This window comes from Zootoca vivipara, chromosome 10 (assembly GCF_963506605.1).
Source record: "Zootoca vivipara chromosome 10, rZooViv1.1, whole genome shotgun sequence".
Taxonomy (NCBI): Eukaryota; Metazoa; Chordata; class Lepidosauria; order Squamata; family Lacertidae; genus Zootoca; species Zootoca vivipara.
The window spans coordinates 4,496,136-4,640,314 of NC_083285.1; the positions used below are offsets into that span (position 1 = coordinate 4,496,136).

At 45.2% G+C, this 144,179-nt stretch overlaps 2 protein-coding genes across 6 annotated transcripts; one reads left to right on the top strand and one right to left on the bottom strand.

Moving 5' to 3' along the window:
* Window positions 1-807: 807 nt before the first annotated feature.
* On the bottom strand, window positions 808-69,782 carry CD36 (CD36 molecule). 5 transcript variants are annotated; one of them, XM_035127242.2, is made up of 13 exons: window positions 69,652-69,782; window positions 38,178-38,411; window positions 20,990-21,150; window positions 17,891-18,035; window positions 15,279-15,461; window positions 13,873-13,964; window positions 12,847-12,893; window positions 10,294-10,363; window positions 9,366-9,553; window positions 6,898-7,016; window positions 4,184-4,257; window positions 2,941-2,995; window positions 808-1,362 (listed from the first exon to the last, which is right to left on the bottom strand). In XM_035127242.2, exons 2-13 carry the CDS (start codon window positions 38,295-38,297, stop codon window positions 1,198-1,200), a joined length of 1,419 nt encoding a protein of 472 aa, XP_034983133.2. In that variant the 5' UTR covers window positions 38,298-38,411; window positions 69,652-69,782; the 3' UTR covers window positions 808-1,197. The 5 variants fall into 5 exon arrangements, with proteins under 5 accessions (XP_034983133.2, XP_034983132.2, XP_034983130.2 ...); XM_035127241.2 differs by lacking the exon at window positions 69,652-69,782 and adding an exon at window positions 58,776-58,885; XM_035127239.2 differs by lacking the exon at window positions 69,652-69,782 and adding an exon at window positions 50,732-50,912.
* A 41,789-nt stretch (window positions 69,783-111,571) lies between these two features.
* GNAT3 (G protein subunit alpha transducin 3) lies at window positions 111,572-133,788 on the top strand. The gene is made up of 8 exons (XM_035128079.2): window positions 111,572-112,726; window positions 122,274-122,316; window positions 123,100-123,241; window positions 126,769-126,926; window positions 128,254-128,382; window positions 130,452-130,581; window positions 130,806-130,959; window positions 131,966-133,788. The coding sequence occupies exons 1-8, from the start codon at window positions 112,609-112,611 to the stop codon at window positions 132,154-132,156; spliced, it is 1,065 nt and encodes a 354-aa protein (XP_034983970.1). The 5' UTR covers window positions 111,572-112,608; the 3' UTR covers window positions 132,157-133,788.
* The last annotated feature ends 10,391 nt before the right edge of the window (window positions 133,789-144,179 follow it).

The window sequence follows — 144,179 nt, forward strand, 5'->3', positions numbered from 1 at the left end:
CTTTTCTTGATACATAAGGGTCTGGTGGCTTCTGTTTCAGTGTATCTGATGAAGTGTGCATGCACACGAAAGCTCATACCAAAATAAAAACTTAGTTGATCTTTAAGGTGCTACTGAAGGAATTTTTTTATTTTGTTTCGACTCAGACCAACACGGCTACCTACCTGTAACTAAAGTAAACCATGGCTTAGCATGCTGTGAAAATTCAGCGACAGAACTATGAATGTCAACACTTCTTATAGGCCAAAGCCTGGAGCTTTGGAGATGGTCCGCCCCACATATATCAGGAGCTGGAGTCAGTGGCTGTTGGCAGTGGTTGATGGGGCAGCCCTGTTTGCCCGACTTCCCATCACTGCCATTGCTGTGTCTTGCCAGGATGCTCACTGCTGCCTCAAGCAAAGTGGATGGGAGGTCAGGAAAGCAGTGCTCCAGAACCAACTACTACTGTCTGTATTTATGCCTTTCTCAACCTTGGGTCCCCAGATGTTGTTGACTACAACTCCCATCATCACTGGCCATGCTGGCCAGGAGTGATAGGAGTTGTAGTCCAGCAACTTCTAGGGACCAAGGCTGGTCTACATGGATTTCCCGAAAGGAGTGGTGAGGGCAAGAGAGGGGTAGGTTTGGAAGCAACCGATATATGTGGAGGCAAAACGTGTGATTTTTACCAGCAAATCCAAATTTGCTTCAGTTTTCCAGCTTCCCATTAACGTAAACTCACTGGAAAACTGCAGCAAATTTGAATTCGCTGGTAAAAATGTTTTTTCTTGCATTATGATTTTTTAAAAAATGTATGCTTATTTAAATCTTAAACTTAAGAGGATTGTGCGAAGACACACGCTAAGCCTTAAGCCACTGCATAAGGATATTGGCAGCCCAAGAGGCCTCTGGCAGTTTCATTTCTGAGCACCATCTGTGTACATTCCTTCTAAAAAGCTATCTACTATTGACAGTACAGTTTCATTGGATATACCACCCGGTGTCTGGGATCAGAGTAGCAGCACGTTTAATGTTCAGCCAAGGTATAGATTTGCTTGATAACAATCAATCCATCTTTTTCCCAAGCCTTGCCTTCGACATGTGCAAAATGGTCTCATACACACAGAGCTGTGGGTGCCCAAGTGCTGTTATTATTTGAACTAAAGAATCACAGAAATAATCGTCAAAGAAAACCCTGCCACGGTCCTGTTTCCTTACTTATTTTGATTTCTGTGCTCGGCATACTAAGAACGAGACGAGGAATCCGAGGAACATCACGCTGCCAGCAATGATGAGCACAGCTTCCAACAGATGTAGAAGCTTGATCTTGTTGGTCACTTTCCCTCGGAAAAACTCAGCTTTCTTATCATCAATAATGGCCGTCTGGAGGAAGAAGAGGGAGACCAAGAGCAACATTATGCCACACAGAAGTCCACAAGCAGTTCCCTCCCCCCCCCATGTTATATTTGAATGGGGGAACTGCCATGTCAAGTTATTTCCATCTTGGATCTATGAAAAGGAACCTGCATACATCCCTGATTCCACATTGAATAATAATAATAATAATAATAATAATAATAATAATAATAAATAATAATAATAATAATAATAAATGGAATGGTGAAAGGAGGGGGAGGAACAACAATCAGCTGATTGTCACATCTTAGGAAGCCCCTTTCAAAATGCTACCTAAGGCCTGCAAACCTGCTTGTGGCCCTCAGGTTTTTACCTGCCCCACACCTGGCATCATGTAGGGCAGGTGGGTTTGGCTCAGTGAATACAGCATTGCAGGACAACTGGGGAGGCTTAGTGGGCCTATATAGACTCACGTGTTGGAGATTCCCTACCCGGGATGGCACCACCAGTGCAAGAAGAGAGTCAAGGACTTAAGTGGTTATCCATACATTGTTCAAAATGTTTCACCAACACATGCTGCGCATAGAGCAGTGCAGGGGGAGGGAACCATAGTGTCACATTTATCTATCTTCTTGATTGAATTATTCCTTTGGGAATGTGGTTTCCAGGGGATCTCCCATCTGGGCATTGGCCCAGACTCACACCTGCTTAGTCAACTAACTGATGGCCTTAAGGCCACATCATGGGAACCCAGGTGCTCTACAGCAGCGTTAGCCAATGTGGTGGCCTTCAGGTGCTTTTGGGACTTCCAGCTATTATGGTCAAGGGTTAAGGATCATGTAGTTCAGCAATTTCTGAAGGGGACCAGAAAGATAAGACAGGCAGACGGACAGCTGGGGTAGCCAAACACAGAGGAGAAGGCTGTGGTAAACGTCTCTAATAGGGTAGCTGGTTTACAACACAAAGCGTTCAAAAAAGATGTGCCCCTGAAGTGAAGGGACACCATCCAAGATTATGCCACTTCAGTTCGCCCAATGGTGCTGTGATATGGCAGGTTGGAGTGGAGCAGGGATTACTTTAGGCCAGACATGGCCAAACTTGGCCCTCCAGATGTTTTGGGATTACAATTCCCATCATCCCTGACCACTGGTCCTGTTACCTAGGGGTGATGGGAGTGGTAGTCCCAAAACATCTGGAGGGCCAAGTTTGTCCATGCCTGCTTTTAGGCATTTCTCATGCAGTGAAGTTTGCAAGGCACATCTTCCATTTGGGAAGCAACAGAGGTTTCCCAAGGCAGCCACAGAAGACACTTGAAGGTGACGACTCAAGACTTATTTCCCCATATATCCAGCCATATTGCAAGCAAGTCTAACCAGAAGAAGCAGTAGAAAGAATTTTGGGAAGAGGCTTTACTCAGAGAGAAACACAAGAGAGTGTCAAAGAAGTAGGACAAAACAAACATAATATATAGATTAACTGTGATAGAAAGGAAGTCTTCAAATTTTAGCCAACATTTTTAAAGGGGTAGGGGTGGGAATAGCTAGTTACAACAGTACTTATATAACTGATGAAGAGCAACAGAGAAGAACAACAAACAGAATTTACCTCATTCAGCCACAAAATAGGAAAGAGAAATGGCAGCTTGATCTGTTTTAAGGCGCTGCAATAAAACATATGACAATATAATTGGAATGAAAAAGTAGGCAAAGATCCATAAGTCAGCATAGCATTTATGTTCAACAGGAATAAACCTACATGTTCAACAGGAATAAACCTACGAAGAACTACATACGTTCTGATATGTTCAGATGATCACATCTTATGAAGCAGTATTTAATAATAATTAAAAGCCCACACACATACCCTTTTCACAGCATGAGCCATCAAACCGTAAAAACTCGTAACTTTAGTGTCTGAGGCTGGTAACCATAGTTCCCTGTTTTGGATAGAAGAGGAGAATATGGTTCCAGAGGTTTCTTAGTTTGATTGATTGTGCTGCGAAGGGAGGAGCAAAAGACTGATTCGTCTCTCTAATAAACCAAATTATTAAATTATTTGCATACATATATAGCTATGATCATTGGAACCAGCCCAGTATGGACGACTAAAGAGAATGATCTGTATTTCCTATTGCATTTTAGACAATATTGTCATGTGTGCTGTCCTAAGAATAGACCTAAATATTCTTCAAGGTAGCATGGAAGAAAAAAACTATATGACTTGTCACAAATTTCCTCACATTTTCCACCAAGTTAAAACCTTTTCCTTTGGTTTTCCTCAAAATGATGTTGCGTCAAGCCAGGAATAGAAGTTCTTTCCAAAGTTTCATCTTCAGCAGAAAACCTAAAGCAGCAGGAGCCAATCGAGTGCCCTACAGATGTTGCTGGACTCCAACTCCCATCAGCCCCTGCTGCCATCACAAGATGGACGTGCTTTGGTTTGTGTATTGCTTCAGAAAGGGCAACTTCAGCAAATCGGCTTTAACTGAAAACTGCATCTGATTTCTCTCCATTCCGATTCAAGCCAATAATATTGACTTCAACTCTGTGTATTCTTCAGAAAGGAGCCAAGTACCATGAAACTTCTGTCTTTTTCCTTGTCATCTAAACTCTACCTTAGATTGCAGGGTCCAGTTGGGTCCAGTTATGTCACGCTACATATTGGAATTAACTGTCCAGACATACAATGAGTGATAATTTCTACTGTATCCATAACATGTTGAGGAACAAAGTGTCCAACCCTGAAAATGATCAGGTTCAAGTATGTAGAGGGACTTACAAACCCAACACTGAGAATTTACAGAGAAGCACATGCACTACTTTTTAATTCAATTAAAACAGCAACTTACGTAATTTTTGTAGTAGGCCTCACCAACAAATTGATTTGCAGTCTTTTGGCAAACTGTAGTGTAAAGCCTGTGGTCTTAAAAACACAACACAAATAAATATGAAGTGCCATGAACAATTGATGCTGGAGGGGGGGGCACTAGTGATTAGCAGCATTAAAATACAGTAAAGGTAAAGGTAAAGGGACCCCTGACCATTAGGTCCAGTCGAGACCGACACTGGGGTTGCGCGCTCATCTCGCATTATTGGCCGAGGGAGCCGGCATACAGCTTCCAGGTCATGTGGCCAGCATGACAAAGCCGCTTCTGGCAAACCAGAGCAGCACATGGAAACGCCGTTTACCTTCTCGCTGTGCTTTCGAACTGCTAGGTTGGCAGGAGCTGGGACCAAGCAACGGGAGCTCACCCCGTCACAGGGATTCGAACCGCCGACCTTCTGATCAGCAAGCCCTAGGCTCAGTGGTTTAACCCACAGCGCCACCTGGGTGTTTATTTGGATTCAAAATTAGGGCATTTCCTATTAAAGAGTAGTTGAACAGGAAATGGCCAAAGCTACATGATTTATCTTGTTACTTTAGCTGCAGCTAGAGATTGGCAATCACAGCACCCCTGCAATTTCAGATTTTCCTAGTTGCTCATTTTTCCAATCTTAGGTCTGGTTTTTCACATTCCCACAGCATTTTGAAACTCTCATGAACATTTGTCAGCATTTATGTGCAAATTTCTCCTAATATACATGTTTGTATGCAATTTCCCCTACTATAATGCATCCTTAAGATGTTTTTTGACAATATACCGGTATGCATTGATATGCAGGCTTAACTGTCGTACTGTACATGCATTTCTGTAGACAATAGAGAGAACTGTATTGCAAAAATCTGGAGAAGAGCAATGAATAATTTTCGTCCGCTTTCTCTTTCGGGAAGGGTGAATTCCTAGCTGCAGCACCTTGAACAGGCATTTATCATCATTCCACATGGGTTACATCAGGGTAGCTAGCTCCTTCTTTGACCTGAGTGTTATATTCAAACCTCCAAGGGCTAAATACACCCAAACCTGCACTCACCTGCTTCCCCCACACACACATGCCCCTGTGCAGTGCTAGAAGAGTTTGGATTTGATATCCCACTTTATCACTACCCAAAGGAGTCTCAAAGTGGCTAACATTCTCCTTTCCCTTCCTCCTCCACAACAAACACTCTGTGAGGTGAGCGGGGCTGAGAGACTTCAGAGAAGTGTGACTAGCCAAGGTCACCCAGCAGCTGCATGTGGAGGAGCGGGGAAGCAAACCCGGTTCCCCAGATTAGGAGTCTACCGCTCTTAACCACCACACCACACTGGCTCTCTCAGTGCTAGGTGGGGGAACACAGGCAGTGAATTCCCCATCCCCTCTGCATTGCTGGCCTGGACATGCTGTGACAGGGAGGAGGGTTGCCGTGCCTGATCCAGCTTGCAGGGCTTGTTCACCCCACACAAGAGGAGCCCACAGTGCAAAATTAAGTCACAGCCCTAAAGTGATGCCAGCCAATTTTAAGACATTTCCCTTTAAGATTTGTATGAGGCTTTTGTTCAATATGGGAAGGACTTTGTGTGCAGATTCAATCTCTGGCACAGCCAGTTAGGGCTCGAAATATTCCACATCTGAAACCATGGAGAGGTACACACAGTCGGTGTAGTCAGGACTGAGCGAGATGTCTCACTTGGTCTAAAGCAGCTTCCTGTGTTCCTTGATATCAAGAAATGGGGTGGGGGAGGCAGGAGAGACCTCTGCCAAGAGTGGAGAATCATTCTCCCTCGTCTCACATGGCTGGCTGCTAAAAGTCTGGAGCAAACTGCCCAACTTCAGAAACGCCTGACAACAACAGGTCCCTCAGGGAGCTTTTCCCAAGGCCACTCTTTCACGAACCCCAAAAGTTAATCCCAAGATCACATGCAGTATCCATAAGTTACAGGCTATCACTGCATCCGAGCGCTGGTGCCAAGATCCTGTGTGACAAGGCAGAAGATGCTAGGATCCCACCTCACCCCCTTTTGGGGGCTACCTGTAAGTTATGTTTAGGTAAAGGTAAAGGGGGGGCCTGACCATCAGGTCCAGTCATGTCCGACTCTGGGGTTGCAGTGCTCATCTCGCTCTATAGGCCGAGGGAGCCAGCGTTTGTTCGCAGACAGCTTCCGGGTCATGTGGCCAGCATGACAAAGCTGCTTCTGGCGAACCAGAGCAGCGCACGGAAACGCCATTTACCTTCCCGCCGGAGCGGTCCCTATTTATCTACTTGCACTTTGATATGCTTTCAAACGGCTAGATGGGCAGGAGCTGGGACCGAGCAACGGGAGCTCACCCCGTTGCAGGGATTCGAACCGCCAACCTTCTGATCGGCAAGTCCTAGACTCTGTGGTTTATCCCACAGCGCCACCTGGGTCCCTTACAAGTTTTGTTTAAGTTATGCATTTAAAGGATATCAGTCTGAGCTCTACTGCAAGCCAAATCCTAGTTCAAGCATCCCCAAACTTCGGCCCCCCAGATGTTTTGGACTACAATTCCCATCATCCCTGGCCACTGGTCCTGTTAGCTAGGGATCATGGGAGTTGTGGGCCAAAACATCTGGAGGGCCGCAGTTTGGGGGTGCCTGTCCTAGTTTCTCTAAATGACAGAACTCAACCACTTAAGAAGAGGTAGGGAGGGGGAGAGAGCGAAAGGGTACAGTGTGATTACTTACTGGCTCTACATCCAAAAAGGTCATATGCTCATGTGGATTTGGGTTCATGCCTTCAACGCCTTGAGAAATTTCTTCACTTGCATGGAGGAAGTGGGGGAGTGTAACATATACAGGTTTTCCTGCGGAGGAAGAGGAGAAAAAAAAAAACATCAGTACAATCCCATGGCAGTAAGCAAGCAAGATTACTTTCTCCCTTCTCTTTCTAGCACCCAGCATGCTAAAAACCATGCTACTCAGCCTATATGGGGAAAACTACATCTGTTCCAGGGGCCACCACCAACCAGCACACTATGCAGCAGCATGCCAGGGGCTCAGAATGGAACTGAAGGCCATTTTCTTCATGCTTGCAGCTGCCAGAGTACCAGCGTGGTCAGCTTAATTGGGTAAGAGGTGGAGGGGGAATCAAAGGTATGCTGGTAGTGGGGAAAGAAAAGGCAAAAGTTCTTCAGTTATTCTCATTTTTAAAAACCGAGTTGGAAAAGGATTTTGGACTCACAATGCTAACATTTGAGGCAAATATAATGACATCTACTTAAATTACACAAGACATTGCATTGTGCAACAGTGACAATTTAGACGTACATTAATTTATACTGTAAATCAGGCACCCCCAGACTATGGCCCGCAGGCCAGAAATGGCCTGAAGGACGCAGCTATCCAGCCCGCAGCGACCCCCGCTGCCGCTGCCTGCTCTTACCGGAGTGGCGCAGCTGCCCACTTCCAGGTTCTAGAACACTGGAAATAGCTTGCACGCATGCACAAGCGTCATTTCCGGTGCACTTCCGGGTCGGAGGAGACCCGAGCGCATGCGCACAAGCTATTTCTGGTGCTCCTGCGACCCGGAAGTGCGCCAGAAATAGTGCACTCCAATGCCCTCCGGCCTGCTGCGCGATCGGCGCTGCAGGCACCGGCCCGAAGCGCTGTAAGTTTGGAGACCCCTGCTGTAAATAAACATGATGCAACCACAGATAATAAACCTTTGATATGCAACCACAATTCAGGTCTGTTTTGCCACACGATCAGATATAAGTTTTGAATGTATAGTGCCAGTATAGGACAGTATGCTAACATGGCTTAACATAAAAAAAAAAAAAGACTTTGCAAATTATTTCATTTTCATCTCACCCTTTCTCCAGTGGGAGTCCAGGCACACCTGCAATTCTTATGAGTAATGTTGTACAAGATGTTGTAAGGTAAAAGTAAAAGGACCCCTGACCATTAGGTCCAGTCGCGGACGACTCTGGGGTTGCGGCGCTCATCTCGCTTTACTGCCGAGGGAGCCGGCGTATAGCTTCCGGGTCAATGTGGGGTCAATGTGGCCAGCATGACTAAGCCACTTCTGGTGAACCAGAGCAACGCATGGAAACGCCGTTTACCATCCCGCCAGAGCGGTACCTATTTATCTACTTGCACTTTGATGTGCTTTCGAACTGCTAGGTTGGCAGGAGCAGGCACCGAACAACGGGAGCTCACCCCATCGCGGGGATGTGAACCACCAACCTTCTGACAGCAAGCCCTAGGCTCTGTGGTTTAACAAGCAAAATTTTTACAATGTGGAATTCTGTTCCCTGTACACATGCACACACCTATATGTAGACGTATGAATGTGTGTACATTTGAAGTATTGAAAGTTTGTGTACAGCGAATGAAATCTGTTGCATTTAAAAAAACAAAAACAAAACTCTCACAAGTATTTCAGTTCTCTTTTTTTCAATCTACCCCATTGTTGAATTTTCCTCAGCTTTACATTATAAAGCCTCAATCACAATGTACCCTCTCAAGTGAGTTCAGATGCAGCCCTTAATAGATTAGATCAACTCCATTTTAGCAGTATTGCTGTAGAGAAAGAGCTCTTGGTTCCCTTTTGAAATCTAATAGGACACCTTAAGACATGACTTAAGCTCCAATGAAATCAATGAGACCTCAATGCAAGTAACATAATTTGGACCCTATACAGAGCCTTGCCCCTGGTGTCTCCATTCTCACCGAGAGCTGTTAGTTGGACAGCAGAGGGCACAGCCTATGGCAGGACCACTTCCCAAGTTCATATTGTCCCATAGCTGCCAAGTCTCCCGTATTCCCCGGGAAACCCCCGTTTTTCTAGCTGTTCTCAGCTGAAAAAAACGGATTTTTTCCCCCCAGTTTATTCTGGCGTGGCAGCCATTTTGGAACTGGGCGGAGCATGCTCAGAAGCGACTTTTGATGCAGCTCTGCCCAGTTCCAAAATGGCTGCAATGCGACTTCTGGTGCGGTGGCCATTTTGGAACTGGGCAAAGCAGCATCAAAAGTCGCTTCTGAGCATGCTCCGCCCAGTTCCAAAATGGCGGCAGCAGCACTTCCGGTCTGCTACTTCCGGTCCGGTCCCTTATTTCTCCCACAGGAACTTGGTAGGTATGTATTGTCCGGAGCTCCAAAGCTCTATATTAACCACTCCAGTAGCTTGCTCATCTCAAAATGCAGGCAGATACCTTGTTTGCAAGAACTGATGTCCAGTGCCCCAGCTAAGGTGCAATTCTGGGATATCTCTTTCTCTGTGCAGAAGCAGATGTTGTCAGGATTGACAAGAGGAGACGCAAAAGCACCTGGAGGGACAATGAAGCGATAGAGTGGAATGTCCTTCACAGTTTGTTCACTGTCAAAGTTGCTGTAGATGGATCTGGATAGGAAATGGGACAGGGAGGTGGCACCTTAATTTAAGAGCAAACATACATATTTCATAATTTCTATGATCCTAATCTGCTATCCATATACTTCCCATACATTTGGTGGCTATCTGCAAAATTAAAATACGACCCAGAGATTTCAACCTGCCCATTATTTTCAAGCTGTGCCCATAACTTTCGTTGTGTTTCCAACACCTCCAAACGCATGAGGTGACCAAAACAAGCCTAAACACATTTGAAGATCTAATTTGAATTTGCAACCCTTATGGATGATCTTCCTCCTGGGAAGGCCCAAAGAAATATTGCTTCTGTAGTATTACCTCACAGCAGTTTTTGATACAGTGGGACCAAAAATTTGATGGGCTGCCATAAAAAGTAACTGGTGAAAAGAATGGTACCAGAGGAGTTAACACACTAGATTTCCATATGGGTAAATAGTAACTTTGGGGGAGGGTTTTTATTGGCAAACAGCACTGTAGTTGTGTGGTTTGGGGCATTCTGTGCCTGCCTTTAAACTTAAAAAAAATGTGGAAGAATTTGGTCATTGATCTCTCATGTGATGCCCAAATTTGGCCCAAACAATCCAGAAGCTTTGTCAGATCAATGTTGTTGGTTCTCTTCAACATTACCCCAGGCTGACTATAAGCCAGATTTTTTTAAATAAAACAACAACTTTTAATCATTAGATCCTTCCTAACTCAAGTATAGAAAAGGACTTTATGATGCTCTTTACCTGCAAATATCAGAAGAAAATAAATTAAGTCTTGCACTCTTTTGGACGAAAGGGGGAAAGGAAGCCCCATCTGCAAATAAAATGAGAAATGGCATATAAATTACCAGCTTGCACTCAGGTTTGCACAACACACATGATGGAGGTTGTGATCCACAACATCTGAAGGTTACCTTGACTACCTCTGGTTTAAATATCAGCATAAAGGTAAAGGAACCCCTGACCATTAGGTCCAGTCGCGAACGACTCTGGGGTTGCAGCACTCATCTCGCTTTACTGGCCGAGGGAGCTGGCGTACAGCTTCTGGGTCATGTGGCCAGCATGACTAAGCTGCTTCTGGCGAACAAGAAATGTATGAAAGTGAGAGCTGGACCATAAAGAAGGCTGATTGCCAAATGATTGATTTCTTTGAATTATGGTGCTGGAGGAGACTCTTGAGAGTCCCATGGGCTGCAAGAAGATCAAACCTATCCATTCTGAAGGAAATCAGCCCTGAGTGCTCACTGGAAGGACAGATCCTGGAGCTGAGGCTCCAATACTTTGGCCACCTCATGAGAAGAGAAGACTCCCTGGAAAAGACCCTGATGTTGGGAAAGATAGAGGGCACAAGGAGAAGGGGACGACAGAGGACGAGATGGTTGGACAGTGTTCTTGAAGCCACCAACATGAGTCTGACCAAACTGCGGGAGGCAGTGGAAGACAGGAGTGCCTGGCGTGCTCTGGTCCATGGGGTCACGAAGAGTCAGACACGAATAAATGACTAAACAACAACAACATATTTGCAAGCGTTTTCAATGATGCTATTTAGTGGCTTGAAAATAGACTGAGTCCTGAGGAGGGAAATCAAATGTACACCGACAAAATTGGAGGAAAGACTATCATGACCCAGCGCGCACCTACAGGAAAACAATCTCGAAGTAGAATAAGGAATCAGATGTCACCTGATAATGCTAGGTTAATTTATTGGTGCCAATCCAAGAACTAAGGCTGGGTGATTTAGAAACCCCAAATAGGTGGAATTCAGCCAAGTAGAAATTTCATAAGCATTCCTAGATGACTCGTTCCTATAAGTGAATGGGACTTTACTACCTCATTGAACTAGACTTGCGGGTTCTTGTTCGACTGGCAGATTGACAACTCATAATTAGTGCCAACAGTAAGAACAATTACCATTCTCTAGGTCAGAGGTACTCTGAACCAATTCCAAGGGCACGTAGTGTTCCTGTTTGTGATTGTTGAAATAAATGAGCTGCAGAGGTAGCACCAGCTTTTTTTGATCACATCTAAATCTGAATATTCTCTCTGATTTCATAGCAGAGCTATGGCTGCTTGTCCCATGGCATTAGGATGACTGTCTCTATTGACTAATAACAAGCACACACTCCTTCAATTCCCACAGGCTTCCATGGCCTGCAGGGAACACACAGCGAGTACAGATGGCTGAAGGACAAACACAGCATACAGGAGCTCCCACGAGATGTTGCTGCAGTAAAATCTCAGAAAGTTTATTTATTGGCACTTGTCCGCTTTTAGCTTAGCTGTCTTGTTGCTCCATTTGTCTCTACCCACCCCCCACCCCCGCCATGAAGACATCCTAAAGCTGAGGCAGGTGGGATAAGAGGCATTGCCAGGCACCTAAGGTATAAACGTCGTCAACCTCCGGTATTCGCTGTGCATTTCCTCAGGTAATAGGAGAACAGCAGCAGCCACAACAGGGAGGAAGAGACAAGCTCAAGCAAGGTAATGATTCTCTTGGCAGAGTGGCTCCTGCCCACAAAGACCTTTCAAAGCTTTCACCCAAGGCCTTATGTACTACTAAATATTATTTGTTATATTTTTCCTACTTGCCCTGCATCAGAGGGTCTCAGGGCCAGCTAAAGCACATTAGGGACTCAGCTACACAGCTGCAAATAAAACATTGTAAAGGTGTTGTAAAGTACAATATACAAGTGCGACACTAGACGGCGACAGTGAGCTGTGCAAGATTCAATGTATTTTTAAAACGCCTCAAAATAAAGCATTTTCACAGCATTTTTTGTGTGTGTGTAGATTCCACCAAAAACACAATGCAAACAGAAGTGCGGGATACAAACTGACAAATTTAAAAAACACCTTCTGATACGGTTGTTTGTTTTCTGTGCTCATCAATGCACTCAAATTGGTCACCAGGAGAAGGCCCTACCAACACTATTTTTGTGCCCCTAAATCCAAAGTTGTAGAAGAGCACTCCTGTGTCCTTGTTTTCCTATGGCCTTATTTTCAAGCAAACTATGGGAACAGGCAGATCTGCTGCTCTGCCTTCTATCTACAGAGATCTGCAGTGCAGCCCACAAATAACCCCATGGATGTGACAATGCATTTGCAGGGCAGAGAGTCTTTCTTTGCAAGGTGCATGACATGTAGGAATATGCTTGGTGGCAACTTGGGACAGATCCATATAAAAGAACCATTAAATTTACTGACAATGCAGAACACTTGTGCTTTTAAGCTCTCTGGCTCAAGATTTTTAGTAAGAAATTGGTCCTCAGTAGTTTACACCCACTCACACTTACTTACCTGTGCCGTTGATCATAGCACAACCTCCGGCCCAGTATGGAAGGGTGCTTTAAAAGAAAAAAGGGGGATGATGACAGAACTTCAGAGAAAGATCCATTTTGCTATACAGTACAATTTTCTATATTAATATAGGAGACTGATTCATGCCACAGGGCTTTCTTTTTAGAAGGATTCTCTTGTGCGATCAAAGTCCTGGTTCAATGATGCAGCTCCCTGAGTCTAGGGCTGCTACAGGATTCGCAAGCCTGGCTTACACTGCCAGGTGTCAACCATGGCAAGCATGGACAGCTCGTGTCATGCCTCAGGCACAGCTAAATGGAAAGGAGTCGTGCATGTTGGAGAGCTCAGTCAGTAGAGCATGAGATGCTTAATCTCAGGGTAATGGGTTTGAGCCCCACATTGGACAAAGGATTTCTGCATTGCAGGGATTTGGACTAGAATCATAGAGTTGGAAGAGACCACAAGGGCCATCCAGTCCAACCCCCTGCCAAGCAGGAAACACCATCAAAGCATTCTTGACATATGCCTGTCAAGCCTCTGCCTAAAGACCTCCAAAGAAGGAGACTCCACCACACTCCTTGGTAGCAAATTCCACTGCCGAACAGCTCTTACTGTCAGGAAGTTCTTCCTAATGTTTAGGTGGAATCTTCTTTCTTGAAGTTTGAATCCATTGCTCCATGTCCACTTTTCTGGAGCAGCAGAAAACAACCTTTCTCTCTCCTCTATATGACATTCTTTTATATATTTGAACATGGCTATCATATCACCCCTTAACCTTCTCTTCTTCTCCAGGCTAAACATACCCAGCTCCCTAAGCCGTTCCTCATAAGGCATCGTTTCCAGGCCTTTGACCATTTTGGTTGCCCTCCTCTGGACACGTTCCAGCTTGTCAGTATCCTTCTTGAACTGTGGTGCCCAGAACTGGACACAGTACTCCAGGTGAGGTCTGAGCAGCGCAGAATACAGTGGTACTATTGATCTAGATCAGGCATCCCCAGACTGCGGCCCTCCAGTAATATACATTACCTTTTGTTTTTATAACTCTCGATGAGTGCTGTCTTGCTCGTGTCATTTTTCCCATTGTGGATTCTATAAAGGCCATCCAATGTCTCATTATACTTGAGAGGGGAGAGAAAACACACTATTTTCAGTACAAACAGGTTTGATAATGAAGGTAAATCCCAGGGTTCTTTTCTATGTTCAAATAAATGTAAACCATTCCTCATTTCATGCTTCTTAGCAGTCAATTTAAATCTCTTGCACATTTTTGCATGAAGACATAGCATAGGAACCTCATACCTACGGGACCGCCTCTCCTGGTATGCCCCGCGGAGGACCTTAAGGTCCACAAATAACAACATTCTGGAGATTCCGAGCCATAAGGTGATTAGATTGGTCTCGACTAGGGCCAGGGCCTTTTCAGTACTGGCCCCGACTTGGTGGAACGCTCTTTCACAGGAGATCAGGGCCCAGCGGGATTTGTCATCTTTCCGCAGAGACTGCAAGACAGAGCTGTTCCGCCTGGCCTTTGGGTTGGATTCGGTCTGACCCCTGTGTTTTCCTCCCTCATGGTTTTGATTTATGGACTACTTTAAATGAGGCTACATTTTAAAATTTAAATATTGTATTTTAATCTGTATTTTAATTAATTGTTTTCTTTTCTTTTATGTCTTATTGTAATTTTATTGGTGTTAGCTGCCCTGAGCCCGGTTTTGACTGGGGAGGACGGGGTATAAAAATTATTATTATTATTATTATTATTATTATTATTATGTATGGATTTGCCAAAACTGAAGGCAAGAAAAGTAGATATATTGCTGATCTATTTAAAATGGGTTAGACACCACCAAAATTTTGAATCTTTTATTATAAATAACCCAAAGTAAGATACTGAAATACTAATGTTCAATGTAAAGCCTCAGTCAACGGGATGGCACAGAAATAAAAACCACCCTATTCATTTCTCAAGGGTGGGCACTAATGGAACTAGGCCACCTGCTCCTTTTGCATCAGAATTAGCCAATGGGGTGGACTTCAGATCATGCCGGACTACAGCTCCCAAAATGCTGGCTGAGGCTGATGGAAATTGTGGTCTGGAGAGGGCAGGCTGGGTACATGATCACTGTTTAGTCCAGCGGGGGTGGACTGAGGCAACATGGTGGCCTGTGGAAGGACAATCTTTGCCGCTGCCCCCAGCAATGGCGGAACAAGCCCCTAAGGAGCAGGTTTGCTACTTTAAGGCTGAAAAAGAGCAAGCTCAGCCGAGGAAGCCCCAGCTGAGTTGTTTCATTCTCCACTCCCCTCCTTCAATCCTACCCTCTCCTTTTTCCCAGCCTGGTTGTAAGATCCAATTTCTAAGGGCCTTTCCATTCTCCCCCAGCACCCCACCACCAAGACAAGTGGTTTATTTCCCTTTGGGGACGCATACGTACCGGAAGGAAGACACCAACAACCCTTTCAACTCCTGGAAGTGGAATTTTCTTCAAGAAAGGATCTTCATAGCCCCAGAGTATTTCTTTCACAGTTCTGTTCTGAAGGAATTGGGACTTCGACGACTTCACCCAAATGTCCAACAATGCTTGTATGAAGCCACTTTGATACAAAGCAGGTGCAGCCTGAGACAAACACAAACATATATATTGCCTCTGACGAACCCTCTTGAATTCAGGTTGCGACCAAGATTTCTTTCTTTGAGAGGCTGCAATAACCCCTGCCAGAGACCAGGCAATGAAAACTTTTGGACATTAGTGATAACCAGTGTGGCTGATTGGAATCAGAGCAGTGACATGGGGCATGTTTTGGTGCACTCTCTGCTGTATCTCATTTGGGAAGGAAATCTTGAAACATTCCCCAATGTTTTAAAAGCCCACCGTGTACAAAGAGAACTAGAAACCTGCCCTAGTCTTCTTGTCTTCTATGGGGGGGGGGATGTCTGGATTTTTAAACACACACACAAAACCAAGATCCTTCCAACTTCTGATTCTACAATGAATCTAATTGCTTGACATGATTTCACGCTATTAAGTATGACAGAATATGGTGGTTGTCTACATTAGAGATATCTAATCTGTGAGGAGGAAAGAGAAAACTGAGGTTTAAGGCTCTAAGTGTAGAGCCACATGGTGCACAGCTTCTCAGTTCTCTTCCATTTGCTACAGAATTTATTTATATGCTGTGTTATGAAAGCTGTTAGTCATTCAGACAACGAAGGGCCAGGAGGAAACTTCTATTTTGGCAACTGCAAGGCCAGCTGCAAACTTATCCTGGCTAAACCATTATTTCTCCCAGGGTACCGCGATAGACTAAAGCAGGCATCCCCAAACTTCGTCCCTCCAGATGTTCTGGACTACAATTCCCATCATCCCTGACCACTGGTTCTGTTAGCTAGGGATCATGGGAGTTGTAGGCCAAAACATCTGGAGGGCCGCAGTTTGGGGAGGCCTGGACAAAAGCAACAAAACTAGCATATCTAAAGAGCATATTCTTAGGGCCTCACAAAATTACAAATTCCAGGATTCTTTGAGGGGAAGCTGCTACAGTCGAGATGCAATGAAACCTATGGAATGATGCAATGAAACCTATGGAAATCAATGGTGCCCCTCTGGAGGCTTCATCTGGGATAAGCCCCCCATAGCTACAGTTCTGTGGAAAGGTGCATAAATCCCACATTTTCTCCAAGAATTCTAGCCAGTATGATTCTCCTCACACACGCCCTTGTGTCCCCACGACAACCTGAGAGATTGGTGAGGCTGAGAAATGGCAACTGGCCCAAGGCCACCAAGTGAGCTTCGTAGCTGAGTAGGGATTTCAGCCTTGGTCTCCATACTCCTAATCTGATGCTGAAACCACCACACCATCCTGGCTCTCCCAACTACATAGCTGCCAAGTCTCCCATTTTCCCCGGGAAATCCACGTTTTTCCAGCTGTTCCTAGCTGAAAAAACGGATTTTTTTGTTTTTTCCCGTTTATTCTGGCACAGCGGCCATTTTGGAACTGGGCGGAGCATGCTCAGAAGCAACTTTTGATGCTGCTCTGCCCAGTTCCAAAATGGCTGCAGTGCAACTTCTGGCACGGCGCTATTTCCTGCCCGGTCCCTTATTTCTCTGACAGCAACTTGGCGCTCAACACCTTTCATTTCTGCCTCTAAATATAGCATTATAATTCCTGAAGGGATATTTCTGGTAAATATTGGAGGAGGGAGAGACAGCCAATCAATGGAGCAACTGCACCACAGTTGACAGTCCGATCTTACCTACAACACTTAGCTGCTACTATCCCAGCCTCAGAGAAGAGGAGAGGGGAGGGGCCTATTACAGGGATGCTCAAGATTTCTGAGATAATTTCAAGCCCTTCACATAACAATATTCACCTAATCATCAAGAAAAGTAGTCTCATTAGATCAAGACCATCACCAGATCTCTAACCTCAAAATTTAATTTGGGAAAATGAAAGCTATTCCCAGCCCTACCTGTTTAAGCAGTAAACTCTGGAAGAAATTAGCGTTACTGTGGCGCAATCGGAGGGTTTAAGAAGGGTGAAACATTCTTCCCGTATAAAGAAACAAACAATTCAAATTGATGCAAACATGCAGTGTATCGTTCTACAAATCAGGTCCCAAGGGGTTTGGCAATGTGCTTTTCTTGAGAGCTACAGTCTCAGTAGTGTTGGGTGGCTCTGGAGATGCCCCCACTCTGGCACTAATTGGCACCATTGTTAGTAGCCTTGTCATAGAAGCCAAGTATAGGCTGGACAAGGGATTTGCAAAAGGTTCTCCATCCCCAGCGGCCAAGGCGAAGACGGCTCAGACAGCAGAGTATGGCTACAATCACACAAACTCCACACAGTGCCTTTTCTGTGGTGGAAAAAGAAAACAAAAAGACAACCACACTATTTTTAAACTGATTACATTTTGTAGCTGGAGGACAACTTTTGTCCTCATTACTCAACCTGTGCATTTGGAAAGATGCATGTGTGAGAAAAGGGTAATCTGAAGATGAGAAAGTTTAAATGTTACATAATTAGGTAATTTGCCTGGCTTACGTACCACAACGGCAAGGTTGACTATTGTGAAAGTGTCGTTTTCTGGTCCGACTGAGAGATGCGGCTGAAAGAGAGCAATATTTGGCTGGAAGAATGACACTGTGGAGTCATCATGTTGAGTGATGTTTTCTTTGGGCAAATAGCGCACCCTTAGAAATCAAAGAAGAAATTTAACTGCAAAAGCTGAATTGAAAGAATGCCTACATAGCACCAGCCAGCTGAATCAGCATTTCTTCCCAGTGCTTAACATCTTTAGGGTTGCTTTGGGTATAAGTTTTGCTGGTTTCCTTTTCATCGCAGTGCTTTGCACTAAAAATATACAGGTGGAATTCAACTAAGTATTACTCAGAACAGACCCACTGAAAGTAATGAGCATGACTATTATTTTTATTATTGATTATCGGTTTATTTCAATGAGGGAATCCTGAGCAAGTTTGCAGATGACACCAAGTTGGGAGGGGTGGCTAACACCCCAGAGGACAGGATCACACTTCAGAATGACCTTAACAGATTAGACAACTGGGCCAAAGCAAACAAGATGAATTTTAACAAGGAGAAATGTAAAGTACTACATTTGGGCAAAAAAAATGAAAGGCACAAATACAGGATGGGAGACACCTGGCTTGAGAGCAGTACATGTGAAAAGGATCTAGGAGTTTTGGTTGACCACAAACTTGACATGAGTCAGCAGTGTGATGCAGCAGCTAAAAAAGCCAATGCAATTCTGGGCTGCATCAATAGGAGTATAGCATCTAGATCAAGGGAAGTAATAGTACCACTGTATTCTGCTCTGGTCAGACCTCACCTGGAGTATTGTGTCCAGTTCTGGGCACCACAGTTCAAGAAGGATACTGATAAGCTGGAACGTGTCCAGAAGAGGGCAACCAAAATGGTCAAAGGCCTGGAAACGATGCCTTATGAGGAACGGCTTAGGGAGCTGGGTATGTTTAGCCTGGAGAAGAGAAGGTTAAGGGGTGATATGATAACCATGTTCAAATATATAAAAGGATGTCATATAAAGGAGGGAGAAAGGTTGTTTTCTGCTGCTCCAGAGAAGCGGACACGGAGCAACGGATTCAAACTACAAGAAAGAAGATTCCACCTAAACATTAGGAAGAACTTCCTGACAGTAAGAGCTGTTCGGCAGTGGAATTTGCTGCCAAGGAGTGTGGTGGAGTCTCCTTCTTTGGAGGTCTTTAAGCAGAAGCTTGACAGCCATCTGTCAGGAATGCTTTGATGGTGTTTCCTGCTTGGCAGGGGGTTGGACTGGATGGCCCTTGTGGTCTCTTCCAACTCTATGATTCTATGATTCTATGATTCTATGATTCTATGAGTCTACTCTGAGTTAAAGTCAATGCTTTCAGAAGAGTTCCTACTGAAAATTTACGTAAGAGCAGAAGAGCCTGCTGGGTCACCATCTAGGCCAGCATTCTGCACTCACAGGAGCCAAACAGATGTCTGTGGGATACCAGCAGCGAGCAGAGCATGAGCACAAGAGCCCTCTCCCCTCCTGTGGTTTCCAGCAACTGGTATTTGAAAGCATTGCTGAAGAGCCCAGCCATCCTGGCTAGTAGCCACCAATAGTCCTCTCCTCCAGGAATTTGCCTAATCCTCTTTCAAAGCCATTCAAGTTGGTCAGGGGCGTAGCCAGGATCAAAATTAGGGGGGCAAGACACGGGGGGAGGGGCCACAGTGGGGCAAGGAAAGCCATGGTAGTTCAGGGGCGAGAGGGGGCGCCAGGATCAGCCCGAAATCGGGCTGCTCTGACCCTCTCCTCCCCCTCCGTGATCGGCAGGGGCGAGGGGGCACCAGGAACAGCCCGAAATCGGGCTCCTCCGACCCCCTCCTCCCCCTCGGCAGGCAGGGGCGAGGGGGCGGCAGGATCAGCCCGAAATCGGGCTGTTCCGATCCTCTCCTCCCTCTCCGTGATTGCCAGGGCGGGTGGAGGGAAAGCTGGCTTTCCCTCCACCCGCCCCACAGCCAGCAAGGGAAAAGGGAGACGTCCCTTCTAGCTGGCTGGCTGTGGGGCGGGTGGAGGGAAAGCCAGCCAAACGCTTTGCGCGGCTCTGGGGCTTTCCCTCCACACGCCCCACAGCCAGCCAGGGAGAAGGGAGACGGCACCGGGCAGCGGGGCAAGCTGGCCAGCGGCCCTGCTTCTGCCCCCTCCTGCCCCCCTGCCTACGCCCATGAAGTTGGTGGTGATCACTGCCTCCTGGGGGAGCAGGGTCCATAACGTATGTGTTGTGGGAGGAAGTCCTTTGTTTTATCTATTCTAAGCCATAGATTGGGTGCAGGGTTTTTGTTGCTCTTACCTTACTTCTGAGGTGGTTGAGGGGCCCTACACTTCTTTCACTTGACAGAAAGTGATCTGTCTCCAGTGATCTGAATTGTCCAGCCTTCCCACCCATGTGCACTTCCTGAAATCTCCCCAGTGACATCAACCAGTCTGCCCCGTAAGCAGGGGGAAGGCAGGGATGCAAACTACTGTGCACCTGACTGCTGGGCTTTGTTACTGCTGCTGCTGTTGTTTTTAAAGTGAAGATTAAGGTTTGTTCTCCTTAAAGGTAAAGGTAAAGGCTCACCCCGTCACAGGGATTTGAACCGCCGACCTTCTGATCAGCAAGCCCTAGGCTCAGTGGTTTAACCCACAGCGCCACCTGGGTCCCGCCTTCTCCTTAAAGACAAAGATGAAAATAATGCAATGGAGGTTGATGGCCAAACTCAGCCCCCCCCCCCAACTTCTGATGCTTCAATTAAAGCTCAGGGAAGGCAACACGAAGTAGCTCCTCTCGTGGAGATTAAAAATAAACACATCAGGAAATGCAGGCTGCTTGGGAGTCTGGATGAGTGTTTAATATAAAGAGAGCCACCTCACAAAGACAGGGTAAACTCAGTCCTGAACCCAGCAAGATTATTAGGAAAAACACAGAGGGGGGAGTGTGTGACTCCTTTTTCACAGAAGACTTTTGAGTAATTAGAGAAGAGGTTTTTGGCACAACACTAGAACTAGCAGATTTGGAATAATCAGGTCTGCCCACCAACCCACCCTCAAAAAAGAACAGACAGAAGGACACACACATTTAACACAAAAAACCTTGCCTACCTGTAAGTGTAAGGCCCTTTCTGCTTGAGTACTGGATGTGATCCATTTTCCATTACTTCTTTTGGGTTTTGCACATCAAAGATCCAAAATTGCCTATAGACCGGACTCCCGGGTACAAGCCAGTTCTCATATGCAATTGTACCATTTTCAAGGACTGTTTCCTGGAAGAAGAAAAGAACAAGGAGAAAAGAAGGAGTGTTGTGTGCTGTGCTCCCTCAAATCAGGCTAAGAGTGTGAACCTTCGTACATTTCAGCAAAATGTAAAAAAAATGTTACTACTTATTCTTTAAAAAGGCACAAGAATGGGAAATACATTATAAAAGTAGACAGAGCCATCTTAAGCGCCCCTGGCGCCGTGGTGCGCCGGATCTCTCCGGCGCCCTCCCGCCCCGTTTCCCAGCGCTGTGGGCGGGTGGGCGCAGCGTGCTGCGTGGGCGGGCAGACACAGCACGATCTCTCCGGCGCCCTCCCGCCCCGTTTCCCAGCGCGGTGGGCAGGAGGGCGCAGCGCGCAGCTGCGCGGCGGACCAGCCGGCCAGTGGGCAGGCACAGCTCGCGGCGCCCTCCTGGTGGGCCGGCACCGTGGTGCCCTGCGCCGCCCAGCCTGCACGTAAGGCCGGCCCTGAAAGTAGATTATAATTGCTCAAACTAATAATTGATTAATGCATTTTAGGAAACATTTTAACTAAGTGCTCCATTCATCACTGTAGATTTAAACTGTGTTCCTTTTTATTCCAGATCAATATATAGGTGTGAGAAGGGGAGAAAGGTGGGGGGGGGAGCTTCCAGTGAAATAGAGAAACTATTTCAACTACTGCATTAAGGAATAGTGGCCTTAAAATTATCTTATTTGACATGCAGTGGGAGTTGTGGTGGTTCTAGCAAGATTCTTCTTCACCAACATTTCCTAAAATAGTGCTCATCAGTTACAAATAGCTGTTCTAGGACTGGTATTTCCCAAATCAGAGAAACACACTTTGTAAGGATAATCCTGCAAATTAAGAGAATAATAAGAATTGCTGAAGAATCTGAACTAGTAATGTACAGATATTGATACAAAATCTCATTTGAAAAAAAGACAGTGAAAACTTAGATCCATGATTTTCAAAGTAGACTTTAGCACATTGCCTGAAAGTTAATTAGACCTAATTTCTAAATTAGAAGAAGAAAATAGCAGATCAGAATCTTCTGTGCAGACAGAAGGGCTAATACAAACAAACCCCCAAGGTTTTGGCCTTAGCATTGATTGATTGATTGATAGATTTAATAATTTATTGTGCAGTCAGGCGGAGTCCCCCCTAAACCCTGGGCAGCCCCGGGCAGAATAAAGACGCAAGACCATGTTTTTTGGGATTGAAATTGGCCACAACTTTATTAAAATTCAGATGTAGGAAGACCTTGGCTCAGGCATTGGGCGTGTATCCCTCCCAGCCCCCAGCCGGGGGTGGGGTAACTTTCAGGGTTGTCCAGCATGTGCGGGGGTTGGGCTAACTCTGGAGAACATATGTTCAAGCAGATAGCCCCCCCCCCGCGATCGCCACTGCTGGAAGGGGAGGGCAATAACAGCCAACTGGCATTGCCAAATGCCCCCCCCTTTGGTCCCGTTTACGGGAACCCTGTAATCGCCGCCGCGTTGGGGCGGGGGGGTCTCCGCCCCCCGCGCCCCTCCTTTATGTAAATGACTAAAGGATTCCGCCCAAGGCCTGCATCCGCCAAGTTGTGACAAATTACTACGGGAAAGGCGAAACCTGCCAATACAGGGAAATTCCTTTCCGGCCCTTTAACAGCAGCCTTGTCGTAGCAGCGCCTGTGTTGCGTGTACGCCTGTAGAAGCAAATAACCTGTAAAGCAAGCATTATTTTAGCGAGTGGAGGGTGGGAAAGCTCTGAATCCGTCGGCTGCTTCCCCAGAATGGCTCCTCTTCTCTGCGTGCCAGGTAAGGCTACCTGTTCCTACCTGGCCAATCCCCCGGCACGCCTCCCCTTGGCTGGATTGGACGACTGACCGAGTGGGCGGAGACACCAGTCTCCAGCCTCAGGTAGGCAGCGCCGGCTTCCAAACTTCCAGGGCTGCCCTAGGGATCCCGGGGGGGGGGGGGCTGCACACGACTGCACAAAATGCGCCTCCCCTTTTAGGTTGGGTAAACGGTCATTATGGTCGGAGACCAGCTTATAAAAACACATTTGGGGGAACAATCCCAAAGGACAAAACTTACATATAAAACCTTGTACAATGGTAAAATTAATGTTTATAAAAGCAATGAGCGTATAGATACTTAAAACTTTAAGGTAAGCTGCCGCAGAGAACTGGCCCTGGGTCGCCTTAGCATTGGTTTAGTGACATCAAATACATAACTTTGGGGATCCTCCTTTTGCCTCTCGGCTTCACTACTCAAGTGACAATTGAAGTGTGGAGATAGGATAAGCTATCATTACTTCTATAATTTATTCATTTGAATAACTGAAGCAGTTCATTCGCTTTCATTTCTCATTTAATTCAATGGACACCCCACCAATCTTCTGTCGCTTATAACTTTTGTGCTGTAGATCCTATTGTCATGAAATTCAGCCAATCTATTACCCTTCCAAAGAATCAAACCTGCAAAGTTTCAGTCCTATTTTATATCTATTCACTGCTCCCCCTCCTGCCACCGCCTTTTCTGACCTGTATAGGTGATTTCATTTCTTCATCCCAATAGCAATGAATCAAACAGGTTTCCATTCAGAACTCGTTTTCTGAACTACCATTTATTTTTTAAAGCAACAGGTCAGAGTGAAAAAAGGAACGATTTTCACATGTCTTTTCTAAGTTTGCAAAAGAGCAGCTTTTGAGCAAGTCCTCCTAAGGCTCCTGTGGGAAATTGCTTCATCTTTTTGCCAAGGACTTAACCTTCACTCCAAAATATGCAACAAAGGATTGTGTCTGTAGAGCAGGCATACGCTGCACTGAGCTTTTCTGACAGCTATTCAGAGTCAGGCAAGGCCATGTGGTCCTCCTGCCAATTTACATCCATTTGGCAGCTGGCAACATGCACAGATACAACAGGCAGCCAGTGCTATTTTTCTAGAAAAAGAGGTGCCATAACTCACCTTGAACGCCTCCCTTGTTCTCTTTTAATGGCAATGGCACCTGCCAGAGGTTATTGTGACTACTCCTGAGTAACGACCTTCCACATGGTTGTCTTTCAGAAGTCTTTATTAGTGCACATTATTTACAGTGTAGCGAGCAGTCGGTTTCATGTCTCCTCATTCCGAATCAGAATCCGGCACTGCCCCCTTCCGCGATTTGGACCAACACAAAAGCCTCAAGACAGTGAATCTCCTCCCCTTTCTCCTCCTCCTCAACTCCGGAGTCGGGGAGGAAGGGTCTGCGTTCTGCCTGATTCCTCTCCTCTCTTTCCCTCTCCCTCTCTTCCTGCCTGTGGAGCAGGGGCTCCTGGATGTTGCCAGAGGTCTGGCACTCCCTTTCCGTCTCCTGACTTTCCTCATCCGTCCCTTCGCTTTCATGACTGCTTGGAGATGGGCTGCTTCTGATGAGGGGGGGGGGGCTGTTCTCTATAAGCCCTTCTCCTTACAGCACCCCTCTGAGAGGTTCTGGAACTAAGTTCTAGGGAGTTCCAGCTTTTAAAAAAGCCCTGCGGGCAGCCAGTTTAACATGGAATGCTATCAGCCGAGTGAAGCTCTTTGTGTATGGATTTTATTTTCTTTAAGTTGACTCTCCGGACCAAATGGTTCTGAAAAGATCTCATCCTTAAGACCTTCAATGCACTTTGTCTGTGTTTCCCAATGCTGTCAAAACCTGCTAAGCAAATGCCACAATTCCATCTAATGCAGGAACCACATGAGATTCGTTAGTCCCTTTACAGAGAGCCAGACAGAAAGGAAATGTAAGGTGCATTTGGGGCGGGGAGGAGTAAGCAGAACGTGATAGAGAAGGCAACCCAGTTTTGTTATTTAAAAATCTTTGTCACAGGATCTGCCTGACGTGCTCCAGAAGGCAAAAGCCTGGTGGCAATAGATTTGCTTGTTCATGTACTCTCTTACAAACTCCTGTCACCCTGACTCAACATTTGCAGCATTTTAACACTGAGCAGGTCCCAGGAGGCCAGGGATTATGTGGCCCACGGAGAAAGAGGAGGAGAAGTTGAAATGAAAAGTCAGGAATCTACTGGGGAAAGGTCAACATGCTTTGTCTGGGACTTTGGATAAGGCCTTCAGAGGGGGAAAAGGCCATCTTTACATGACCTATGAGACACAAACATACAGAAAGTTCACTGGCACCAACTGCTGCTAAACAGCTGACAACCGTTTTCTCCTATTGCTCATCCCATGTTAACAGGGTAAAAAGTTAATTCTTTGAGTGGGAAGTCAGGCTGTTTGGAAAACACATTTGGCAGCCTGATTTGGGCCACAAATGGAAGGGAAGGAGCAACAGTCACCCTGAGGGAAATTCAACATTCAGAACCAGCCTATAGCAAAGGCCTCCTTGCCCTTTCCAGAACAATCCTTAATCTCCACAGAAAGATTAAAAGGGTGTTAACATCAGCAACATGAAGCAACAAAAGCCATGGTGCACATGCTAGCACTTGCCATTCCGATCATATCCCTGAAATGGGCATCAAAGAAAATGCTCCCCCCCTCCCCTGAGTTGTAAGGTTGGACAAGAAATTCAAGCCTTCTGTCATTTTTATTTTAGAGAGAATTCTGTGACGGTATTCCTGAGACACAGGTCTCCCTCTTCAAGCTGCAGGTGGGACCTCTGGTGCTTCGCTATGATCCGCACACAGAAAACCAGCCTTTTAGGAAGAACTACTTTCTCCTAGAGCTTTTCCCTATCAGGGGTCTGGATTTGCATGGGGAAACCTGCAACAAGAAGCATCTCAATTACACCATGCACCTCAGTGAGAATTTATATTATATCTTTATAAATTGGTTTTCCTCTTCTAGAACTTGGGGACATCCAATGAAGCTGAATTCAATATTTTTTTAAGGCATAGTGTCAGAGGGTCACTATGCAATGGCGTACGTCTGTTCCTACGCCAGCAAAGTAGTCGGGGCACCCCAAAACGCCTCCCCCTTGACCTGTGTCATGGTGCTCTCCTTAACTCTTGCGCCGGAAGGAGCGATGCCCTCTCAGGCTCCTCCCTGTCAAGGCGGTGGAAGGCATCCTTGAGCCCTTGCCTACATCTCTCCTCCCCTGAGCTTTCCCATTGTTCCGCACGCTGGCTTCTCTCTTCCTCCGAGTCTTTCCCCTCTCCTCTGGCTGCTTCAGACCCACTGCTGCTCCCTGTGCTTGGCAAGGTGGACGTCAGGATGATGGGGGCTGGCTCCCTGTAGGGAGCCACCCTTACACATAGTGACTATTCCTGCTTCATATCCTGGCTTATGTAAACAAAATGGACGAGTCCAGGGCCGTCTTAAGCACCTTTGGCGCCGTGGTGCGACGGATCCCTCCACCGCCCCCCACCGCCCCATTTTCCAGCGCGACGGGCGGACGGGCTCAGCACACAGCGCGGCCGTTGAGGGCGCTGCTGCCAATGGCGCTGCTGCGCGGCGGAGCGGCGGGTGGGCGCAGCTGCGTGGCGCCCCCCCGGCGGGCCAGCGCCGTGGCACCCTGCACCACCCAGCCTGGCCGTAGAGCTGGCCCTGGACAAGTCAGTGTTTTCTGCACTGACTGGCAACCACTCTGAGGTATCAGACAGGAGGCTTACTCAGCATCCCCGCCAACTCCCAGACTGAAAAATCTGGGATCAGTAGCGGCGCCGCACCGGAAGTCGCTTCTACGCATGTCTGGACATGCGTAGAAGCGACTTCCGGTGCCGCTCTGCACGATTTCCCGAAATCGGTTTTGCGCATGTCCAGACATGCGCAGAAGGAGCCTCCCTGGCCGGCAGGAGCTGCTTTGAAAACCCGGGGGAATTACGGGATATTTCGCCATTCAGGATAACAGCGGGAAACGGCTTTAAAAATGGGAGTTTCCTACGAAAAACAGGAGACTTGGCAGCTATGCTTACTCAGTCTGACCCAGAGACCTTCTGCACTCCAGCACTGAGGGTTGGCCTTTGAATGAGTTGGTCAAGTTAGCAACATCCTCATTAATTCTGAACACTTTTAAACCAGGATAAATATAAAGGCTGGATCACATCCAATGCCATCACATTGTGTGTGTGTGTGTGTGTGTGTGTGTGTGTGTGTGTGTGTATCTGTGCACATACACATGCAGCTCCTGTGTATCCTGTTTTTCCTCTTTTTTCTTGAAGCAGTGGAACTGTGGCAGAGGTAAGTGGGTGAGAGAGACTATTGTGTTCTTGCAATTCCTGGCAAAAGGGCTTTGCATATTCTGCAAGACCCAGCATTTTTATGTGGGAAGGGGAAAAAATAGTAAAACAAAATTGTTACTTTCTACTTGGAAGTTACTTATATGCCATTTTAAAATATCCTGCTAGTAGAGATGGATATTGCCTGAAACACTTTGAGGCTTGCATTCCTGTGGCTATTCTAAATGTTGTCAGTTTCTCATATGCAATAGAATTCTCAAAGAGAAATTGAAGGGGGTGATGATGGCCATTTGAATTGAATGCAGCTTACTAGTGCTGCATATTGAATATATCCCTGTATTACCGGTATACCAGTACAAGCTCAGAGAGGGAACCAAGAGAAAAGGTTGACCTAGGAATCCCAAAGCAGGGCCTGGCTCACAGTCCAAACTGTCTCCATGCCCCCTGCGTCATTCTCTGTCCAGCTGCTTATTGTTCTCCCCGGCTATGCCAGAGGCCCCAATGATGTAAAACAAAACCCCTGAGAAGGGGGCATTGCATAGAACTGACAGGAAGACAGAGCAGCCTTGTAAAATGAAAACATTCCTGGCAAGGATTCTCTTATCAAAGGGAATGATGCGTTAGCTGCCGGAGACACGGAACTTACCCGAGGGCACCGGGGCCAGCCAGAGATAGGAATTCGACAGCAATTGACAATACGCATAGATGATGTGAGGGAGGGGGGAGGATGCGCAGATCACCAAGGTCCCCTATAGCCCTGTTTATGTTGCCCTTGCACCAGAATGTGCTGGAGGAGACTCTTGAGAGTCCCATGGACTGCAAGAAGATCAAACCTATCCATTCTTCAGGAAATCAGCCCTGAGCGCTCACTGGAAGGACAGATCGTGGGGCTGAGGCTCCAGTACTTTGGCCACCTCATGAGAAGAGAAGACTCCCTGGAAAAGACCCTGGTGTTGGGAAAGATTGAGGGCACTAGGAGAAGGGGACGACGGAGGACGAGATGGTTGGACAGTGTTCTCGAAGCTACGAACATGAGTTTGACCAAACTGCGGGAGGCAGTGCAAGACAGGAGTGCCTGGCGTGCTATGGTCCAGGGGGTCACGAAGAGTCGGACACGACTAAACGACTAAACAACAACAACATGTTACCCTTGCCTTTGTGTCGATGTTTCTGACCTTTGCCTTTGCGTCTATGTTTTAGACAAACATACTCAGAAAAGGGTATCAGAACTGAGTTTGAAAACCATTTTGTTGTACTTGCTTGTGATTTGCTCACCAAGTGCATTTGCATGCAAAATAAAGCCTTTCTCCTTTAAAGAGAAAACCTCGGAGTCTCCATTGACTGCTTCCTGACATTTCTTACTGGGCGCAACACAGAATCCGGCTACAGCAATAAGGCTGCAAAATAAACTCGGATTGTTAGGCTAAACCTGGGATGGGGAATTTGTGAACCTCCAGGTTTTGTTGAACTTTCCATCAGACCCAATGGTCAGGGATGAGGGGGGCTGCAGTGCAGCAACACTCAGAGGGCAACACCTTTCCCACCCCTGAGCCAAAATGGCAACCAGTGCCAGAAAGAGGGCTTATTCTAAAATTAATTTAGATGAGCATTCTGGGCTCCTTCCTTATTTACTCAGCGCTGCCAGAAGCAACTCCAGTTGACTGTACATCTAGTTATTGACCTACACATGAGGTTGTTTTTTTAGTCTGCAAGGGAAATCCTACTGCAGCAGTCAAAAGTAGGGGGTGGGTGGAGAAATTTTATTTGGTTCAGATTCAAAAGGTACATCTACCAAATTTGCACTTGCCAAAGCAATATGAAAATGGCCATCTTTCAAAATTTGCTCCTATGAGTTTTGCAGTGCAGTTCTCCAACCACACAATATTTACAAAAATGCATATTTTAGGGGAAAGCGTGCTAATGTAAAAGTGAAAGTAATACAGTATACAAAAATGCATTATATATTTGGGGAAATGTGTACGTTAGTCAAAATGGCAAGCAAAAATGTGTTGATGAGGAGAAATTTATACTAAAATACAACTGATGTATTTCTACAACACATGTAGCCATTCTTCACAGGTGAGGAGTCAGATATGTTCCAAAATGTTTCTGAAGATCTTTTAACATTGCCAAAAATTGCCTCCAGTTTTCAACAGTGTCTTGCTACTCCTTGCAAAAATGTACATTTAGCCTATAACTGACTTTTGCTCCGCATCAGTTGCTTTTGTAAAATGAATTATATTGCAATGTGAAAGAGCAGCAAAGTCGTGCACGGTACTCAAACGCTCCTACAGCAATCCTGTCATGCCAACAAATGAAGCAAACCAGAGTCTGGTTGGTTGTGTCATCTGAATCTGGGCTCATGATTGGTAAGTCGGCTACTGCTCACGGTTTGAAGAGAAATGAGCCAAGAGCCCAGATTCAGTCTGTGGCTTCTTTCATCTGCAACATTGCAGCAGCAAGGGTAGAGGAGGAGCACTGCAAGAACTTCACAATAAACTGTGGCTTGTTTTATGCTACAGTTTAATGTGACCGTTGTTCTGGGCTTGACTCAGTGCCAGACACATGTATGCAAGACTTCTCAGAGGTCCAGAGACGCCCAGGCCACTTTCACTCCTTGAGGTCCCTTGCCACAATAAAAATAAGAGACAATGACATATGAAGACGGAATAAGAAACCCCAAAAAGAGGACTGTGAGACATACCAGCTAAGAGAATAATTATGCCTTCTACCAAATCACACCTCTTACTTGCTACAATTTGCAGCTCAAAGCTGAGAGATCGTGTCACATTTTGGTCCAATGCACATAAAAAACAAGTTGCAAAACCGATCAAATGCCAAAACATTAACAAGTGTCTAAATTTGAGGTCCACTTTTGAGCTTGAGGCCCTGGTCAATTGGCCCTCCTGCCAGCCACTCTCCCTGAATTGGCCCTGGATCAAATATGGAGATGAAATGGAGGAAGAAGTGGGGAAATCACCCACAATTCCATGATATAGAACTACACAGGCCATAGTATTTCTTGGATTCGGAGTCTGATCCAGGACACTCATGAGCTGCTTTTTTCTCACTTTGCAGAACAGAGATGAGTTAACTGTTGTTACATGTTTTGGTAGGGACATAAACTGAGTAACCCAGGTCAGTTATGCAATTCAAGTCATTATCTCAGAATAGCTTGCAGTCATTTTATTTATCTAGCCAAGGGCAAAGTCAGGCAACTTTTCAAATCAGTAGATAGCAGTGTGCAGAATAAGTTTTCATAAAGAACTGCTTTCTTTGCAAAACAAAAAACCCACCAGATCCTGCCTATCGGATATGAAAATCAAGAAGCTGATCCAAGAGTGCTGTGTATAATATTGCTTGTTATGTCTTGTTTCCTTTAGAGTGGGGCACTTAAAAATCAGTGTCAGTATAGTGACTAGAGGACTTGGGCCATGTTGTCCCTAGTAATCCGTAAAGCTAGTCAATCTTCAGCAAGCCACTATTTAAAGATAAGAAGGGGAGGCCAAAACTGATAAAATAGCACCACACATTGCAGTACTATTGGTATGTCTTCCAGTAGTGCTAAATAATTATCCAGACTGACAATAAAAATTTGGCTCTTTGGCTGCTCATTCTGGAGTAAGCAATTCAAGGAAATATGGCAAAAATGCCACATTAAAAAGCCCCTTTTCCCAACCCATTTCTAAAAGAGAACACAGAAACTCCATCCATCTAATTTAAAACCTTTGTGCCAATTCCACTTAGCAATCTCCTTCCCTACTTCCAAAACCCCAAACAAGCCTGTTTCAGTTTCCTTTGCGTTTTCTTGCCACCAGCCTAAGCTGGTTAAAGAAAATTACCCCTTACTGGGAAGATTAATTGCAGTTCAGCCTCTTAAATAATGGAGATATGGGCACACCTTAGTTTCTTGGATGATACTCTATACACACCTGGACCTTTCACATTGCCCTACCTTGGTTGCCCTGCGGTCCTACGCTTTAATTTGAAGCTTCTATTCAGAACTACCAGCCTGCTATATTGCATTTGTTTAAACACAGCCAAGTACTGCAAAGTCTCAGAAGACAGTGTTACTACCAGGGTTTCCCCAACACAGATTCTCAGAACAAAGATGAAGGCTGAACACTCTAATGCAGTGGTTTTCAACCAATGTACTGTGGCACCCTGGGGTGCCCTGAATGTTGGTCAGGGGTGACGCAGACAACTCTGGCCTCTGTCCCTCTTTCCTCCCCTCCCTCCTCTGATGCCCTCATACGTCTCTGCCTCTCAAAGGCTTTCACAGCTATTTATTGCAGCAACCCTGGCTATAAGCTCAGCAGGCGAATGGTGCCTCTGGGAGGCGCCTCTCTTTAGGGTGGGGGTGGGGTGCAGCTCAGAGACCAGGGATGGAAGCAGGAGCTGCCCAGAGGACTCCCAAGGAGAAAGGAGAGGAGAGGAGGCTGAGAGAACATCAGTGTCGTAGCGTGGGGGGTGCAAGGGGGGCCGGCTGCACCGGGCGCAACATCTGGGGGGGCGCTCGCACTCGCAGCTCTCTCATCCTCGCCCTCTCTGGCACCGTCCGCCCTCGGAAGCCTCTGTCCTTCGGGGCCCAGGCCCTATGCCCCGCTCCCTCGCCCATCTCTCCCTTGCCGCCCCATGTATCCCGTCACCGCCTGAGCCGAGGGCAGGGCTGGGCTGGGCTGGGCTGAGGAGCCAATTCAGCCGCGCCGCGCCCAGCAGCGACAGCGCCGTCGCCGCTGCGCACAGGAGCGCGCCGACGAAGCGAGCGTGAGAGCGCGGTCTGAGGCTGCGAGGACCAAGAGCGAAGGAGGCAGCGGCAGGGAAACAGGCGCCTTCTTCGACCCTGGCAAGTCCGCCCCAAGGGCAGGACTCTCGGGGGGAGCTGCCCTCAGCCGAACAGCCGGCTCTCCCTCGGGGCGCTTCTCCTGGGACTTGGCCAAGAGGTGCCCGCCCGGCACGCACGCCGGGGTCCGCCGGGAGGCAAGGCGCCTGCCTTTCCCACTCGCAGGACGCCATCCCGGGGGCTGCCGTTGGCAAACACAGGCGGGTGAGGGGCGCTGAGGGAGGACTGGAGCAGGATAGGGGAGGAAAGCTGTGCCCAGCACGTGAAATGATCCACTCCCACCCAGGCTTCTGGAGGACCCCATTTTCTTTTGATCTGACAGGCTCATTAATAGCCAGCCCCCCCCCAGAATGGGCAATTAATAAAAGCCACTTCAATGGCCCCATGGGCTATAGCCAAGGAGGGCAGGGCGGCAAGGAGGGCAGGGGGCACAAATTACTTGCCTTGCCCCGGGTGCTGACAACCCACGCTATGCCACTGGAGAACATTCCACAAGGGAGGGTGTTTGAAAAAGGGTGAGAGGCTGCCAGCTCTGCAGGCAAGGGGTGACACAACTGGGCTCCTGAGCCCCACAGGGGTGCCGCAGAAATAATGCAGTTGGTCAAGGGAGCCGTGGACTCAAAAAGGCTGAAAACCTCTGCTTTAATGTATGCAGCTCTATCAGCATGCGTGATGCTTTACAGAACATACAAATGCAAAGAGTCCAATTCTGCTCTGCAAAGCTTACAATCTATATTTAGACGTTTCCAAGATCGAGCAGAACGTCTAAGCAGAAATCACACAGGTAGATGAAGACGGGGGACTGGATGGAAGGGGAGGTGGCTGGGGGGGAAAAAGAAAATCTGACACATTAGCAAAGCTGTGTTTCATTGGCACACAAAAATCACAGGAAACAAGAGTGGCGCAGTGGAGCCACAGATGTCTTAAGGAAGTTCTATGGAGAAGTCATGATGACTTTTAATTTATAGCACTGGAAATGCTGGACCCCAATATTGGACTCCAAACCTCCTCAAACCCTGTTCTCATGCTGAACAGACCTCAGCTTCCTTTGGTAGAAAAGCTGATGTCCTACAAATAGTTTTCAAAGATTTTCCCAGGATTTAACTAACAAGTCCCATCAGCGGAAGCCCTGTGTAAAGGCAATTGCCTGAGCAATGGGGCTTCCCCCTCTCCTCACCCCATGCCCTGCTGTGCTCCTGAAATTGGCTTGGTGGGTTGGGGAACCCCCGGAACAAAACACAGAGGAAGGAAAGCTGGGATTGTTCCATCTGAGTCAAGCCAAAATGCTTTCCCTTAGGACAAAGTTGAATTCTTCCCTTTGAACTTTTTAAAAAAAGAAGCCCCAAAGTAATTTAAATTGCAAAGAATACAAGAATGCCCCCGTAGAACACAATTTCATCAGTATTTTGGCAACACTTCAAAAGTATTGACTGAGTGACTGTTCAAGGGCACAAACACAATCAGCCAAGAGATCTGTACCATGCTGCCAATCCACTTTTGAGTCCTAACACCGAAAGACTGTTCTCCATGTGGGTCACAGTAAATATTTTAAAATGTGCTCTTTGTGGGTGTGTTCAGGTTCCAAGATCTACTTTTTCCCAAGCACTGTGGCTCCCTGCTCATACCAACTCTATTTCCCACGTGCAGTACCAAACATTTTATATGGAATCCCAGTATCTAAATGAGGAAGAGACATAATTTGTCATCTTTCAGCAGGGCCTGCAAGACAGAGCTGTTCCGCCTGGCCTTTGGGTCGGACTTAGTCTGACCCCTGTGTTTTCCTCCCTCATGGCTGGATTTATGGACTAAAATGAGGCTGCATTTTAAATTTTAATATTGTATTTTAATCTGTATTTTAATTAATTGCTTTTTATGTTTTATTGTCATTTTATTGGTGTTAGCCGCCCTGAGCCCGGCGGGGTATAAATAAATTTTATTATTATTATTATTATTATTATTAGTTTTTGGATTGGCAATGGTATAAATCTTAAATGGATTGTTTCAGGCCCCATAAGCACCACTGTCATGTTACAGAGGTCCAATTGGCCTCAACTAGAAGTCAGCTGTTTAGTGTTGCTGGTCAGGATCAGCCTGGCAGGTCAACTTTGACATGTGGGAGGGACCACCCACCTGTCAGTCATGTGATACCATCATTGTGTGGCATGATTGGTATGTGGATGGGCCCCTCACCACAGCACTTGGGGAAGACTGATGCTTGCAAAAGCAGGTTGTTGTTGTTTTTTACTTTCCCAGGGAGCTACATACACTAAAACTGATCAGAACTTAACCCTTTTTCAATACATGCCTCCCTGGGAAACGAGAACAATAAACCCTTCTGCACAAACCATCCTCCCCAAAACAGTTCTGAGGAGATGATACTTCTCCTTTCTGCAATGATGCCTGCTTGCTTCCACCAGTCGCCTTTTCCCAGAGATCAGGTGCATGCAGTTAAAAGCAAGCAGACCTGGTTTTGGTTTTTGTTTTGGGGTTTTTTTTTCTTTGTTTTTTGCTGCTTCCTTTGGCTGTGTACATCTTTTCCAAAGATGGCTTGGCCAAATTATGCAGGGCTTAAACATCACCTGCAGACTGTTAAGCTATTTAAATTTTGCTGGGATCAGACACCCACAACAGTGAAGAATTGAGCCCCACACTCCCACCCACCAGCTGATATCATGAGTGATGTCAACTGATTGACAGGTGTGTGTGGTTTGGATGAAATGACCTCACAAGCCACATTGGATCTCAGGGCATAGCTGCCAAGTCTCCCGTATTCCCCGGGAAACCCCCGTTTTTCTGGCTATCCCCACCCGAAAAAATGGATTTTTTTTGTTTTTCACGGTTTATTCTGGCATGGCAGCCATTTTGGAACTGGGCAGAGCATGCTCAGAAGCGACTTTTGATGCTGCTCTGCCCAGTTCCAAAATGACTGCAGCGCAACTTCTCGTGCGGCGGCCATTTTGGAACTGGGCACAGCACCATCAAAAGTCACGTCTGAGCATGCTCCGCCCAGTTCCAAAATGGCGGCAGCGCTGCTTCCGGTCTGCTACTTCCAGTCCGATCCCTTATTTTTCAGAGAGGAACTTGGCAGGTATGTCCCAGGGTGGGGGTGAGATTGATCTAGGGGTCCCCCCCCCGCTTTAACCAATTGTGCGTAAATCATCCTGGGAGCCTTCTTGGCTAAAAAGCAGGCAGCAAATGCTCTAAACAATATTAAAAACAAGTCAACAAAGAAATAAAATATCACGTGGATGCTTAAAAGGAACCTCCGTTCTTTAATAGCACTAATCCCACAACATCCACCCTCTGGGAGCACCGTGTGCGTTTCAACAACAAAAAACATTATACAAATAACTAACCTGCTGAGTAATGCCCAGCTTTCTGGGAAGTGTTCTAGGTAACATATAGTTCATATGGAGATCTGGCCAAGCTTGTTTGGCTTAATGATCACTTTGCATGAACTGAGAATGCATCCCAGAATCATCCTCTTCCTCTTCCTCCTCCTCCGAGAAGACTAGTAATTATAAGCAAACACCTTTGATATTGTCATTGGAGGAACCCCAAGCAGTTTAGAGTAACTCCAGTGGGGGGGGGGGTTAACCCATTTTTAAAGCCCATTTGGAAACCACTGTTCAAAGAAATGTATTTCATATCAGGAAGGCAAACACACATCAATAGCAACAATATTCTAGCCTCCAGCTTGAATTTAGCTTTCTAAAATTTTAGGATGCCTCAATGCTTGAAAAAAAATATCCATGATATTGGAACTCATTTTGCTCCAAGAGCCCCTGTACAAGCAAAAAGAGTCATTGAAATCAAAAGTGCTTTATTGGAAAAAAAACACTTTAGTAATAATTGTGCCGCAGCTAATATTGAACAAAACCCCACTTTATACACTATCCCACCAGCTGATTCCATCTTCTCGGACTGAACCCCATTTAATCTGTATTTAAAGTTCTCTAGTTTTTATGACTGAGTGCTGGAACTAACCACGGAGTATTGTGCCATAAAGATTAGCTACCGATAAAAAGATAAGTGTTATGAAATGTTGGCTCTTGAACAAGATACCAGAGAAATTCAGCACACAGCAGTACATAAACATGCACTTTACAGGTAGGTAGCCGTGTTGGTCTGACGTGGTCAAAACAAAATTAAAAAAAATTCCTTCCAGCAGCACCTTAAAGACCAACTAAGTTTTTTATTTTGGTATGAGCACCAAAATTTGCATGCACACGAAAGCTCTACCAAAATAAAAAACTTAGTTGGTCTTTAAGGTGCTGCTGGAAGGAATGTTTTTTAATGCACTTTACAGTGGGGTTCTATTTTTTGGGGGGGGGGTAGTTTTTAAAGTGACTATAAACTCCACCCCCTAAGATCTCACATGGCTTGTTGTAACCGGGTTTCAAAAATTTCAAAAAAATTCACTTTTCAAATAAAATAAAAAATTCCTTCCAGTAGCACCTTAGAGACCAACTAAGTTTGCCATTGGTATGAGCTTTCGTGTGCATGCACACTTTTTCAGATACAGTGGAACCTCGGTTTATGAACACCTCAGTTTACGAATTTTCGGTTTACGAACGCCACGGGCCCATCTGGAACGGATTAATTCGCTTTCCATTACTTTCAATGGGAAAGGTCGCTTCAGTTTATGAACACTTCAGTTTATGAACTGACTTCCGGAACCAATTACACCCATGCTTCGGGTTAAGTACGCTTCAGGTTGAGTACTCCGCGGACCATCTAGAACAGATTAATCCACTTTCCATTACTTTCAATGGGTAAGTTGCTTCAGTTTATGAACGCTTCAGTTTATGAACAGACTTCTGGAACCAATTGTGTTCATAAACCGAGGTACCACTGTACACTTTTCAAATGTCATCTACAGTGCCATAGGTGCCAATTCCCTGGGGCTCTGGATGCCTAAGCACCCACAAAATCCCCCAAAGTAGCTGTATGCTCACAGATTTGAGATGTAGATTATTGGGGGGGGGCAGTCAAATTAACTTCCTCAATAACATGCTCTTGTTAACATACAATTGAATGTTGGGCTGTAGTGTGTACAGTGAACATCTAAACCTTGGTGAACACTGAAATTCACATGTGAATAAATGCCAACAATCCTAAATGAATTTCTCCAAGGACCAAAAATAAAACAAATTCCTCAGTTTGATCTGCACTCATCTGGTGCCGACAAGAATTCAATGACAGCAGTCAACATTTATCATGGTGTCTGAGTTTCTGAACATAAGCAGAGATTGTCCGGTTTGACATATGATGCATGCCAACATTCAGTAGGTTGGGTGGGGGTTAGGAATATGCCCCAGGTTCCGGTGCCCAGAAGAAAGTTGTGTGGAAAGTTTGGTCTTGCCAGCCTGAAACTTCAAATTTCATTAAATGCATTCCAAATTCATACCAAAGAGCATGGAATGGGGATATTAAAGTTTTGATTTTCAGATAGAGCTGGATTTTCTCAGAAGTCATTTTTATATTATTTTCTTTCACCCTCCTCAAGGAAAAGGGCTACTTTTCACTGTTTCCACGTGCCACAAAATGCCCCAGAATGACACCACATGGTGGGCTCCACTCACAAGGAACTGCTGAATTTCTCCTCTCCCTGGCTAGATTTGGTAAAATGGTCTCCCAACCCTATCCACAAATTGAGTGCTGAAGTCATTTAAAATGAAGCGGGTAATTGCAATCTAGTATTCTCTCCCTCCCCCCGCCCTCATTCATAGGTGTAGATTGATTTGGGGAAAGTTCTTTATCTGAATATCACAAGTTACATTGGCTGTCGTATCTGGATCAGAAAGACAAGAGGACTTCAAGCTGGAAACTCAAAGTCCACAAGCTAAAGCAGAATGCATAACAAGGGCATAGAACTGGGACACTTCTGCATGCATCTCAATCCTGGAATTCATTTTTAGTATTGGAACAGGATTTACTCTTTTCCCACACCAACCCATTTTTGTTTTAGGTGTGTTTGGGGGGTTGGCACTGTAATAACCACATTAGGAGACCAAGGAGGGTATGAAAACAATAGCAAAATATACAGGATTTTTAGAAGCTCGTTACCTTTTTTACTGTCTTCTCAATAAAATAGTTTCCAAGTGGTATCAAGGCACCTCCAAGGATGGCTAGAATTGCTCCAATGACTGCTCCACTCAGCAAACCACAGTTGAGTAAACCGCCCATCCTTCTGGTCTGCAATTTCTTCCACCTCTGGGAGCTCTTACAACTTTGACGTCCAGGAACACATGCACCCCTCTCGCCAGCAGTAGCCTCTAACACAACAAGGTCCTAAATGAGCTTTCAGGAGAGATCAAAGTACAAAGTACAGCATGAGCAACAGCTGGAGATACCACCCAACACACTCACATCAATCTAACCATTAAAAAAAATTGTTGCACACACACACGCACACTTAATCGTTTTCTTGCAGGTCATAGCAGAGGATCCAGTTATGCACCCTTTTCCTTGCATTATTGCATTTCGCAACATAGAAAAGTAAATACTCAAGCACAGCAAATACTCATGCACACTCATGTGCCGATTGCTGACTACTTAGTACTAAGCCCTCTCTCCACACAGGAAACTCTGTACCCAAGATTGGAGCAAGAAGCATCAGAAAAAAATGGATCAAAAGACTGGTCTTAGGGGGCCAGGTTCAACCCTCAACCTGCAGCTGAACATGGGGGACCAACAACACTGAAAAGGCTTAACAAAGCATTTAAAGCTCCAATTTGAACTATGGTAGCATAACCTGCACCACACAATTCTTCATCAATTGCGGCATTCTTCAGCAGGTCTGTATTAATTGTTTATTTATTAAATTTATACACAACCATTCATTCAAAGACCACAGTATAAAGAAATACCTAATACAATAACAAACAAAGCAATACCCAACAATAAAAATATGGTTTAAAAGACCATAGATGGTTGAATAAGACAAAGGCCTGGGAGGAGAGGAATGTTTTTGCCTGGTGCCTAAAGATATGTCACAAAGGCATGAGCTGAGCCTCCCTGGGGAGAGGATTCCACACGCAGGGAGCCACTGCAGAAAAGGCCCATTCTCTTGATGCCCCACCCCCCCTGACATCTCATGGAAAGAGCACACAAAGAAGGGCCTCAGATTATGAGTTCAGGGTCTGGGTCAGTTCATACGGGAACACACAGACGCAGATATCTGCATGCTAATTTTCAAGATTACAGTTGAGAGTTTTTCCCCACAGGTGTAATGTTGCTTCCAGGCAAGAACAGAGCGCCAAAATGTCTGCTGCAGAATCTGGTGAAGGAGTCAGAGGAGTTAAAATCTATTTTTAAAGTTAATTTCAAGATTTAAATGCCGCACTGGAGATTATCATTATATACACTCCAAACTATACTTGTGTGGCTTGAGATGCAGGGACATGATTCTACAAAGATGTTTATGATAGAATCATAGAAACATAGAATCATAGAGTTAGAAGGGACCCTGAGGGTTATCTAGTGTAAGCCCCTGCAACAGAGGAATCTCAGTTAAAACATCCATGGCAGATAGCCATATGACCTCTACTTAAAAACCTCCAAGGAAAGAGAGTCCACCCCCTCTTTTGGGAGTCAGCTGCATGGTCGAACAGGTCTTACTGTCAGAAACTTATTCCTGATGTTTAGTCAAAATTTTCTTTTCTGTAACTTGATGCCACTGGTTCTGTTCCTAGTCTCCTGAGCAGCAGGAAACAAGCTTGCTCCATCTTCCATGTGATAGCCCTTGAGATATTTGAAGATGGCTATCCTATCTCCTCTCAGTCTCCTCTTTTCCATGCTAAACATGCCCAGCTCCTTCAACTGTTCCTCATAAGGCTTGGTTTCCAGACCCTTGACCATCTTGGTTGCCCTTCTCTGCACACATCCTTCTTGAATTGTGGTGCCCAGAATTGGACACAGTATTCCAGGTGTGGCCTGACCAAGGCAGAAAAGAGTGGTACCATTACTTTCCTTGATCTGGACACTATACTTTTGTTAATACAGCCTAGAATAGCATTAGCTTTTTTTGCTGCTGCATCACACTGATGACTCATGTTCAGCTTGTGGTCCACCAAGACTTCTAGACCCTTTTCACATATACTACAGGCAGGCCAGGTGCCCCCTCCGTGCCACACCCTTTGTTACCTTAATGACTAGATGCTGGATTTAGAAGGCAGTCTCAGGCATGCAGCCTAACCACTCTCCGAAACTCATAACAGCAGTGGCAGGCTGTGGGGTCACAAATTTCAGCAGCGCCCTATGTAGTGCCAAAATTTGGTGCCCCCGCCTGCCTCTCACCTTCCTTACTACATCACAGTTGTAGCACCCTTTGTGTCACCCCAAAGTTCCATGCCCAGTGCAATCAAACCAGTCACAATACCCTAAATCCACCACTGATAAGAGTTTGGCGCAGATGGGACCCCAGCAGCACCCAGCAATTCCAACACAGACAACAGCAGATGAGTGCAGCAGACAAGTCACTCTAAGGACCACTTGTGAAGTGGGGATATGGAGAAAAGAGAGGAGAGTTCCCGCCCCACCCCTTCAGTGTTGACCTCCATGCAGTCACCCAATGAACCCACAGTTATATGTGCACAAAGCCCCCACTGGATCATCATGTAAAAGTTAGGCACAGCAAGTGTGATCGCAGTTCTCCTCCTTATAAGTAAAGGTAAAGGGGACCCTGACCATCAGGTCCAGTCGTGTCTGACTCTGGGGTTGCGGCGCTCATCTCGCTCTATAGGCCGAGGGAGCCAGCGTTTCTTCACAGACAGCTTCCGGGTCATGTGGCCAGCATGACAAAGTTGCTTCTGGCAAACCAGAGCAGCGCACGGAAACGCCGTTTACCTTCCCGCCGGAGCGGTCCCTATTTATCTACTTGCACTTTGATGTGCTTTCGAACTGCTAGGTTGGCAGGAGCTGGGACCAAGCAACGGGAGCTCACCCCGTTGCAGGGATTCGAACCGCCAACCTTCTGATCAGCAAGCCCTAGACTCTGTGGTTTAACCCACAGCGCCACCTGGGTCCCTTCCTCCTTATAAGTACACACCTATTAATAATAACTACTTGTTTGGGTCCATGCTGTGAGATACTTAAGCAGCAGTTTGCTAGATTAGGGAAAGAAGTCTCTATCCCAGGCATCCCCAAACTTTCGGCCCTCCAGATGTTTTGGACTACAATTCCCATCATCCCTAACCACTGGTCCTGTTAGCTAGGGATCATGGGAGTTGTAGGCCAAAACATCTGGAGGGCTGCAATTTGGGGATGCCTGCTCTATCCGCTGTTCATTTTTTAAAAAAGTCATACTAACTTCAGGAGAAGGAAACACCTTTTCCATATTTGTCTACCCAACACTCTCCTGAGGCTGCATGATAATATATTGGTAAACAACCTCTTGAAAAACATATCGGTACTAGCAGATAATCATCTTGTCAGCTACATAATGCAGGGCAGCCTGCTCTGAACTACTGTCAAGTTTTTGCAACAAGCTATTTAGCAAAGTCTGCCAACTACTGGAAGTTCTATCCACCACTTTAACTGTAAAAAAAACAGCCAGTCTAGACTCATCTTTCAAGTTACACAATGTTGATTAATGTTTCACAATAGTTCAATGTATTCAGATAATAACAAGGTTATTGATAACTGCAGTTGAGGGTCAATTAGAGACCATTAGTGATTGAGCTACTGACAATACAGATTACTGTTACAAGGAGATTAATAAACAATTCAAAAAATAGACAGCCACTGGGGTAAAACTCACAAGTATGCAAACCTTGGAAGGTTTCAGAAGATCTTACAGAAAAGTAAGGAAAGGAAGTAAAGGAAGCTTTCAGTACAGTCTCTGTTTATATTTACATACAAAGTCGAGAGAATCCTACATGATTTTCTATCTGGACAGATATTCATTTAGTTGCCACAGCACTATGGGGTCTCTGCCAGTCATTTGAGCCAGAGGGCATATTGCAGAAGGCTTGTGCAAACCTCAAGTTTCACAATATTTATGCATTAGTTTTACTCAAGAAGCTGCAGTCGTCTCTCCCCTCATTAGTGACATGCTGCAGACATCCTTGGTAGAATTTCAGGGACATCTCCGTCCCTTGGCTCTATTTAATAGGTACACTTGGAAATTGAAGCCTTGATAGCGTCTGGTTAGATGAGGACTCCTGTACTGCTAAAATAGTACAACTGGCGCCACCCCTTTTGACAAGTGACACCTATCTATTCTTTGAGTAGAGCTATAGTTTAGTGGCAGTATGCATGCTTTGCATGCAGAAGGTCACCGATTAAATACCTAGCATCTCTTCCAGCCCTAGGTAGGAGAACTGCTGCCAGTCAGTGTATGAAATATGGGGTTGCGTGAAAAAGGTCTGGCTCCTTATGAAGCAGCTTCCTCTGTTCCTACAAACCCTGTCCTCCTTTGCAACTGAGAAACCCAAGTACATCAGGAAGCAACAAAGGGCTAAAATGTTATCTGTATACACCTGGAGTTTATTTGTTTTTTCTTATAATACCCAAGTTAAGGCGTTGCATTTAATATGTGAAAATTACAGCAGCACCAAATGGAGTATTTAGAAAGGTTCTAAATTCTGAACAACAACACAAGAGTTTCCAATCCTTCCATTCAAGTTTTGGATTCAAAATTAAAGTGCTCCAGACTTCTGGGCATATCTTCCTTTAGCAAACAAATATGATCTCTCAGTTGCCAAATGGCCAGTAACAAAATGCCAGTACTCATAAGACGTCCAATACTGAACCCAAACATCCCAGGATATTATATGCAAGTACTCAAATAAAATTGCCAAGCATTTCTTGAGTATTCAGGGAATAATCCAAACTCAGAGAAGAATTCCCTCGGCACAGAAGGTGGGGGAGTCTTTAACGGTGTTCCTCCAATTGTCTAAAATCATAAAGGAATCAAGGATAAACACACAGAACAAGCCTACTGAAGCTGCTTAAATAGCCAGGTGTCTTCTGAATAATGCAGAGAAACAATTTTTCCAATATATGAAATAACCTAGAAGTTGCCACAAATATTGAATATGTTTAAACAACTTCTAAACATCCACATTAGAAACTCCTTACCTCGAGAGAGAGGAGACCCCTCCTTGTAAAGGAGTTTGAGAGAAGCTTTGTCAATAGAACAAATGCATATCCTTCTAATGACAAAAATAAAATAAAATAAAATCCATTAACTCATGGGGTAGATGACTGATTTGACTTCTCCATTTATTGCCAGAAGATGCTCTGAATGTGCATTGCCATTGAATGGCTATTTATACCAGCAAAAAAAAGTTTTACTGACACTGTTGCTTTTTGCAAGGAGGGGGCTGAAATGGTGATCCAAGTAAGGCAAGGGCCAGGGTGAGAGAAGGGAAACTCCTGAAGCAGACCAGTTGTCCCCGTAAGAAGCGTCACACCCAATGCTGCTTCCCTTTCAATATAGTAAGATGTTCCAGTTTCATGTTCCTTTCGGACACTTTCTGGAGCTTTGTAAACATTCGTGTAAGGCCATTGTTTTGCTAGCTCAATACAGCATCCTGCATGCAATCACAATGCTATTTCAACTCCTTCTTTTGTCACAGAAATGTAATCCAATTCCTCCAGAGTGAAAGAGCCAAAAAGGAAATAAGCTATTGTCTCTCTGTGATATCCATCCGGCTGCTCAGTGAATTTAGCTAGTCAACGTGCTTTTGCCCCCCACAGAAAGTGTGAACATGACAACACCGGATTCCGTTCTGAAGAAAAGGAGATTCTCCCATTTTTTAAAGTTTTTGACAGAAAAGAATGGTTTTTTAAAAAAGCAGGGTAGGAATGGGACGGGGGCAGAAATCAGAGGGCGGGGTGGGGGGAAGAAACGGTGAACGTTTCTAGGAGTTGAGGGAGAGAACCAGCTTCTTGAAATCACCTGGGTTGTCAAATGGCACGTGAGTTGCTTCGCAGTGCAACATAGTTTGTGTGCCTTGAAGGCCATCCAGTTTGTGCAAAATGCATCCTAGTGGGCACACCTGTTCAAACTCAAAATAAATAAATTCCTTCCAGTAGCACCTTAGAGACCAACTAAGTTTGTCATAGGTACGAGCTTTCGTGTGTATGCAAACTCAGACATACTATTGGCATTGAACACCTGCTGTCAAATCTACGTTCTCTGTGCTTTCTGAAAGTATTCACAAACTCTTCTGACTTTTGTAACACAGTTCTCTAGCCAAGCTATGTTTACAAAAAAGCACATAACTAGGGCAAAATGTATACAAAACAGCATATGTTGTTGAAAACGGCAAAAAAAAATTTTTTTTTGCAAAATTGCTTTGCAAAAATGAAGAGATTTGCCCTAGAATGTTGAATTTTAAATTTTCCCCCCTGCCCAAACTGAAATGTTGAGAGCTGAACTTGAGATTGGAAAAATGGGAAATAGAAATTTACAACTTCTCCCACCCATCCTTGAGCCACAACTTTACAATCACAGAAGATATCATACTCTGATTCCATGACAGAAAATAGGAAAGGTGATATCCAATAGTGAATTTGTCTTAGAGAAAGCACTTCTGCTTATGCAAGGCAGTCTCTTGATGCTGACCTCTCTCCAACTTAACCTCCTTGATTCCAAGGAAATGGAAACTATTTGGAAAGAACAGGTTGTGGCACAAAAAGTTGGGTGCATGTGACAATATCAGCACATCAGGTGTCTTAACTTGGGCACTTATCTGTAACGAAAACCATCATTGGATAGAAACACACCGGAAAGAAAAAGAAACACCTGCAAGAATAAGAAGTGTTGACACTGGAAGAACCCTTTGAGCAGATGTAGCCATTGTGCAGGCCCACCAGAAGTTGCTGGACTCCCAAGTCCCATTGGCCACAGCCAGCATCTTCAAAGGTCAGAGATTATGAGACTGGTAGTCCACAGTAACTGGAAAGCACAATGTTGAAAACCCGTAAGAGTCCACAAGAGGATAGGCCCATACATACAAAAAGGGCGGAAAAAGTCATTTCTCTCCAGTCAGATTCTACTTTACTTTGGATAGTTCCTTCATTTTAAAAAGTCCCACTGCAATATGCCTAAAATATCTCCAGGTCACTATTTTCCTGCAGTAACCCTCCCATATACAAAATAATAATAATATTGAATACAAGGGATTGACACTGCTCTCCTAGTTTCCTGTGAGTGAAAATGCTTTTTTTCATATGGTAATCTAGCTGCATCTTTCAAATTACATGTTTTAAATTTACTATGTAGTTATAACAAAGAAAGGCTGGAGAGAGAATAAAACGAGAAACAAGGGGAAAACTTTGCATTGCTCAATCATAGATTTCAAAATGGTACTAGCTCTGTAGCAAGCATGTGTAGAATTGCAGCATCACAGATTCACAAAGATAGAAAAGAGTGCCACTTGTTCATACACCCATTAAATTTAGAAATTAATTAGATGAAGCCATTTAGCTCAAACGGATTAGAAACAGGTTTAGAAACAAACTAAAACTTAGCATCTGGATGCATCTATCTAGACTTGTTGACCTCTTAAGGTAATTTAAGAAACATTAATGCGTACATGATTACCTACAGGCCCAAATACAAACAATATTTTGACATAAAAAATGCACCGACTCCCAAGTATCAAGAGGAGCACATAAAGTTATATGAACGTTCACGTGCACAAGTTAACATTTTCTCTTCAGAGACCTCACATGTGAAGTTTCCTTTCATTAGAAATTTAGCTTTCTAGATGAGTTTTGACACCTATCTCCCAGTCCACACAGCCCCTTGGCATCTAAGACCACTACAAAGCTTATCCATTACTTGAGGGCCTGCACCATCTTTGCCTGAAGATCCCAACAAACCTGGATGAAGAATGGATGAACTTCTCTCTCTCAATAGCCCTGCCAAGAGGAGTTGTAGAGTTGCAGAAAAGCTTGCCGAGCCCTTATTCACAGAGAAATTAGGTTGCTGTAGCAACCCTATAGCAACCTAGGGCACCACAAGACTGCCCAGTTCTCCAAGAGTCCGTTGATCTTTCATCAGCCTCAGTAGGGACAAAAAAAGGCAAGTTGCAAAGACTTAAATGCCTGAGTGGCTTAATGGTCTCCAGAGATCAAGACATACTGCCAGAAGTCAGGACAGTAAACCCTTTCCCCTACTTTTCACAACAAGCACCGACCACAGCAGGGGTGGTGGTGGAATAAGACAAACTCACACGGCATCCAGTTCTCTCCTTCTAGTACAGTAGCCTTTAACCAAAAGGCAAGGTATCAAGTATATATTGGATTGGACAATCCAGGAGAACAGGTTTGAATGGATGAAGAAACCTCACTAATCACACTCAACAATTATGTGGCACTTTTGGTATACAAAACTCTTCACAGATATTAACCTTAATACTTCACTAATCCTCTCCAACATACATGGGAGGTAAACAAAGAGGGAAGGCATTGTACTTATTTCCACACTCAGTATACTAAGCCTGCTCGGGTTACCACTTGAGAGAGGGGGGAAAACAGAGAGCACAAGACACACAGGAAAGCAACGTTGCTGCACTGAAAAGTTGGCTTGGTAATGTTCGGAAGCTAAAGAACTTTACACAAAATTAACATGGCTGGCATCCCTCCTGTGCCCTGGTGATCCATTACCAGCAGTCAAGGCTTTCGCCCACCCAGTCATCTTCCTTAGTGTTAGCGTACAATTGCTACTTCCATCCAGAGAACTGTGATCTCTCCTGCACCTCCCAAGAAGATTTAGGCGGTCTGGTCTGATAACTCTAGGGTCCCTTGAAATCACTTGGGAATATGGCTGAAGGACACTGCTTTGTAGCAACTCTAGTTCTTCATGGGGCAGTAAGTTTCAGAAGGCAGCACTGGGAAGTTATTTTGACACCCTCTTGGAGTTGTCTTTTGGTCCTCCTCAGGGTACCATTTTTGTCTACCATGAATCCTCTAGGCCAGCTTGAGGGCCACCTTCCCCTTCTGGGCCACCTTCCAGAATAGATGCCAGTGAAGGGCAGGAGCAAATATGGACAGAGAGACAAATGTGAATTTTAGGCTACTTTCTAGCCTAAACACATACTCCTCTTTATCCAGAGAAGCAAGACTTATCAGAATTCAAGGACGCATCACAGCCATACAAAAGCACAAGTTGCAAAGCTGACTAGCAAGGGTTGTGGCTGTGGCTGTGGGATGGCTCAGAGCCAAACTGCATCCCTATCTTTTCGTTCCCAGGCCTGATATTCCCCCACGCATTAGATTCCTCTAGGTGACATAGTTTGAAATATCCGGCCAACAGTAAGCTGTTTATTTCCAATGCCATTTCCCTTTTCATTGGATCTGGATGGAGCAGTGAAGTCCCTGAACATGTGCCAGAATCACTCGTGCTCCAAACAACTGAGGTGAACTGAGGTTTAGCCCAAATGGCTGAGGGACCACCAAGTTTCTCCTGTCGGATCACGAAATGCCTTGTGGAAGTGCAATGGCCCTGAAGGCCTTTTTCAGCGGTGGCTGATTTGCCAGCTACACTGCAAAGACTAGGCCACCTTAACTCACACCTTGATAACACACAGATTAGATGACTGCAATGCACTCCTTGTGAGACTGCCCTTCAAGAAAGTTCCAAAGCTTCAATTAGTTCATAATGGGACCATATTTTGAGTGGTACAATAACATACCTTTTCTCTCCAGCAACTGCTTTGACTTCCAGTATGTCTCATACTGAGGACTCACCTAGACTTGCTTTTGTGCTGCAATTCTAGGCACAGGTCTAGACTTTAAAGCTCCATGTCTGAGTGGAGGGAGGGCTTTCCCCCCCCCCCAGTGCTCTCCCCAGAAAAACCTGTGTTTTACCGCTGTATCTCAGACTTGTACCTGGAAAGCGTAGTACAAGAGGAAGTCTGGATGACCCCTGAGCCAGTTCACTGGGCCCATCCAGCATGCCATTGTCTATACTGACCAGCAGTGGTTTCCCAGGTTTTCAGACAAGGTTCTCTCCCAGCCCCACCTCGGGGTTGAACTTGGGACTTTCTGCAGGAACGTGTGCAGAGGAGGGCAACCAAGATGATCAGGGTCTGGAAATCAAGCCTTACAAGAAGAATTTGAAGGAGTCTGATATGTTCAGCCTGGACAAGAGGAGACAGAGGAGATACGACAGCTGAGGGCTGTCACATGGAAGACAGAACAAGCTTGTATTCTCCTGCTCTAGAAGATTGTACTCGAACCAATGGCTTCAAGTTACAAGAAAAGAGATTCCAACGAAACATACAGAAAATATTTCTGACAGTAGGAGCTGTTTGACAGTAGGAATTGTCTCCCTCAGGAGCTGGTGGACTCTCCTTCCTTGGAGGTTTTAAGCAGAGGTTGGGTGGCCATTAGTCAGGGATGCTGTAGTTGAGATCCCTGCATTGCAGGGGGTTGGACTAGATGACCCTTGGAGTTCCTTCCTACTCCATGATTCTTGCCTTGTCTTTAGCCTCTTTTTTGGTGGGGGAGGGGGAGAAGATCCTACTTATTGTTTCACCTTGTTGTTTATTGTAAACTTTGTAAATTTAAATTTTTAAAATCAGCTTAAAACAACTAGACAAAATGAGTACTACCACATTTTGTAGCTCTATAATGCTGCTGGAAAACATTTGTCTTTCTTTTCAAAATGGACATATTCCAGAAATATCAAGGAAAACAAAAGGATAAGATACAAGGCAGGCATATTAAAGAAAGACCTCTATCCACCTGAGATGCCTAAATATGGCAGGTGGCTGGTACAGCATTTATTACTTTTAGACACTTCGTTCATTTGTCATAAAATAGAAGTGCAGAAATTCTTCCCTGTGAGCCTAATTAGACCTAATTAGTCTGCAATTGAGCTGGTGAGAGTTTTGGGAAAGCTCCACCCACCTGTCATACAATAGATGTTATGATTGGTATAAGATGCAAAGACATTTCTTATTAAAAGGGGGGTTGCAAGTACTATCAATCAGCTGGTCTGCACCACCTGCAAAGACCAATGTAGAGTACCCTGTGGGGCTCTTTGAGAGCCCTGACAAATCAGGAGATGGTCAGGGCTTGCAGAGAGCCCTGCACAGTGCTTTGAAGCCCCAATGATCAATAGATTGCTGGGCCTTCAAAGTGCCGCACACCATGCATAGTTTAATTTTGAACCGCCCTTGTAAAATTCATTCAACATCAGATTGACAGGTGGGACAGCTGCCAAAGGAAGAGATTTCCGCCAAGCAAAAGCATGTATTACATGTAAGCAAATGGTTAAGCAACCATGGAAATCATTCAAGAACCTTTTCCTACAAACCCACAGCCAAGCTAGACTGTGCACCTTCAAAACAAAATTTGCAGCCACTTACCCTTTAAACAGTTCCACTAAAGCTTCATTAAAAAAAATCTAAATATGGGGATGGAAGGAAATGGGTACTTTAAAAACAAGAAGGAGCAGTCACAATTTCAGCAAAAGCAATAATAGGTCAGAAGTGCTCACAATGGTAAAATTAGCAATTTTCCATTGTCAAAGATATTACAAAGTTGCAGAAAAGTCTATTTTAAGTGTCAAAACAGTATGCTGGGTCCATTAGCAGTGAGCATAGGTTCTTTTGGTCCAGCTGGTCCTTCCCAGACGTTCACTTAACCAGAGAACCTTTTTGATGTTTCTCTCTCATTTCCATTTTCATTCATTACAGTGTGTTGTATCTAACCCAAGTCACCTTGTTTGCGCAAGGACAGCCACTTGTACAACAGAATGTCCCTTCCCCATGATCTCCCAATACACCCTCAGATCTGTTCCAGATAGTTGAGGGAAGGGACATTCCATGGTGTAATGCCTTGCACAAACAGGATAACTTCACTGGATAGAACCAATGTTTATATGTCACCCAAAGGTTCTCTAGGCAGCTTCTAGTGCCAATGCAGGATCTGAAACCACTGGAAAAAAGAGAGCAGAAAACTATATTCAGCAAATAAAACCAGGAACACCAAAATATCATACATCTTAATAATTCCAAGAATACCCAAAAGATCCTCAAATATTACGATAAAATGTTTTAAGATTGAAAAAATTAGAAGCCTGGAAAAGGTCTTCACCATATGTGCTAGTTTGGGAAGTGCATTGCACAGCCCTGTGCTACCACGGCAAAGACCCTCTTCTCTAATTGCCACCAGCCACAGGTCCTTTGGTGAGAGCATCCAGAGAGGCACCTCTGGAAAAGATCTCAAGGACCACACAGATGTACGTGGGACGAGGCGATCCTTTAGGCAACTGGGTCCCAAGCCATGGGACCCCTTTAAAGTCCTTTAGTCCACCTAGCGCATCCCTTTACACTGGCTCACTTTGACATCTCTCAAAGTGACGCATCGTACACTTTTTTGCTTCATCAGCCATTCTTTCCCACTGTCTCAGGTAAACAGCTCTCCCTTCCCCTCCCTATAGTGTCCTCTTAAGAACCCACCAGCAAGATGGTCTCTAAGTCCTCTTCCTTTTCTCCACTAACTTCACACTGGAGAACTGTGGAGCTGCTGCTTCCTTCAAGGAGGCCGATTCAGTTTTGCCTAGAGACTCTGGTCCACAACAAGGAAAGAGGAGACACACCTGCTCAGACAAGATGAGCAGGCTGAAGCCACTCACTTGCCAGCCACTCACCTACCTGCTGAACAGCTGCCAAAGGAAGAGATTTCTGCCTGGAGTGATAAGATCTGGTGGGAGCAAAGGATGCATCATAAGAGGAAGTGGAAGGAAGGCACAGCAACACAGAGAAATGTCTCGGTAGAGACATTGTACGATCCTCTCTCAGCCTGACTGGCACACAATCTGTCCTTTTTTAAGCATTCAGTTAAAATGCAGCTGAAGATGGGACTGTTTGGGAAAGGGGGGTGTCATCATTCAACTTCACTTTTTGAAGTTATATGGGGTGGGGGTGGGGAAATGAGTTGAAAGCATAATGAACTGACTGCTCCAGACCTTAAGGTCTTGTAGCCTGCTTGCGGTGTGACAAGCAACCGCTCCCTGTAATTACATCCCTGTTCCCAAACAGACACACCCTCTCAGGAAGCAGTGGTTACAGCCACACTTTTGCAACAGCATCGGAGTGGGGAGAAGCAAGCAAGCATGCCAGCAAAACAAAGCTGGCTCAGGCTGTGACACCAAGAGAGGCTTTTGAAGAAAGCACAGTCACAAGATCCCTTGTGGCTCTAGAGGGAGTTTCCTCTTTTAAAAAAAAAGGAAAAGGAAAAGGGACATATAGCTCTTCTCTCTAGTTAGGGATTTATGTATGACTAGTGTCATTCAGCCCGTTAAGAAAATGGGCGCTAGAGGTGCGACGGGGTCGCGGCCTTCCCTCCCTTTCTGCGCTCGGTCGCGGGGCGCGCCGGGAATGCAATTAAACAAAACTCTCTCCCGTCATGTCCCGTGGCCGAGTGCAGAGAGGGAGGGAAGGCAGCGGCCCCGCCACTCCTCCCACGGGCCAGGTAGGGTTGTCAGGAGGAGGAGGCGGACCAAGATGGCGGCATCGGGCCATCTTGGTCCGCCGCCACAGGGGAACAGGAGGCAGAGGGTTGAGGGGGGGAGAGAGCGAGCGCGTGTGCCTCTTCGTCCAGTCCCTGTGTCCATGGGGCACATGCGCATTAGCGTGGACACAGGGACACAGGGACTGGACGCAGAGACACAGGGACTTTATTATATAGGATACACCATCACCCCACTCAACCTTATTTCATACATGATATCACAGCTCCCTAAAAGCAGAACTGCACAGTTGCCCTCCTGAAATTCTCAGTTTCCAATTTTGAACACACCAATTGTGCTTCTGCAAAGAAGGGTGCCAAACTGGAAACAGCTGGGGTAGGTTAAAAAACAACACCACCCTAGCTCAAGAGACCTCTTGGGAACCCAAAGAACTTAGATTTGCAGTGGCGCAGCCAGCTCCGGGGCTTGTCAGGCCATCATGTCTAAAGCCATAACAAACAATTACTCAGATCATGAGAACACAAGAGCTCTGCTTGGTCAGACAAAAGGCAGCTCAGCACCCTGTTTCCTATCATTAGACAAAGAACAGATAAACCCAGGATACCAAATAAACACCATATATTTCTATAATGGCTGCATACACAATGTCTGAAAGTCAGTGTTGCAAAGTTAATGCGACTGCTTGGCAATATTGTCATTTTTAAACATTAACACTATGCTCTGCTGCATTTAACAGCCTGGCACCTTTTCCCCTACAAACATGCCTAAATCTGGAGAATGGAACTTAAACTGCGGGGGGGGGGGATGAGAAACCGGGAGACATCAAAATTGACACATTTCCCCATCCCTAGTGATTACCCAGTATGGACACACAAGTTGTGTGACTCACCAATCTGAAGGCAGCCCACCAGTCATGTGCTTTATGACCTGCCAGGGCTCGCAAACTGTATCTCATGTTGTGATCATATCTGGCAGGTCATTAAATGTTGATGCTTCACAAGGTCCAGATGGGTGCATAATGGAGACTCCACAGACTCTAGGGCAGGCACCCCCAAACTTCGGCCCTCCAGGTGTTTTGGACTACAATTCCCATCTTCCCCAACCACTGGTCCTGTTAGCTAGGGATCATGGGAGTTGTAGGCCAAAACATCTGGAGGGCCGCAGTTTGGAGATGCCTGCTCTAGGGCTATGGGGTTTGAGGGATATCGACCAGGAAATAACAACTACTAAAAAAATATCCACTTCCATAGGAGCCGACTCCTAGGGGCTGTGATCCCTTCACTAATAAAATATTTGAGGGGGCAGCCCCAAGTTGAGGGGCACTGCCATTCAAATGGCGTGCATGCGTCATGTCTTGTGATTATGTTGCCCCCCCCCAAAAAATATTTTATTCAAGTTTATTCAAGTTATTCAAGTCCACTTCTGTAGTTCAGGGGGAGGAACTATTTCCTAGCCCCGTGGTATCTCTGCTGTGTCCTCTGTTTTTACATTGTTCTAATCACCACCTCTATTTTTTTTCTATTTAAAGGAAGTTGACTCTCTCCGCAAGCATCAGGGAAGCAATGAACTGTCAGAAAACTGTGAGAAGACCTGTTATCACCTTCCCTTTGAGATATGAAGCAAACAGGACAATGAATTCATTTCAAACAGGATAATAGGAGCATATAAAGGCCAGCACTAGTTTCCAGAAACAGGAAGGGGTCACCCTATTTGCACATGAACCTCATGTTCTGTTTCTGAGAATGAACCGGACAGGATTTGCTTTTACAGCTTCTTTTTTACATTCACATTAACATGTCTATAAATGACAATCCTCTTCTAATGGCTCTTTGCATGGGCACCTCTGCAGGGTGCCCTGATTTCTGAAATCAGGTAGCTGGCAACCAAGAAAGGGGTCTCCTTGCAGTCACACCTCTAGAGCACCTTACCCCAAGAAAGCTGGCCTAACCTTATCACCTTTTAAAACTTTGTGTATCATGATTTTATACAATTGGTATGCTTTTACAATTTACCTCTGCTTTGTTTTTATGCTATTTTAACATTTGTCATTAAAAACTTCCTGGATTTATTAGTTACTTTAAAAGCATTTCTGCTGAAAGCAACTTCCTTGCTTAAAATGGAATGAACTTTATTCAGTGGTATAGGGGTGACTAACCTGTGGGCTGTAATCTGACCCCCTAAAAATGGGCAAAGGCCATCAAGGCTCCCCCAAGCTTGTCATTTAAAAATAGTTTTATTCTGAAAAAGATTAATATTTCTGGAGATCCCTCATGGTGATCACAAAAATGTTTTGCATTTTGCATTCTCTCTTACAAAACAAAACAATGAACAGTAAAATGGCTTAAAATACTGTTGAATAGCTGATAAGATCTTTTGGAAGGCAGCTTTGAGAACAGCAGATCTTGTCATGCCTGTTTCTATTCTCTGGGGTGTTAGGGAAAGAGTGGTACCTCTGGCAGGTGACACCCCCCCCCACCCTGGATTCAGCTCTCACCTGTGTTTCTGAGAAGCTGTCACCAGGCAACAGTGGCCACACCTCAGGAAATGGCTTCTACTGGCCAGCTAAACCAGGTGAGGGTAGCTGAATGGGTCTAAAACCCGGGGTGACTTCCCCCTGCATGCAAATACAGGCTCTGGTGGATTGAGCGGATGAGACCAAAAGTGGGTCCAACCGTCAAGAAGGTGGTTTCTGAATGTGCGGTAGAAGAAAGTGAGGGGCAGATGGGGCTCATCCACCTGAGAAGGGACATCTTCAGGAGCAGGCCCGTCCTAGCCATAAAGGCTAGTGGCGCGGAGAACCATGGCAACGGGCGCTGGAGGGCGCTGGAAGGGCACCAAGTGAGCACAGGGTTCCGGCGATCTGGCCAGGACTGCGCTCCTTCTCCAAGAACTCTTGCTCTGCTTTCCTTTGGACCACAACAGCGAGGCCGAGGGGGGTGGGTCATTGTCTGGGCAGCCCAGGACCTCCATGCACACTGCCCAGCCTTGCACCCCAAGGAGTGCTGCTATCACTCCATTCATCTCAAGACAGACAAATGCCAACAACTTATGATGTTGCAGCCCTTAGCCCCCCAAAAGTGCTAGCTACCTGTGCTTTGATAAAATGAAAACAAAATAATGGTCATCAGTACAGAAATTTGATCACTTCATCGTGTGCTTTTATCTTGTATTTTTTATGCTGTGAACCACCCTGAGATTTATGGGTGAAGGGCGCTATACAAATTTAATAAATAAATATAAATCAATAAAAATTTAAAGGCACCTACCTAATTTGCACTTTTTCAAAACAAAATGCAAACCGAAAGGAAGCCATTTAAAATTCACACAGCTCTGAATTTTGCAATGCAGCTCTTCAGCCAAACAACGCATAAAAAAATGTGCATGCCGAGGTACAGTGTGCAAAGCCATTTACATATTAGTGAAAACATACATGCAACACTGCACAAAATTGGGGAGCATAGCTTTGCAACAAATTGTATGCAGTAGGCATACAAATATTAGGGGAAACTCACGCTGAAATAATGAAATTTCATGAAGACTTTTAAAAAAAAGAAATTTGCAATCTGATGCAGCAATGTGGAAAACTGAAGACTGGAAAAATGAGAAACTGACCTATTTTCCCATCCTCAGGCAAGAGCAGCCAGGGTAGGCTTGAGGGTCCTTCTAGCCCTCCCATATCAAGTGCTAATAGAGCCAGCATTTTTTAATAATAATAAAAAAATCAGTTCTATGGGAAAACGTTCTGAATATACAAGACACGTTTCTACATGCAACCTATTTCTGTTGAATCCAAGTTGCCACAGAATAGCCCAAAGTGAAAACAAACAAAGCCATTCCCACAAAGTTCCCACCAGCAGAAATGCCATTTTAGGCAACGTTCAGACCACATTCCCTTAGTAGTCTGGAGAACCTGTATTTCCTACAGACACTGCTTTGACACACTTGAGTGGCTACCAGGGGTGGTGGATAAATTCAATTCAGGTTTTATTTAAAGGCAAACCTACCCAATGTGCACATTCCAAAACAATAGGCAAACAACTGAATCCCTCTAAATTTGCCCTTCTCCAAGGCAGTTCTCCAGACATGCACACACAAAGACATCATGTTTTGCAAAAAAATACAAAGATTAGGGCAAAGTTGCATACCCAAATGTTTATAGGAGGAAAACTGTTCTAAAATGCTGGTGAATCTTCCAGAGAACTTTAAAAACAAACAAACAAAGTAATGTGGAAATGTGAAAAAACAGTGTTTGAGACCGGAAAGGTAAGAAAGCAAACTAGCAGACTTGCCCATTCCTACTATGTCTTCAGCAAGTTAACATAATTACAGACATGTTATCAACCACAGCTATTCAACACACGTGTTTTTATTGGGAGTATTGAACAGCCTTTGAACTTTGGCTGGAGCCTCCTCCTCCACTGAAGTGGTGCCACGTGCCATTGCATGGCAAGAATTGGTACCTGAAGCAGCTTTTCTCCCCATCCAGATTTCATTCTGTTTTCTGTCCATTAGACCAGTGTTTCCCAACCTTGTGCCTCCAGCTGTTTTCGGACTACAATTCCCATCATTCCTGACCACTGGTCTTGCTAGCTAGGGATGATGGGAATTGTAGTCTCAAAACATCTGGAGGCACAAGGTTGGGAAACACTGCATTAGACCATATAAAGCAGGCATGTCAAACCTGCGGCCCTCCAGATGTCTTGGACTACAATTCCCATCTTCCCCAACCACTGGTCCTGCTAGCTAGGGATCATGGGAGTTGTAGGCCAAAACATTTGGAGGGCCGCAGGTTTGACATGCCTGATATAAAGTTATGTTGCTTTAAATCAGGCTTCCTCAACCTCAGCCCTCCAGATGTTTTTGGCCTACAACTCCCATGATCCCTAGCTAGCAGGACCAGTGGTCAGGGGTGATGGGAATCGTAGTCTCAAAACAGCTGGAGGGCCAAGGTTGAGGAAGCCTGCTTTAAATTGTAAATTGCTTTGAGCACAGAAAAGCAGCTGCATGAAACAGGCAAAGAAAGAAAGAAAAAATGCTTCGAAAATGCTTTCTAAGAGCAGAGGCCCATCTAGTCCAGCATCCTGTTCTAACAGAGGCCAGCAGAGGCCAACCGGAAGCTCCTCTTCCTACTTGTGGAGCACAGCAACGGGTATTCATAGACACAGGACCTCTGACAGGGGAGGGAGGACATAGGCAATGTGACTAGCCTTATCCCTCATGAATGGTCATACATTTTGCTTCCCTGAAAATGCTTCCACAGCTAAAACAATTTGTAGTAACCTAAAGAGATCATAAGGAGAAACCCATTCAGTGGTCCCCTGGTTGACAGTATGCCCACACTGCAAGACCCCTTTCACTTTGTTAGAGTTTGGAGCTCGTTGGGGAAGCAGAAATTCTGTGGCTATTTCTTGAAGTGGCAATGAAAGACAATCGGAAGACATGCCAAGATTTCTCAAGAGGTCATTGAGGCATGTTGACTTGGCTCTTCTTAATCATCAAATTCCAAGCATGTGACAGAAAGTTACACAGAGTCATTATTGCTTGTTATTAAAAGCCCAGAAGAAAAAGGAACAGATTCAATGAGGTCTGCAGGAAATCAAACCGCATTCTTTATCAGGCGCCTGAAGACTTATAAGAAAAACATTCAGATAAGTAAGTGCTGGGGCGATAAGGCCTATTAACATCATTCATCTTTAAGAAATCATGGAGCAATAGATCCAGGTATCCAAGCAAAGTTACTGGTAATGAATGCATAGTTAAATCTACAAAGTTTCATGCACTTGCACCATCCTCAAGATAAGAAGGGAGACCTCCAACTCTCTTCTCTTCCTGGTCACCTGGAGGAAATTCTTACCACCGCAGGTGACTAGGTTAACTGCCTGTTTTATGGGTTCAAGTAATGCCAATCTAAATATGCTAATTTTCCTTGCAATCCAGCCACCACACAATTGGCTGAAGTGATTTGGGTACAATATATGCTGCCCGCACTGCAAGATTTCCCAGCTTTTGGATGGTTTCATACATTACATGGACACAGCAAAACCTTGGATAGCCAACAAGTCTATGCTTGTCAGAAACTCCCCGTTTCCTGCCCATGCACCTACAGAAGAGGTTTTGTGTGCTTGCAACATCGTTTTACCACCCATATTTTACAGGCACCCTTAAGGAAACAAACTTAGGCTGTAAAACAGCCCTCAAATATGGAGAAGAGCACACTCACCATTATACAAACACGTATGATGTGCATGGATAATTTCTGAAGAAAACAAGATGGAAAAAGTGAGCGGGATCTTATTTCCATTTTGACACATGAGCAAGTGGGAAAAGCCAGAAGCATTTTCTTACTCCTTTCATGTCCTCTGGCATGGTCATAAGTTCAGAAATTTGCAAAATGAAAACTGGATGGAGAGGAAAGTGTAGAAGCAGAAAGCCAATGCTGCCAGAACTAGAAGACGTGCTAAGTGGGACAGTAACACTGAGGAACACTTCCCCACGCCCAACATTTTTGGTATAGCAAAATTTGATCTCATGAAATAATACTACATCAGACGAAGTGAGAAGGCAAGAGATTTTTGCTGTTTCTACTTTTGTTGTTGTGTGTATATAATTTTTGAAAAATGAATAAAAAGTATTTTAAAAGAGAGAGAGAGAGAAGGCGAGAGATTCTATCAGGGGGAGAATACAGCCCATCAACTATTTAGTCTTTCATTAAACAGCTAAACCAAAAAACAAAAGATAACCACCAAATGCCAAAGCTCTAGTAAGCAGCAGCTAATGAAACAGAGGACTTATTAATGTTTACTTAATAAACTGGGCTGGAAAAAGCTTCTTCAGTGTAATGCGCAGAAAGAAGATGCACACAATTTATCACTGGGGAAACTCAGCCAGATGAGCGGGGTATAAATAAATTTGTTGTTGTTGGTGGTGGTGGTGGTGTTATTCCTAATTATTTTTTCAAAACATCAAACCGTCTTAGCCAAGTGGACAAGGTCACCTCACCTCACCTCTCTCTCTTCTGCAGATGCTTAGTTCACAAGTGTAGAGCTCAGGAAATCATATCACCTCCAGCAGATCTTATATATTTCTCCCAGAAATAGTCAGGCACCCTCCAGCCCAAGGGAATACTTCATTCAGCAATAAAGTTCAAAGCCTTCATTACTCACACAATATACATGATTAGTAACGCTGCTTCTCGCCTATCTACTACAAAAAAAGACTTGTCTCACCAACTCTCCAGCCCTTGCTGGGAGATCGATCAAATCTCCAAACAGGTCGATGGTCTGGTCAGAACATGTGAACAGGGTCTTAGGTCCCTTCTGGCTTGGTCCTTTCTCTTCCCCCCGCCCCTCATGCACCACATTGGTGATATAAGCCCTTCAGGTCTATTTGTTGACCAATGAATTGCTAGCTATGTGACACATGACACGCAGTTCTGGTTCAGACAGATAATGCCAGGCGTACCAGCTAACAGAAATTATCCTTGCGCATCTGGACGTTCCTTCACTCTTGGGTAGTAATCAGGTTCAGCCCGAGTCCTCTCTATCAGACAGTTTCAGACAGTTATGCAAACATTTATATAAGTTTGGCAGAACCTGTTACCTAACTAAATTATTTATGGATTTACACTTGACCCAAATGAAGAAAAAATGATAGGTATACATCCATCATAAACTAAAAGTGACAGCCGACCCCCCTTTCGCCATACGTCATGCCCCATTTTAGGATTCCCCTCCCCTCTTATGATACCCCCCATTGGATTCCCTTGAATGGTATGGCTTGGGAGGGTTTTTGCCCCCAACATGGTTTTGGAGCTGGGTTTTTACCCTCCACGCAACCTTTGTCTCAACCCTGCTCAATAGGTATAGGCTTTGAGACCCCAGATTATTTGCGTTTCTAATTAAAACTAACCATTGCATTTCATCCCGTTTAATAACTTATGTTAAATCCCAATGTGGATTTATTCTATAAGCATCTATTCAATTAGAGTCATTTAATAAGCATGTAAGTGGATGGGGGAGAAGCTATGCCTCCCTGTAAGTGCAGGAAACATTCCACGTAAATGGAAACCTAAGGCATTCTCTCTCTCTCTCTCTCTCTCTCTCTCTCTCTCTCTCTCTCTCTCTCTCTCTCTCTCTCTCTCTCTCTCTCTCTCTCTCCTTTGTTGTCATGGAGAGGCTGGATGCAGAGAAGTGATGAGAGGCACCAGCTGGGGAATCCCAAAGGGAATGCCCAGGGAAAGAAGGCTCAGAGCGAAGGGATTGGTGGCGGGGTGACAATGAATGGTCAGAGGGAGAAGAGAGAGCAGACTAGGAGGAGGAGGTGTCAGAAGCAGAAGATGTAACAGGGTTTAGTGAGCAGGAATACACTGTGGCAGAGAGCAGTCCGGAATCAGAAGCAGAAGAGGAAGTTGGAGAGGAGGGGGCAAAGAGACAGAGATGAGGCAGGCTGCTGAAGAAGTCAGTGGGTCTCCTGCTGCTGCTGCTGCTGTGACAAGCTCCCCACTAGTCTCCTAGAACACAGAGAAAAATGCTGGCGGTGGAGAAAAGAGTCAAGCAAAGGAGCTTCAGGCTGCTGGGGAAGGAACCAGGGAAGGAGCCTTAGGGAGCGCTGGGAAGGCAGAAACCTCCCGTCGTTGCACCTGCCTCATTGGGAAGAGTTGCTGGGATCACTAGGCCTGCTCTGTTTTGGTTAACTTCATTGACCCTGTGTTTTTCTTTGATTAATCTACCATCGGCTCCAGCTCCTGACATTTGCAAACCTTAAAACTCCTAAAGAAATAGCACAAACATTTAAAGAAATATATTAGACACATGGACAAGTTTAAAAAAAATAAATCACCATTTTACCAGGCCTATGGAACAGAAAATACTAGACCTGAAACGTTTTAAAAATGTTGTACATAAGTTCCTTGTATGAGGGACTAATTTTGCCTGATTGTTCTGATTCTTTTATGTTTTTAATTTGTCTGATTGTTTTTATGTATGTCGGTTTTATACTGTTTTATTCTTGGTTGCAGTACATTATGGGCCTATGGCCGAAATAAAGTTTATCTATCTATCTAGACCTGTGCCCCGTTCCCTGATCCAATGAGAGACTGCAGATCACCACAACCTAACCTGCGGAACACCTGAGCTGAATTTTATTGGGGGTGGAGCTAATTAGGCTTTTTAAAACCCTGCACCTCCTCCCGACATCCTGACAACCGAGAGCAGGAGGGTGCTGTTTTGCAAACTGAGAACATGTGAGGATAACTGAAGTCACTTCTCCTTCCAGTGCTTTCACTTCCTGTTTTCTTTCTCCAGCTTGAGATCCTCTTTAGAAATTTAGCCAAGGGCTAGTTAGAAAGTTTCCAGTAAAAAAATTCTATTTGGGTCTAAAATTACTCCCCACAGTGATCTGTGGAGGCAACTACTCCTCTTATTTTTCTAGTTTGCGTGCCCTCTCACATACAGAGTTACCCATCACCACCAATACATCCATCTCCATCCTTTATTTTATAGAGTTAGCATCCTTGGATACTGAACTATCTCCAATAATAATAATAATAATAATAATAATAATAATAATAATAATAATAATAAATAAATAATAATAATAATAATAATAATAATAATAATAATAATAATAATAATTTATTATTTATACCCCGCCCATCTGGCCAGGTTCCCCCAGCCACTCTGGGCGGCTTCCAACAAAATATTAAAATACAGAAATCCACCAAACATTAAAAGCTTCCCTAAACAGGGCTGCCTTAAGATGCCTTCTAAAGGTCTGGTAATTGTTGTTCTCTTTGACCTCTGGTGGGAGGGCATTCCACAGGGTGGGTGCCACTACCGAGAAGGCCCTCTGCCTGGTTCCCTGTAACTTGGCTTCTCGTAGCGAGGGAACCGCCAGAAGGCCCTTGGCGCTGGACCTTGGCGCTGGGAGCCAATGTAGGTCTTTCAGGACTGGTGTTGTGTGGTCTCGGCGGCCACTCCCAGTCACCAGTCTAGCTGCCGCATTCTGGATTAGTTGTAGTTTCCGGTTCACCTTCAAAGGTAGCCCCATGTAGAGCGCATTGCAGTAGTCCAAGCGAGAGATAACTAGAGCATGCACCACTCTGGCGAGACAGTCCGCGAGCAGGTAGGGTCTCAGCCTGCGTACCAGATGGAGCTGATAAACATTCTGACAGGTTTCTGTTTTACCACAGAGCCACCATGAAGAAGACCTCACTTCATCTTCCCACCATGTAAGGTCTGCAAGCAGGGCCTCTGCTGCTGATCATAGGGCTCAGATAGGGGGCAAATTCTCCACCAACCATCCAAAACATCATTGGCCATTACAGAAGTTATATAACTCCCCCCAAAGGGCTGAAGTGAATTAGTTTCCAAACACTTAACAATGTAATGGGCTACATCCAAGTATGGCTGTGACCCAACAAGTTGTTGCTATATAATATTTAAACTGCAGGCTTCCTTATAAAAAATAATTTGGGACCATTTTCCCATGACATATTCTGCCCTCTGGAAAGTACGGTAACATAAAACAATAGACCCAGGTGCTTGAATGCTGACAGATATGGTTCCTTGTAACCCTGAAATGGGAAGAATATTAAGTCCATTAAATAGAAGGGAAGTGCTGCCATATAAACTTTTGCAGGGACAAAACAAAGCACTGGGGTGGAATCCTAACAGTTCCTAAAGTACACAAAGTCATATCCATTAAGCAATCTGTATTAAACCATAATCGCCCCAAGGACTCTACAATTTCCAGGGACAAAATGTCTCCGAATGCTATTGCAAACGTGGACCCCAATGGCCTTTTTAACAGTGAAATGCAGACATACAGAAGTTCATAAAAAGAGAAACACTAGACAACCAGCCTGCAGAATGGGCAACAATACACACACACACACCCTCATATTTTTAAATGTTTTTACATTCCATTTTAATACATAAACATTGGAAAAGGAAATGTGAACAATATTTTTCACTGGCCCTAAGTCAGCCTTCTGAAAGAGAGAGATTAAACTGAATTTTTGAAGCAGGTATAACTGTCTCCCTTGCATTTGTGTGCCATGGCCATGCTGGATGGAACTGATGGAAGTTTTGGTCCCCATACATCTGAGGGGCTCCAAGTTAGCCAAAACGACAACCTACAACTAACAAACTACACATTATACCAAGATTCTCTGATGCCACCAACCTGCATCTCTAGTGATCTGGGGCTGAGCATGTAGGTTGTCTAGTAAGTTGTAGCCTCTCTTTTCCCCTGCAGTCAGCACCTCATGAAGCACAGAATAAGGGTGGCACATCTCAATATTTATTGAGGTGCTAAGGCAGGCATCCCCAAACTGCGGCCCTCCAGATGTTTTGGCCTACAACTCCCATGATCCCTAGCTAACAGGACCAGTGGTCAGGGGTGATGGGAATTGTAGTCCAAAACATCTGGAGGGCCGAAGTTTGGGGATGCCTGTGCTAAGGGGTAATGACACCCACAATCTTCCCATTACATGTAGCTAAAAGATAAGGGTAAAGGTACCCCTGACCGTTAGGTCCAGTCACAGACGACTCTGGGGTTGCGGCGCGCATCTCGCTCTATAGGCCAAGGGAGCCAGCGTTTGTCATGTGGCCAAAATGACTAAGACGCTTCTGGCGAACCAGAGCAGCACACAGAAACGCTGTTTACCTTCCCGCTGTAGCGGTACCTATTTATCTACTTGCACTTTGACGTGCTTTCGAACTGCTAGGTGGGCAGGAGCTTGGACCAAACAATGGGAGCTCACCCCGTCACGGGCATTCAAACCGCCAACCTTCTGATCAGCAAGCCCTAGGCTCTGTGGTTTAACCCACAGCGCCACCCTGGCAAATGTGTCCATTTTGGTTTCTCTCAGTTTCTCATTTTTTCCCCCAATTTTAGTTTTGGTTTTCCACAATTCCATATCAGTTGTTGTTGTTGTTGTTGTTGTTGTTGTTGTTGTTGTTGTTGTTGTTTAAAAAGTGTGACTTTGTAGGGGGGGATACCAGCAGATTATTGCAAATTTCTTCCCGTATACACATGATATTTTGCCCAGTGCATACATTTTTGCAAACCAATGCCAGCTTGTCAAAAAGATTTGTGTTACTTAAAGTAATGCATGCATTTTATGCACACTTTAACATGGTACAAGCATTTGTGTGCACGTCACTTGGCTGGAGAACTACATTGCAAAATTAGGAGAAGTGCAAATTTCTCCCTCATCTGTACACATAGCTGCCCCTTAGCCAATGGAGATGGGTCAGGAGTGTTAATGCCTTCCATTACGTACCTTTGGGCAAGACAGGAAAATACATACGAACAGCTAAGGAATGGCAATATCAAAGACTCAGAATTTCTTGGTAAAGAAAAAGTGATTTATATGTGTTGTGTATGTGATATAATATTGTGCCACCAGGTGGCACTGTGGAGCCCCGTTTTTCTCTACCCATTTTCCCTATTTAAATTTACAATGCATTTAACGGAAATGCTTCTTTGATGTGTCTGGATCCAGCCCAGGATGGCTGATGACAGTGACAGCCAGCTTGTTATCACCCCCAGGGATGGCAATATTAGAAAAAGTCACCGATTCCAGTTTAAGCATTTGGAAACTTCCTCTCTCTTCCCCCCCGCCCCCACTCACCATCACAAAAAACTTCAAAGGTTTTTTCTCCAATCTGCCAATGTCGGGTTTAATCGCTGGGGTGTCTTGTATGTGAATGCTAAACACTGTCATCCAACTGATGCGTTTAGAAGCAAAATAATTAAACTTACCTCATCACCCACCAGAGAACCAAGGTCTTTTTTTTTTCACGTGAAGACTTCATTGACTAAGTGGGTGAGTTATGTACCCCTTCTTCTGTAAGACAACACCATCCAGCCCTATCTAAGAAGCACCTGACTATTGAACTGATAAGGAGCTTATTGGTAAGAAGAGAACTGACCTAAGACCAAGGTTAAAGAAAGGCCAGAGAACTCCGTTAGCCCACTGTCTGTCCACTAAAACATAAAATCAATCCATGGCTTGAAGTCACAGTTAGAGGCAGCCAACATACAAATGTACAGCAACTTTGGACTTGACACAGTAAGATTGAATCCCATTTACTTTATGGAGCTTCAAACAAATTTTAAAAATCTTCAAGTAGTCATATAAATATGAGAGGTGCCATAGTATTGCAGGCAGTTAACCAAATTTGCATAGACTTCATTTACAGTCAATTGACCGAACAACAATCCTGGAAATATTCAAATAGCTTGTTGTGCTCAGTCTATTTTGAACTATAAAACCTACTGGACATAAAGAGCAAAGCACTAGCCTTTTCTTTTAACTCTTTTTCAGGACTCTTGTGCCCTTCTACAAGTTTTCAACTTATCTTTGTGGCTGAAAACCTCTACATGCTCACCTTGGAGTGAGAACTTTTGAGCTCAGTTCTGTTTACTTTCATAGGACTGCACTGCAAATCTTAGTGCAAAGAATGTCACCTGAATCTTGTATCATACAGTGAACTGTCGAAGTCATTGAAGCCCTGCCAGAAAGTAGGATGACAATCCTGCCGGCTACCTGCAGTCTAGAATCTCTTCCCATTCCTCTTCAGGTGGCCTGGGGTGGGGTGGGGTTGGACGGGGGGGAGATCTACTGGACTGTGAAAACTGTGGCTGTAAGACAAATTCCTAAGAAACCTTGAGCATTGTGCTAGAAGGCACTTGGAGGACAATGGAAGCCTTTGAAATAACTAATCAATCACTCTCCTTGCCACCATCCTTGCTGATATGGAACAGAGAAAGAATAGACCTTGAAGAAAGAGAACAGAGAAATAACTGCCACATTTCCCTGTTTAATCATGATACATGGCTTAAGCTACATTTAAAGGGTGGGGTGGAGATGGTTTCATGGGGTCTGGAACTGCAGCTATTAGAGGGTCAGAAAAAAATGGATTCTGAACACAAAGAAAGCTGCTTGTCACCAGCTGCTTGGTGCCAGCAAGTTCCCTGCATCTGCATCAAGTTCAGAATGGCACAACAGGATACCTCCCTTAAACAAATCAGTATGCAGTAGATCTTCCCAGAAAAGCTGTCAGCAGAGGGAGAATTAACTTGCCACTACATTCAAATTTCAGTGAATTTTAAATGTAGACTCTTCAAATATATATACTGTGCTTTGTTTTGTTTTGTTTTGTTTTGTTTTGTTGTGTGTGTGTGTATCTTACCTTCCAAGTCCCGGACTGCAGAATCCGGGACCAGCAGCCTTGTGACACCGGAAGTTGCATCGACGTAACTTCCGGTGTCGCCCCGCCCATCTATGGGCACCAAAAATGACTGCCGCTGACACTGGAAGTCGCGTCTACGCACTTCCGGTCATGCGTAGATGCGACTTTTGAAGCCGGCAGGAGAAAATAACGGAGAAAAACAGGAGACGAAGTGATACGGGGGACCACCGGGAAAAGGTAAGTAAAAACGGGGGTTTCCCAGGGAAAACGGGGTACTTGGCAGCTATGGTGTGTATGTGTGATATCATTTCAATTGTTACCTTCTTACCAAAGTATAAATCCATCACTAAAGTTTTGGTTCAATGTGGTGGCCACACCTAGTCGCCTGTGGAGTGTTGTTAAAAGGTTTCCCCACACACCCTTCGGTTTAGGGCATAAACAGATGGGAGAAATTCCAAAATGCATAATGCACATTCACTTCCATCTTACTCTCTCACTGAGAACACAAAGAACAATCACAACACAGCTGTGCCTAACCACACTTCTAGTCGGTTCCGTATGCAACAATTAGGAGAGGCTTTAACCTGCACCTGAACACCAGCACAACCCAACTGCTGAGAAATTTTGACATGTGGCAAGAGGCCCAACACAGGAGAAGACTCGCCTCCTTGGACTCCCCACCGCCAGCCGAGGCTGAACACCACCTGATTCCAGCAATTTCCCCAAGCAGGGGAATCCAAGGTGGTGGCTATGGGAGAAGCAAGACCCTCTTGGGGTGTAAATGTTGTGAACCCATCCATCATAAGCTCGGGTTGTATATATATGTAAATAAACCATGTATCATAAAGACACCATAGTCTGCATTATACCTCATTACACAGCAAACACGAACGCTTGGGAAAACACCTGGAACTGCTAGAATCTTGCACCACTCAGAGACTAGTTATTCTCACTAATAAATGCATTTTATGCACACTTGGCTTGGCTCTTTTACAGAGGAAGTGCAAAAATGTCAAAGAATGGCTGCGTTTCAGTTAGCGTATCGTTTCAGAAAATGTGAAATAGGTATGCTGATCTTTAAAGGAGAACTGAATCGACTTCCCTGTCATCCCTAATGATATCCTTGTGGCCCCAAACTGCCAACGAAGAAAATGATTGCACTCAGAAAGGGAATAAGAAGACAGACCAGCAGGCCCATACTAGCCATAGAGGCTAGTGGCGCGGAGAACCACGTCGCCAGGCGCTGGAAGGGCGCCAAGTGAGTGCAGGGTTCCAGCGATCTGACCAGGACTGCACTCCACGAGCTGAGAGGCTGCGGCGCGTCTCTCTCCTTCTCCGAAGACTCCGCGCTGTGCCTCATTCTCGTTTCCCCAGCGCTGGGTTCCGCTCAGTTGAACTTTGCCACCAGCGCGCGCACAGCGCCCAAGCAGCTCTTGCTGGTCCTGCGGTGCGCGCGCTGGTGGTGAAGCTTGACTGAGCGGAACCCAGCGCTGGGGAAACGAGGAGGAGGTGCAGCCCGGAGTCCTCGGAGGTGGCCTCCCGCTGCTGCCGCGGTCCGCTTGGCACTCCCGGGCCCTTGGAGAGGCTCTGGAGGGGGGCGCTGGAGGGAACTTAGCGCCAGGGCGCTGGATGGGCTTAAGACGGCCCTGCAGACCAGAAACGAGTCCTGCAGTCCAGTGCAGGAGAAGGTCCACCCCAAGCAATTCTACTAGCATTGTCAGTGCCCACCTGGTCTGCTGCAGTGGCTCCAACAGAAATGGAGGAAACCAGAAGCCTGCCCCCTTTCTCCCCAGTAGGATGGATCCCCACTTGAGCAGCCATTATGTTTTGCATACAGGTTTGCTATTAATGCCTACACACAGAGAGAAAGGCGTTTCAGCGCAAGAATTTTATAAGTTAACCTGTACACAAGTTTGGAAACCTTATCCAACACTTATCCACGTAGAACACCATGCAGTTTAGATGCCTGAGAGAGAGTCCTCATTGGCAACAGCTGGGTAGCATTTTAAGGCTTGGTTGTTTGTTCCAATAAATCATTAAATTATACAGAAATTGAATATGCTCATTTAGCAGGCCTCAGAATATGGTCAGGAAAAAGCCTGCAGCATCTTGGATTGCATCCAAAGGAGAGAATGGAAGCCCTGGTAGAAGAATTCTAGACTGAAAGAATGGGGGGAGGGATTTAGTTTGGTCCTTTTGAATAGGGAAAACACAAGTGAAATAAGCAGGGTTTAACCACTGCTTTTTTGTGGGTACTAAGGACCAGCACCTCTTTTTCTAGAAGAATAGCACTGTGTTTAACATTTGAGCCATGGCCTACTTCAGGGGTCAGCAACCTTTTTCAGCCATTGGCTGGTTCACCGTCCCTCAGACCATGTGGTGGGCCGGACTATTTTTGGAAAAATATATATGAACGAACTCCTATGCCCCACAAATAATCCAGAGATGTGTTTTAAATAAAAACCACATTCTACTCATGCAAAAAAACACTGATTCCCGGACCATCCACGGGCCGGATTGAGAAGGTGATTGAGCTGCATTGGGCAACCCCTGGGCCTTAGGTTGCCTACCCCTGGCCTATTCAGACCATGTGCCTGCTGTCCATCAAAAGACTTCATCCACAGCCACTCTTGCTAGTTAGCTGTAGATGCAACCTTACTGTATGCTTGTGAAACATGGACCACTTATAAACACCATCTCCAACTTCGTGAAAGATTCCACCAACGGTGTCTCCGAAAAGTTTTACACATCACTTGGGAAGGCAGGCGAACTAATGCCAGTGTACTGGAAGAAGCACAGATCTGGAGCGTTGAAGCAATGATTCTTCAACATCAACTTCATTGGACTGGTCATGTTGTGAGGATGCCCAATTATCGTCTTCCAAAGCAACTACTCTATTTCAAACTTAAACATGGAAAGCGTAATGCTGGTGGTCAACAAAAGAAGTTTAAAGATTCTCTCAAGGCAAATCTTTTAAAAAAAGTAGTATAAACACTGACAACTGAGAAACACTGATCTGCGAGTGTTCCAATTGGAGAACAGCCTTTACCAAAGGTTGTCATGGGTTTTGAAGACGCTCAAACTCAGTCAGGATGAAAGGGATAAACGTGCTAAGAGGAAGGCACACTTGGCAAACCCTCACTGTGATCAACTCCCATCCAGAAAACTATGTCCCCACTGTGGAAGGACGTGTGGATCCAGAATTGGCCACCACAGTCACTTACGGACTCACTTTTAAAACCGTGTTTATGGAAGACAATCTTACTCGGCTATGAGTGATCGCCAAAGAAGAAGAGATTCATCTGAGCAGAGGCGTAACAGTTTACTAGTTCCACCCCTACTTCTTTAACCCATAACCCTCCAGAGTACAGCAGCTCCCCAGACATTTGGAACTGTGGTTCCTACTGTTGGCCATTCTGCCTGGAGCTGACAGGAACTGAGGTCCAACAACATCCAACCAGAGAGGCTGCAGGAGTCTGGTTTCTTGAAGTCCAAGCCAGGAAAAGCTTTGCTAGCTTTCTGTATTTCAAGCTGCTGTTGAGTTTAAAAAGTGGGCAATTGTATTTCTGCAGAATGATGTTTATTTCAACTCAGCGGTCAACAGTGGGTTTTCCTAGGGAAAGCAGTGGGGCAAACTGAAAAAACGCTCAGAATTGTACCTAGAAAGCACTGGAAAACAGGAAGTGCTGATTTCCTCCTTTTACACCTTGTTCTCAGGCCCCTGGCTGTTTAAAAAAGCCAGAGAACTTGATTTAGCCAGTCTTGCAGATGCTGCTTAAAACTGTATTCATTTTATTTTATTGAAATTTTATACTACCCTCCACCCGTAGATCTCAGCGTGAATCACACCATAAAATTGCAATATAAAATAGCACTTGAAATCATATTTAGTTTGACTCACAGCACTGCCTTCTGGATCCAGCACATTCTTGTCATTCAAGCAAAGAAACAGCAGTCTTTTTTCAAAAAGCAGAGTTTTGCCTTTCCATGCCCGAGGGAAGGCCATTCATTCTCTCCACCATCCCCCATGCAAAATGTGCACATTCTGCTGGAAGCGAGTGACGTCTTTCAAGGCTGCTTCTTGAGGGGGAAAGCAGAACTTGAAAACTGAAGAGGTTTTCCTAGTTAGTAAGGCCACGTGTCTCTTCCACTGTGCTCCCAATGCCTCATTATCATTTTTCCCCAAGCCAGAGGTGAAGGCATTTGCTTGGCCTGTCATTTAACAAGAAGCTAATGTTTTGCAGCTGGCTGGAGGAGAGCTTGCCTGACTCGTATGGCATGAACTCCCACATCAGCTGGCCTCCTTGCTGCCCACAGAAGCTCGTTTTATTTGCACTAGAACCTCAGAGTGCTCACACCATACACATCATTTCCCGCCTTCCCACCTTGTGGTGTGTTTTCCAAAGGTGCGGCAGGACAGCCCTAGTTCCTTTCAAGCCACTTCATAGGCGGCATTCATCTTTCACACCCACTGGCCCTCTCAGCAGAGTTCTCTCATACACATGTTCAGTCACCTAAGCATATCAAAAGTGCTTTTGCTTTTTCTTATCTTTGACCACAACATCACATCTGCTGCTCACACACCCAAAATATGCTAGTGTCAACCGCAAGCATTGCCCAAGCATGCAAAGAAAACTCCCCAACTTACATTGCCTACAAATGCCAAGTTTCACAATGAAGTTCTATCCCTCCTGACCTTGTAGACCAGTGATGGCGAACCTATGAAAAGCGTGTCAGACATGACACACAGAGCCCTCACTGCTGACATGCGCCCCATCGGCCCATTCACGCTGCTGTTGTTGTCCCCCCCCCATTTGTTCTCCCGCTCCTCCTCCCGCTACAGCTTGTCTCCGCTGTAAAAACCCGGAATTTTTTGTTGTTGTTGTTGCTGGTAGCCAGAGATTGGTTTTTTAACCCTTTCTGTGCTGTTTTTTCTGGCGCTTTGGCAGACTATGTAGGTGCTGCATTTAGTTCCAGCGAAGGTATTATTCGTCATTCATTTCTGTTCTCTTTCCCCCCTCCCCCCCAAAAGCGCAGCAGCTTTGGGACATTCCCCCCCCAAAAGCAAAGCAGATTTTACACACACACCCAAAAAAACCTCCAAAACTTTAGTCAACAGCTCCCCCAAAAAACAACTCTGGGCACTTTGTGATGAATAGGGTTTTTTTGGTTTGGTTTGGTTAAATAATTAGTTTTTGGTTTATATATTACAATTATACATTTTTGTTATTTAAACTATAAATCTCATGAAATTATGGTGTGTTTTTTCTCGAAGTGACACACCACCTGAGTTATGCTTGGTTTTTTGGCGAATTTTGACACACCAAGCTCAAAAGGTTGCCCATCACTGTTGTAGACTAATAAAGGTAGGTTCTGGACATTCAGAGTTCTTACACGGGCCAACCATCTAAGGACCAGAGTTTCCCCATCCAAATAAACATGACTGGGGAGGGACACCTAGGTTCACCACAGGAGTCTTAACCCTTCACCTATAGTTATTATCAGTTTCCTTTTTCTCCCAGCCGGAACTCGACGGAACTCAATTCTAGCCCCACTCCAGTGGGCACCATTGTTCTAAGAGAACAAGGGAGGGGTTCACAGTGAGTTCTGGCACCTCTTTTTCCAGAAAAATAGCACTGGATATTATGCTCCCAATCTTGCTTTGTGTCAATGGGTGCAACCGCGTTCAAAGCTGAGCTGTACAATTTGAGTTGAAAGATTCTCCCCAACAGCAAAATTGCCAAATTTTGTCAAAAGTGAAATTAAGAGAATATGAACATTCCCTTCACACCATAAAAAAATCTAATAGCCTTTGATAGAGCTCTCTCCCTGAATTTGTCCAATCTCCTTGTAAGCGTCAGTGAAATCCACGAAGACCTGTACATCTGAAAGTGGTTTTCTGCAGAAATGTCACTTTGAGGACAAAGTTCCAATCCCTTAGAATGGAAGTTCACTACAGTTCACTGAATGTTAAGAAGAGAAGCACATGACAAGCAAGATTAAGGATGACTCAGGCTCATAAATCAAAGCTTGAATTGCATCTTAATTCCTCTTTTTTGTTTACCATTGCAGCTTCAAAAGCCTTCTGTTTTGTTCCTCTTGCTCTACGAGTTACATCTTGCATTTCTTATCCCTTTCTGTAACTAGCGGCCCAGTTAGGGTTAATCAGTCAGGGCTAGGGCAGAGGCACAACCAAAATAGCTATTGGAAAGTCTCAGGCAGATAAATGTTAAATCATATCAGTAACCACTGTAAAGTCCACTGTACCGGAAGCAAATTGCATAAGCCTTTTAATAAGTTTCTTGCATTTATGGAGCGGTTTTCCTCCCAACCGTGACACAGCTCATGTGCTGATCAAGAAAAGAAAAATCAGGAGAAGGTATTCAGCAAACATTTCTTCTCTTCCCTCCCCACCACCTGATGTTCAAGAGACACAGCTATTGTACTTGGTGTTTCTGCTTATTTGCGAGCTTGACACTCCACTGATAACTCCACTGATAACGCTTTGATGGCGTTTCCTGCTTGGCAGGGGGTTGGACTGGATGGCCCTTGTGGTCTCTTCCAACTAGGATTCTATGAACTTTGCATATTGTGATAAAGGGACTTGGAAGCAGTCTCTAAGGGGCAAACTGTCTACAAATGTACATATTGGAGAGTCCCAGGGCTTTTCTCTCCCTGCCCAACCTCAGTCGTCATGATGAGTGGGGGGAGGATTACATTTAGAATGTTCTCAAACTTAATTATCATTTTGCTAATGGAATAAAGAAAGAGCAGGTGAGGAGGGGTTACACCCCCCATTACAACTTCTCATAGGAGCCAACTCTTTTTTTTAAAAAAAAAATATTATTTATACCCCACCCATCTGGCTGGGTTTCCCCAGCCACTGTGGGCGGCTTCCAACAGAAACATTAAAATACACTAATTTCTTAAACATTAAAAGCCTCCCTAAACAGGGCTGCCTTCAGATGTCTTCTAAAAATCTGGTAGCTGTTTTCCTTTTTGACATCTGTTGGGAGGGCGTTCCACAGGGCAGGCGCCACCACCAAGAAGGCCCTCTGCCTGGTTCCCTGCAACCTGGCTTCTCGCAACGAGGGAACCGCCAGAAGGCCTCGGAGCTGGACCTCAGTGTCCAGGCAGAACGATGGGGGTGGAGACGCTCCTTTAGGTATACTGGTTCAGCCCCCAATAAAATATTTGAGGGAGCCAGGCCTGCCCCCACCCACAATATTTTATTCAATACTATTCAATATTTTATTTATGGACCTCTACAAGTTCTCCAGTCTCAGTTGTTCCCTCTCCCAAGAAACCTTTTCTAAAGGAAAGGAGACTGTAATGAGGGCTGGATCGATCAGTCCGTTTCAATGTCTCCTTCTTCCAATTCTAAGTCCTGTCATTAACATTTCTGTTTTGCATGAAACTGCGTCCTTTACTCATAAAGGGTACATTTTTAAATGCCCCTTTGCCTAGTACTTTTGCCTAGCAATTTCCCCTAATGTAATGCATTTTACAAGCCCCTTTCATATTTCCCCCTAGTAAAGGTAAAGGTACCCCTGACCATTAGGTCCAGTCGTGACCGACTCTGGGGTTGAGCGCTCATCTCGCATTATTGGCCGAGGGAGCCGGCGTACAGCTTCCAGGTTATGTGGCCAGCATGACAAAGCCGCTTCTGGCAAACCAGAGCAGCACATGGAAACGCCATTTACCTTCCCGCTATAGCGGTTCCTATTTATCTACTTGCATTTTGATGTGCTTTCGAACTGCTAGGTTGGCAGGAGCTGGGACCAAGCAACGGGAGCTCACCCCGTCACAGGGATTCGAACCGCCGACCTTCTGATCAGCAAGCCCTAGGCTCAGTGGTTTAGCCCACAGCGCCACCTGGGTCCCTATATTTCCCCCTAGTACAAGTTTCTATTTATTACTTAGGGGGTTTTGCACTTACTGTATATCCTCCCAACAACCCTGTGAGGTAGGTTAGGGTGAGAGTGAATGACCAGCCCAAGGTTACCCAGTGAGCTTCATGGCTGAGTGGGGATGTGAACTCCGTTCTCCCAGGTACTTGTCTGGCACTCTAACCACTACACAACACTGCACTGTTTTCATACACACTTTTGGGTCAGGAAACTCAAAGGATTACTGCATTTCAGGTCACTTATTGTTTCAGAAGCATGAATTTGGTAGGTTCGCGTTAAAAGACAAACAGAATCAGATTTATCCCCCACATCTAGTGGCAAGTTGACCACTCTAATCCTTACACCTCATTTGATTAGCTCATGAAAACTAACATTCACCATAGTGATATTTAACCTTGTTACTTCAACCTGCTTTATGCAGTCCTACAGACAATTATCAATTACTTTACAGCACACACTTAGGGTTGTAGCCACATAAATTCTACTCAGAGTAGACCCACTAGAATTAATAGACATTACTAATTTATGCAAATTAACTTAGAAAGGTCTACTTGGAACCCTTGGAATTTATCTCAGATGCACGTTTAAAAATCAAAGCGTTTGTGGAATTGTTCTCCAGCCACCTTGTCTTTTAACTAGATAAAAACAAAAGTTACTCGAGGCAGATTTTTCCCAGTAAAATTTGAGAACAAACAACTGCCTCTTTGATGAACTCTCCCCAAGATTTCTGACGTGTGTGTGTGTGTGTGTGTGTGTGTGTCAACCACTACTGTGTCCAGACAATACTATGATATTGTATTATGGAAACAAGTTGCGGGCCTGGATACCACACAGGCACAGCAAAAACAGAACAAAACTTAGGAGAAAGTGGGGAGGGGACCCAAAACTATACTGTTCACAAGCCAATGGCAACATCTACTAAGAAGAAAAAGTGTCACAGAAGCCTCGTGGAAAATGTTCACCTCCTGAAAAACAGTTCCTCAGATGTTACTGCTTATAAATAGCATGAAGTTTTGAATAAACCACTCTTGTTAAGCTTCACTTTTAATAGAAATTTACTAGAGCATAAGAATTCATAGAGCTAAATCAATTACTTTGGCCTACTTAATAATAAATTTCAAAATCATACACCAAACAACGCTTGTTTTAATATATTATTAATAGCTGTTATTTTCCTAAAATGCCCTTTCCCTTCTGTGTGGAAAGATGTAGTTTTTCAGACCTTGCATCACAATAAATACCTACCTTCCTTCAGGCCTAGCAGGACATGAAATACACACCTCACTCTTTCAAACACCAGAACATTACAGCTCGCCTAGTCGGGAAGTTGGCTGTGTCCTAAAAGTTTGCTTCTCAAGTACTTAACCTCCTCCATCTGGGTAAAATGCTAATCAAGATTTACTCAGCTGCACTTCCAAGAAATCTACAGAAAGATCAAACTCTGCAACAGCTTAATCACATCAGCTTGCTTCTCTGTTTTTTTCTGCTTAAAGAGAAATGTTTAAGGCTGCAATCCTAACCCCGCTTACCTGGGAGTAAGCCCCATTGAATTTAATAAAAGTTATGCCCGAGTAGACATAGTTAAGATTACAGCCTAAACCAGTAAAGCAGATGTGAGGAAACTTTGACAACCGCCAGCAGCTGCTAAGGTACAATGCCTGTCAGCATGCACAATGGTCTGGGATGATGGGAGTTTCAGGTCATCAACATCTGGAGGGCCCAAGTTTCCCCACACTTGCAGTAGAGCATGGTTAGCTAAATATGGGGTTGCCAGGTCCAGACCCGCAAGTGCCATAGGAAGTAGAATTTCACCAGGCAGAGTTTTCAAATTCTGGAGAAGAACAGACCAACCCACACCGAGTGCAACTTCCCCCTCTGTGTGACTTTTAAAACTGATTCTCTTGTGCCTGTTAGTCACTCAGTGACTTCAGTATCAAGTGATAATTTGTGAGAGAGAGTGAGAGAGTGAATGACTCCTCAGAAATCTAACCCCATATATGAAACTTTTTCTGGTTAGAAAAAAAATGAAGTGCTGATACTCATATCTTAGTAAAAGTGCAGTGCACAAAATGGCTACCTGGGCATAAGAGGCATAGCTGCCAAGTCTCCCGTTTCCCCCGGGAAATCCCCATTTTTCCAGCTGTTCCTAGCTGAAAAAATGGATGTTTTTGTTTTTCCCCGGTTTATTCTGGCACGGTGGCCATTTTGGAACTGGGCGGAGCATGCTCAGAAGGGACTTTTGGTGCTGCTCTGCCCAGTTCCAAAATGGCTGCAGTGCGACTTCTGGCACAGTGGCCATTTTGGAACTGGGCAAAGCAGCATCAAAAGTCACTTCTGAGCATGCTCCGCCCAGTTCCAAAATGGCGGCAGCGCTACTTCCGGTCTGCTATTTCCGGCCCGGTCCCTTATTTCTCTGACAGCAGCTTGGCAGGTATGATAAGAGGAGACAGTACTCTTTTGTGCAATGGTGCTCACCAGTAGAGCACCATTGCACAAAACCCCCTCTGCCTCACATCATCTCAAAGTATGATGCTGTGGTCAATGCATTTTGTCAAAGAAGCTGCTGATACCTGTAGAGCAGAGACCACGGGTCATTTTTTCATTCCCAATTCAAATTTGTAACCTGCCCCCTCCACTCTCTCTCTCTCATACACACATAGGAGCCAACTCCTAGGGGCCAAGGTCCCTTCAGCCCCCAATAAAGTATTTGAGGGGGGGCAGGCTGATGGGCACTGCCATTCAAATGGTGTGTCTGTGTCATGCCATGTGATTGATTATGTGGGGTGGGGCTTGCCTGCCCCCCCCAATATTTTATTCAAGTTGGCACCCCTGCACACACACACACATACCATGATCCAATTACACGCAGATAATCTCATGAGTCCCGCTGGGAGTGGTCATTAGGAGGCTGGGGACAAGGTGCTCTCAGTCTGCTGATGACACTCAGTTCTATCTCTCAGTTCTATCCAGTCCTTGGATCAGGGCCTGGCCACAGTGGCGAGATGGACGAGGAGAAACAAGCTGAGCTTGAATCCTGGGAAGACAGAGGCACTGTGGATGAGAAGCTCCCATGTCCGAGACGGTGGTCAACTGCACTCCCTTTGAAGGACCACGTTTGCATCCTGGGGGCGCTTCTGAATCCAGCGCCGTCACTGGAGGCTCTGGTAGAAAGATATAAGGTAACATCCAACAGTCTTTCCAATATTTCTTTTCAACTTGTAGCATCTGTTAATATTTGGTTTTCAAACCTCACTGTGACTAGGGATGGGCAAATTTATTCATTTCAGTTTCTTTCAGTTTCTTATTTTCCACTCGTAAGTTCTGTTCTCCACATTTCATCAACATTTTTGTTAATTCTACAAAAATATATATTTCTGTATGCAATTTCCCCTGATACTGCATAAATATTTTTTGCAAAGTTTCCTCCCCCAAATATAATGAATTTTTTGCAGGCTATTGTCACTAATATACGCATTTCTTTACACACTTTATTAACACCATTCACACGCATTACTTGACAGGAGAACTGTATTGCAAAATTCAGACAAATGTGAATTTTGAAAGTTTCCTATGTTTCAGTTAGTACAAATGAAGTAGGTTTTCCTTTAAATCTGGACTGAATCAAACCAATCTCCCATCCCTACCTGTGACGATGATTGCTGTAATTCCTCCCACTGGCAGTAGCAACTTTTGTGTTCTGTGTTCTTTTCGTGTGCAGGAAGTCTATTTAAGCATGTACTGTAATTGTTTATGCAATTTAAATCCTGTCCTTTCTCCCGAAGGAGTTTAGTACCTAGTTTACACAGTGTATTTTCTCCCACAGTTAAGGAATACTGTCGCACGCCACACCACCCTCCAAGTGGTGTGATATTCCAGGGGTTCCAGGCGCTTTCCTAGGACTCGTGTTTCCTTTTGATTTGATAGAATTGATTTGATTTTTATGCTGCTTTTAATTCAAATGAATATTTTGGAATGAGGGGCAGTGGAGGCTGTGGTGTCTTTATGATACATGGTTTATTTACACGTACCGTGTTTCTCATATTTTAAGACGTAGCCATAAAATAAGACGTAGCAGGATTTTCAAGCATTTGAGAAATATAAGCCATACCCCAAAAATAAGCCATAGTGGTAGGCGCCGTTCTGGAGGGCGCCAAGGAAGAGGTGAGGCTGCCCGCACCTCTCCGGTCACCTCCGAGCCTCCGGGAGCCAGCAGCAGCAATGCCAGCTGCGGCAGGAGGAGGAGGAGGCTTGCCGGGTCGGCACCCAGCAGCGCCATGCGGAGGCTTCAGCAGGGCACGCTGCTGGGTCCCGCTGGGTCGGCGCTCGGAGCGGCGCGCGCTGCGGCTCTTGCCGCGTCCTGCCGCCGGGTTGGGGCTCCGGAGGCAGCCTGCCGGGTCGGCGCCAGCGTGCCCTGAGCCTCCAGAAGTCAGCAGCAGCAACACAGCAGAAGGAGGAGGAGGCCTGCCGGGTCGGCACCCAGCAGCGCGTGCAGAGCACACCAACCCTCCAGGAACCAATGCTCCTGCTGGCTTGGGGCTTGGAGCACGCGGCGCTGCTGGTCGCCGACCCGGCATGCCGCCACCTCCTTCTGCTGTGTTGCTGCTGCTGACTTCCGGAGGCTTGGAGCGCGCTGGGCGCCGACCCGGCAGGCTGCCTCCGGAGCCCCAACCCGGTGGCGGGACGTGTCAAGAGCCGCAGCGCGAGCCGCTCCGAGCGCCGACTCAGCGGGACCCAGCAGCGTGCCCTGCTGAAGTGCCGACAAAGCGCCCACCAGCACAGCAGAAGCAGCAGTCAGTTCCAGGTGCCGAGCCACGACAGGAAGAGGATGTAATTTTTTTAAAAAAATAAATAAATAAGACACCCCCAAAAATAAGCCATAGGCTTATTTTCTTGAGTAAAATAAATATAAGACGGTGTCTTAAATTATGAGAAACATGTACAACCTGAGCCTATGATGGAAGGCTTCACAGCATCAACACCCCAAAAGTGTCTTGCTTTTCACACAGCTACAGCCCTGGATACCATGGGACTTACTCCTGAGTAGAAGTGTAGATTGTGATGTAACAGAGCTAGTGTAGCATAGCTGCTAGGGCCACAATCCTATATACAAGGTGGGGGGAACTGTGAGTTCTCTAGATGTTATTCATTTATTCATCTCAACAGTTTATATGCCACTTCATTACAACAGTGGTGTACAGAAACTCGACACAATGAAGATAATGTCATTGACCTACAACTCCCATCTTCCCCAGAAAACACGACCACTTTGTGGGAAGTCTCATTTACCTTCTGCCTACCTGAAGGTTTTTAGGAGGAGTCTCCTTACCCCTCAGAGCCACAGGGTAGATTAGTTTCTGCTTAAATATGGTCCCCATTCTGCCCTGAGGAAAGGGAGGAGAGACACATATTAACAAAGGCTAAGCTCTTCGCTGGGTTGCAGAAGTGTGAAGCAATTCCTAGAAACCTCTGCAGAGGAAAGATCAATAACAATTCCAAGAGCACATTACATGCATGCTCTAGTTCAGGCATAGGCAAACTTGGCCCTCCAAATGTTTTGGGACTACAACTCCCATCATCCTTGACCACTGGTCCTGTGAGTTAGGGATGATGGGAGTTGTAGTCTCAAAACATCTGGAGGGCCAAGTTTGCCTATACCTGATCTAGTTGCATTCCTTACAGCAAGGCCTAACAAGTTTTTGGGGACGGTGGGCATGTTTGTAATGGGACAAACTGTTATGGGCACCAGAAACACAGAGCCTGCAGCCAGGCACACTCCAAAGCCTAGTCCAGATGTTTTCAACCTTTTTGAGTCCATGGTTCCCTTGACCAACTGCATTCTTTCTGTGGCACACCTGTGGGGCTCAGGAGCCCAGCCTTGCCTGTCTGGTAGCCTCTCACCCTTTTTCAAACACCCTCCCTCAGCCTCCTCTCCTCTCCTCTGGGCAACTGCTGCTGTCGTCCCTTAGGAAGAATTTCCTGACAGTAAGAGCTGTTCGGCAGTGGAATTTGCTACCAAGGAGTGTGGTGGAGTCTCCTTCTTTGGAGGTCTTTAAGCAGAGGCTTGACAGGCATATGTCAAGAATGCTTTGATGGTGTTTCCTGCTTGGCAGGGGGTTGGACTGGATGGCCCTTGTGGTCTCTTCCAACTCTATGATTCTATGATCCTATGTCTGGAAGAAGGTGGACTGAATACTGGCAAGCTACTTCTTGTGAGAATAATGCTAAACTGATAAAGCACGAAGTAATATATTCCATAAAAAGCCACCACCCGCCATCATCTGGACAGCCAAAGCCACCCCCCACCTTTGTCAATAAGCCCTCTTCTTTGGGGAGGTACGCATGTGAATAGGAAGTAATGACAATGTTAGGAAATTGCCTCAGGTTAATAGCTTGCATGCTTTTATAGAACAAATGTTATTTTCACCACCTAATGTAAGTCAAAGTGCAGGGACTCTGCAAAAACACTGTCAACATGTTGACTGTAGTACACAAACAAAAAATGGAACAAGCTCAAGTTAACCATGCCTATTCAGCAGCCAGAAAATTTTGATCTAATAAATATAATGCTTTATGGTTAATTCATGGGAACTTTTTTTGACATACACCTTTACGGAGGGTAAACCCTTTTGTGTTGAGTGGTAACACAGCCATGTTATCACACCACTAACTTGGCCTGGGTAAAAGGTAAAGGTAAAGGGACCCCTGACCATTAGGTCCAGTCGTGACCGACTCTGGGGTTGCGCGCTCATCTCGCATTATTGGCCGAGGGAGCTAGCGAATAGCTTCCAGGTCATGTGGCCAGCATGACAAAGCCGCTTCTGGCAAACCAGAGCAGCACATGGAAACGCCGTTTACCTTCCCGCTGTAGCGGTTCCTATTTATCTACTTGCATTTTGACGTGCTTTCGAACTGCTAGGTTGGCAGGAGCTGGGACCAAGCAACGGGAGCTCACCCTGTCACAGGGATTCGAACCGCCGACCTTCTGATCAGCAAGCCCTAGGCTCAGTGATTTAACCACAGCGCCACCTGGGTCCCTTAACTTGGCCTGGGAGTGGGGCTCAAATGATCTTTCCACCAGACCTGATCTTTCCACCAGACCATGGCTGTCTGTACCTAGTTCATCAAAATCCCTTCAAATATGCCAAATTTAGCTGGGGCCTTGGCCTAATCAAGGGCCCAGCCCTAGTAAGTGAGCAAGTATGCCGTTCTATTTTTTTCCTCATTTTTATTTGTAAGTTCCTCAGAGGGGTGGGTCTCACGTATTTTGGACAGGAAACCCATTATTCCTGTATCTAAGCATTCAGGGAGGCATAATGCAATGTTAATTGTTTTTAGGAAAAAGTGGTAAGCTTTTGTTTTCATCTGAAGCTGCAATGTAACACTTGAGAGGAAATGTTTTCGTCATGTTCATTGTCATGGTAGATGCTGTACACAGGAATGTGGGAGTCATTCACTGGGATCGGGGCCAGGGGTGTCCATTTTAGCAGGACTGGGGCAAAGTCAAAGTGGCTCACGGTTGATGCTTGTCCAGCTCTCCCTCGAAATATACAGATATGAACTCCAAACATTGCCATACAGCTGGCTCTTTCTTCTCTCTTCATTTCCCTCAGGGTCTCTGATGTAGCACTGATAGGGGGAGTTGTGGGAAAGGGAAAAGGTGGCTAAACACCTTTTAGTGAAGCTTGAAACGATGACACTGCAACCAGGTAATCTCATCTGGGTCCTAGTTACAGGTAGGTAGCCGTGTTGGTCTGACGTAGTCAAAACAAAATTAAAAAACGAAAAGCTCATACCTATGACAAAACTTGTTGTTGTTGTTGTTTAGTCGTTTAGTCGTGTCCGACTCTTCGTGACCCCCTGGACCATAGCACGCCAGGCACTCCTGTCTTCCACTGCCTCCCACAGTTTGGTCAAACTCATGTTCGTAGCTTCGAGAACACTGTCCAACCATCTCATCCTCTGTCGTCCCCTTCTCCTAGTGCCCTCAATCATTCCCAACATCAGAGTCTTTTCCAGGGAGTCTTCTCTTCTCATGAGGTGGCCAAAGTATTGGAGCCTCAGCTTCAGGATCTGTCCTTCCAGTGAGCATTCAGGGCTGATTTCCTTCAGAATGGATAGGTTTGATCTTCTTGCAGTCCATGGGACTCTCAAGAGTCTTCTCCAGCACCATAATTCAAAAGCATCAATTCTTCAGCGATCAGCCTTCTTTATGGTCCAGCTCTCACTTCCATACATCACTACTGGGAAAACCATAGCTTTAACTATACGGACCTTTGTCGGCAAGGTGATGTCTCTGCTTTTTAAGATGCTGTCTAGGTTTGTCATTGCTTTTCTCCCAAGAAGCAGGCGTCTTTTAATTTCGTGACTGCTGTCACCATCTGCAGTGATCAAGGAGCCCAAGAAAGTAAAATCTCTCACTGCCTCCATTTCTTCCCCTTCTATTTGCCAGGAGGTGATGGGACCAGTGGCCATGATCTTGGGTTTTTTTGATGTTCAGCTTCAGACCATATTTTGCGCTCTCCTCTTTCACCCTCATTAAAAGGTTCTTTAATTCCTCCTCACTTTCTGCCAACAAGGTTGTGTCATCTGCATACCTGAGGTTGTTGATATTTCTTCTGGCAATCTTAATTCCGGCTTGGGATTCATCCAGTCCAGCCTTTCGCAGGATGAATTCTGCATATAAGTTAAATAAGCAGGGAGACAATATACAACCTTGTTGTACTCCTTTCCCAATTTTGAACCAATCAGTTGCAATGACAAACTTAGTTGGTCTCTAAGGTGCTGCTGGAAGGAATTTTTTATTTTGTTTCATCTGGGTCCATCAGAGGATGTGTACTGCTTCCTTAGATCTTGAGCTGACCCTCCACAGGCCATGGGCTCCACGGCAGAGCATCAGCCTTACCTGCAGGAGGTCACAGGTTGAATGTTTCCTGCCTGAAATCTTAAGAGAGTAGCTGGCAGTCATTGGAGACAATACTGAGCTGCTGAGGCACAGTTGCCAATCGTCTAGCTCATTATATGGCAGCTTCATCTATTCCTAACCAGGCAAGAGTAAAATGGGAAACCACCTTTGGCAGGGGAGACTCCTGAAAAGGGAACTGTATCAGCAATTCAAGGCTGTGTGTTACACTGTTGCCTTGAAAATAATTCGCTTGCGGACAGTGTGAGTCACTGACAAGGATAGGGTTGCCAGACTCAATAGAGGACAGGACTTCTGTGCCTTTAATTGCCCTGCTCTCTTTTGAGTCTGGAAACCTTAAGGAGAAACCAGCAGACCCTTTGTTTAATTTCCAAGCAAAGGGTCTGCTGATTTCTCTTTTAAGGCTTCCAGACTCAAAAGAGAGCAGGGCAATTAAAGGCACAGAAGTCCTGTCCTCTATTGAGTCTGGCAACCCTAGACAAGGATGCATGCGAGGGATGATAAGCAAGACCAGCCTTGACCAAACTACCAGCTTCACCTCCCCACTTGTCTTAAAAGAGCTGCCAGGAGTCTATGGCCAACAATACAGAATGGTCCAATGGATCCCAGTGTGATTATCTACATGCCAGCAGGAAGGCAGGACTAATTATTCCTGGCTTGAGCAAGGTGTGACAGGGATAGAGAGCAGTTTAATGGAGACGGCACACCTTTCTTGAGGTTTTTTGTGGCCCTGGACATGGGCGAGGGAGAAACAATAATACTTGGCACCAGTTCAAAGCATTTCACATGCACTTCTTAGGAATCCCTGCAAGAGCCCCATAGATTATCCCGATTAAATATGGAAGGCTGGAGTGGCTTTATGAAAGCACTTTATGAAACAACCTGCTAAGTTCACAACTAAGGTGAGGTCTGAATCAAAATCCCATGGCTCATACAGCTGGCAACTATCATATGCTTGCTCTGAGAAGGTTTGCCAAGACATGAGCACAATCCAGACCCAGCTGCAGTAGTGAGTTCCCCTGTTTATTTACTTATAAAACCATTTCTATGTCACCGGGCCACCCTGCCACAAAACATCATGGCTATTTGCAATGTTCAAACATAAAAAAAGTACAGGTCATGAGGTCTGTTGGCACAAAATGACCACTCCCCACACCAGATTTGGGGGGGGGGACTTTTCCATGGTTGTGCACAGCCCCTAGGATCCCCAGTGTGGCTTCTGGTAGTTCGGACTGGCTTCATCCTCCCCAGGGGTCCCCCAATCTCGCCTGGGGAAGCTTTGCCAGGGGATTGGCCAGGTAAGGGGAGGGACCGCCCTCCCCACACAACAGAAGGTGTAGCTTACCTGGGAAGCGGCAGTCGGCTCCAGAGCTTCTCCCACCCTCCACTCCCTCAATTAAGTCTTCTTTTACAGGTTACCCTCTTCTCCATAGGTACGCAGGCGCTGCTATGTCAAGGTCACTGTTGAAGGGCCAGAAAGGAATTTTCCTGCATTGGGAGGTTTCGCCTTTCCCGTAGCAAAACATCACAACTTTGGTGGTTTCAGGCCTTGGGCGGAATCCTTTAGTCTATTTTCCTAAATGGGGGGCGGGGGAGGGAAGCAGTGTCCCACGCCCCCTTTGTGGCGTTGATACCAGGGTTCCCCATTAAAGGGGTCTTGAGGGGAGGCATTGGCCATACGCCGAGAGGTTGTCATTGCTCTCCCCTCCAGCAGCGGCGAACAGGGGGCGGGCTCTCTGCTTGAACATATGCTCTCCAGAGCCAGCCCAACCCCCACACATTCTAGAGAACCCTGAAGTCCCCCAGATCCCCGGCTGGGGACTGGAAAGGGTAAACGCCCAATGCCCGAGCCAAGGTCTCCCTACACCTGAATGTTAATAAAGTTGTGGCCAATTTTAATCCCATAGCAAGGGCCCCGAGTCATTATTCCGCTCGGGGGTCGCCTGGGGTTTGGGGGACTCCGCCTGTCCACACAAAGGTATCCAAAAGGCACCTGAAAGTCAAAGGGGAGGCGGCCTGCCCAATTTCTGCTGGAAGAGTGTTCCACAACATGTGAACAACATTGTGAATTGTCCAAACTCTATCTGAGGCCAGTTGGGCCTCCACAACAGGAGGGACCACTAACAGTGCTCCTCTGGATGCTGAGGTGGTCCTTAAGGTCACCTGGGCCCAAGTTGTTCAGGGCTCTGTAGAGCAACACAGGAACTTCAAATATGGCCCAGGAGCATAAAGGAAGGGCCCAATCCATTTTATTGCCAGGGCAAAAAGTGGGAAGGGGTGTTTTTTTCCAAACTGAGGGCCTTCAGGGAGCTACATGACAGTAGCGGGCAGGGACACCTACATAAGCTTCCACAGCAGGGTGGGGAGCAAGGGGGCAGTGTGCCGGCCTCTCACCTCACTTGGATTGCTGGCTTTCATTTGTTTTGAAGCATGTTTCTAACATTTGTGGAACCTGAGATATGAGGGGAAATGTACAGGCACTATTCTTCTAAAAAAAATGTAAAAAATTAGCCTGTGTTCCCTTTCAGTTTCTTACTGACCTCCCCACAGGAGAAAAAATCCCATGGATGCATCTCTCTCTCTCTCTCTCCCTCTCTCTCTCCCTCTCCCTCTCCCTCTCCCTCTCCCTCTCCCTCCCCTTCCCACATGCATTCCTACACATTCACACACAGTGCATGCCCTATGCCCTCCAACATTTCTTTGATGAAAATAGGGACGCCCCTTTCCACAATGATAATTTTACTATTTACACCCAACATATCTTATTGGGTTGCCCCAGCCACTCTGGGCAGCTTCCAACATATATAAAAATATAATAAAACATTAAACATTTTAAAAACCTCCCATATACAAGATTGCCTTCTGATGGCTTGGGGTTGGATAACTCCATACCCTCCAACATTTCTCCAATGAAAATAGGGACATCCTAAGGAAAAGTGGGACATTCCAGAATCAAATCAGAAACCAGCATGGCTTCTCTAAAACAGGGACGTCCCTGGAAAATAGTGACACTTGGAAAATAGTGACACTTCTCGGTTGTGGCACCCACCCTGGGGAACGCCCTCCCACCAGCTGTCAAAGAGAAAAACAACTACCAGACTTTTGCATGTGGAAACCTTTTAACCACCCCCAAGAAATAATTTCAGACTAGACTCAATTTTGGGGTTTGGTTTTTGGCAGAATTTAGGCCTAAACTTTATTGATTACAATCAAGTTGAGTGGTTGCATAGGCTCTGGTTTGACTAGCTCCCTGCACCCTTGCAGGCAGCACTGACCCTGGGCACCAACCATAGGTCAGCCTCGGGTGAACACCTGGGACAGTGGCAAGCAGGAGCCCTGCTTGGCCTCCACCCAGAAGAGCCCTGGACTCAGGCTCCTAAGGCACAACCCCTCACAGGGAAGACCAACCATGAGTCTGGGATTACTTCTTAAAGGAATACCCAACACATAGGGTATCCATAGGGTATCCTTTAAGGCTATCCAAACTGTCCCACCCACAATACAGGGTCTGGTTGCCAGGTTGCACCGCAACACGTGCCCTCTGTTAGGGAGGACCCGATTCAGAAGACATCTGTATATAGCTCTGTTTAGGGAAGCTTTTAATGTTTAACAGACCACTGTACAGTGGTACCTCGGGTTACAAAGCTTCAGGTTACAAATGCTTCAGGTTACAGACTCCGCTAACCCAGAAATACGTAGTACCTCGGGTTAAGAACTTTGCTTCAGGGTGAGAACAGAAATCGTGCTCCAGTGGCGCGGTGGCAACAGGAGTCCCCATTAGCTAAAGTGGTGCTTCAGGTTAAGAACAGTTTCAGGTTAAGAACGGACCTCCAGAATGAATTAAGTTCTTAACCAGAGGTACCACTGTATTTTAATATTTTGTTGGAAGCTGCCCAGAGTGGCTAGGGAAACCCAGCCAGATGGGCAGGGTATAAATAATAAATTATTGGCTTCTGGTTCATCGCCTGAGCTGACCGGTGGGGTTTCTCTCGAGCTCCGAGGGAACCCAGCTTTGCGAGGGGGGGAGCCATGAGAGTGACGTGGACCCCTGAAAGAGCCCTAGATCGAGCGTTCTGGGGACGAAGTGCCCGGCGGAGCTCCAAAAGCGACTCTTCTACTCCCCGGTAAGCTCCATTAGGAGCCCCGGAGAGAGTGGATAGGTAGTTGTGGGAGCCATTTCGAGCATCAGTGTTACCCTTGCAAAGTGAAGCTTCGTGCCGGCGGCGGAGAGCGGTGGATTTTTCCAATTAGAAGATCTGGTTACATTGGGCACCGTGAGTAAAAGGACTAAAAAAAACTTCTTAAGTAAAACTTCTTAAGTTTCTTAAGTAAAAGATTTGGTCACGGTAGGAGCTTGTAAAAGGAAGCCAGGCTCCTCCATTGTGTGAACAGAGAAGCAGTAATTTGACCCCTGGCTGACAGGGTGAAAGGAAACAATCAATTTACCAAGAATTTTACTTTTAAACTCTCTCCTGGAGCAGGCAAGGGGAGAGGTGTGAATTGTTTTAAAGAGCCTGTAAAACTTCAAAGGAAAGTCTAAGGAAAGTCCCCCGAAGCTGGATCTGGATGCCTGTGTGGATCAGTGAATGAATTGGATTTGTTTATTTTAAAGTGAATTTGAAGATGTGTTCATGACTGTGGATAAAGATTTTGAGTTATAATCACAAGAATTAAAAAGGGGAAAGATACCCAGAGTGGACATTAAAATGGCGATTGAGTCTTGGAAATATGACTCCTGTCTCTTCCGATTTGGTTATCTGCAGTTCTCCCATGGAATTTGAAAAGGCAAAAATGCCTCTAGACTCAACATCACCACAAGTTCTTTTGGAACTTTCAGACATTAAACAGGAACAGGCTGGGATTATTAAGCATCTGCGTGAAGCTAATAACCAAGTGAAGAAAGTGAAAGGAACTGCCTGGACATTGAATCTGGAGAAGTGGTAGTATTGGACCATGCAGAGGCACAAAAGGAGCAATTATTAACTTTAGATAATGCCACAAATAACAAAATACCTAAGTGCTGCAAAGAAGAGGAGGAAGAAGATTGGAATGTTTCACAAGTGGGAGATGTGGAACAGGATTTAGAAGTAAACCAAGGGCTTCTCGAGGGGGAACCAGATGGTATTGTTGCTCTCCTAGTGAGAGAGGGAGAGCAAGGTACATGCTGTGAAAATGGGAAGGTAGAGGGAGGGTGTTGAGTAACAGGTGGGAAAGGGAAGACACTACAAAGAGGGCTTTAAAAAGTTAGATTCTGGAAAAGGGTGGGAGTGGGTTAAAAGATTTAAATGCTTGATGTTAGGATGGATTGATTGGAAGGTCCGACACTGGAATGAACTACGGAATTCGCTGAGACACCTAGACATCTAGATCTAGGAGAGGGGGGATGAAGTATTCTGAGTTTGTTTAAAGGTATTATGAGAAAAGATTTAAGATTATGAATTGTGAATCATTGTTGGTAAAAATTTAAGCTAAGGGGAGAAATAATAGAAAGATTAGATATTGGGGAAAAAATTTTATAGATATGAATTAATTGTTTGAATGTTAATAATATAAATTTGGGATTTATACATTGGAATTGAATTGAAATGTTTAGAGATAATTGTAAAAAGAGGTTTAAAATATCGTGAAAACTGCTTAAAGGATAATTTTAATAGGGACCCAATAAGGGGAGATCTGGGGAAGTCCACAATGTGATGGCAAAGTTAAGAGTAATAGGTTTTTATTTTGTTTTTGTTGCTGTTGCTGTTTTGTTTCCTTGTTTTTGTTTGGTATTTTTGCTGTTTTTGTGATGGTTTTCTTTTCTTTTTATGTGTTGGTAAACCATTCTGAATTGGTGGATTATTAATGTGAATTGATTGTTATTGTTCTCTTTATAAAATTACCGTATATTCCGGCGTATAAGACGACTGGGCGTATAAGACAACCCCCAACTTTTCCAGTTAAAATATAGAGTTTGGGATATACTCGCCGTATAAGAAATGCGACCCAGCGTATAAGACGACCCCTGACTTTTGAGAAGATTTTCCTGGGTTAAAAAGTAGTCTTATACGCAGGAATATACATTAATAAATATATTTCAAAAATAAATAATAAATTGTTGTTGTTATTGGAAAGTCTCACACAAAGCCATGTTCACACATTACTCTCTCTCTCTCTCTCTCTCTCTCTCTCTCTCTCTCTCTCTCTCTCTGTGTGTGTGTGTGTGTGTAGTGATCTTTGTGGAGATGCCAACATAGTATTTTTCCATGTTTCTGTATATGCTGTAAGCCACCCTGAGTGGCTCGGGAAACCCAGACAGATGGGTGGGGTATAAATAATAAAATATTTATTAATAATATTATGTGGGGAAGGAAGGGTTATTCCATTCCTACTAACTGTAGTCTCCACAAAGCTCTCCCCCCCCCCTTCATGTGGCAATTAAATTTGAAAACAATTACCATGAATATTCAAGCCTAATCGCCACACTGAACGGGGTGGGCAGCGGAGGGTCACAGTGCGTACAAAGGAAGGCGTAATACTATTTAAAATCCACCCCAAGCTCTGCCCTCATCCAAATGATCTGCATGGAAATTAGGTTTAAGATCAGCTTCCAATGGAGAAGCCTCATTGCTGTGCCCGGAGCAAGCCAAGAAGGGAAGTCTGTAGGCTGGATTGCGGGTTGCGGGCAGATATATAAGCCACATCCAGCCCTCAGGACTGAAGTAAACATAAATGTAAAGATGAAATAACTTCTTTAGATACGGAGAGCAAACACCAGAGAAATGAATGAGCTATGCCTAAACAGCATACTTAGAAATATTTGTGCCCATTTCCCCTCATGTTATTGGAGGAAAGGTAACAAGAGGCAAGGCTGTGTTCACATTGTTCCATTTTGTGTACCAAAGCACGGTGTGGGGACTGATGGATTGCACAGCCTTAGGTGCTACAATGGGAATGGATGTGTTCCGGAAATTAGGTGTTCTTTAAATGGCCCTTTCCCACCGCCCTTTTGTAAATACACCAGTTAACTGCAATCTTTTCTGAAGGCTTACACCCAGACCTACTGCAAGCCTAGGAGGATAAATGCCAGCTGCCTTGAAGCAACAGGAAAGCCTCATTTCCCTCCTCTCAAAATAAGACCGGAAAACGTACCTCAGGAGCAGCACAAACAGCTAATGGTTAATCCCCAGCCTTGATCATCTGGTCCAAAGGTTAGTGGCTTTTTTCCTCCATAAATGTCCTCAAAGCTATATGAGGAGCTCCATTCAGAACCTTTGCCACAAATTGTCCTAAATTTTATGTGTAAACCAGGGTGTGTTGGGGGGGGGGGGTTAGTAGTTAACTGTTTATGGAATATTCCTGCTGGTTAGTTTGCACAAATTTGCATGGAGGTTAAACAACATTGGGTATTTACTGAGTGTTCCTTCTGATTTGTTTGTAAGGAGGTTATATGATAAGGCATCAAGCGATCATTACCCGTTAATTTCCAGAGCATTTCCCCTTCTCTTTCCTTTTTGTGAGATGTCAGAGTGTGAGGTTGGGGAGGGGGGGGCAGTTTTGCTGTGTAAGATGCCAAATCAATCTTAGCTGAATGACCTGAATTTGTTGGCATGAGATTGAACCCCCACCTGAAAATAGTTTCTGCCTGGAAGCACCCTAAATGCAGGATTTATGTGCCTTTGAATTGCTAGACAAACTTCGGTGGATCCAGAATACGGCAGCAAGATTGCAGGCTGGTCAAGATGAAATTGGTGTGTACTTTAACATTGTCATTGGCTTCAGTCACAGGTGGCTGGTGCCCAGTAGAACTGGTAGGGCATAAAGCAGAAAGATGGCGCTAGAGTCAGTGACAGGCAAAGTCAACTGATTCTAATGTTGTCCCCATTTTCATAGAATCGTAGGATTGTGAAGTGGAAGAGACCCCAAGAGTCATCTAGTCCAACCTCAGGAATCTCAGCTAGATCATACATGACAAATGGCCACCCAACCTTTGCTTAAAAACCTCCAAGGAAGGAGAGTCCATCACCACTTGTGGGAATCCATACCACTGTCAAACAGCTCTTACTGTCTGAAAGTCATTCCTGATGTTTAGTTGGAATCTACTTTATTTTAATTTGAATCCATTGGTTCTGGCGCTAACCTCATGAGCAGGAGAAAACAAGGTTGCTCCATCTTCCATGTGACAGCCGTTGCGATATTTGAAGATAGCTATCATATTTCCTTATCAGGCAAATTGCCCCAACCATTTCTCATAAGGCTTGGTTTCCAGAACTATCATCTTTGTCACCTTCCTATGTACACATTCCAATTTGTTAACATCCTTCTTAAATTGTGATGCCCAGAACTGGGCACAGCATTCCAGGTGTGGTCTGAACAAGGCAGAATCTGAAGAAGTGTGCATGCACATGAAAGCTCATACCAACGACAAACTTAGTTGGTCTCTAAGGCGCTACTGGAAGGAATTTTTAAATTTTGCTTCGACTACGTCAGACCAACACGGTTACCTACCTGTAACTAGAGTGGTACTACCAGCATTACTTCCCTTGATCTGGATGCTTCTGTTGATGGTGTCTAGAATAACATTAGCTTCTTCTTTTTTTGCTGCTGCTGCATCATGTTAAGCTTGTGGTCTACCAAGACTCCTAGATCCTTTTCACATGTATTTCACATGTCTTAAGTATATTTGGTGCCCTGGCGCCGTGGTGCGATGGATCCCTCCAGCGCCCCCGCCCCGCTCCGTTTCCCAGCACGACGGGCGGGTGGAGCTGCGCTGCCGGGCTGGCGGGCGCAGCACACAGTGAGGCTGCCAGGGGGGCAGCTCCGTGGCAGGCGGGCGCAGCTCAGCAGCGGGCAGGTGGGCGCAGCTGTGCAGCGCCCCCTGGCGGGCGGGCGCTCTGGCGCCCTGTGCCACCCAGCCTGGCCGTAGGGCCGGCCCTGCACATGTACTGCTAGTAAGCCAGGTGTCCCTCATCTTATAGTTGTGCAGCTGGTTCTTCCTGCCTAAGTGTAAAACCTTACATTTGTCCCTACTGAAATTCATTTTGTTAGTTTTCGCCCAGCTCTTCAATCTGTTAAGGTCATCTTGAATCCCAATTCTATCTTTTCTGGCAATGGGTCTCCCTCCCAGTTTGGTGTCATCTGCAAATTCGATAGACAGCCCCTTGATACCCTCACGCTAGTTATTTATAAAGCTGTTGAAGTTATTATTATAAAGTTATTTATAAAGCCCAGGGTGGAACCCTGCGGCACCCCACTTGTTGCTTGTTTCTACGATGATGAGGAACCATTGATTAGCCAGTTCCACCTTCTGGACTAGTTATAAGAAAAAGGCAGACATGTGGGGTCTGAAAGAGACCAGAATGATGTTGATGTGGCAGTGCCCCATTGCCCTAATGAACCAGCCTCTTGACTTGTGTGCTTATCTGAACTTTTGTAGAGGCCCGCCCACCTGTCCCTTTTAATATCTACTGTCATGAACTGAGTGAATTAGGCCTATGGTCCCAGGAGAAGCTGCAGGATCAAGAGTGGGAAGAATCCATAAATGAAAGCCTGGCTAAATCCAGATGGTTACAGGAATTAAGACAGCAAGTGTTTAGTTTCAGGGAATTGCATCTCATATACATAATTCTTTGACCTATTTCCAACCTAAGCAACTGCTGCTGGAGGAGTGAAATCAAAATCCAAATAGGATTTTTGAAGTGATTAATTAGACGAGGTGGAGAGAATATTCTGGGCATGTAATGCACTCTTCAGATTACTGTCTGGGTACCGAGATGACTGCTACCTGCAACTACAAACTGGTTATATCATGCAGTGGTTATGTGTATGGGCTGTAAACTGGAAAAGGTAAAGGGGCCCCTGACCATTAGGTCCAGTTGTGACCGACTCTGGAGTTGCGGCGCTCATCTCACGTTACTGGCCGAGGGAGCCGGCGTACAGCTTCCAGGTCATGTGGCCAGCATGACAAAGACACTTCTGGTGAACCAGAGCAGCACACGGAAACGCCGTTTACCTTCCCGCCGGAGCAGTACCTATTTATCTACTTGCACTTTGACGTGCTTTTGAACTGCTAGGTTGGCAGGAGCTGGGACCGAGCAACAGGAGCTCACCCCGTCGCGGGGATTCGAACCGCTGACCTTCTGATTGGCAAGCCCTAGGCTCTGTGGTTTAACCCACAGCGCCACCCGTGCTGGAAAAGGGGATGGGCAAATCTGTCAATTTCACTTTATCTCCATTTCTCATTTTTCCAATTCTGTTCTCCACATTTCCGCATCAGTTTTCAATGTTTCCTCTTTCTTTTTTAAACATTTACAGCTCCCTAGCTGTAAATTCTTAATCAAATTTCACATCAGTTGTAAATTGAACACTCAGATTCTTACTAAGTACACAATATGAGAATAACAAAATTTGCATGGTGTTGTTGTTTAAAAATTAAATACTAGTTGGAGATGGTCAGTAGTCTTCCCCACAATGTGAAGGGAGAAGATGTTTAAGTTGTCCTCCTCCTGTTGAGATATTGGGATAAAACTTGCCACTGGTGCCATTTCATGCAGGCAGGGAATGTTTTTTACTAAGATGAGGTGAAGATAGCTACTGCCGTCTGTTCTAGTTTAATTTGTTTTTTTAATAGTTTTAGCTGCCTCAGCAGTGTTAATTGTAACATACAGGCAAGGAGTGTATCAGTTTTATCTGTTTTACTTCTATGTGGGTTTAATGGCCATTTTAATTGGAGGACAGGTGCTGGGAAAATAGCTGCTTCAGCTCAGTTTTCAGCTGATAAGGAACGCTTAACCACCCATCTTGCCTGAAGGGTACTCTGCCGTTCTGACACTTTCATCATGATTAACATGCTAGCACAGATCTTCAGTGCTTCAAACAAGTCTTCCAGAACTCCATTGCCAAATTTAATCCAGACGTTTATACTGAACTATTGATTCGGCAACTGGAACAAGGAAGGCGGAGGTAACTGCAAAGCAATTGTGGCAAAAGGTACTTAATCTGTTTTATATGGACAGCCCTGATCCTTTACATGGCAGGTGTGCAAGGAATGGGGCTGGAGGTGCCTTCTTCAAAATAAGAGAATTTGCTGCATACTCCTCTAATGAAAGGTTAGTTAACTACGGTAGTCAATCGATCTGGATTTATTAGGAGCTGATACATATGCTCCCAGGCAAATGCCAACTTCTTCCATATAATGAAACATCAACTATGTATAATAATAATCTTGGCATAATAGTCTTGGCCACAACAGAGACTGAAACTCCCTCACTATGGGAAATTTTATGCAACCAATGTCTCCTGTCTAAACAAACAGCAAATCTTTAGCAGAACGGACACATTGGAAAAAGAAGTTTCAGGTTTGAATGCCATAAATGGTACATTGGCCAGGTTAGTGGAGACAACAAATTATCACTCTTTAAAGCCCTAAATGGCCTTGGTCCAGTATACCTGAAGGAGCGTCTCCACCTCCATCATTCTGCTCGGACACTGAGGTCCAGCACCAAGGGCCTTCTAGCAGTTCCCTCGTTGCGAGAAGCCAAGTTGCAGGGAACTAGGCAGAGGGCCTTCTCGGTGGTGGCGCCCGCCCTGTGGAATGCCCTCCCAACAGATGTCAAAGAGGAAAACAGCTACCAGACTTTTAGAAGACATCTGAAGGCAGCCCTGTTCAGGGAGGCTTTTAATGTTTAATAGATTATTGTGTTTTATTTATCTGTTGGAAGCCGCCCAGAGTGGCTGGGGAAACCCGGCCAGATGGGCGGGGTATAAATAATAAATTATTATTATTATTATTATTATTATTATTATTATTATTATTATTTATTATTATTATTATTATCACCACAGAAAAGACCTACCAACAAAGAAACTGAAGTTACTGAAGTTTTGAAGGTACATCAAGATGGAGATGGGTCTGAGCTCAGTAAGTCCCTATGTAATACAGTAGCAAAACAATTAAATGATATCAATCAAGATCCAAACCTGAACTCAGAAACTTGCTTTTACATCAGTATGAATGCTCAAGAGATGGGGTTGGAGGAGTCGCTTTCCATTCTTAACCTAACCCCTCCAGATCCAAGGCTAGTATAGATAGTAGATTAATAGAGTGACCACCCACTTGCTACCTTCCAAGGAAATGATCTCAGCCCTTCACCTAATCTGATTTGTTCAAGCCCCAATCGGGCGTGTTTTGATGGAACTTTGGGGGTTTCAGATTGACACACCTCATTTCCTGCCCTACAGTGAAGACAGGAGGGGAAAGCAGCAAAGAGTAGATGAATAAACATAGGCCTACTTGGAAAGGAACTGAACGGGGGGGGGGGGAGTCCAAATTCCAATGGTGATTCTTCTAGGAAGAGGGCCCTAGATGATCTCCCGGTGGTCATTCATAATGGGCCAGTGAAGAAATCCAGCGGAATAAGGAAAACCAGAATCTGAACCGATGTATGGAATACATTTTGGTTTCTAATTCATATCTTTGCTGACAGAGAGCTGTTATTAAAATTAAAAGGTTGTTCAAATAACCCACCCACCCAATGGCAAGTTGTACTAACTAGAGAAAGAGAATTGCGATCTGGAAAAGGCAACTTGAGAGAAAAGAGCAGAAGATTTTTGAGCCATAAGACTCCTGAATTTGTTACCCATCCTAATAATATCCAGATATGCTCCAATAGAAAAGAAGGGAAGATTTGTGATAGATTATTATTATTATTATTATGTGTGGGGGTGTTGTTGTTTTTTGATAATTTTATACATATAAAACATAACCATGCTTGATGTTCCTGGTTTCGGATAGTCCCTGTCAGTTTCGCCATCTCCACTTACTCCATCAGTTTCATCTGCCATTCTTCCTTTTTTGGTATTTCTCCTTCCTTTCATCTCTATGCTAGTAGCATTCTCTCTGCCGTTCTTGCATGCATAAAAAGTCTTTTATCTTCTCTTGGTATTAAGTGCACCTATTAAGTAAGAAGGCTTCTGGTTTTTTAACAAATGTTATTTTTAAACATTTCCCTTAGTTCATTATATATCATTTGCCAGAAACCCTTTACCAATGTACATGTCCACCACATATGGTAAAAACTACCCTCCTTCTCTTTACATTTCCAACACAATTTTGAACTTGTTTGGTACGTTTCAGCAATTTTACCAATGATATATCATCTTCATATAGTTTTCTTTCAATGAACAGCATGCAGTAAACTTTATTTCTTCTTTCCATAAGCTTTCCAAGATGAAAGTTGGATATTATACCCAAAATCTCTAGCCCAATGTATTATCACTCCCTTGACTCCTTCATCTTTTGTATGCCATTCTGAAAGTAATTTGTACATTTTTGATAACACTTTTACATTATTTTCCAACAGATCTATTTCAAACCTCAATCTCATTGTATCGAAACTTTTTTTATCAACCTTAAACCATACCTGCCAAGTCTCCCGCTGAAAAAAGCGGGATCAGCAGCGGCGCGGCACCGGACGTTGATTAGAAGCAACTTCCGGTGCCGCTCTGCCCATGTGTGGGCACTGGAAATTGGGCAGAGCAGCACCGGAAGTCGCTTCTACGCATGCCCGGTGGCTATCTTGGTGGTGGCCGCATGGCGATGGCCATCTTGGTGGTGCCCGCCGCCATGTGGCCACCACCAAGATGGCCACCGGGCATGCGTAGAAGCGACTTCCGGTGCCACTCTACCCGATTTCCGGTGCCTAGGCATAGGCAAAGCGGCACCCAAAATGGAGGCTCCCTGGCAGGTAGGAAATCCGGGGGATTTCTGGGATTTTTCTCCATTCGGGAGAACAGCGGGAAATGGATTAAAATCCAGGGGTTTCCCGTGAAAAACGGGATACCTGGCAGCTAAGCCTTAAACACATCATTTAATTGGTGATACTGAGGCCAGTCCATTAACAATTCTCTAATATCTTCAATTCAATTTTTTTCAATTTTAATTGGTTGGTTTCCTGCCTCTTTTAACAAATCTCTATAGGTGACCCACTCGCCTCTCATATTTACTTTTTTAACCGAAATTGCTACCAATGGAGAGAGCCACCATGGTGTTCTCCATTCTAATAAGTTCTTATACCTATCCCATACCTCGTAGATCAATTTTCTTAACAAATGGTGCAGGAATCTTTTATGTACTTTTGTTTTATCATACCACAAATATGCGTGCCACCCAAATCTATTATCATGACCTTCCAGGTCTAGTAAATCTGTATTTTTTAACAAAATCCATTCCCGCAATGAGCAGAGGCAGGACGCTTCATAATATAACTGCAGATCAGGCAGGGAAAAGCCTCCTCTTTCTTTAGAATCAGTTAGTAATTTATATTTTATTCTTGGTTTCTTCCTCTGCCAGATAAATCTAGATATTACTTTCTGCCATTTGTTATATTGGTCCAAATGCAAGAAATATGCCCAGGTTAGAGGCCCTACTAGCAATTTATTTTCCAGAAATCAAAGGGATTATCCATTAACAAATGCTCAAGAAAAGCCCAGACCTAGGGGTATTTATAGAAAAGCAAATTATTATGCCTTCAGCTGTCCTTTAAGATAACATTGCTGATTAGTAAACATCAAGAAAGGTCTTACCATTCTTTCCTGGAACTGTGTGGGTTGAGATAATTAAAAGGCAGTCAATGATTTTATTTGTATTTTTCAACAATTTTATATACGTAATATGTTTGGAAGAGACTTGGCCACCACAATATTTGTTTGAATGTCACAGAAAGCTGCCCTGGTCTGCGCGGTGACAAGAGATGCTGCGGAGACCAGCACAGCCTAGCGGAAGGCTGCACCAGCCTACACAAAGTGGGGAGACACGTGTGATGTCATGTGATGCATTTCGCACATATGATGTCATACATGCACTACACATGCTGGGCCTCCTCAATCTTGGGGGCAACCTGATGAATATCTTGTGCGCACACATCCACTAACCTGATATTCAATTTTAAGAAGACCAGTAACATGTTTGCCAATCCCATAATATACAGTTACAGGTGCTTAGCCACTTAATGGCTCTGGGCGAAGCATATGCTTCAACTTTGCCCTTTTATAAGGTGGTGTTAAATGTGAGCCACAGGGTTATCATTAAAAAGATGTAGGTGTGAAGTACTTTGAAAGTTATATAACTGCATGGCCTGCAATCCAACACACACTTACTTGGGAGTAAGCCCCACTGAACTCAATGCGGCTTGCTTTTCGGAGTAGGCATGATTTAGGATTGCAAGGCACTGTTGATTTAAACGTGAATTGATGCGGGGATTAATATTAAGTTTTCAAAGAAAAAGATTAAAGAGGCCAAAACTCTTTTAGGGTGGAGGTCATTTGTCGCAGGACACAAAATGTTCCTGTGACAGGAAATTCACGTCAAGCAATCTAAGACTTCGTTCAGCTTCCTCAGGGAGTCCTCATTTCACCAAGAGCTTCAGTTGCCAGTTTTCCTATTGCAAGCAATTCTCACCGATATAATTTATTTATTTCATAAATCTGCACACACAAAAACCTCAAAGCGACATACCAGGGATGAAACAGCAAAATCAAGAAAAAAAATCACAACCATGCTTTAAGACATACAAAAGTCAAAATACTAAAACAAATCAAAATTACCTCAAATTTCTAAGCATCTGGGTAGGCCTGTCCAAACAGGACTGATTTTAGCAGGCACCAACTTAGATCTCAAGAGGCAGGGAGTTCCAAAGTTGATGTGCTGCAACACTAAATGATCGAGTTCTTACAAACGCAGAAAGGGTATTCTGTGGCATCTGCAGTCGTGCCTGTTCTGCAGATTGAAGCGGTCAAGTGGGCACATGCGGAGTAAGGCGATCTTGTAGGTAAGCTAAGGGCTTTGTATGCTAATAGTAACACCGTAAACTTGGCCCTGTAGCAAATTGGCAACCCGTGCAGCTCTCTGAGTACACGTGTTACTTGCTGTCAAGGCCTCGCTCTTGTCAGCAATTGTGCTGCCGCATTCTGCACTAACTGAAGCTTCCAGACTGAACATGAAGCTCTTTTAGGATTAAGGTCTTTTGTCTCAGGACAATGTTCCTGCCTAGAGCTGAGCCCACAGATAATGTTGCAAGATTTGGAGCCCGGCAGCATCTAATGGCTAGCTGCATTCTGTTTTTGCATTCGCGTAGGAAGTAGGGATCAGGTGAGAGTTGCACAGAGGAGAGTTTCCTCAAGTTTCTCTATGGTAAGCACATAACCATAGGCATAACCCTTTGCTTTATTAGAGCAGGAATGTTGTGATGCAAGGAGGAAGAGCAATAGCACAACATCTGTTTTGCATACAGAAGGGCCTAGGTTCAAACCCAGCCTGAAATCCTTGAAAGCCACTGCCAGTTGTTGCCGTTGGTATCCCTCTGTCTCGAGAGACAATGGAGTGTGCCTCTGGGGGTGAAGTCAAACCAGAAACCAAAGTGACCTCCCTAGAGCACAAGCCTGGGCAGCCCAGACAGCAATACTACCCTCTCAGTTTCGCTGATATGGTCCAAAGGAAAGCAGAACAGCTTGGCTGCAGGAGTTGCTGGAAGGAGGCATACCAACCGTCTTAGGGACTCACCTCCAGATTTGTGTAGGGTTTACTCCATGGCCTTTTCCTCTCCCAAAGATTTCCTCAAGGCAGCAGAGAGATAGGGATGGGGTATATTCACAATGAGGGGAACTCATGATGTGACTGTCCTGAATTCAAAAAGTCTAACACCGTGTTGAGCTGGGCCCATACTCCTCGGAACGGAAATATGCAGTTCAGATATTCTTAAAGAAGGCTGTGCTGTATTCTGTCCATCTTCTTTTGCTGTCCTTAGATACTGGGTGACACCATATACCATCAGCAGAAAATATACCCCTAGAGGCCCAGAAATACATTCCAGCCTTGGAATGTAAATGTTGTTGGCACTGTGATCCCTGAAAATTATAGGTACAAAATAGCTTTAAGCAGCACTTAAATATATATATTCCGCACTGTTGTTTTACTATAAGTGTGCAATCTTCCTGTTTAAAAGACTGTGGAAAGCAAATCCTGTTGCAACTTGCAAGCATCAGTATTCAGTTCAATCACCAATAATGGATTGCACACTGCAAATTTAAGGAACATTCTGTATCCGGCATTGCCCTACCTACCCACACAGTGGTTCTTGGAAAGAGCATGTTGCATTGCCCCAGATGCTGATCGCCATTAACATTTCCTTCAAAATGGTACCTTTGTACTGTTTGCCACCCATTAAGCTTCTCCTGTTATGACCTTATGGTCAATTAAACTTTTTATTGGACTAGCCATAGGCCATGGCACCTGTCAGAGGTTATTACGGCTACTCCTGAGTAACGACTCTCCACAAACTTGTCTTTCAGAGTCTTTATTGGTGCACGTTATTTACAGTGTGATGAGCTGTCGGTTTCATGTCCTCTCATTCCGTGTCAGAATCCGGCACTGCCCCTTTTCGCCCCTTGGACCAACATAAGAGCCTGGGGACAGCGAATCTCCTCCCTTTTCTCCTCCTCCTTAATTCCGGTGCCGGGGGAAAGGGTCTACGCTCCGTCTTTTCCCTCTCCCCCCTTTCCGTCTCTCTCTCTTCCCGCCTGTGGAGCAGGGGCTCTTCCCTGCTGCCGGAGCCCTGGCTCTCTCTCTCTGCTTCCTGACTAGCTCCTTCAGACCCTCCGCTTCCCTGGCTGCTTGGGGAGGAGCTGCTCCTGATGATAGGGGGAGGTTCTCTATACTCTCTCCCCCTTACAACATCATTCAGAAGGAGAACCCAAAAAACTAACACAATAACCATAAAAATCACCTGGCACCACACACACAATAAAACCACGGTCATGGCTACTAAAACTATTTGTTGCGTTAGATAGAAGAGAATAGCAGAAGATTCTCAGATAAAATGTGCCAAATTAAATATCCGAATCCCCTTTGCAGTTGACCACTATTTTGTCTAGTTCCTTCCTCCTGATCTTCTTAGCTGCCAGTGCATGATGGATGGAGTGCTACGTTATAAGTAACAAAGTCATCGGTATCACTCAGCAACCATTTCACCCTTTCCACCCTATTCACATGTGTTCCATTTGTAAACAGGGATTTTATAAATCGGTCTCTTGGTTCTATATATAATGGGCATATGACCTTATGTAGCTGCAGCCTTAGGGCTTAGCTAGAAATGAGGAGAATCGTTTGCATTGGGAGGAATGCTCCAGATTTTCACCGGAATTAGCAGGACAGAGTCCGCTCCCCTCTGTCTACTCTGAAATAAATCCTTTTGAATTCAATGGGGCTTGCACCCAATTTGGATCACAATCTTCACCCCTTACCTCCAGGTGCTCAGGCAGAAAACAGGAGGGCCAGATCTCCCCTCACTGACAAGCACCAGCTTTGGCAGGTGGGTGGGACAACCCACCTGGCAGTCATCTGACATCATAAAGGCATCAGGTAATTGACAGCACTTCCCAAACACCTGGCACCAAGCACTGCTCAAAAGCTGTGCATGCAAGCCCTGTGCTTGACTTGCTCTGCACCTGATACCAGGTGGCTCTAATGAAAAGACACTGCAGACCAAATGGTGTGGAGGTTTTCCACATTCAAAGTTAGATATAGTTGTGTGGGTTGCCTGCTGTTCTTGTTTCAAAAAGCAATATGAGCATTTTGATTGAATGCAAAAGCACTTTGCTCAGATAATGTTTGTATTGCAAAATGCATATGCTGTATGTCAGTGATCCAGCTAGCATAAAGTGTGTCAGTTTGCCCAGCAATTATCTGCAGGTGTTTATCCCGCCATCTAGTGTCCAACAGCAGTAATTTATATATCAGATCATCAGATCATTTAATGACAGATTTAGGATATACAATTAAATTGGGTTTGGTGCACTTGTGCAACAGACCAACTAATGAAAAGAAACATGATTGAATATTTGTGGTAAGAAAAGAGCTGGGAAAGTGGGAATGATGGTGAGGCTATAGAACTGCAGTACAAACAAATCAGGATGAAGGCTGACTAAACCTGCAGGAGCTCTGACTTTGTTTTTCAGGGAGATAAGGACTGTCTCTAATTCATTTTTTAAAAAAAGACTCTTCTTTTAAGCAAGGCCACAGCCAAAAATAGGAAGCTGCTTTAAACTGAGATAATCCATCAGTAAAGCCATCCAAGACTGTGGAGGAGGCTTGGCAAAGTCAATCTTTGTGAAGTCTCATCCAGATTGATAGACGAATGTAGGGTTGCCATACGCATAGCTGGGATTCAGTCGTCGGAAACAATGCCTGGCCGTCAATCGCTCAAATGTCTGGGGTTTCGCTTATTGAAGTAGGGCAACCCTGGACAAAGGTGCATATCAGAACTTCATTACATACCTGCTTTTGCTGTTCCGACCCAGTTCTTGACCTAAAAGAGCTCTCAAAATGCATTTGAAAAGGTGTATTTTGAGAGAAAGCAACATAGAAAAACTCAATCTCAAGAGCCTCCGACACTTGGGGCTCGTGGGCACATTTCGCTTGGACTACTGCAATGCGCTCTATGTGGGGCTACCTTTGAAGGTGACCCGGACACTACAACTAATCCAGAATGTGGCAGCTAGAGTGGTGACTGGGAGTGGCCGCCGAGACCACATAACACCAGTCTTGAAACACCTACATTGGTTCCCAGTACGTTTCCAAGCACACTGACCTTTAAAGGTGCTGACCTTTAAAGCCCTAAACGGCCTCGGTCCAGTATACCTGAAGGAGCATCTCTACCCCCCATTGTTCTACTGAGGTCCAGCCCCGAGGTCCTTCTGGTGGTTCCCTCGCTGCGAGAAACCAAGTTACAGAGAACCAGGCAGAGGGCCTTCTTCGTAGTGGCACCTGGCCTGTGGAATGCCCTCCCACCAGATGTCAAAGAGAACAACAACTACCAGACTTTTAGAAGACACCTGAAGGCAGCCCTGTTTAGGGAAGCTTTTAATGTTTAATAGATTACTGTATTTAAAAATTTTGTTGGAAGCTGCCCAGAGTGGCTGGGAAGGCCCAGTCAGATGGGTGGGGTATTAATAATAATACGGTAATAATAATAATAATAATAATAATAATAATAATAATAATAATAATAATACTATTACTATATTTGCAAACCAGAGTGTATGTTGTGGGCATTATGCTCACTCTGCAACCACACATTCCCACTCTCTTGCCTCTCCCAAAATTAGGCTTGAAGAAAGCTGAGGTTCCAATGCTGTTGGGCCAAATCTGCCATGTCAGAGCCTTGCAGGGCCCCTGAAAAGAATTTGGCGAAGGCAGGAGACAAGGGGAGTGACCCAGGAGAGGGGACCAGTCATGCCACCCACAAGGCAGGAGCCAGGGGAGAAGGGAGAGTCAGGGCAGTCCAAGGCAGAGGAAGGCGCGCAGGATGTAGCAGAGGAAGAAGGGACAGTTCAGGCAATGGATGGGTCAGTATATCCCCCACCCCACAGTCTCCTGGAACCAGGAGAGGCTTGAAAAAGGCAGAGCACCAATGACTTCCATGCAGGAAATGTCTCAGGTGGTGGACACGCAGCCCATCAGAGGGGGGTATATAAGCCAAAGGAGCAGAGGGTCCCCACTGTTTCTGCAACTGCTCCCTAGGGCCCAGATCTGTGGACCACTCTCTACAGGCTAGAAGCAGGCATGTGTGTGTATCTGGAGCACCACAGAAGCTGCTGCAAAGGTTTCTCTTGCCAATAGAGAGTAAAATATCAGGTGTGCGCTTCTTCTTTATCTGGGATGGGCCGTGACATGCCACCCCACAGACACTCTATCCTAAATGATGATATCCCAGGATCCCCAGGCCCAGATTGTCATTTCAATTTGCTTAAAGTGAAGCCATGGGGAGATTTTCCAGTGTTTTGCTTTCAGTGAAAACAACTGAGTTCACACCTGTGGCTCAAAATGGCTTTTGGTGCATCAGCCATGGAAGACAATAGAGTCATCATTTCAAAATGTCATTTGTTGTGCAGGGTTTTTTGCAGGGGGCAGGGTTTTATGGTGTTTTAGATCTGCATGTTTCAAAAATGATTTAATTTTTTTTCCAAAATGGTATCCAGATAATACACCAGCATTTCTGATCAGGCAAGATGTCTGCAAAAAAACAAAAAAACAAAAAACCCCAGAATCATCTGTTCTCAAGTTTGCCCTGTGAAATGACAGGGTGAGTGAGAGTAGCGGATTGGAGGGGGAGAGAGCTCTTTTGTGACTGACAGGTTTAACTTCTAATCAGAGGAAATAAATTTTACCAGGGCTCTCCAACTGCAGAAGTTTGGGGAAGGGTTGTTGAAGTAATGTATCACTTTGGACTCAGCTAGATTGATAAAGAAAAAGTATTTTATGTGTGATACAACACTGTGACACCAGGTGGCGCTGTGGGGCCCCGTCTTTCCCTACTGGATTTCCATGTATGAGTTTACAACACGTTTAACTGAATTGCTTCTTTGACGTGTCTAGATCCAGCCTTTGTTCCTGTCTGTTTTGTGCTCTTTGCTAGTTCTGTTCATGGTTTGGGTAGCACTGGGCTTTCCAGTATTCCTGCCTGGGTGCCACAGGCTCACATTTCTGCTCGTGACAAATCTGGAGTTTACCGGTAGTTTATGTGAGTTTTGGTGCCAGCTGAGCAGAACAAAATCCTGAAGCTGTTTTGTTCCACTCATCTTAACTCCCTGGTCCCTGCACTCCTCTTTCTGAAATATTGCAGGTTACTCTTCTGGAGCATCTCTTCATTGAATGCCATGTTCATCACAGAACTTTTTGCTCCCCAAAAAAACACAGGGAGAGAAGGGATACAGACATACCTGCAGTTACGTTCATCGTAGGTTGCGTACAACATGGGTTACGAACGCGCCAAACCCAGAAGTGCTGGAACGGGTTACTTCCAGGTTCGGCGATTCGCACATGCGCAAACGCGCCGAATGAGATCACGCGCATGTGCAGAAGCACCGAATCTGCCAAGCATGCGCAGATTCTGCGCTTCAGGCTGCGTACTGCTCTGGATGTGAACGGGGCTCCGGAACGGATCCCGTTTGCATCCAGGTGTACCACTGTACCCCCAAAATCCACTTTAAAGCACCCACCACAGCCCCCTTTTATCTCTTTGGCAGGATTCTTTTTTTACCTAGGGGCACTTCTTTGATGTATATTACTATACAAATTGCTAACAAACAATAATAAAGTAAAGCTTATTGTGAGGACTAAGCCTTTACACGGGGACCCAGGTGGCGCTGTGGGTTAAACCACAGAGTCTAGGGCTTGCTGATCAGAAGGTCGGCGGTTCGAATCCCTGCAACGGGGGAGCTCCCGTTGCTCAGTCCCAGCTCCTGCCCACCTAGCAGTTCGAAAGCACATCAAAGTGCAAGTAGATAAATAGGGACCACTCCGGCGGGAAGGTAAACGGCGTTTCCGTGCGCTGCTCTGGTTCGCCAGAAGCAGCTTTGTTATGCTGGCCACATGACCTGGAAGCTGTCTGCGGACAAACGCCGGCTCCCTCGGCCTATAGAGCGAGATGAGCGCCGCAACCCCAGAGTCGGACACGACTGGACCTGATGGTCAGGGGCCCCTTTACCTTTACCTTTTAAGCCTTTGCACAAATATCTACATAAGAATGTTAAAAATCATTACCTATAACCTTAGCAATGACATATAACCTTAGCAATAAAATACCGTGTTTCTCATATTATAAGACACGTCTTATATTTATTTTTTCTTCAAAAAAACACACTATGGCTTATTTTCAAGGGATGTCTTATTTTTTTCCTCCTCCTCCTGCCGCGGCCGGCATTGCTGCTGCTCCTATCACTATGTCTTATTTTCGGGGTATGGCTTATATTCCTTGAATGCTTAAAAATCCTGCTATGGCTTATTTTATGGGGATGCCTTAAAATATGAGAAACAGGGTAAGAATAAAATACAATAAAAACAAATTATGAAGACAATAAAGGGGTCTTTTCCTTGTCAGCCAGAAATCTTTCCCTAGCTTTCATCGATTTCATCGCATAGACCGCTACCACATAGAAAATCTGTGGATTGGCATCAACTAATAAAAAATGTATGCGATCTTTGGGGTTAGGTATTGAATTGGGTATGATTTGCAGCATCCCACCTCTAAAGCTCGAATAGAGAGGACACAGAAGAAGGTAATTTATAAGGTCCTCTTTAGTTCTCAGGGGGCAAGGGATAACAAACAATAGGGATGATTAAGTGAGTTCTTTTTTAACCACTGCAAAGGCTGCCCTTGTGAGAAAAATCGCTACAGTTATCTTTCTGAAATTTGACAGGATCCATCTCTTCCAAAAAGGCAAATTTCATTAGTTTCTACCAAAAATGAAAGAATAATCTTCTATATATATAAAGTCCAAGTTGTCCCTGTGTCCAAGTTGTCCCATGTGTCCCTGGGGTACTGCGCATGTGCGCCAGGGACACAGGGATTGGACGGAGAGACAAGCAGGGACACAGGGATTGGACGCGCGCGTTCTCCCCCCCCAAACCCCTCTGCCTATGGTCAGACAACAGCCAACCGCCGCTCCGCCAACCCCCGCTCCGAAGCCCAGTCTCATGCTGGAGGTGCGCGGTGAGGCAGCGGGGGAGAGAAGCGCTCCCCCCGGCAGTATTGCCGCACACCGCCGGCATGGGACGGCGCTTCCTCGGCGAATGCCAGCAGGCAGACAGCCCGCCTGCCTGCCTTCCCCGAGGAAGCCGAAGCGGCAGCGGGCGCCGAGGGAAGCCGGCTTTGGCTTGGCGGCGGCGGGAAGAAGGGGAGGAATTCCTCCCCTTTTTCCTGCTGCCGCCAAGCCAGTCCCCGAGTCAAAGGGCGGCGCGGCGGGTGCTTTTCGCCGTTTGCCTCCCCCTGGGGGGAAGGCAAACGGCGAAAAGCCCCCGCTGCGGACTGGCTTGGTGGTGGCGGGAAGTCTTCCCCCCACCGCCAAGCCAGTCCCCGAGCCGAATTGTGGCGCGACGGGGTTTTTCGCCGTTTGCCTCCCCCTGGGGGGAAGGCAAACGGCGAAAAGCCCCCGCTGCGGACTGGCTTGGCGGTGGCGGGAAGTCTTCCCCCCACCGCCAAGCCAGTCCCCGAGCCGAATTGCGGCGCGGCGGGGTTTTTCGCCGTTTGCCTCCCCCTGGGGGGAAGGCAAACGGCGAAAAGCCCCCGCTGCGGACTGGCTTGGTGGTGGCGGGAAGACCCGCCACCGCCAAGCCAGTCCCGGAGCCGAATTGCGGCGCGGCGGGGTTTTTCGCCGTTTGCCTCCCCCTGGGGGGAAGGCAAATGGCGAAAAGCCCCCGCTGTGGACTGGCTTGGCGGTGGCGGGAAGAAGGGGAAAAATTCTCCCCTTCTTCCCCCCACCGCCAAGCCAGTCCCGGAGCCGAATTGCGGCGCGGAGGGGTTTTTCGTCGTTTGCCTCCCCCTGAGGGGAAGGCAAATGGCGAAAAGCCCCCGCTGTGGACTGGCTTGGCGGTGGCGGGAAGAAGGGGGAAAATCCTCCCCTTCTTCCCCCCACCGCCAAGCCAGTCCCCGAGCCGAAGTGCGGCGCGGCGGGGTTTTTCGTCGTTTGCCTCCCCCTGGGGGGAAGGCAAACGGCGAAAAGGCCCCCCCCGCCGCAATTCGGCTCAGTCCCCCACGCGCTTGGGTTTGGGGAAGCAGGCAGGGAGACGGCAACAGCCCGGGAAGCTGCCTGCTTCCCCGAGCCGTAGCGCATTGGGGGACAGAGCCAAAGATCGGCGGGCGCTGTTTGCTGGGGTTGACAAGCCCCGGCAAGCAGCGGCCGCCGATCTTCGTGTGACAGGCGGTGGGGAATGCAGGCAGGCAAGAGAGCAAGCGCCTGTCTGCCTGCCTGCCTTCCCCGCCACCAGTCCCCCGGTGCTTCGTGCAGCGCTGCTGGGTGCCGACCCGGCAGGCCGCTTCTTCTAGCGCCCGTTTTTAAACGGTATGAATTCCACTAGTAAATAATAAAAGTCCAGACAATTCATGGAACAAAAAACCCTGGACCTATTTCTCTGTCATTTGGATGGATGGAAAGGATACTGTGCCTGCAAATTCTAATACTCTGAAGGGGGTGGGAGTTGTTTCCAGATTTCCCTATAGTGCATGGGGGAGTCACCAAACTTTGCTTTTCGAAACTAGGATTTGGATGTGGAGTGAAACCAAACCAGGCAGCTTCTGAAGCACCAGACCAAATTGGCTGTTTTCTGAAGAATTGAGGTCCGAACCAAATCTTGTGGTCTGTTTGTAATTTTGAAAAATAAATGAAGCCCCTAAACATGCTTATCACTGCAAATAAGTTTCAAACAATGCAAATAAGGATGCAAAACCTCAGTGGCGTAGGCTGACTGGAAGCAAGGCAGGCAAGGCATGGGCAATTGCCACTCACATAATCAATCAATCAATAAACCTTTTATTGTCACTACACCACCTGTGTGCAGTGAAATTAAACGAGCCCCCGTCCCTCCATACACTCGGTCTTGTTTGCACTCTGTGTGCTTGTCGGAAGTCAATTGCACCACTATTGTTTCACTACTACAAACCGAACCTTGGTGCTATTGACGGTGACCCTTCGCTGGCGGAGGAGCTTAATCTCCTCTTTGCACGCTTCGAAAAGGAGCCACTAGAGACGGCTGTATTACAGCAACTAGCCCATAGCAGCCCCCCATTCACTGTAAAGGAGCATGAGGTGAGACAGGTAATGAGGATGGTGAATCCGAGGAAGGCTGCTGGACCTGATGGTATCACTGGACGGGTGTTGAGGGGCTGTGCAGATCAATTGACAAAGGTCTTTACTAAGATCTTCAGCAAGTCTTTACATCAGTCTATTGCCCCACCCTGCCTGAAATCATCAACTATTGTTCCTCTGCCTAAAAAAACCACAATTAGTAGTTTGAATGACTATAGACCAGTTGCACTGACTCCAATTATCATGAAGTGTTTTGAGAAACTAGTACGCGGTCACATTATTTCTTGTCTTCCATCGACTTTAGACAACTACCAATTTGCATACAGGTAGGTAGCCGTGTTGGTCTGGATCGAAGTAAAATAAAAAAATTCCTTCAGTAGCACCTTAAAGACCAACTAAGTTTTTATTTTGGTATGAGCTTTCGTGTGCATGCACACTTCTTCAGGTATCTGAAGAAGTGTGCATGCACACGAAAGCTCATACCAAAATAAAAACTTAGTTGGTCTTTAAGGTGCTACTGAAGGAATTTTTTTATTTTACCAATTTGCATACAGGGCAAATAGATCCACGGAAGGTGCTATCAACACCACTCTACATATTGCTCTGGAGCAGCTGGGGAGTTATGAGAGGCTGTTATTCATGGATTTTAGCTCTGCTTTCAACACCATCCTCCCCCATAGATTGATGTCCGAGCTAGAGGCGATTGGACTTTCTAACTCTATTTGTCTCTGGGTATTAAACTTTTTGTCAGATCGTTCACAGAGGGTTAGAGTAGGGTCATATATGTCCTCAGCAATTAGCCTTAACACTGGATCACCACAAGGCTGTGTATCGAGTCCCCTGGTCTATACCCTCTATACATATGACTGCACAGCCATCTATTCTAGCAACAAAATCATCAAGTTTGCTGACGACACTACAGTGGTGGGGCTCATCTCAGGAGGGGATGAATCCGCATATCAGGACGAGGTGGAGCGGTTTGGTGTGGAGAAAATAATCTGGCTCTTAATACTGCCAAGACTAAGGAAATGGTGATAGATTAGGGGGGGTAGCAGATATTCAGCCACTGTATATCTGAGGGGATCGGGTGGAGAGGGTGGCTGTATTCAAGTTTTTGGGAGCGACTATCGAGCAGGGTATGACTTGGAGTGCAAACACCACTGCTCTGGTAAAGAAGGCACAGCAGAGAACTCATTTCCTCAGACTTTTAAAGAACAATCTGAGTGAGAGACTGCTAGTGTCCTTCTACCGTGGCTCGATAGAGAGCATTATTACATATTGTATTTGTGCTTGGTTTTCCACTTGTACAGAAATGGAGTGGAAGATGCTCCAGGAGGTCATAAGCACAGCTGGAATGATTATTGGTCATCCCCTCCCATCTTTGGAAGTTCTATACAGCTCCCGTTGTCTCAAAAAAGTTTTAAAAAAAGATTTTACAGGATCCATCTCATCCGGGATATAGTCTTTTTGTACTACTGCCTTCGGGCAAGAGATATAGAACAATTAAATTAAGAACAAATAGACTAAAAAACATTTTCTACCCAAAAGCTATAACCATCTTAAATACTGTAACTAAATAATTGACCTGAAGAGTTGTGTAGGTATGTGAATGTGTGGTTGAAAATGTGTTTTTTGTTTTGTTTCTTGTTTTTTGTTTTTATGGGATAGCATCCAGTTTCATTGTAATTACACAATGACAATGATCTAATCCAGGGGTGGCCAACTCCCAAGTGACGGTGAGTTAAAAACTGGCAGTGATCTACTCCCTTTGGGGGGGGGGGTTCAGGTCAAAGTTGTTGAGCTTTTTTTTAGGAACGAAAGCCCTGTTTTTTGGGTTTCAGATGAGAGAGTTGTTGAGAAATTGTTGAGCTTTTTTTTAGCCAGGCCAAAGTAGTTGAGCTTCTATGGGGGGAGCCAGTGATCTACCACAGACGTCCAGTGATCTACCGGTAGATCACGATCTACCTGTTGGATGTGCCTGATCTAATCTAATCTATTCTAATTTTTGAATTATGGTGCTGGAGAAGACTCTTGAGAATCCCATGGACTGCAAGAAGATCAAACCTATCCATTCTGAAGGAAATCAGCCCTGAGTGCTCACTGGAAGGACAGATTGTGAAGCTGAGACGCCAGTACTTTGGCCACCTCATGAGAAGGGAAGAATCCTTGGAAAAGACCCTGATGTTGGGAAAGATTGAGGGCACTAGGAGAAGGGGACGACAGAGGACGGGATGGTTGGACAGTGTTCTCGAAGCTATGAACATGAGTTTGACCAAACTGCGGGAGGCAGTGCAAGACAGGAGTGCCTGGTGTGCTATGGTCCATGGGGTCACGAAGAGTCGGACACGACTAAACAACAACAACAACAATTCTAATTTTGTTTCCATTCAGAAGCCCAACACCTCACGGATAAAAACTGTTGTTTAACCTGTTGGTGTGGCTGACTATACTTCTGTATCTCCTGCCCAAAAGTAGTCCTGAGGCAGCGGACTCCTGCAATGTCATCTAGCGAACTCAGGGGACAGCCCATGATATCATGTGCTGTATTCACCACCCTCTGTAGGGACTTCCTGTCCGTGGCTGTCAAACCAGCGTACCACACTGTAATACAGTATGAAAGGACACTTTCTGTTGTGGACCGGTAGAAAGAGATCGTCAATTTTTGTTTGACATTGTTCTTACACAAGACCCTAAGGAAATGGAGTCTCTGTTGAGCCTTCCTAACCACCCACACTCAGGCTGCTTGGATGCTGCTGGGGTACCAGGTCTCTCCATTCCTGTGCAAAGACCCAGCTCCTGCTCTTACTGTGCACTGAATATTGCCTTCCATTGATAGCAGTTGCTAAGAGGGTCACTCTCATCCTAAACCTCTGCTGCCTTGTGGGACATCTTCAGGAGGAAAAAGAGGCCAAGGAGTAAACCCTACACAAATCCCAGAAGCCTTGTATGCCTCCTTCTGGCAACTCGCTTGCCGCCTGGGCAGCCCAGGACCTCCGTACATACTGCCCAGGCTTATGCCCCAGGGAGGTCACTTCAGTGCTACTGCCCCGGTGGTTTGACCTCACCCCAGAGGCACACTCTATTGCTTCTTGAGACAGTGGAATGCCAACACCATCAAGTATAGGTGTTAATAAAAAAAAATCCTTCAGTAGCACCTTAAAGACCAACTAAGTTTTTATTTTGGTATGAGCTTTCGTGTGCATGCACACTTCTTCAGATACACTTGAAACAGAAGAGCCAGACCCTTATGTATTTACAGAGGGTGGTGGGGGTGGGTGGGAATGGGTGGTGGGCTGATCAGCAGTCGTTAACAGCCATCAACAGGTTTACCACCAATGGAGTTGGGTTTGCCTGCTGACTGGGAGAGTCAATAGCAAAGGACACAACCAGAGAAAGGGACACTCCAATCACCTAAAAGGCCCCACTGACTTCCATGGTCTGACAGTCGTCATTGTCCTTAGTGAACCATCCAAGTATGTATATGACATTAAATTCCCCAAAACACAAATCCCTGCCCCAAAGAGCTTACAATAAAGAACCAGTATGCTGTAGTAGCTCTAGCGTTTGGCTTTGGTAGGGGTGGCCCATGTTAAAATCTCAGCTCAATTATGAATTGCATTGGGGCGATTTTCAGCCAGATATTATTCCTGCTCAGTTAAACCTACCCCAAAGGGTTGTTGTGAAGATTACATTTGGAAAAGGTAAGCCTTCTGTGTCATGGAATAAAAACATAGCTGAATAAAAAGCAAACAATGTGGGGGGTTATGAAGCCAAAAAGGGGGAGCCAAGAATATAAAGGCATGGAGGTGAACACATTCAGCTTCAGCTTCAGTTCTTCAGCTTCATGTAAGTTGTTTAAAACTTCTGTGTTTTAATGTTATAAGCTGCCCTGGGACTGAAGGTGACGGGTAGATAAATCAGCAGCAACAGCAGTATCTGGCGTCTGGCATGGTCCCTGATTTTCTCATTCTGTTAAGCACGTGCCTAACTGTTTTGATCAATGGGAATAAAAAATACTGCTTGACTTTGGTTGCAACCATATTTTCCTCCTCCCCTATGAAATTACTCTGCACTACAAGCACCGCTGGTGTCACACACAAACACAGAGCCATCGCATTCATTGCTGTGCTTTTTGCACATGCTTTTCCAAAGGTAAAGCAGCATTGTGGTACATTTACATGTCTGACATCATAGCTAGCTGACTTCATAGGCATCTACAAAATCCCTTCTGTCCTGTCCTCTGAGGCATGTGACAGACCAGAAGCCGCTCTTTGGAGTGAAGGCAGCCAGCAGAAAGAAGGCTGACTAGGAAATAACGTAAGCTCCATTGTAACACTTCTGCAGTAGGCTCCTTGTGATTAGACATCACCAGCTTGCTTGGACAATAAGCTAATAATTTAGCTCCACCGTTATGGGCAGTGGAGTCAGCTCAGAGTCTAAAGAATCAGCCAAAAGGTCACGGGAACTTGAAAAAAGGCTCCAAGAAGATGCCGTGAGAGATGCCAGGACAGTCAAGTTGCTCTTATTGGGTAAATATGTGTGATTTCATTCATGAAATGGCTACATTAACCTTTGCATGAATGGGAGGTGTTGTTTGACAGTCAGACGTGTTCTGAGCTCTCACTTTGGGCATGCCACTTATTTTAATCACGAAATCGAATGATAGAGACTTGATATAACTGGAAATGAGTGGTTTTTGTTTGCTGCAAGTCACAAGCCACTCGCCAGCCTGGAGATGATCCAGACACTCAGACCAACAATGGAGATATTTGTGTGGATACAGCTCCCTTGCTGGATCTGCAGGTGCAGAATGGACATGGATGCACAATCCATATCAGCGAGTGTGACACTGGGGGTGGCATTCAACTAGGCTTTACTCAGAGTACACCCACTGAAATTAATTGTCCTTAACTTAGTCATGTGCCAACCTAGGGTAAAACGGAGTTGAATAGCATCCTTGGCAATGCACATGGAAGATGTCTATTTTAAAAAAAACAAATAAAGCCACTTGTGCTATAAATGTGCATTTCCTCCTGCATCGGAATGGGCAGAGCATGGATGATTCTGGGACAGGGCCATAGAGTTCAGTTCCGGAGAACGTTCAGAGTGGACTGCCCCTGTAGCCTTGATATGATATAAATCAGAAAAGAATGTTCACACAGGAAAAATGTGAATTTGTGAATAGAACAAATTGTGAACAGTATACTGTCTGGATAATTATCTGATAGTAAAACTGTCTGTTTTGGGGAAAAATATATGGCACATCACATAAAATACATTTTTAAAAGTTAAAAGCTAGCACTTGTAAATGTTTTTAATGGTTTCTCTGATTAATAATAATTGTTTAAAACACCAGATGCTACTGGTTAATTTTATAGTTTTATAAAGCTGTTACAGCTTGTTGAACCAAACACTTAACAGATGATATAGTGAGGGGGAATGCACGTTCTGCTTGCAGTTTTAAAAATCTTCAGTAAAATATTTAGCTCAAAAGCTGCTAACTGCAAACCTGAAAATCTTTATAGGCATGTTCAGCCAGGAAGCATTCAGGCTGGAGCTCTATGGAAATGAATGGGAGTGCCACATGTGGATCAGAGTAGTGTTTGTTGATGTTTCAGTAAGATTTTTTTAAGATTTTTTTTTCTGCTGCATTTCACCCTGATTATCTTATTGCTATTTCTTCTTAAACATTGCATATTTCCAAGCAAGGGTTAGGTACTTTTATGCCCATATACTAAAGATGCAGCACTAATGATGTGTGGAAACCTTGTTGTAAATTTCACTAGTCTTAGACCTTTTGCTTCTTTAGAATTCCCAATCATATTTGCCTTGAAATGTTTGCTTTATGTGAACCTCGGTGGGATGGGAGAGGTGCGCATTCTATGCCAGAGGAAAATGGGTTTGCTGGGCTATTGAAACTCTTCTTGCATCCTGTGAAATTTCTTCCATTTTTTGCCAGAGTAAGAACCTCCAGATTTGGGGGTGACTCTGGGACACATTGTAGATGGTAATTACATTTCCTTTAGACAATTTGTGGTTGCTTCCGATTTTTTCCCTTGTATTTTTTTTTACTTTGTGGTGGGTGGACACCAAAGATTTCATACTCAGTGTTCAATATTGCTTGCTAGGAATGATCTCAAGCCAATTTTTTCTGCAATAGTTTCACAGGATTATCCTGAGCTTCAAAGAGAAGGATGATTATCACACCCCCATGTCTTATTTTATCACCGTATTAAGGACCAGATGTCAGTATTGTTCCTTTAGCAGCCGCACCAAGAAGGAAAGACCAACAGCTATTGACTAAGAGTCCTGGTATACGTAAGGAAAACAGCACACTCTTTATATTGCTTCTAGTTCTGAATTTATGAAAGGGGTCATTCGTAGCTGTGTTAATTTCTGTCATTAGCATATTTTATTTTACTTCAAATAGGTTGGGTTCTTTTCCTGCAAAATTTAGGGAGTCTAATTTGCCAGCAATCCATTGTCTATGGAAGACATGGCTCTGAGGATGGAATCACACCCCAGGGATTTTAATAGAATTATCACAGCTACCTCATGGGAGCATGCCATTTGATGTTTCTTTCAGGCTGCTCACACAGACCCTTTTCATCACACCAAAATGACGCCTGTCAATGGGAAGGGGAATTTGCCTGTGGAATATTTATTGCCATAAAAAAGGGAGTGATTCCATCCTGAACTTCTGGAGCAAAAGATAAGGAGGAACTATACAGCTGTCATTTTATGGCAGGCATCCCCAAACTGTGGCCCTCCAGATGTTTTGGCCTACAACTCCCATGATCCCTAGCTAACAGGACCAGTAGTTGGGGAAGATGAGAATCGTAGTCCAAAACATCTGGAGAGCCAAAGTTTGGGGATGCCTGTTTTATGGTTTCCTAATTTTTACAGGACAGACAGCTGCTTCCTTATCACAACCTGAGGTTTGGTTGACAGGTGCAGCAGAATCAGGTGGTAGAATCCAGACTCTACCATTCCAGTTTGCAGGTGGGAACATCATTTTTCAACCCTCCTACAAACTGGGGTTTGTTTGTTTTCTAATCCCTACAGCTAAAACAGGGGTGGAGAACCTTTTTCACCTTGAGGGCCACGTTCTCTCATAGAGAACCCTTGGGGGCAACTTTCCCGAAGGTGGACAGATACCAAGGCAAAAGTGGATGGAGCCAGAGGCAAATGTGGGCAGAGTGCCAGAATCTTCCCCTTGCACTCTAGACATTTCACCCACACTAAGCTGCACACTGAGAATTTCCCATTGTTTATTTCAGTTCTTTCAGCTCATTTATAACTTTCCCAATTTAATTCAAGGATGTACATGTGTGCATCAACTGAGCTCTGCAAAATTAAAAATTGTAATAAAGCTGATTGTACATATGGCTGTAACAAGATCCTTCCTCTGTGGTGCTTTGACAAATGTGGAGTGCATAGGCACATCAGAAGTGCACAAAAAGTAGATGGACATGAGCATAATCATTCACTCTGTTCTTCATCAGAGGGACTGCTCTGTTGTCTCCTGCCTTGAGGTAAGTTGTGTGTCCAGCTGGGAAACGACCATCCCAGTAATTGCTTCAATGCTGTAGAAATCCATTTCCAGGGAATCCCACTTATCTCCATTACGATGGGCTTTGCGAGAATGTGACTGCTTCTCTGTGCGAGGGAGCCTTCCCAGACCCGCTGAAAGAGGCGGTTATTAAACCGCTTCTTAAAAAAACATCTTTAGATGCGGCCAATATGGCCAACTATCGCCCAGTCTCAAATCTTCCATTCTTGGGCAGGGTGATTGAGCGAGTGGTTGCTGAACAACTCCAAGCACACCTGGAAGAAGCGGACCATTTGGATCCCTTCCAGTCAGGATTCTGGCCTCATCATGGGACTGAAACTGCCTTGGTCGCACTGGTTGATGATCTCCGGCAGACTAGGGACAAAGGTGAGAGCTGTTTCCTAGTTCTGCTGGATCTCTCAGCGGCCTTTGACACCATCGACCATAACATCCTTCTGGACTGTCTAGAGGGGCTGGGAGCTGGGGGCACTGTCATACAGTGGCTCCACTCCTTCCTCCTGGGCCGTGTTCAGAAAGTGGTAGTGGGGGTGAGTGTTCAGACCCCTGGGCTCTCACTTGTGGGGTGCTTCAGGGTTCTGTCCTCTCCCCCATGCTTTTTAACATCTACATGCAGATGCTTGGAGAGATCATCAGGGGGTTTCGGCTGGGTGTTAATCAGTATGCGGATGATACCCAGCTCTACCTCTCTTTCAAATCAGAACCAGTGAAGGCGGTGAAGGTCCTATGTGAGTGCCTGGAGGCGATTGAAGGATGGATGGCGGCTAACAGATTGAGATTGAAGCCTGACAAGACAGAAGTACTGTTTTGGGGGGACAGGAGGTGGGCAGGTGTGGAATACTCCCTGGTCCTGAACGAGGTAACTGTGCCCCTGAAGGACCAGGTACACAGCCTGGGAGTCATTTTGGACTCACAGCTGTCCATGGAGGTGCAGGTCAATTCTGTGTCCAGGGCAGCTGTCTATCAGCTCCATCTGGTACGCAGGCTGAGACCCTACCTGCCTGCAGACTGTCTCGCCAGAGTGGTGAATGCTCTAGTTATCTCTCGCTTGGATTACTGCAATGCGCTCTATGTGGGGCTACCTTTGAAGGTGACCTGGAAACTACAACTAATCCAGAATGTGGCAGCTAGACTGGTGACTGGGAGCGGCCGCCGAGACCACATAACATCGGTCCTGAAAGACCTACATTGGCTCCCAGTACGTTTCCGAGCACAATTCAAAGTGTTGGTGCTGACCTTTAAACCCCCAAATGGCCTTGGTCCAGTATACCCCCATCGTTCTGCCTGGAGACTGAGGTCCAGCGCCAAGGGCCTTCTGGCGGTTCCCTCACTGCGAGAAGCAAAGCTACAGGGAACCAGGCAGAGGGCCTTCTCGGTAGTGGCACCCGCCCTGTGGAACACCCTCCCATCAGATGTCAAAGAGAATAACAACTACCATACTTTCAGAAGACATCTGAATAATAATAATAATAATAATAATAATAATAATAATAATAAATTCATTATTTATACCCAGCCCATCTGGCTGGGTTTCCCCAGCCACTCTGGGCGGCTTACAACAGAAAAATGAAATAAAATAATCTATTAAACATTAAAAGCCTCCCTAAATGTCTTCTAAAAATCTGGTAGCTGTTTTTTTTCTTTGACATCTGATGGGAAGTATTATTATTATTATTATTATTATTATTATTATTATTATTATTTAATTTATTTCCTGTTCTGCACTGCAGATGGCACCCGGCAACTGGCAGGAGATGTCATGTCCGCTCCTATTGGCCATTGGGAATTCAATTTTTTTTTTGCCTGCCTGAATTTGTCCAATCATAGGCAGGCCTGCAGATGGGCTTCTGGGGAGTGGACCTGATTGGTCCAGAGTCAGAGTCTTCACTCAGGTCCGCTTAAATTCAACTTCAATTTGGCCTAAATTCAGCCTGCCTCCTTTCCTCAGTGCCACAGTTGTCCTGTGATCTCCCACCCACACCCTTCCCTCTTTGTCACAACTTTGGCAGGGTAGGCATTGGGTAGCCTATTATCCTTAGCCAAGGAAGGAGCGGAGCTTGTATGCCTCTGCCACCCCTCCGGGCTGTAAGATATCTTGCTAAAGGAATCCTAGGGGAGGCACTTCTGTTCAAATGCCCAGGCGCGAGCTGAGGGCCGTAGCATTCGCTAGCGAGGTGATCCAGTCGAGGTTGCACCTACTCGATGTGTGTCATAGGCTAAGCTCATCCCAGGATCGACCCCAAGAAATCTTCTGGCAGGTGGGCTGGATGATAGAGGAGATACCCAGTGCCTAAGCCAATCAAACCTCCATCTGTAACTGTTAAAACTGTAGCCTGATTTGAACCAAAACAAGTGTCAGTGTGCCCTTTATTGCTGCATTAGATGCACTTTGGGGCTCATCACCTGTGCACGCAATCTCATAGTACATTCAAGAGCTTCGACACACAACCTGGGAATTACCAACGTAAGACTTTCTGTAGTTTAGCGTTGCCATTCAGAGGCCCAGGAAAGGGCTTCATTTGCTTATTATTTTTACTGTGATTCTTCAGCCTTCCCTGTACTTTGCATGTATATGATGCTCATGTGCTCTTTCTGCTCCACAGTAATAACATTGCGCCTAATGGCATTTGGGTTGATTCAGAAATGCATTTGGAAAATAGCAGGGAGCCATTCTGAATTTGCAAATCCCAGATGCAAAAGCTTTCGTTGACAAAGTTGTCATTATTTATATGAACTTGGCAGGCAGAAACTTTGCATAAACATGGAACCTGCTGCTTGTGTTTCTCTCTCTCTCTCTTACATCGTGGGTTTTAGGGACCACTTTCCATATATTTGGTCATTTGTCACGATTCATTTGCTTGAGTTAGGGCAAGCTACATATTACACGCAAATTCATATCGCAAAGCTCAGCCTTTTAAATAAACGCTTTTAATACTTTATTTAAAGGCTTTTCAATAAAAAGTAACCTCAGCAGCCTCATCTTTGGAGTGAAGCCATTTTTCTACTCAGTGCCTCCCTTTCACCCCTCAGCTCCTGTAAACAGATGCCTGGAACTCTTGGCAAGGAAATAAAGCTGGCGAGGTGAATGGGCTGGCAGGGAAAGGGTTAAGCATCACCTGACTTCCCCCCAGCTCAAAAATCTCAGCCTCCAAAAGGTTTTTCATTTAGAAAGAAAAAAATACCGTTTCTTTGTTATATCCATTTTTGTAACATCGATCATTTGTCCCTTCGTCACTCACAGTTGACTGTTACTCACTTGCTGAAGTCTGTTTTCAACAATATTTTTTGAGACTTTTCCATTCTAACTAATGAGGATGCAGGGCTGAAAACGTTTTGGAGGTCACCCACCCCAATCTCCTTTCCCTACAACTTTAAACTAAGTGGCTCCTGAGGCTGGATTCGTTCCACTAAGAGTGAGGTCTCATATACATGCTGCATAGTTCTAGTTACAGGTAGGTAGCCGTGTTGGTCTGAGTCGAAGCAAAATAAAAAAAATCCTTCAGTAGCACCTTAAAGACCAACTAAGTTTTTATTTTGGTATGAGCTTTCGTGTTCTGAAGAAGTGTTGGTCTTTAAGGTGCTACTGAAGGAATTTTTTTATTATACATGCTGCAGTCCTTGAGTAATGGCTTGCTGTGGGAGCCTTGCTATGTTTGAAAGCAGCAGCTTGGATGATCACCACCTACAGAATTCCCATATCACATCTCATCCAGCCATTTCCGGTGGAGGCATTTCTGCCATAAATTAATAAGTGGTGAAACACTGGGTTGTATCTGACTAACTCATACTCAGAGTAGACCCAATGAAATCAATGGACTTAATTTCGTCATGACTAACAACCCATAGAGTACATGTATGTGCAGGCGGGTCCTAAGTTTGTGCTTATAAGTGAGTACACTCATGGTGCTTTACAGAGTGCCATAAACTGGGAGCTATCAGCGAAATATTGAGAGTGAATGGTCATCAATAAGCAGGTGACACCCTGCTCAATCTCTCTGTTCCATCTGAATTGAAGGAGGTGGCTAAGCTGTTAGACCATTTCTAAGATGTGGTGATGGGCTGGACTTGGGCCAATAAACTGAAATGGAATCCGAAAAGACAGAAGTGTATGGGTTAGTTTTCTAGTCCAGGAGGTGGGGAAGCAGCCTGTTCTGGACTAGGATTGCACTTCCCTGAAGAAGCAGGTCAATAGCTTGGGGATAGTCCCTAGAGACTTAGGTGCCTTTTTCCAGCTCTGGTTGGTTTGCCAGCTGTGGTCCCTTTTGAACAGAAATGACTTGGCAGCTGTATTCCATGCTCTGGTAACTTCCAGATTGACTGGCCTTCCACCTAGATGTCCTCTGCCTCCACATTTAAAAATTACATGGCTGCCAATTCATTTCTGGGCCCTATTCAAGGTGCTAAGGGTAGCGTTTAAAGCCCTAAACAGTTTAGGCCCCAATATCTGAAAGACCATCTCCTTCCCTACAGTTTAATATCAGCAGAAGAGGTCCTCCTGGTAGCCCCTCTGTGTCCTATAAACCTGGGTGGGTGTGACCTGGGAAAGGGCATTCTTTGTGACAACCCCTAAGTTGCGGAACTAGTTTTCCTCAAATGCTGAAGATGCCCCTCTTTATCCTGACTTTTGAAACTTGAGATGTCTTCTCCCAAGGAGACCATCTAAACAGGAAATAATAGGGCAGTGTACTTTAGTACTGAAAGCTACTATCATGGTACCCTCCAGATGTTGTTGGACTACAACTCCCATCTTGCCTCACCATTGGCCATCCTGGTTGGAGCTGATGGGGCTTGAAGTTCATCAATATCTGGAGGGCATTTTTCGGACTACCCTGACATTCCTCAACTAGAATAGAAGGAATTTCCTCTTTTCCACTGCAGTTCTGTGAGGTAGGTCAAGAGATCTCTTAATACATGTGCTAAATAAAATTGTGCTCAAGATGTAGCATTGTCAGATTTATAAGAAATCTGTACTTAAACTAAAATCCTTAAACCTGGATTGCCACATATGTCTAAAGACTTGGGGAGTCTATGGTGAAAAATGTTTAGATGTGATTATCTGAGATCTCTGGCTCATAATATGTAACAATTTAGGTTGAACAAAATGAGAAATCGTCGCCGTGCTTTTTGATTCCTTAGCTCCATAAAACTGCTCTTGTAATGGTTTCTCTGCGCAATCGTTCTATGTTTTGACTGCTTGTGGCTGTCTTTTCAGCTACTGCAACTGATATATGTATATATTTAAAAGAACTAATATTAAAATGTGTTTGGGGGGGGGGGCATGGGTCTGAAAGTGCAGTGAAAGCCTTTGTATTTGATCCTTATCTACATCCACCCCCACAGTCATATCAGAAGAAATCCTGGGAGTAGTAAAATAAAGACGCTTAGATTTCTGGTCCAACAGGTCTGCACATTCGCCCTGTAAAAACAAACACTTTTATTTGATGCTTATCAGAGCTTGATATGCTCACATTGGCTTCCATAAACTGAGTATTTCTGTCTGGAGTAGCTCAATGTGTTGTAGCTACAAATTAGTACGGTATACACTTTTCTAGAGGCAACCCATACTCCTCTAGGGTTTGCTAAATACCCTGGTCCATAAACAATGTTCCCAAACCATGGCTAGTGATGCAGCAGCTTAAAAAGCCAATGCAATTCTGGGCTGCATCAATAGTATAGCATCTAGATCTAGGGAAGTAATAGTACCACTGTATTCTGCTCTGGTCAGACCTCACCTGGAGTACTGTGTCCAGTTCTGGGCACCACAGTTCAAGAAGGATACTGACAAGCTGGAACGTGTCCAGAGGAGGGCAACCAAAATGGTCAAAGGCCTGGAAACAATGCCTTATGAGGAACGGCTTAGGGAGCTGGCTATGTTTAGCCTGGAGAAGAGAAGGTTAAGGGGTGATATGATAGCCATGTTCAAATATATAAAAGGATGCCATATAGAGGAGGGAGAAAGGTTGTTTTCTGCTGCTCTAGAGAAGGGGACACGGAGCAATGGATTCAAACTACAAGAAAGAAGATTCCACCTAAACATTAGGAAGAACTTCCTGACAGTAAGAGCTGTTCGACAGTGGAATTTGCTGCCAAGAAGTGTGGTGGAGTCTCCTTCTTTGGAGGTCTTTAAGCAGAGGCTTGACAGCCATATGTCAAGGATGCTTTGATGGTGTTTCCTGCTTGGCAGGGAGTTGGACTGGATGGCCCTTGTGGTCTCTTCCAACTCTATGATTCTAGTGCAAATTGCCCATTTGGCTAAAGCACATGCACTGCTTGAGGGACACACACGCATACTTTTGTTGGACCGACATGTGCTGGTGAAATAGAACGCCTCTTTTCCAAGTAGAATTGATTTTTTTTAAAAAAAACAAGCAAATAAACCCACTACTTTTGCATATTTTTATGTGCTTTTTTCCCTTCATCACTTACTTTCTTTGTCTCGTTTTCCCACTTGGCTCCTTTTTAGCAACATTAAATGTGACCAATATGTGCATGTTCTTTGTCTGCAGGAGCTGGAGAATCAGGGAAGAGCACTATTGTGAAACAAATGAAGTAGGTGCATCAATATTCATGTCACATTGGGTAGCACAAAGTGCTACATGAAGCACAGTGCCAAAGGGCGTGAGGTGGGGGAGCTATCAAACAAATCAAGCTTGACAATCTAATCCTAACAGATATTGTACATGAGGATGCAAAGTAGCAATCCTTTATACGTCATTCACTAACCTGATGTTTTGCCCAATATATCAATATGTGCTTGACTTCTTCTATCTGAAGCCAAGGATACCAGTTTAAAGACAGGAGCAGCTAAAATAGGTATTAGGGTGGAGGGGAGAGACACCAAACACACACACACACACACACACACACACACACACACACACACACACACCCTTTCCTAAAAGCTTTGCAGTTATTTTTCTGCCATTGAAAGTCATATTCACTGCTCAATGTATTTATCAACAAAAACAAATATGCATTTTTCTTACATTGGCAGGACTTTCCGATGTGTTCAATGGCATATTAGTTCACATCTGAACATAGTAATGCTTGCTCTCATTAAAGCAGGGGTAGCCCATGCGGTGCCCTCCAGACGTTGATTGAATGCAACTTGCACCTGCCACAGCCAGCATGACCAATGGTTGGAGATGGTGAGATTTGTAGGCCAACAACATCTGGAAGGCTATTCCTTGGATAATGGGACATTCAAATCAGATCATGCAGCCATGTCTATGACTGGCAGTCTCTTCCCAGTTCCAGATCTTAGAATCCTGCTCTCTCGCCCTCTTCTTATTTTAGATTATTGTGAGATTTGGCGTGTTCTTTGCTTCCTAGGATCATCCATAAAGATGGCTATACAGAACAGGAATGCAGAGAGTATAGATCTGTGGTTTACAGCAATATGCTACAATCCATTCTGGCTATTGTCAAGGCAATGTCCACATTAGGAATTGAATATGGGAACTCAGAAAGCAAAGTGAGTATGATGTCTCTCTTAACTAGTATTCTTTTCTTTTCTTTTCTGGTCTTTCACAACAGTACCATAATTCAGGTCACCTCTGGGAAGTGCAGCTGCCATTCTGTTGAATAAGTTCAGTTTCAGTTTATTGGCCCTCATCCAGCCAATCAAGCACATTCTCCCATTCACAAGCTTGCTTGGGACTTTCTGCCCAGACAGTAACTGCCTCAGGGTCACCAAGTGATCATTGCTCTGAAAAACCCTTAATTCTCATATGGATCTCATAGTTCTTATGCAGACCTTTTACCATAGCTGCCCTTATGATTTTCCCTTATGCTGAATAGGCTTCCTCGCGAGAAAAGGGAAAACTTGGCAGCTATGCCTTTTACTCTTATGCAATATACAAGGGTTAGCGTTAGACATGGGCAGGCATGACCCAACTCCTTCAAATGAAAATGTGAAGAAGTTGTGGCTTTAAACAAACCTAATATTATTGTAGCAGAGGTGAGACATCAGTGAGAGATTTCTTTATCCTTTTTAACACTGTTTTGAACATCATTTCAATTATTCACATTGGGCTATGCCTGTCAGTTTAATTTGAAAGGCCCATAAGCCATTCAGATAATGAGTCAGAGCTGTACAAAAAAAAATGCTAAGAAATTATTGTCGCTTGCCGTCACAAGGTGACAGAGTACTTTGGGTGACCTCATAGATTGAGACGCAGAACTGTTAAGGGCAGGCATCCCCAAACTGCGGCCCTCCAGATGTTTTGGCCTACAATAATAATAATAATAATAATAATAATAATAATAATAATAATAATTTATTTATACCCTGCCCATCTGGCTGGGTTTCCCCAACCACTCTGGGCGGCTTCCAACAGAAAAATAAAACACAATAATCTATTAAACATTAAAAGCCTCCCTGAACAGGGCAGCCTTCAGATGTCTTCTAAAAGTCTGGTAGTTGTTTTCCTCTTTGACATCTGTTGGGAGGGCGTTCCACAGGGCAGGCGCCACCACCGAGAAGGCCCTCTGCCTAGTTCCCTGCAACTTGGCTTCTCGCAACGAGGGAACCACCAGAAGGCCCTCCGTACTGGACCTCAGTGTCCGGGCAGAATGATGGAGGTGGAGACGCTCCTTCAGGTATACTGGACCGAGGCCATTTAGGGCTTTAAAGGTCAGCACCAACACTTTGAATTGTGCTCGGAAACGTACTGGGAGCCAATGTAGATCTTTCAAGACCGGTGTTATGTGGTCTTGGCGGCCGCTCCCAGTCACCAGTCTAGCTGCCGCATTCTGGATTAGTTGTAGTTTCTGAGTCACCTTCAAGGGTAGCCCCACATAGAGCGCATTGCAGTAGTCCAAGCGGGAGATAACTAGAGCATGCACCACTCTTGCTAGACAGTCTGCAGGCAGGTAGGGTCTCAGCCTGCGTACCAGATGGACAACTCCTATGATCCCTAGCTAACAGGACCAGTGGTCAGGGATGATGGGAATTGTAGTCCAAAACATCTGGGGGGGGGCGAAGTTTGGGGATGCCTGGTTAAGGGTGACATTAAGCAAACCAGGTAATTGCCATGACCTCACTTCTTTCTTCAAAACAACTGAGGAACAGAGGTTCACAGCAGTCATGAATAAGGCTGACAAGATGTTGTCTTGGCCACCAGCTTGGATGGCTTTAAAAGAGAATTAGACCAATCCAAGGAGGTCTGGACTATCAGTGACTCCTAGGCCTGATGACTATACTCTGCCTTCTCTGAACACCAGCTGCCTTGAATCACAAGTGGGGAGAATGCTGTTGTACTTTGGTCCTGCTTGCAGGCTCCCTATGGGCATCGGGTTGGCTGCTGTGAGAACAGGATGCGGAAAGCAGGTTCTCCCCTTAAGGAGAGCATGGGTTGCGGAAGGGTTAACAAGACGTTCCCTGGTTTGTTGGGTGGGTCAGTTTGGATGTCCACTGAGGGTATTGTTGCCGGGGAGAATGTTATGTTGCAATTGTTTGATTGACAGCCACAGCCTTTAAGTACTGGGCAAGCGGCTTGCGCTTGCGCTTTTGGCTTACCTTCCAAGTCCCGGACTGCAGAATCCGGGACCGGCAGCCGTGTGACACCGGAAGTTGCGTCGACATAACTTCCGGTGTCTCTTTGCCCTTCTATGGGCACAAAAAATGGCCGCCGCCAGCTTTGAAAGTCGCTTGTAAGCATGTCAGGAAGTGCGTCGACGCAACTTCCGGTGTCAGTCTGCCCATCTATGGGCGCTTCCGGACATGCGTAGATGCGATTTTTGAAGCCGGCGGCAGCCATTTTTGGTGCCCATAGAAGGGGAAATCGGAAAGAAAAAAAATGGCCACTGGCAGGAAAAAATAACGGAGAAAAACGGGAGACGAAGTGATACGGGGGACCACCGGGAAAAGGTAAGTAAAAACGGGGGTTTCCCGGAGAAAACGGGGTACTTGGCAGCTATGGCTTTTGGTGCTTGCAATGGATCTCCCACCTGCCCTCCCTATATTTAGGGGTTTGTTTGCGCATGACTTTGCTGTGCCTGTCATGGGGTTGTCCGTATTGATGCAGGGGCCTAGTAGGAATTTTGCCACTTGGCTGATTGGCTAGTGCCTTGTGGTTTTTGCCTACTACATAGTAAAACGTCACAACTTGTTAGGCATCGGTTCAAATTGGATGGTGGAGGGGTACGGATTTGGCTGGGCCTGCCCCTCAAAATTGCCGCTGCCTTTAGGGGTAGTCCGTTAAAGGAATCCTGGGGTTCCACATGTTTGTCCGTACCCCCGGTAGGGGCTAGGACCGCGCATCAGCATCTGGGGGAGAGGTCAAGGGTTTGGTGGCCCTGCCCCGGCCTCTCTCAGAGGGTGCTTACCTATCCTGGCTCCCCCAGTACACTAGGGGAGTCAGATCTGTCCCAGGCGGGGAACAGATGGCATGGGAACCAATGCCTAAGCGCCTAAGCAACCACTCACATCAGTTGTATTTAAATAAAGTTGTGGCCAAAATTAATGCCAAAAACCTAAACTTAAATTATGTGTGAAGTGTGAGTTATTTGGTGGGAAGTCTTGGTACCTCGACACGCAACTAAATGGACCTTTGGCACGATCCAGCTGGGCTCTTATGTTCTTGTAATTTTATGTATGCCAAGATAGGCACCAGGGTGGGCTATGGCCCAGAGCCAGATATAGACCACTGTTTTTCTGTGATACCTTATTTATCCTCCCTGCTGCTCTTCTGAACCTGAGAAGACCAACATAAGCTAGGGGTAGTGCTGTGTCCCTGAACAGCAACAAAACCAAAATAATATCTTATTACAGTATCTCTAAAGAGAACAGAAGCAAAAAATAAACTTCTGCATTTGAAATTCCCCAATGAAGAACCTGATCAATGTGCTGGATATTTAACTTTTCTCCCTACCCTTTTGCTTCCTGTTTCCCTCTCCACACCTCCCCATATTCATAATAAGGTAGATCATTTTTCATTACTTAAAAAATAAAGGATCAGCCCCAATGGTCAAGCCTGATTCACAGAAATCTCGTTTCAGGAAGATGAAAGGCAGCTTTTGGCAATTGCAGATTCCATGGAAGATGGCACCATGTCTTCTGAACTGGCTGGGATCATCAAACGTTTGTGGAAGGATTCAGGGATTCAGGCCTGCTTTGAAAGAGCATCAGAGTACCAACTGAATGACTCAGCTGCCTAGTAAGGGGCCAGTTTGCAACTGAATTCTGTAATCCTAAACCGTGTGTGTGTGTGTGTGTGTGTGTGTGTGTGTGTGTGTGTGTCACACACAATAATATGCTTAGAAATTACATAATTGATTCTGCCTTCAGGGTGCTGGCTCTGTATTTATGCTATTAAGCTATTGTTATGATGCTATTAGGGGACACGGGTGGCACTGTGGTCTAAACCACAGAGCCTAGGGCTTGCCGATCAGAAGGTCGGTGGTTCGAATCCCCACGACGGGATGAGCTCCCATTGCTCGGTCCCAGTTCCTGCCAACCTAGCAGTTCTAAGCATGTCAAATGCAAGTAGATAAATAGGGAAGGTAAACGGTGTTTCCATGCGCTGCTCTGGTTTGCCAGAGGTGGCTTAGTCATGCTGGCCACATGAGCCAGAAGCTGTACACCAGCTCCCTCGGCCTATAACGCAAGATGAGTGCAGCAACCCCAGAGTCGTCCGCAACTGGAGGCAATGTGAGAAGGGATATGTAAAACAAAGGATAAAAGAGCAGTAAAAAAAAATGTTTTGACATGACTTTGCAACTGATTGTTAAACCTTTCTGGGAGCTGTAGCTCTGAGAGGAATAGAAGTTTCCTAACAACTCTCAGCACCATTAACAAACCACATTTCCCAGGATGCTTTGGGGGAAGCTATCACCATTTACAGTGGTATGGCACTGTTTTAAATGGAGAGTGCAGATGGGGCCAGTAACTCAGAAACAGATGGGATTTTTTTTTTTTAATGCACAGATGCAAGTTGGATCCTGGGACTATTACACAGCCCTGGCATGAATGTGTATTTTCTATATGTGACTTTCCCCAAAACTTTTGTCACGTAGAACCATCCACTTGGATACAGATTTGGCTTCTTCTTTCTGCTTGTGCCCTATTTATGGCTAGATTGTAGGTGTTATGTATTGGGCCAGCAGGGGGATACTGTATACAGTTTCCACTCAGGTCCTCGTCAGTTAGTTTAGGCGGGAAACCCTGGGTTGTTGTTGTGTTACAATGTCACATTATTGCCAGCCGGCTGCCTATAAAAGGAGGCCGGCTGAGCTGTTCTGCTTTGGAGAAATAGCTGTGTCGTCTGCTATGTCAACCCACTATTCAACAGTATTGGCCTACCCTTATTCCCCAGGCCATGGCACTGGACTTACAGATGCTGCCCCAGCCTCACCTTCTCGTGCACAAGAGTGTCCCTGTTTCCACCTTGCAGGAAGATGGAGCCTGCAATACTTTATCTCTCTCTCTCTCTCTCTCTCTCTCTCTCTCTCTCTCTCTCTCTCTCTCTCTCTCTCTTTCTGTAGCTATCTCAATGATCTGGAGAGGATAACAGCTCCTGGCTACGTCCCAAACGAGCAAGATGTCCTTCGCTCACGAGTAAAGACAACAGGAATTATTGAGACACAGTTTTCATTCAAAGATTTGCACTTTAGGTATGAAAGCTGTTCTTCTGTGTTTCTTCCTAAGTATGATAGATATGCATGTGGTTTGAGATTAGAGGCCAAAGCAGTCTACCTGATTCAGGCTGCTGAATTTCTGACATTTTGAGCAGCTTAAAGGGCAGTAGGAGACTTTGGTATGGCTATGGTCACAGCCAGCAATCTGAGCTTCCCCAAATCCAATGTTCTACCAGGAAATCTTGCAATTTTCCCAGCTGTATTCGTTTTATAAGAGCTCTCTTTCGATTCTACCTGTGCAAACTTTGCAGCTGTACACAGTCAGCTTCCATGATGTTGGCAGGAAAAAAATAGTACCGCATATAAGACAACCCCCTAATTTTCAAGTTAAAATATAGAATTTGGGATATACTCTAGCCCTTTTTTGGCAGGGAGGGGAGGGGAGGCTGTCTTCTCCAGCACTCAAGTCTGCAGCTGGGGAAATGGTGGTTGGTTGGTTGGTTGGTTGGTTTGTTTAGTTATTGAGAGGGGAAAAGAAGCCATAGAGAGGAAGGAGAGAGAGAGATAGAGAGAGAGAGAGAGAGAGAGAGAGAGAGAGAGAGAGAGAGAGAGAGAGAGGCAAAGACATCGAGGCTGGCTGAGCGAGTGAAAGGGGAATAGAAGCCATAGAGAAGAGAGAGATAGAGAGGCAGAGACATCGGGGTTCGCACAGCCAGCGAAAGACGCTGAGCAGAGCAGTGAGAGAGAGAGAGAGAGAGAGAGAGAGAGAGAGAGAGAGAGAGAGAGAGAGAGAGAGAGACGGATCCCTTCGCTATGCGCTGACAGAGAAGAGTCGGCAGCTTGACACCAATGAAATACACAAAACTGTATCTCTATGCTGATGCGGGTCGCGAAGCCCTGGTGGGGAGCAGCCCTCTCCTGAGCACTTCTTCGTGTTCATACGGTCGCTGCATACGGCGGGGATGCAGCCACGGCCGTTTCTGAGCTCCCCCCACCATATGCGGCGACTGCAGATTCTTGTACCCGGTGTATAAGATGGCCCCCCAACTTTTGAAAAGATTTTCCTGGGTTCAGAAGGCGTCTTATATGCCGGAATATACGGTAATAGAATTAAAATTGTGGGTTGCTGCACATGGGCTACTGAATTCGGAAAGTCTCTGAATATTCGGCTGTTCTCTTCTCAGCTGCTTTACATATTATGGATGAGCTGCGCAGAATACTTTACATCGGGCCAGTCACGTGGATCAGTTCAACATGCTAGATAGGTGGCTTTTCTCCAAACTGCTGGAGGATTTAGCTGGTAGGATTTGATGTAACATGGAGGAAACTGCGCAATTCATGAACTAAGATGCTGCACATAAACAGCTCACATGCAGAGCAGTCTCAGCTTATTTGTGGAAGGGAACAATTTAAAAGCCTGTGCTCAGGAGAAACTCAAACCAGTATTGGAACTGCAGGCTTCCTGCTGCCTGCCGTACCCTTGCACCTAGCTGATTTCTTCCCACTTTGTCCCTATCTTACCTCTGTACTTGTCCATAACTTGCAACTGTTTATGTACACATGTGGCCTGGTGTCATGTGCAAATCCACTCCCTCCCATCCCCTCTGATTTTTGCCTGGTAAGCTCCATGGAGCAAACTGTTTTGCCTGCTGCATCCATCACGCTGTGTGAGAGGCATGTCGGATTTCAGGCAGAAAATATCATTTCCAATGCTAATATTTGAAAAGTGGTTCTTGTTGGAGGTGGAAGCAAATAAATATTTGCGAAATGCTTTGCATGCTATTTACAAAACTAGGCAAGCAAATAGCAAAGAAACAACAAACTGCCATGCAAAAGGCATAGATTGGTTTGACACAAGCTCCACGTTTGAGCTTCCATAGCACGTCACATATATGATTTGTGATCAGGAGCCCCATATTGGAGATAGAAGGCTTTCTTGGCTCACTGTGTATACAGTACTTCTCATGCAGACACCACACAGCCAATCTCCGAGACTTGTAGTGGTGAAATAATCCTGACATTCCCCCCCCCCCAATGCCCAACATAACCAGTGTCAGAGATGCAGTGAATGGGTGTACATGTTTATCTTTTGCTTCATTTCCTAGGATGTTTGATGTGGGAGGACAACGATCTGAGAGGAAAAAGTGGATTCATTGCTTTGAAGGAGTTACTTGCATAATATTCTGTGCAGCTTTAAGTGCTTATGACATGGTCCTGGTGGAAGATGAAGAAGTGGTGAGTCAGAACAGCAAATGTGGGGGGCAGGGGGGGCACGGGAGTTGCAATTTGTGGAAAGCATTTAAGGTAACCTTGCATGGTCCCTTAAGAACATTATTCACATTCCCTGCTCTGAGAACCCTAACCCACTGAATTCCTATTTCTTTGATTAAAAAGAACATTGGACTTTGCACGTCACCAGCTAATGGGACTTAATAGCCACATTTTCCCGCCTTTTACAGAACCGAATGCACGAGAGTCTCCACCTGTTCAACAGCATCTGTAACCACAAGTACTTTGCAACCACTTCTATTGTGCTCTTCCTAAATAAGAAGGATCTCTTCCAAGACAAAATATTGAAAGTTCATCTCAGTGTCTGCTTTCCAGAATATGATGGTAAGTTTAGAACCTGTGGCCCTCCAGATGTTGTTGAACTCTCATCGGCCCCCAGCCAGCAGGGGCAAGAATCAGGGATGAGGGAAGTTGTAGTCCAGCTGGCTTAAAACATCCCACTTCTTTGGTTTCCGAAGATTGCTCATGAGGAACATAGTCCCCGGATTGAAATGATTTCCCACCGCTGAATTAAGGCAGCATTACTTGGTACCAGCAGAGATACATGTTCTTAGCTCTTCTTGAGACCGCTTTCTTAAGCCCTTTGTAAAGGTAAAGGTCCCCTGACAGTTAAGTCCAGTTGCAGACGACTCTGGGGTTGTGGCGCTCATCTCGCTTTACTGGCCGAGGGAGCCAACATTTGTCCGCAGACAGTTTTTCCAGGTCATGTGGACAGCGTGACTAAGCTGCTTCTGGCAAAACCAGAGCAGTGCACAAAAACGCCATTTACCTTCCTGCCGGAGTGGTACCTATTTATCTACTTGCACTTGACGTGCTTTCGAACTGCTAGGCGGGCAGGAGCTGGGACCAAGCAATAGGAGCTCACCCCATCGCCGGGATTTGAACTGCCAAGCTTCTGACCGGCAAGCCCTAGGCTCAGTGGTTTAGACCACAGACCACCATAAAGGACTAGGCTGTGTCCAGCTTAGTGAGTCCAGCTGTGTGGTCCATCTCTGGACATGGTAGTGCATTTTCATGGCTCCCATAAGGATAACGATTAACAGAATGCAAAGAGATAGTTTTGGGAAAGGGAAATAATTTTTTAAATCTTACTCGTGGTTTATTACTTTTCTATATGAATGAAAAAGGGGTTCCTTGCATGCAGTAAATGAGAATTGTAGAGCCATTTACATGTGCACTGAAGATTTCGTGCATGCCATACTTTTTGTTTGGGGAGGAGGTCAGAGGTCAGTGGAGGCTGAGCTTGACAGACTGTGTTCCAAGGGCTATTTTTAACAAATTAATTAGTATGGTATTTTATTGACAGTTCCTTCTGTCTTCCTCTGACTAGGATCAAACACATTTGAAGATGCAGGAAATTACATCAAGAACCAATTCCTAGATCTGAATTTAAGAAAAGAGGACAAGGAGATCTACTCCCACATGACCTGTGCCACCGATACGCAGAATGTTAAGTTTGTGTTTGATGCTGTGACAGATATCATCATCAAAGAGAACCTGAAGGACTGTGGGCTCTTTTAGCTCTTCACCCTGAGCCACCGTCATCCTGCTGTTTCTCTTCCCTGTGGTCTCTCTCTTTCATTTGTAGGATGTTTCTGGTTAAGGATGCCACCTTGCACATACATTCCTGAAAGTAGGCTTTCATTGCAACCTCTAGGGCTTACTTTTGAGTAGGGATGGATGGATGGATCAGTCTGCTACTAGTTTGTGTCAGTTCCCCATCTGTGTGTTCATAAGTCTCTTTTATCCCATTTCTTTAAAAAATGTGACTTTAAAAAAAATTGAAAGTTCATAAATATGTATTTGAACATGTATATTATCACAAGATACATATTTAAATACATCATCTATCTCAATGCACACCTTTCTAATCACATACAGTATAATCCCAAAATATGCTCCTTGAGCATTTTGGTGTTTTTTCAGCTGACCTAGCAAAACTCAGAGAACTGGGAAATCTGAAGGATATTTACATTCTGATCCATGGATTAATTTGGAAGGTAGGTTGATTTGCTTAAATATGTGAGCTAGAACTTTTTTCCTCCATCCCTACTTCAAAGTAAACATGCATTGGTTTAAACTGCAAAAGCAAAAAGAGAGAAGGAGACACAATACTCTAAATGCTAGTCCTTTTTGATTTGCTAAAATGTTTGTGTCACGCCACAATTTAATTCAGCCAAATCGGGTAGGGTAACTTCATTGCAGGCACAATGTTCTCCCTCCCTTCTAATTTAATCTTCCAAAATTCTTTTGATCTTACTGAGAATTTTTGTTTGCCTGTACCCTACTGCAATCTGAAATAAGATGGTGGTATAACACACCCAATTCTAAATGTTTCCATTGGCAAATTTGCTTACAGTGCCAGAAATCTCTTTCTTGACACAGAGTTGTAATTGGCATTGCTTCATGGGTGTTGATTAACTGGTGCTACAAGCTTCATGATAATGATATATTACGAACACAATTCTGCCAAAGTTAAGCACTGCTAAGTTCAGTTGATCACAGTGGAAGATAATGAAGCCCGTACTTAACTTTCCTGGTGAAATCCATTGGATCATGTTGACTGGATCATGTCCTAATTTTTTTCCTTGCAGATGCTGAAATAAAAATGCCCTTGCTATCACATCAGTGGGATTAATAGAAAAATGATAAATAAAAGGAATTCTTACTGCTTGTGATATCATCCTCTGGATAAGAGGCTGCTGTCTTCTATCCCCCACCCCACCCCCCCAAAAAAAGTCTTAAGCGGCAAGTCTTCTGACACCTTTGTCTATCTGTTGGGTTAAATTTCATAGCATGGTCTCTCTTAATAGAAAACCAAAGCAGTTTTTGTCTATAAAATGTATGCAAATGTTGCTATATCACCAAAAGCTTGTTTGGATAAGTAGGTTTTAATTTGCCTACAGAAACTCTGTAATGCCAGAGCGGGACCAAGAGGATAATAAAACAGGGAACATGATAGATAAAGTTGTGCTTCCTGCTTTTGCTGAACTTAGACTAGTTCATTGGCTGAATCTGAAAGAAACAGGGAGAAGCCAGCACCAAGCTGTGCAAGTATTAGGGTGGTTTAAGGCTTCAAAAAGTTAAATTGAGTGCCGAAGCTCATAGGAAGTCAACATGACTTGAAAATAGATCTGATTGATTCACAGCTGTTGATTCCACATCAAGAGACAGATTGCTTCATTCTTCCACTTATTGCAATTTCTGACCACACAAAGGACAGCCTGACATAACATATATTACAGTAGTCTATTATTGAGGTTACAGATGCATGGGCAACAGTGGCCAGGTCCTCGTCTTGTAGTAAAGGTTGAAGATGTAAGATGATGTATAATTGGCAAAAGACACTTATAGCTACTGCTGCCACCCAGCCTTCTAGTTACCACGGCAAAACCCGGATCACATGGCGCACCATAGGAGAGATAATTTTGATCCATGACGTCTTTTCTTCCCAAGTCTAAGGGTCCTAGAATTACCATAATTCTTGTCTAGATTGAACTCAAGGCTGTTTGTTCCCCTCCGGTCTATTAGTACCAACACCAGAGATAGGGAAATACATGGCCCACAACCTATTGTTGGGGTACAACTCCCATGGCTATGGTGGCTGAAGCCAACAGAAACTGTAGTCCAGCAACATCAAGAAGGCCACAGGTTTCCTGGCCCTGCCATATACAAGTTTAGGACGGAGCTATGGAGACCAAAAAGGACAGAACTGGTTGTCATCAGCAAGGAAATGAAAGCTCACTCCAAAACTTCAGCGTATCTCTTGCAGCAGCTTCATATAGATTGAGGCATCAATGGATATAGATGGCAACCTGTAGAACACAATGTTGCACAGCAACATATTGCAACTGCATGTATGGTCCATGCTAGCCTTTGGCTCTCAAGGAGGACCAGACCACCTACAGAGCAGCCTTCAGCATTAACAGAAAAATCCCCAAGAGAGTTTCAAAAAACCAATCAGATCTCTCCATCTCTGAGAGGTGGACCATTGTGACTGGTCATTTAGCCCATGGATGCATTGAGGGGACTCTAATGTCTGTGACAGAGGTGATAGCATAACACTCCTCATGTCCTCCAGGCTGGTAGAAAATAGTTCATATTGTCAGTTTGCCCTGGAGAGGCTCTATGGGATGAACTTCTGCTCTTCTTCCACATACAGAAGCCACCTCCAGCCAGGGGAGGGAGGAGGAAAGACATGTCCCTTCTGAGAAGGAATCAATCCCATCAGCACCCAGGTCATGACAATTATGTGGGAATTTCAGTTGGACAGAACAAGTCCCTCTACCAGATTCAGCTGATGAGCAGTTGGGATTGGGACAAGGTAAAAAGGTAAAGGGGCCCCTGACCATCAGATCCAGTCGTGTCCGACTCTGGGGTTGCGGCGCTCATCTCGCTCTATAGGCCGAGGGAGCCGGCGTTTGTCTGCAGACAGCTTCCGGGTCATGTGGCCAGCATGACAAAGCTGCTTCTGGCGAACCAGAGCTACGCACGGAAACGCCGTTTACCTTCCCGCCAAAGTGGTTCCTATCTACTAGCACTTTACGTGCTTCCGAACTGCTAGGTTGGCAGGAACTGGGACCGAGCAATGGGAGCTCACCCCGATGCAGGAATTTGAACTGCCGACCTTCTGATCAGCAAGCCCTAGACTCTGTGGTTTAACCCACAGCACCAGCTGGGTAAACGCGGTCAAAAAAAGAGCAGATTTTCTCTTACCTAGACTTTTAACCTGAAAGCCTTTATGAAATCAGTAGTGCCATTTACAAGCTTTCATTAGTGCTGAAGGGGCTTTGAAGAGGGCATAGCTTGGGGGGAAGGAGCTCTGTCTTCACAACCAGGGGGCACTTCCTTCCACTGTGCTGCAGCCTCACGGTCTGGCTCAGGAAGAGTTCGGGGAAAGTGGAGGCAATGCCAGGGCATGTCTGTCTCTCCTTACGTTCTTCTGCAGTTGGTAGCACACCAATGGGAGAGTTATTCAGCCGACTGGACAGAGAGCTCTCCCACTCATCTGGTACAGCACAGTGTGAGTTGCCTGGTTGCCAAGCAATTGGGTGAGCCCTTGTCTCTTTCAGTGCTCTGCTGCCTGTCTCTTCTTCTTCTTCTTTGGTGGCTGAAGAGCTTGTGAATATTCCTAGAAGAAGCAAGTTTAAAGGCAGCACAGGTGCTTGGGGGGGGCATTTATGTAAAAAACCCCCCCCGGTACCCATTTCGCTCCTGTAGAAACATAAGCTCAGCCGTAGTGTTACCTGACCAGCTGTGGGACAACATAAACAGTGCCGGATTTACGTATAAGCTAAACAAGCTATAGCTGTAAAGGTAAAGGGACCCCTGACCATTAGGTCCAGTCGTGACCGACTCTGGGGTTGCGCGCTCATCTCGCATTATTGGCCGAGGGAGCCAGCATACAGCTTCCAGGTCATGTGGCCAGCATGACAAAGCCGCTTCTGGCAAACCAGAGCAGCACATGGAAACGCCGTTTACCTTCCCTCTGTAGTGGTTCCTATTGATCTACTTGCATTTTGATGTGCTTTCGAACTGCTAGGTTGGCAGGAGCTGGGACCAAACAACGGGAGCTCACCCCACACAGGGATTCGAACCGCCGACCTTCTGATCAGCAAGCCCTAGGCTCAGTGGTTTAGCCCACAGCGCCACCTGGGTCCCTATAAGCTATAGCTTAAAGGTAAAGGGACCCCTGACCATTAGGTCCAGTCGTGACCGACTATGGGGTTGCGCGCTCATCTCGCATTATTGGCCGAGGGAGCTGGCGTACAGCTTCCAGGTCATGTGGCCAGCATGACAAAGCCGCTTCTGGCAAACCAGAACAGCACATGGAAACACCGTTTACCTTCCCGCTGTAGCGGTTCCTATTTATCTACTTGCATTTTGACGTGCTTTCGAACTGCTAGGTTGGCAGGAGCTGGGACCAAGCAACGGGAGCTCACCCCGTCACAGGGATTCGAACCGCCAACCTTCTGATCAGCAAGCCCTAGGCTCAGTGGTTTAACCACAGCGCCACCTGGGTCCCTAAGCTATAGCTTATGGCCCTGCAAAAAATTAAAGGGGAAAACTGGATTTACTTTGATAAAATACATATTTTGTTATGTGCTGATGGCTTTAGATACCTATTAGGTCCACAAATTACCATACAGCTTGTGTTCAACACAATAAAAAGCGACAATTTGTTGTTGACAAAGGGCAGCTGGACATATAAAAGGCCCCATTACCTTCAGTAGCTTAGGGACTCATCAAACCTACCGTAAATCCAGCCCTGGACACAAACAAGGGCCACGTGGCTAGTTAGCCTTTCATTTCTTGTGGAGGTGGTGATGCAGAGGCAGAAACCCTGCCATTTCTTGCTGAGGTCTCTAGTCCAAGACCCAGCACAAGCTCTGGTCCTGACACATACACAACAGTAGTGAATTGAGAATGAAAGGGCATGGTATATGCCAGGCATCCCCAAACTTTGGCCCTCCAGATGTTTTGGAATACAATTCCCATCATCCCTGACCACTGGTCCTCTTAGCTAGGGATCATGGGAGTTGTAAGCCAAAACATCTGGAGGGCCGCAGTTTGGGGATGCCTGGTATATGCTAACCCAAGTGATCTCTGCCACATCTGCAATATGCACACATATGAGATTTTGAAATCCAACACTTTCACTGATTTATTATCTGCATTGCTGGATGCTGTTGTTTGATTAATTATTTCTAAAGTAAATACTCTCAATAAGAAGTTTCCTTTAAAAGCCTCCCAGTATAAATATTTGAATACCGCAGTAGCACAGCAGTAAAAGGAACTGCAAAACCCAACATTTCGACTTCCTACTGCAATGCTCTTAATGCAAAAGAATGATAGTCGGGTTTCATCTACTCTTTTCATGCTACACAATGGTGTAGCAAACTGCATTCAAGTAAATCTTTATTAAAATAGCTATTTTAAAAAGGAAAGAAAGAAACAAAGAGGGAGAGAGAAAGAAAGAGATAGAGGGAGAGAGAGAGAGAGAGAGAGAGAGAGAGAGAGAGAGAGAGAGAGAGAGAGAGAGAGAGAGAGAGAGAGCAGCCTTATTCAAATTGTTACCACATTTTGACAAAAATAAGCAGATGCCCAGAATAAGATGAATTTTAACAGGGAGAAATGTAAAGTACTACACTTGGGCAAAAAAAAAATGAAAGGCATAAATACAGGATGGGTGACACCTGGCTTGAGAGCAGTACATGTGAAAAGGATCTAGGAGACTTGGTAGACCACAAACTTGACATGAGTCAGCAGTGTGATGCAGCAGCTAAAAAAGCCAATGCAATTCTGGGCTGCATCAATAGGAGTATAGCATCTAGATCAAGGGAAGTAATAGTACCGCTGTATTCTGCTCCGGTCAGACCTCACCTGGAGTACCGTGTCCAGTTCTGGGCACCACAGTTCAAGAAGGATACTGACAAGCTGGAACGTGTCCAGAAGAGGGCAACTAAAATGGTCAAAGGCCTGGAAACAATGCCTTTTGAGGAACGACTTAGGGAGCTGGGCATGTTTAGCCTGTAGAAGAGAAGGTTAAGGGGTGATATGATAGCCATGTTCAAATATATAAAAGGATGCCATATAGAGGAGGGAGAAAAGTTGTTTTCTGCTGCTCCGAAAAAGCGGACACGGAGCAATGGATTCAAACTACAAGAAAGGATATTCCACCTAAACATTAGGAAGAACTTCCTGACAGTAAGAGCTGTTCGACAGTGGAATTTGCTGCCAAGGAGTGTGGTGGAGGTCTTTAAGCGGAGGCTTGACAGCCATCTGTCAGGAATGCTTTGATGGTGTTTCCTGCTTGGCAGGGGGTTGGACTGGATGGCCCTTGTGGTCTCTTCCAACTCTATGATTCTATGATTCTAAGTATCTGCCTTGTTATGAAAAACACATTATAATCCTCTTTGCCAGGAGTGCATCACTGCAGGACCACACCGTCAGCTGCTGCTTTGTGTAATTTTAGACAGCTGACCAGTTTGGAGATTCCTTTGCTTGTTGTCTTTAGTAGTGTTCATAATCATGCCAGTTTTTTCCACCGAAGCTCCAGAGGGGGGTATAGGGGAGGGCAGATCCTCCACATTGACCCACCAGAAGCTTTGAGGATGTTCAGACAATGTCCTTAAAATATTAAAAACAGGCAGGAGAGGGCCATGGTGCTGCTGGTGCCCCCCATTAAACACCCCTCCTAAACCATATGCCATAGCTGCCAAGTCTCCCGTATTTCCCCAGGAAACCCCCGTTTTCCCAGCTGTCGCCAGCCGAAAAAATGGATTTTTTTGTTTCCCCCCGGTTTATTCTGGTGCGGTGGCCATTTTGGAACTGGGTCGAGCATGCTCAGAAGCGACCATAACTGCCAAGTTTTCCCTTTTCTCACGAGGAAGCCTATTCAGCATAAGGAAATTTCCCTAAAAAAAAGGGATAACTTGGCAGCTATTGAAGCGACTTTTGATGCTGCTTTGCCCAGTTCCAAAATGGCCGCAGCGCGACTTCTGGTGCGGCGGCCATTTTGGAACAGGGCAGAGCAGCCTCAAAAGTAGCTTCTGAGCATGCTCCGCCCAGTTCCAAAATGGCGGCAGCGCTACTTCCGGTCTGCTACTTCCGGTCCAGTCCCTTATTTCTCAGGCCGGAACTTGGCAGCTATGCCATATGCATATTTGTCAACTGTGATGAAGGACCCTATGCACGTACCAAGCTATGTCTGTAGAACTTCTCAGTGTGAGGGATCAGTCCATGCGTGCACAAGAACTTTTCACTCATATGAGCAGCTAGCAGGGCCTTGGCTAGTAAGCCTGCCGGCACAGTGGGAGGGGCTAATATGTGCCGTCCTGCTAATCCCTCATGTGTTGGGTGAAGATGTCTTCCCACCTTCTAGGTGAGGCTAATTGAGAGCTCATCATACTCTGTTAAATAAAACTAGAAATAATGTATTTACTGTAACTTTAGATTTAATTTGAAATGGCATCACAGAAGGCTGCAGAAAAGTTGGATTTCAGAGAAGAGGAAAACCTCATATAAGCTCTTTATTAGTACAGAACACTGATATTGTGAAATGCATTTTCTGGATAATGAGTTCAAAACCTTCGATTAGAGAACAGTCAACAATGGCAAGATGTCATCACTGGCGGAGGAAGGCGGGTGCGGTGTGCACTGGGTGTCAGCCATGAGGGTGGGTGACATCGCCGCGCCACACAGCCCCCAACCCCACCCCACGCAGTGTTTCCGGATGCTCGCTGTGCGAGCAGCAGACCACTAAGAACATTGCTGCCGCGGGCAGCTAGCGGCACCCCCCTGCCCCTGCGGGCTGGATAGCCCCGCCCCCACACATTGGGTGCTGGGGCAGGTAGCTCCGCCCCTGGATGTAATGAACTCAGCAGGAAGAGCTGAGTTTAATACTTTAATTAGTTATCTACAAATACTTCGACCTATTCACACACTAATGTACATCAATTAACTTTTATGCACTTGATTACTAAAATAATAATGACAAGCAGCTGAATGTGTTAGGGTTCTCCTTTGGAAAGCATTACATTTTAGGATAATGAAGTGTCTGTAGGTATAATATCTGTGATATCTCATTCATATACACATATATTACCTGTTGACACTGTGGCCAAGCACTGATCTTTGAGCCAGCCCTTATGCAGGAACATACCCCTGACAGTTAAGTCCAGTTGCGGCGCTCATCTCGCTTTACAGGTTGAGGGAGCCCGTGTTCTTAGAGTTTTTAAGTGTCAGGTGTGACTGCAGCCTGAACACAGCAGAGTTTGCGCAGGTTTTTCCGGAAGCTTCTGGTGGTAACTGAAATGACTAGACGTCTGGACGCAGAATAAACTATATACAGGATTTATTAAAATAAAATAAAACAGAGTTTCTATATACAAAGCAAAATAAATCCTCTCCTCTCTGTCTCTCTCTCAACCTATACAGCAATTTCTCTCCTACACTCACCACACACATACTGAACTGGCTTTCACAGATAACTAGTCTCAGTATTGAACCTCAACCAATAGAAACGCTGTTGCTAAGGTAGAAGCAGAGCTTGGCTTTCTGCCAAATGTTATTAGTTTGACCTAGATTAGTTTGACCTAGATTCGATTGACCTAGATTAGTTTGAGTGAAGAAGCAATCTAATGGTGTTTTATGCTACTGACTCAGCAAAAACCCGAACACCCCCTCTCAGATTCTTCTGAACCAATTAACTCTTCACTTGCTTTTTCTAGCAAACCTAAACCTTTACACATTTGTTTGTTCTTGATCTTTGACAACGGTTTAGTTAACACATCAGCAATATTTTCCTCACTAGATACATAAGTACATTTAATCACATCATTCTGTACACAGCAACGTACGTTTTGGTATTTCACTGCAATGTGTTTCGAACGTGATTTCAAACCTTCTGTATTACTCAAAGTTATGCATGCTTGGTTATCCACATAAACTTGTACAGGTTGTTCACAATTTACATTTATATCTGTTAACAACTGCTTGAAATAAATCACTTCGTTGCATAATTCATTAATTGCAGCAAATTCCGATTCAGTAGACGATCCACTTACTACGTTCTGCTTCCTGGACCGCCAAGTAATTAACGCCCCACCAAACATAATGACTAAACCAGTAACAGATTTTCGATCTGGCAGATTTCCCCAGTCACTATCACAGTAACAATGTTGTTTAGTCGTTTAGTCGTGTCCGACTCTTCGTGACCCCATGGACCATAGCACGCCAGGCACTCCTGTCTTGCACTGCCTCCCGCAGTTTCGTCAAACTCATGTTCGTAGCTTCGAGAACACTGTCCAACCATCTCGTCCTCTGTCGTCCCCTTCTCCTAGTGCCCTCCATCTTTCCCAACATCAGGGTCTTTTCCAAGGATTCTTCTCTTCTCATGAGGTGGCCAAAGTATTGGAGCCTCAGCTTCACGATCTGTCCTTCCAGGGAGCACTCAGGGCTGATTTCCTTAAGAATGGATAGGTTTGATCTTCTAGCAGTCCATGGGACTCTCAAGAGTCTCCTCCAGCACCATAATTCAAAAGCATCAATTCTTCGACGATCAGCCTTCTTTATGGTCCAGCTCTCACTTCCATACATCACTACTGGGAAAACCATAGCTTTAACTATACGGACCTTTGTCGGCAAAGTGATGTCTCTGCTTTTTAAGATGCTGTCTAGGTTTGTCATTGCTTTTCTCCCAAGAAGCAGGCGTCTTTTAATTTCGTGAGTGCTGTCACCATCTGCAGTGATCAAGGAGCCCAAGAAAGTAAAATCTCTCACTGCCTCCATTTCTTCCCCTTCTATTTGCCAGGAGGTGATGGGACCAGGAGGTGATGGGACAGTAACAATACAGTACTTCATCTCCTTCTGAATTTAATTGTAAAACATAGCCAATTGTTTGCTTAAGGTACCTTAGTACTTGTTTCACTGCTTTCCAGGCATTAAGCGTAGGTTTTGAAACCAGTCTGCTTAATATGCCAACTGCGTAACTAATATCTGGTCTGGACCACTGTGCCAGATATAACAAACTCCCAATAACTGAATGATATAGTTCAGGGTGTTCAAACAATGAGCTCTCATCTGTGTGAAGTGATTTTATAAATCCAGGCTCCATAGGTACTGCAGTTCCTTTGCAGTCTTGCATCCTATAGTTAATTAAAAGCTGCTTGATTTTACTCTGCTGATTTATCAAACAACTACCATCCTTGGCCCAGCACACTTCCAAGCCTAAATATGATCGAACTGGACCTAGGTCCTTTACTTTGAATTTGCTAGACAGTTGTTTTGCAAACCTTTTTGTCTGTTTGTCTGACCTGCAACCATATAAGACATCATCAACATATATTAGACACAACTCTTGTTCACTTCCAGTTCCACGAACATAGACACAATTGTCTGCTACACTCTGTTTGAAATTTAAAGATACCAATGCTTCGTGGAGACATTTATTCCAGGATCTAGCAGCCTGCTTAAGCCCATAGAGAGCTTTATTTAACTTTAACACTCTATTGCACCCTGTCTCAAAGCCAGGTGGCTCAGTAAGGTAAAGTTCTTCAGTTAAAGATGCATGTAAGTATGCAGCTTGTATATCAAAATGATTGAGTTTCAGCTTTCTTTTAGCTCCTATTGTCAGAAGTAACCTTACACTTTCTGGCCTGACAGTCGGGGCAAAAGTCTCATCAAAGTCCAGTCCAGGTCTTTGAGTATACCCCTGTGCTACTAAACGAGCCTTGTGTTTGTACCCTCCTGTTACTAGAGGCTTAAGCTTATACACCCATCTGCAGCCCACAATTTTAGCCCCCTCAGGCTTTGCTACTGGTGTAAAAACTTTATGCTCATTTAGAGAAGACATCTCTTCCTGCATAGCCTGTAACCACATGTTAGCCTGCTCTTCTGGCAAACTCAGCACTTCCTGATAGCTTTGTGGCTCCACTAAAACATTAAACACGTTAGCCATATCAGGAGAATAACGTTCTGGTGGTACACCTTTGTTTTTCCTCTGAGATCGCCTGGGAGAAAAAATTTCTGCAGTCTCACTTTCCCCCTCAGAACTTCGCCCCCCTTTCGGTTCCTTAGCAACGGGTGAAGTCTGACTAGTTTCTTGCTGTGAGGATATCTTATCTGTACTTTTCTCCCCCTCATTCTCAGACTCTCCACTCTCAGGCTCTTTTTTACTATCACTGCGTCCTTGGGAAGATTGAAACCAAATTTCTGTGTTAGCATGTAATTTCTCCCAACCACTATGCTCACAAAAAGTGGCATTTCTGGAAATTACAATTCCATTTGCTCCTTCTGCAAACCTATATCCTTTCCCAAGCTCTTGATAACCCACAAAAATTAGCTGCTTGGTTTTAGGCTCTCCTTTCTTGCGTACCTGTTTGGGAATAAGTACCCATGCTTTTGACCCAAACACATGCAAATGGTCTACTTTAGGTTTCTTTCCAAACAATTTGAAATAAGGAGTTGTACCAATGGTTTGATGGAATAGTCTGTTCTGAAGATAGCAAGATGTAACCATGCTTTCCGCCCAAAAGGACATTGGTAACCCAGCATCTTCAATCATAGAAAACATCATAGTTTGTAAAGATCTATTTTTTCTCTCCGCAACTCCATTTTCTTCAGGAGAAAAAACGTTTGTTTTTCTATGCCCTATGCCCCGTTTATGCAACCAATCACGGAAAGCATTTGACAAAAATTCTCCACCTTTATCCGTCTGAATCCTTTTCAGTTTGAGAGAAAAAAACCTCTCCACAGACGCCACCCAGCCTTTGAACTTGGTAAACACGTCTCCCTTGCTTTTCATGGGATAAACCCAGGAATAACGCGTTGCGTCATCCACAATAGTCAAAGAAAAACGCGCTCCACCTCTGCTAACAGCAAATGGACCAATTACATCCATATGAACAAGCTGTAGCGGTGTATCGCTCACTCTATCACTTCTGGGAAATGATACTCTCTGGGTTTTAACTTTTTTGCAAACATTGCAATCCAAAAATTTATTACAATTCTTCAGTTTGCACCCATCAGCTAGCATAGGCATT

Coding starts and splice junctions, on each gene's coding strand:
- CD36 (XM_035127242.2), bottom strand. CDS start 38,297: ATGGGCGGTTTACTCAACTGTGGTTTGCTGAGTGGAGCAGTCATTGGA. Junction 2,996..4,183: donor AGGCCTACTACAAAAATTAC/GTAAGTTGCTGT, acceptor GTTTTATTGCAG/CGCCTTAAAACAGATCAAGC. Junction 1,363..2,940: donor CTATTTTGTGGCTGAATGAG/GTAAATTCTGTT, acceptor TTCTTCCTCCAG/ACGGCCATTATTGATGATAA.
- GNAT3 (XM_035128079.2), top strand. CDS start 112,609: ATGGGCAGTGGAGTCAGCTCAGAGTCTAAAGAATCAGCCAAAAGGTCA. Junction 122,317..123,099: donor ACTATTGTGAAACAAATGAA/GTAGGTGCATCA, acceptor TTTGCTTCCTAG/GATCATCCATAAAGATGGCT. Junction 123,242..126,768: donor ATGGGAACTCAGAAAGCAAA/GTGAGTATGATG, acceptor ATCTCGTTTCAG/GAAGATGAAAGGCAGCTTTT.